The 102,477-nt window shown below is 34.7% G+C and overlaps 5 protein-coding genes and 1 pseudogene across 6 annotated transcripts; 3 read left to right on the forward strand and 3 right to left on the reverse strand.

Moving 5' to 3' along the window:
• The first annotated feature begins 3,922 nt into the window (after nucleotides 1-3,922).
• On the forward strand, nucleotides 3,923-9,236 carry LOC138331566 (fatty acid-binding protein homolog 5-like). 2 transcript variants are annotated; one of them, XR_011209710.1, is made up of 5 exons: nucleotides 3,923-4,050; nucleotides 5,882-6,051; nucleotides 6,987-7,118; nucleotides 7,658-7,765; nucleotides 8,428-9,236. XR_011209710.1 is itself a non-coding variant. In XM_069279267.1 (4 exons), exons 1-4 carry the CDS (start codon nucleotides 3,939-3,941, stop codon nucleotides 7,709-7,711), a joined length of 468 nt encoding a protein of 155 aa, XP_069135368.1. In that variant the 5' UTR covers nucleotides 3,923-3,938; the 3' UTR covers nucleotides 7,712-9,236. The 2 variants fall into 2 exon arrangements, 1 of the variants encoding a protein (XP_069135368.1); XM_069279267.1 differs by having other exon boundaries at nucleotides 7,658-9,236.
• Nucleotides 9,237-18,053: 8,817 nt separating this feature from the next.
• Nucleotides 18,054-22,032, forward strand: LOC138331567 (fatty acid-binding protein, heart-like). Its single transcript, XM_069279268.1, has 4 exons — nucleotides 18,054-18,220; nucleotides 19,599-19,768; nucleotides 20,338-20,469; nucleotides 20,991-22,032. The coding sequence occupies exons 1-4, from the start codon at nucleotides 18,118-18,120 to the stop codon at nucleotides 21,042-21,044; spliced, it is 459 nt and encodes a 152-aa protein (XP_069135369.1). The 5' UTR covers nucleotides 18,054-18,117; the 3' UTR covers nucleotides 21,045-22,032.
• Nucleotides 22,033-30,812: 8,780 nt separating this feature from the next.
• Nucleotides 30,813-49,932, forward strand: LOC138331568 (fatty acid-binding protein, adipocyte-like). Its single transcript, XM_069279269.1, has 4 exons — nucleotides 30,813-31,316; nucleotides 44,572-44,741; nucleotides 45,413-45,526; nucleotides 49,478-49,932. Exons 1-4 carry the CDS (start codon nucleotides 31,214-31,216, stop codon nucleotides 49,529-49,531), a joined length of 441 nt encoding a protein of 146 aa, XP_069135370.1. The 5' UTR covers nucleotides 30,813-31,213; the 3' UTR covers nucleotides 49,532-49,932.
• A 6,721-nt stretch (nucleotides 49,933-56,653) lies between these two features.
• LOC138331569 (deoxyhypusine synthase-like) lies at nucleotides 56,654-65,392 on the reverse strand. The gene is made up of 8 exons (XM_069279270.1): nucleotides 65,196-65,392; nucleotides 63,364-63,528; nucleotides 61,556-61,774; nucleotides 61,037-61,123; nucleotides 59,817-59,922; nucleotides 59,299-59,402; nucleotides 58,483-58,608; nucleotides 56,654-57,884 (listed from the first exon to the last, which is right to left on the reverse strand). Exons 1-8 carry the CDS (start codon nucleotides 65,370-65,372, stop codon nucleotides 57,789-57,791), a joined length of 1,080 nt encoding a protein of 359 aa, XP_069135371.1. The 5' UTR covers nucleotides 65,373-65,392; the 3' UTR covers nucleotides 56,654-57,788.
• A 12,879-nt stretch (nucleotides 65,393-78,271) lies between these two features.
• On the reverse strand, nucleotides 78,272-80,454 carry LOC138330544 (uncharacterized; annotated as a pseudogene).
• A 15,621-nt stretch (nucleotides 80,455-96,075) lies between these two features.
• Nucleotides 96,076-101,440, reverse strand: LOC138331570 (uncharacterized). Its single transcript, XM_069279271.1, has 3 exons — nucleotides 101,198-101,440; nucleotides 100,603-100,804; nucleotides 96,076-96,988 (listed from the first exon to the last, which is right to left on the reverse strand). The coding sequence occupies exons 1-3, from the start codon at nucleotides 101,320-101,322 to the stop codon at nucleotides 96,560-96,562; spliced, it is 756 nt and encodes a 251-aa protein (XP_069135372.1). The 5' UTR covers nucleotides 101,323-101,440; the 3' UTR covers nucleotides 96,076-96,559.
• Between the last annotated feature and the right edge of the window lie 1,037 nt (nucleotides 101,441-102,477).

The following is a 102,477-nucleotide window of genomic DNA, read 5'->3' on the forward strand; positions in this document are numbered from 1 at the left end:
AATAGAAAGTTACAAAATTCACTTCCCAATACGTTGAATACTTGAAAAGAAATAGAGTTGCAAACATCACTTACCGTTGTCTTGAATACACGAAAAGAAATAAAACTTTAAAATTCACTTACCATTTTGTTGAATAATCTACTTGTTCAAATCTTCTCAATATAATGTTTCCCCAAAAATGTGCGTGATTTTATAAGCGTGTGAGCTTACATTCACCTGACCTGTACATGTTACACATATCGTACAAATATTTTAAGAATAACCACACTCTCGGTATCCGAAGCATTCTTTTGTAAATGTGACCTCCGTTATCAGAGCACTTTTAGCTTGGTGACTCTATAGCTGCCAATACAAAGACCGTCAACATCGATATGGTATACTGATTGGACAATGATCCTGATCAATGGCCTGGGTCCAGCTACAGTTTACTTAATTCACTTAGCCACTCCTTCAGGATTTTTCCGGACTCCTCACGTCATTTCTTTGTGGAATAGCGTTTACAAGATCCGGGATGAAGGTAATTATAACAGATTTGGTAGATATTAATTTTTGGACATTACATGATCATTATAATGAGTTATTTGTTATCTAGTATTCTACACATACACATTTCTCTGGAAAAGTATATACAATATATCTGGTCCTTTTGGGGACATTGGATATGTTTAGACTAACACTGATGAGCCTATTTCATCACCATCATAAATACATCATCATCAATCATTTTGTTCAAAGGTAATCTTTGAAAATCAAATTACAAAATTACAAACTTTTTACAAACATTGTTAATGTTACATTAAGCTTCGTTTGAGGTGTCATTTTATCATCGTAAATAACATGAAATGGTTGGAGACATCTAATGTAGATAAACAATCCTGAAAGAATCCCATTAAATATCTGCGTCAGAAATAGACATCACAAAATCATAACACCCACTTAAAAACGGTAACCCCACTACAAATTGTTTGAAGTGTTCAACACACAGCTGTTTACAAATGCCGAAGCTAATTTCAATTTACGTGGTATCGAATCAACATTTTAACCTACACATCGATACGACAAATTAACAACTAACATAGATACCTTCAATGGACATGATGGGATATCATTGTAGTATTGAATCTACTGTAAAAGTGAATATTTTTGCGAATGCTTAATTTTGCGATATGCAAGCCTCATATTATCACGTTGGTGTTATTTTGGCGGTAGCTACACCATCATACCTTTACCTACACAGTTCACACACTCAAAAATATTATTTGGTGGGATTTTAGCGATCAAACGACCTTATTGTAATTAGCGGAAGTTTTCCACTCGCGCAAATTTCTATATTTACAGTATAATTTTCTTTTTACAACTAATTTCAAAATAGTCATCCATTTTTGATAAGATCGTCTTTATTAGATTTCTACGGTGGTACTTTTAGGTTTATTGTTTATTTGAAGTATCTCGAACGCTCGAAATACTATGTCGAATGTTTTAGATACTGTGTCCAGCGCTCGAGGTAGTTTACAAACAAAAATAAATGTTGTGGATGTCCTTAATGTACCACCATATATTTGATTGGAAATCCAAGCTATATATTTTTTTAATAATCCAGAATTTCAGTAAAGGCCTAGATGTTGCTAGAGAAACTTAAGTAGAGTTCCCACTACATCCGATACTTACTTTGTAAAATGCTGTTCGTGCACGTGTTCATACAAACGGAATAACAACATGGTATAATTATCTTTTTAATTTTTAATTAATTGTTTTGTTAAGCTATCAATGTATACAGTTATCATATTTAGTTTTTTAATCGGACTTTTATAAATGGATATTAAGAGCGTTTTATCAATGTTTAAATATTACCGATCCCAACGTATTGTAATTACATATTAATTGCAGTTATAATTGCATCAATGAATTAATTATTTATAGTTTTCCTAATTTATCGAATGCTTATAGTGTCCTAGCTTCTTTGGTATTAAGATTAATATAGCTGCAATAGTGTAGCTCAAAAGACTTTAAGACAGATACTGGTACAATTGGTGCCTATTACTGCTAATGGAGCAAAGAAATGTTTGTACAAACCTATCTTATTTGTTTGATATCACTTACCTACTAGGCAATAAAACTGAACCGTATAAAATATCAAATTCACAGCGAGACGTTTTTTTTACACATATGAATATGATGGTCTTTTCGAAGGAAAATTATATGGCAAGTCTACAAATTATGAATTTGACGTCTTATGAGTGGTAAAGTATATATTAGGAATGGCCGTTATGTTTCTTTTGGACAAAAATAATGTATAAATGCATGTATACGCTTAAAATAATTGGAGACCTACAATAAAGTATAGGAAGTTGTGCCCGAGTGATTTTCTGAGGCAGTGCTCCACTACGACATATAGGGACCATTTCGTACCCAGCCGAAAGTTATAGTAGGCCGGGTACGTATATTCATTCTAAGATTAAGATAATTAAACCGGGTTTACAAGGAACGACTCAAAGACCGTGTCGTATTTGATGTCGCTGTAACCTGATTTCATTAACTCCTTTTGAATTCAATAAGACTGATCAGATATAGTTCAATGAATTAGACACCGACGGTTTTTTCATGTATAAATAATACTTTAACTCGGTATATGTTTGTTTCGCATGCTATAATGTTTACCAGATAGAGTTGTATGAAATGCGAATCAGTGGTTCATTTCGGCGCTATCGTCTTCATCAGATTTCTACGGTGGTACATTTAGGTTTATTTTCTATTTGAAGTATCTCGAACGCTCAAATTACATGTCGAGCGCTTTGGGTGCTATGCCCATCGTTCGAAATACTAAGTAGTTACATATAAATAAAATATATAATTAAAAACAAAATATGCATATCTTAAATGTTACACCATGGAATTAATTGGAAATAATGTAAGGGCTTATTCAGGATTTCTGTAAAAAAGTATCCGTTTTACAAATTGTTTTGGTAGATATTTAAAGAATTCCTATTGTGAGTGATAATAAACCTATTTGTAAAAATATTTTTCCTGTATGGGTTAATAAAAGAAACAAAAATCTATTGGTTTTTTCTCTCAAATCTATCTTAATTCTTTAAGTTATGTGCCTTAATTTTCATACTCATCAATCAAAAAGAGCTTTTAATATGTTACTTACCACAAAACGTTACCAACCTCTAGAGAATTAAAGTATTTACCATGCATAGGTTTTTATTTTACAAAGTAAAATAGAGCTAAAAATGAATTTGGGCAGTTTGCTAAAAAATCTTTCAAAGTATCACATCATATATCATCTCCCATGACTATTAAATGATTTTGAGAGCTTACTTCATTACATAGTATATCGTTTTCAATTACTTGAATAATTACTTACTCGTTACGTAAAACTATTAATGCATATAGTTATCAAATTTCTTTTTTATTTAATCTGACTTTGAAAAAATAGGAATTTAAGGGTTTTACAAGTTTTAAAATAAAAATATTACATATCAAAGATGTAGTGCGCCTTGAATTATAACGTACATGACAGTAGTTACAATTGCATCAATGCATTAATTATATAATTTTTACCTTATAAATTGTAAGCTTATAATATTAATGTCTTCATATATTCTGTATATGCCGATTTACAAACGATTAAAAGACTGTGTCTTATTTAATGCCGCAATGCCCTGATTTCAATCACTCTTTTAATTCAAAACTATACTGATCAGATTAAATTCAAAGATTGAATCCTTAAATCGGTATATACCAGTATTTGTTTCGTCTGCTGTATACCGGGTATACTGTTTACCTGACAGAGTTGCATGAAATGTGAATCAATACGCTGTTTTGCTATATTTTGGCACATTTCGGCTATTACCATATTCGTACCCGCATTACGCAGAGCGATTACCCCCTTTGGGCCTCACTGAATTATCAACATCCATTCACAGGTAAACAAGATGGCTGAACGAGGGGACGTAGCGGCTGACTTAGAGGCGATCGATAAGAAATTCAGCGGTAAATGGAAGCTTACAAAGAACGAAAACCTGGATGATTATCTCAAGTTAATAGGTATGTGGTAATCAAGGTCGATACAAACAAAATATGGTCGATAAGTTCGGTCAACTTTCGCTTTTGTGTCACAATTTTTGACTTCACTTGAACATATGATTCTATTTATAGCTATCGATTATCCCGAATCGCGCTCAGTATATATACCGGTTAATACTATGAATAACCCGGTCGGCCAACATATATGTGTATTAAGCTGATGAATGCATATATGCAAAATGTTAACCGGCCGGACACGCCCCTGTCACATAGTTCTTTTTGTCAGACAAAAGTTGCTAATATCTGAAAAATGTAAAATGTTTTTATTGTTTTTTTATATTGCTTCTCTAATGCGACACACAAGAAATACGTTTTCTACTTTTTGAATGAATATTAAAATGAACGATATTATGCATTTATTGATTTATTTTTTATTCCTTCTTTCTTAGAAAGCAAAACTTCTATGTACTAGATATTAAGCTCTGTAATTATGTATGCAATATTGTATTTCCATATTTCTTTGATAAATGTATGGAATAAAAGTCTAAAGTAATGTCTTTTCAATAGTTTTGTTCTAAATCAAATGTTTCTATTTTTGTTTTTGTTTAGAATTCAGGTTACTCAAGTTTCGAGTTACTCGGTTCAACTTTCTGTTAAACCTTTTAACATGAAACGTTGAAAATGTAACATTTCATTTTCAAACAGTTTTATTGACAAAATGTCAATGGGACAAGATAGCAAGTATTACCTATATAGACCATCTGCCGAAATGAAAATGTAGCAATTGAGAAGTTAATAGATGATTTCCATTGATGTTGATGTGATCTTTCAACATACCCCCAGCCACTATAACATTAAGATATCAGTTTTACAGCTGTGTACTCTGTCCTCTCACCAGCTGCAGACTGATAGGATCCTTTATCCTCATTGTGGTCATTATCCTCTTTGGAATGAACCCGAAGTGGGTAAATCATTTTTTCTTTAACCCTGTGCACCACATTGTGTTTGCAACAATGGCTTACCAACAACGCAATTAAAGGATAACGCTGCCTGTCCTCGATGCCATTCTGTGACGTCATTAAATTGTTATCGTGGCGTCATGCTACTGTTACCGCTACGTCACGATACTTTTGTCGCAACGTCATGCAATTGTTGAGAACGTGCAAAGATCTCGTGTATCTTGTCTTTACCCTAAGGTGTGATAAAATCACACCGTTCGGTAATAACAATCGCAGGTATCCTTGTCCAGGGTAAGAAAAATTAATTCTCTTGCACTCAATGCAATGTCAAGAGTCTCGGAGAAGTTTCAAAAACTTTTAAAAGTACAAAGTATTGTAGCGAATTGATGATAAATAATTATATCCGAAATGAATATTCGTCAGAGAAAACAATAAGTTTGCATTAAAATTAAACAACGCTTTCATTAATTAAAAACAAGTTCGCAAACGAGTGACTGTTGTTTATTTTTTTATAATTGTTTTATTTTTTCAATTTTTTTTTAACATATATTAAGATGGCACAGATATAGAATACACATATATACAAAATAAACACACATACACACACTCAGCCTCACGCTCACACGTCTTTACATCTACAGACAGTTCAATTTATTTTCATTCTTAATTATCAAATTGTGACTGTTGTTTATGAAGTTCTTCTAATATCTCGTCATGCCTAGTTGATTACCGAATTTCTTGAAGCCCATGTTTCTTCAAAATTTGAAATCAAAAGTAACTCGATGTTAATAAACACGGCTACTTACTGTGGAACCTCTCTTTTCCATGTCATTCTTGCTATCTCATTGTCACATCTCAATGATTCACGAAAGTATTATTTCTATCCCTTCCAGGTTTAAACTTTATAATGAGAAAGGCTGCCGGGGCGGCAGGCTGTACCGTAGAGATATCAATAGAAGGGGACAAGGTCCGTCTAATCACCAAGGGACCTAGAACCTCGGACGACAGCTTCCGTCTGCATGAAACACTGGATGACAAAGACCCTGTAGGGAATGAGTTGACAGTGAGTTTGATGTTGTCAAAAGTAATTTTATGTTGGTTCGTTTAACGCACCATTTTTACTCGTATGCAGTAATACCTACGCATGTAGAGTAATATCAGGTCTGTGAACAATTCACCATGTTTGCTAGCACATGTTCCGCTCTGCTCCATGTATGTTAGCATATAACACTACCCAAGTCAAAACAGCTTTTGAATTCATAAATGTAAAATGTAAAAAGAGCTTGGTGATCTTAGGATCCCTAAAGAGATTAAGATTTCGATACCGCAAATACTATACTTATAATCAATTTTAAAACAATATAAAATTGTATTTTACTATTGATTTCCATAGAGAAAATCTAGCATAACTGATATAAATACAATGTATATGTATAAAGAATGTTTACAAAGATTATATAATTAAAGGGCCACTACCTTTCCGGAACGGCTTTTAATTTTTAAAATGGGAATGTAAAACGAGATCGATAATTTTGTAGAGTCGCAAAAGTTATTAACTTACCGTTAATACTACATGTATCATCACCATCTGAACAACTTGATGAAAATAAATAAAATGTTAATTTTCGTAACGCGGGTCGTCTTATGTTTTACCGCCGTCATACTAAATACCGCACGGTAGTTGACTATCACTGCGCCAGACGGCAAAACAGCGAAATGTCTTTCCACTGTTATCATATATTACGCAGGAAATCGTGCATATGTTTGGTGTTGTAACCTTAGCTTAGGCCATCGGTATATATTTTCTGGTGTTATTAATGTTTTTAAGAAACATTTATGGTTTGCTCTGGAAAGGTAGTGGGCCTTTAAATAAGAAATCTTGTGTGTTTTAACCTCATCTTAGAATTTTGTAAAGAATGATATGACATGATATTAATTGATGAAAAACTTTCCACTAATAAAACGGTCATTGCTATAGCATTGTCTTTTAATATACAGGCTACAGTAACATTTGAAGACGGTAAGCTGGTAACAAAATCCGAACCACGAAATAATTCAAAGGCAAAGAAGACGACAGTTACCAGGGAGATAATTCCGGGGGCTGATGGGAAGCCTGACGAATTGTTAATGGTAGGTCAAGGTCATTAGGTCAAGTTTGTCCGACCATTAGAAATCTGTTCTGTACTTCATTACTTACTCGTAACTAAACGATAATATATTCTAAAAATAACATTTTACGACTTTGCTGTACTTTGGAAGATAAAAGTATAACCTTTAGACGGAAATGATAAAAATGTAAAAATATGCAGATGATGATGTATTGACACTGCTTTGAAAAATAATATGAACACTTCTATTGATTGTTTATTTGTCTCACTCTTTCACACGGCAATTAAAACAAACACTCATCAATACAACAATTCTTTGAAACTGTTATGTTTTAAAATTTCAACAGTATCACGATTTCTCTTTCACATGGAAATAGTAAAGTGACACTCAATAATGCAATGGAGAACAACAAATGTGTGAATTTGTCATGTTTAAATTGTGTGAAACTGTCATGTTTTAAAATTTCAAATAGCTTGTTAAATTTACATAAACGTAATAGCATTACAAACATATTACAACAGAAAAACTATGATAAAATATGTTTTTGTTTTGTTACGCAGACAGTGACAGCAGAGACAGTGGTAATGAAGAGAACGTTCGTCAAACAAAATTGATCTCTGGCATACCAGTCTCCTGCTCTGGCAAGAATGGCAGTGGTTAAAATTAAACTAAGAAGCAATAGGATATGACCCTGAAATATTGATCTTTGAAATTAGAAACCAACAAGGAATAATTGCCTGTGGTGGGTAAGAATCGACATATGCCCCCATGATACCTCAAATGAGACTCTGTCTGTCGCATGTTTCATTGAGAGTGCAATTTAGATGTTATAGTTTAGAAAAGGCATTATCAATTAATGCAGATCGTAGTGTTTAATTGATAGAAATATATATAAATTTTGACATGCCTGACCTATATTTTGTAGCGAGATACCCCACTTTAGATCTTCTGTGTAATCAATCCGATTGAGATTAGACTTGTAATTCCCGCTCCAGTACGATGCACTACGATACACTATATATCGTCTTAGACCTAGTGGAGCGAGATTACAGGTCTACTTTTGATTCGATTATAGAAGAACGTTCTGCAACAAGATTGTTATCATCATCATCGTAACGAACAAATGCAACAAAAGAGTTATATCTATTGATACTCAGAGAATACTCTGGAAACACAAGTGAAGAAGGAAGATGATATTATGATATGAATATCATATTTAAATTTTGTGTCATAATTGTACTCAGTTGATATCGATACTCAAACATCGTACAATCAAGTAGCTCATTATTGGACACGTACATTGTATCTTATGGAAGAGACAATGAAATACCTCTGTATTACATTCCGGTCTACCAGAGTTACTTCCCTTCATTTCCCTCCGTCAGTCTGACAGAGATATAAACTAAGGGAAGTAACTGACAGATCAGAATGCTGTATTGAAACAGCAACAGCATATCATTGGTTTTAATGGAAGCGTATTTTATCTATTGTTATTTTGTTGTTATATTGCTTTATGTTCCTTTACATGGTTGCAATCTTTGCATTGAAGGATATTTTAAAACAGATATATTTAGATATGTTTATATATCTGTTTAATATACATCTAATACATTTTGTATTGTTACGTATGTACATCATAATCACCTTTAATGTTACCTACTGCTTTGTAACGTGTTGTAAAAATACATTATTTTTCAAATCAAATTATCCTGTCAATTTAAAATTGCTCTGTGAATTTGTGACCCGCATTTTGGTTCTATTCTTTCTGCAAATTGAACTGAATATCTTATCATAATGCATAAGTATTTAGTAATTTTTCAAAGGAAAAACTTTGGGTCGTAAATTCACTCAACAATTTTACAAGATAATTTACATTGAAAAAAATAATGTGTTTAAAATTTGTGATACAAAGTAAAATTATTTTATGTGTGAATATAAGATGCAATGTTTACAACAGAATGTAATGGATATCCCTGGAACTTTAAGTAGCTTCCGCTCCATCTGCTTAAGTTACTTGAAAGAGATTTAACTTTTAAACCGCTTAGGATGATTACTCATTTTGCGTATTTAATGGGTGGGACATTTACCTTTTTCACGTTAAATTTTACACGAATTTGCATAATAAATGTTTACAGGGTTTGTGGTTATCAATTTGTTTTCTTTTTAGAAGGATGAGGCGTTTCATAAATATTTCATCATTGTTAACAATATCGCATTTAAAACATAGATAAAAAATGGTATATACAGTGCACCTAGAACAATCCTTGATAAATACCTTCTCGTCCTTTGACGGGTAGTTTTTGGCGAGGGTTACCTCGCCATTGTGATCGTGGTTGCAAAATTCTCTCACAGTCAATTTCCTCAATATGATTGGCTAAGAACTTGCTCGCAGATACTAGCGCTCCTAGCGGCAGTGTATTCAACAACTTTGATTTTACCGGGAATTTTAAATAGCAAATTTTGAGTATGAAAGATACTGAAATAAGCGTATCTGTAATGTTGAAATAGGAATAGTAGATAACTGCTTTCATATCCTTACCATATACATCGTCCAAATGATCTTAGATTGGAAAATTTTCACTTAAATTGTGTACAATGTATCTAGACTTTTCGTCCTGAAAATGTTGTTTTCAATACATGAAGACGTTTCGTCCCGAAAATGCTTCGCTTCGCCCCACGCGTTTAGTCCCTACTAGTGACAATTATCCCGCAACGGAAAAAATGAAATCTATATTTCACCTCAAACATTAAAATTGTTACAATAATGATTTTTGCACTTTGAATCACATTAGTTCGGGAGCAAATATATTTCAGGACGATATGGAGATTTGTTTATCACGGCTGCGTTATGCCACATGTACGTGTAAATCCACAATGGAAGAAAGACAACTCTAACAAAATTTTGGACAAACTTGGACTACCGATAAAATAGCACGTGACAGACGGTGAACATTTTGTAAATGTCCAAGGTGGCGTAATCTTTAAACTAACGGCAGTTAATAAGGTATGAATGTTTACCACATCCATTATTATCGATAATTTTATAAGCACATGTATAAATATCAGATTATATCTATATACTAAAGCACGTTCAGAGATTACCACTAAACCATACTTTTAAAACATTTTAGTTACATACAGCATATTCATTAAACTAGGTAATACGAAGTATAAATTTTTGGCCGAATGACATAAATCATATGTGGAATGTTCATATAACTCGAAGTGATATTTTTTGGACTACTAGATCGACGAAAATGCCGATTTCTTCTTCATAATTCTTCCGTAAAACGGCACTTAAAAAGCTGTTTCAATCTGTAACAAATGTAGAGAAAACTGTTAATTGTTTAGCAATTATCCTGAGTTATATTTTACCAACAAGCATCAGAGATTAGCAATTAAAACTTACATAAACATATTCCCGACTCTCACTTGCATTGTGTGATCACTCGAGCGGAACTAATCTCTACCACCTGGCACAGTCTTACAAATGCCCACATGATCACTGTTTTTAGTGCGATTACATCTTAGGGTGTGAACAATGTTAGTTTTTTTTAACTTTTTACTCAACAAAATAGACTTTGCGCACCATCATTTTCTGTATAACTTATTAATTTACCACTGTACCCATGCATACGTGTGTATTTATACTTCTTTGTGCACATTATATAACAACTGCTATAGACTGTATATTACAATCAATTTATGAAGGACAAAACTCTTACATGTAAGAACAGGAGGACTGAAGAACAGCGGGAATTAAACTTCAATAATATTTCCTCTATGCTGGTATTGCTATTTATGATTAAAATGTTTAATTATATGATATTAGCCTTTTCAGTAATTACTCTGTTAATACATTTATTGTTTCCTTATGTTTTACAGAATGTCAGCATGCATGTATCATTTCAACTGTAAACAGCCTAGGAGAAGAATTGTGTGAACAAAAAGAAGTAATTTTCAACTGTGGAAGCTTAATATTGTAATGATTTTCAATCCGAAAATAATTACTATCATCATCTTCAAATTCCTAATTCTGAATTTAACTGTAATATGATTTAAGCATATACCTGATATTTGTTAATATTCTATGACATGTACATGCTTGAAATGAAATGAATAAATAAAAGATTATTTAAATTTAAAACACAATATGACATTAGCTGTTGATACTTTTTGTCAAAAACATATTAAGCTTATCGTTCATAACACACTCGTCATCACCTTCGAGACAATTTAATGAAAATCAATTAAACATTATTTGTATAACACAGGTCGTCTTATGTTTTCCCCGCCTTGACTATCAATGTTCCCTGATCACTCTGAAAGTATTGATTTTACCTTTTTTTTGGTCACCACATGAACTGCCTTTAAATCAATCACACCAATGAAACATACATTTACTGCATTCATTATAACACTGTAAGGCAATTCTGCAAGATCAGCGAACATTATTGATTTACCTTGAATATCTACATGCATGGTACCATATGTAACAGGAGAGGAGAAAATGTAGCGGCAAGACCGGGATTCGATCCCGGGACTCTCCGAACACTAGCTGAGTGCTCTAGTCACAGCTCTACCGACTGAACTACCTGGTCATCGATAATCGACCCAGTCCAGTCCCGCTACACTCCTCCCTCTTTTTTTGAATACATACGAGACCCTTTCAAACACCACAACCGTTGGTTATTTAGTTGGGTGCCAATTTTGTAACAGGAGAGAAGAAAATGTAGCTCTTCTGACTGAGCTACCTGATCGCCGATAATCAACCCAGTCTGATCCCGCAACAAATATTTATCTGGTTATTTTATCTCCCTTCCTTTTTTCAATCTACCTTTATGACTTAGAATCTTACCTGGTGGAAAAGAATATTTTGTCTTACAAATCTTGACAAATTATGCACACTGTGATTGTTGCAAGCTAAACTACGTATCCGCTAGCTGATTGCTGTTGATTGTTAATGATCTCAAACACACTAATTACTTATTGTGCCAATTTAAGTAAATATATTCTACTCTTTTCAAATATTCCTGATTACTATTCATGTGTAATATCTCAAAAAATTGACATGTGCAAGGAGTACGGCGGACCAGACCGCCAATGTTTTGGACATCTGCTAGATATTTCAGTTTCAGGTTACGGTGACCTAAAAGAAAACAAACACAATGCGGTTTTCATATGTTATTTCTTCTAAATACAACACTTTTTGTGCAAGTTGTCAAGCATTTATGGGGAATATTTTGCATTGAAATTGTCACCTTCATACATCGGTTTTGGGACTCCCTGGACATTGTTTTTCCCCATTTTGTTGATGCGCAAAATATACTGATAGTAGATTTTTTGAGCATTTTCAGCCCTAAAAATTACCTGCGCAAAATTAAACCAGTTTTTACGGTATATGATATTGGAATGTATCCCAAACTTTTTATCATACTATTTGCCAATAACACTGTTATGATATCAGAAATATCTGATGGTCTACAACAAGTGTTACATGAATTTTAACAATATTGCATAACATGGAAATTAGAACTTAATATCAGAAAGATAAAAATTGTGATATTCTCAAGACGTAAATCGGTACCACAACACCAGTTGATGTTATGGAATACAAAATTAGATTTATAAGAATTGTTTACATATCTAGGTACAGACAATAATGTTAGTGGTAGCGTTTTTAAATAAAGGGGAAAAACCTGCTGAACAAACAATTAAATCGGTGTTTGCTGTTTATAAGAAATAAAGGAATGTATCTCTTCCTGTTCATTTTAAACTGAAAATATTTGATTCACTTGTAATGACAGTTTTATTTTACTCATCAGAGGTATGGGGATTTGAAAATAAAAAATGTTGTAGAAAAATTCATTTGTAATTTTGTAAAACGATCCTGAAGTTAAGAAAGTGTACAAACAATTTCATGGTCTATGGTGAGCTAACAAGTTATCCGGTTTGAATTGAAGTTCGGATACAATGTATATCAATCAACTTGCTGTTTTACAAAAGAATAATTACAAAATTGTTAAAAGTATACCAATTGACCAATTTATTCAAAAATCACATGGTGATATTGATAAGTCTTCTAGAGGACAGACATATTCTATATTTAAGACATTTTGGCATAGAAAAGTATGCCCCTTGTCTTTCTCTGCTGCAAAACAATACATGTTAACTGATACTGTGGTCCCAGGAACTTGATGACAATAGTCATTAAGAATGGATATTTTCATTAACATCAAATTAACAAGGAAAATGCTAAAGGTGTTATAAAATCATTTGACATATAACATCATAGGAAATATTAGAATGGGCTTCCAAGATTTTAGTATGTGTCTCTTATTTTACACCTTGGTGTCCAAGGAATCCTCAAAAGTCCAAACTGGAAGGAACACCAGCCAAATTTATTTCTTATTGTACAAAACTACAGTAGTATTGACCTTAGAAATATATTCCTCCTAATATCGAGACCGAGCCATTTAGTACTTTCAGTACTTTGATTGTTTGCTCTAATTGAAATAAAATTGATGTTTTAGACTCACCATTTGTGTAATTTAGGTCTTTAAAAACATTAAAATTACAAAGCCAGAATTCCTTTGGTTTGTTTAATTCATTTTAACACAAACAAAGACGCAGAACAAAATCTGCATCATTATTCACACGACACATCTTATCTGGGTGCATTTCATACCCCACTGGATGTCAAATATATATAATATAATTATAACATGGAAGGTTCTTGGAGTGATATATCGGAGTTTCATCCCTTACTTTCAAAAGAATTTCATTGATGTAGTATTATACCAGTTATAGAAAAATATATAGGTTTTTATTTTACAAAGTCATATAAGACCCCAAAATTGAATTTTGGTAGTACCGCCAAAAATCATGATATATTAAAGTCTTCCTATGTAAAATGCTGCAGTATGTCTCACAATGGGACGTCATGAAATGCTTTCGATTACATCTATTTATAGGGTCGGTCAAAGATCATAAATTCGGTCGTTTAGCGATTTAAAGTTTTATGTCCCACAACTGTGCGAACAACTTGACAAGTTTTTTTTTCTTCATCTATCATTAAAAACCATAAGTTTTGATGCATTAAACTGTGAAAATCACGGACAATAATGTATTGATTTATAAAAGTTTACAACAAAACAAAATAACTTATTCACTGTAATAGACAGTTATTTTTTAAATGCTTTATATAACATATCTGAAGACGTCACTTACAATAATTACTAAGTATTGCTGTAAAAATGTGAATGAAATTATAGATCATACATTGGCTTCATAGTTTATCCATGCGTACTCATTTCACTGCATTACAAAATATATATGATTGTATAATGTATGTCATCCGTATCGTTTTGATTTTAGTTTGAAAAGTTAAATAAGCGAGTTTGAGGCATCAGAAACACTTGCCTTATCTATAGACGATATATTGATAGGCAAAGTGTTTTATGTATCAGTTATTGATATATTAATTACAAAAATGATATTAACTACAAACGATCTTGGCCCAGTTCCACTAATGGTCCTTCCCATTAAGGTTTTCATAACTAAAAATTTCCCCTAGAAAACATTACAGAAATTAAGAAACAATCTTAAGTTAAGGAACTTTTCTTATATATGATGCTTTCTTGTGTACACTATAAAGTTAAGGAATACCTAAAGTTAAGAAATGATGAAACTACGCACTATTATTATATTTGCGTACATTATTTCAGTTAATAAAATATCGGTCTTAAATTTATTTGAGCTCTTGAGCAATCGATAGTATATATATAAACAAAGCTAAAAGGATTAATGTTATCATATCTACACATCCAATGTGTAAATCAATGAACTCACATTTAGAAAGGAAAAATTTTGACATAGTGAGTCTCTGTTCGATAACTTGCTATACCCAACGTCCTAGATAATGACCCAAACACAACGATGTGAATGGCGTAGGCGTATTTTATTAAATTGGAGCAAATTGATATCCATAAAACGTGTCCTAGGTTGATTCATGCATAACATTTACATACTATTATTTAGTATACATGCATATTGACTGCAACCAGGGAGTTTGTCTTTTGTTGTTAGACAGAAATTTAACATTTTGACATAATATGTCTCTGTCTGATAACTTGAAATCAACCTTGCCATACCCGACGTCCTAGATAATGACCTAAACACAACGATGTCAACGACGTAGGCGTATTTCATTGGAGTAAATTGATATCCATAAAACGTGTTCTAGGTTGATTCATGCATAACATTTTCATACTATTATCTAGTATACATCCATATTGACTGCAAGCAGGGAGTTTTTTCTTTTGTTGTTAATTCTTTTGCCATATGTCTTATCATAGTTCATTAAATGGCGTGTAAAAGCTGTATTGCCGGCGTGAGACAACAAAACCAAACTAGAAGTCAGTCAATGATTTTTAAATTTCACTTTTTAATTTATGAAGATTATTTGGTTCAATCAAATCTGCGAATTCAGAATATGTTTTTGAAATTTTAGCCATTTTGATCACTGGGGTCAGATAGGACCAATATGGATATGGTGTTAAAATGCTACTTCAGGCTAATAATAACCCAGTTTGACTCATTTCCTATTAAAACTAAGCAAATAATGTTCATAAATGCGTTTTCCTGTATAAACTATAGTAAATTTGACTCTCTCTCCAGGGGAAACTTTAATATCCCTGGGCCATGAAATTCATACGCTTTGTAAGGGCCTTAAGACATTTCAATCTATAAAGAGTATTTGATTCTATCGAAACTGTGAATTAAGAAGAAGGATTTTGAAAGTTAGCTAATTTGACCCCTTTTGGCCCCGCGCCTAAGGCCCCTAAGGGTCGGCTAGGACAAAAATGGATATGACGATACAATGCTATCTCAGGATAATAATTCTATACCCAGTTGGACTAATTTCCTATGATAATTAAGCAAATAACATTCATAAATGTGTTTTTCCTATCTAAACTATAATAAACTTGACCCCCTCTCCAGGGGGAAACATGATACCCCAGGGTCATATAATTCAAAATTTTTGTAAAGGACCTTAAACATTTCCATCTATGTAGAGTATTTGAGTCTACCAGTTCCAGAATTTCAGAATAAGATTTTTTTTAAAGTTTTAGCCTATTTGACCCCTTTTGGCCCCGCACCTAAGGACCTTGGGGTCAGACACGGAAAATTTGTAAATAGAATTTAACGGCCATCTCATAGGTATAATTCTGAAAAACATTTGACTAATTTCCTATTAAAAATGACCAAATAATGCTCCAAAATGTGTTTTCACTATATAAACTACGTCTCAGGTGACCTAAAAAAGACAACAGAACTTAAACATTACTATGTATTAACCTTTTGCCTTACTAGTACTAAAAAGTTACCACGCACAATGAACGACCTAATTTCTGACCCCACACTGAGCCCTTTCACAATGTCACTATTAAGACTGATCAATAGCACCAGGTACTTTGCAATAGCACTTCTAAAGTAAAGAAATGTGCATGTAGCAACATTTGTGTTCTCCGTGAAAGTGTTTTGACACCATAGATCTTCTACATGCACATTTATGCCAAGGGTAATTCCAAGATAACTTTTACTCTACCGATGATAACATTTTAACTTTTAAATCACTTTATGCTCAAATCACAATGTATGGAATGTGAAATCAATGAGTTTCAGGCATCATAAAATACACTTTATATATTTATTGACAAAGTGATCGACAAATTGTTTTATTTAAATAAGTTATTTATAAGATTATTACAAAAACCAATATGAACTATAGACACTTACTTGTGGCGGTTTGGTTGGACATACATGTAATGATATCAATACATAGATACATCACACCATTAAAGTCGTGAATGATCATTTCAATTGGACTCACAATATAATAAGTTTTATTATAGACACTAGAAACTTATGACTTTCTTTAAAGTTACGGAACGTTGATGAAACTGGCCAATAAAACGTTATTGACTAATATTCCTCTTTTTAATCAAATCTTGATCATAAAATGATTTTTTTTATTTTTATGAACTTTAGTTCTAGAGAAACTGATAGTATACAGCATATAAATCAAAGACACAAAAAAAACCAATGTTATCATATCCACCCATCCAGTGTGAAAATCAATTTAGAAAGATAATAACGTTTCACCATACAATGTGTCTGTCTAACTTGCCGTATCCGACGTCCTAGATAATGACCCTTGTAAATACTACGAATGGCGTGGGTGTTTCATTGGAGCAAATTGATATTCATGAAACATGGTCTGACCTAGTTAGTAATGCCCGATTCATGCATAATATTTACATAGTAGTTTATGGTATAAGTGCATATTAATTGTAACCAAGGTGATTGTCTTTTGTTGTTCATTACAAAAAACAATATAGAGATTAAAAAGTTATCCTGAACGAGTTATTAAAAATTCTCTTTATTGAACTGTTAGATACTTAAGAATGCCTTTATAATTGCCCGTTAATTAAAAATGCTCCACCACTGACAAATCGTATTTTTTCATTATCAAAAAAGAAGCAGACGATTTTGTGTTTTTCCTCAGTTACAAAAGTTACTTACTTTACACCATTACTACATTGAAATGTCTGAGCTTCTAATTTTACGTTTAAACAAAAATGCTGCATTAAAAATAATTAATTGCATCCCGCAAAAAAAGTATGTAATGCATAACGTGATCGATCTCGATTCTCTAAAACATCATATGACTTTCGGTACCAAAAACAAAACATATTTAGGTAAACATAAAGGAAATCCGTCACATTTTGAGATGATGTACCCATACCAAGACCTACAGGCAAAGAACACAAACGCAGTCCCATATTTTAACCTTTTACGTGAGTAATACAACATAGTTACCACGTCAAACGACCTAAATTCTGACCCCACACTGATGCTATAAATAAGCGTAATAATAAACCCTTTCATTGTGTCACTATAAAGCCTCTGGTACTCATTCACTCACCATTCAGGTACACAACATTGACATAGAAAGATGGCCAACGTATCCGCTGACATGGAGACGATCAAATCGAAATTTACTGGCAAATGGAAGCTTACAAAGAGCGAGGGACTGGACGATTACCTGAAATCCATAGGTATAATGTTTTTTTATTATTTTTTTGTTTGTTTTTAAACATAATCAAAGATTAGCTTGTAATTACTTGTTAATTAAATTTATTTTTTATATATATTTTATGTATGTCTAATAATTAGATATGAATAGAAATACACACAGACGTTTGTTGTTTAGATACCTAGCTAATCACTATATAAGTAAATTACAAAAATATATTTTTAGAAATTATGGAAGTTATAGGCAAAACATATAATTATCGAAACGATGTGATGTCCTATATATTGACTAAAGGTATGTACACTAATTAATCATGTGCATTAGCGGTGGCGCCGCCATAAACGAGTTTAGTTTCGACTTTCATTTGTATCCTTAAAACGTTGTATATTATGAAATATGTTTTAAATATCAATTCAATATCTATTTAGGATAGTTTGATTTCGACCTTCATTTGTATAAATATCAATTCAATATCTATTTTAGGATAGTTTGATTTCCTTCGATCTTCATTTGTATCCCTGCCGAGTTTTAGATTATGAACAAAGTTTGAAATATCATTTTAAAAATTATAACTTGGTTTGTGTAATGTCCAATTCGACTACTCGAGTTCTTTGTATGTGAATGTCTTTTGTTTTAAGATTTCATTTTTCTGTATTATTCTGCTGTATTAGATATTAACATACATGTACATTGTAGTACACTACTATCTGTTGTTGTTGAAAATCAAACTACAAGCTAAAATTACCAATGTGAAGGAAGACACTAATTAGTCCTGTGCATTAGTTGTACACATGTGGCGCTGCCATAAACGAGTTCGAGGTCATGATCAGTCATGTGTGAAGTAATGGAAAGGTACCTATTTAATGTCAATAACACAACTGCCTTAAAAAGACTAAAAAATACTCTCAAAGAAAATAAGGTACATACAATGAATTTTAAAACTTTCTTTCATGTGTCTTAAATTGCGTATTTATTAATTGGTAATATTTTGATATTTTGACTACCTTTCTGGAAGGATGATGGATTTTTAAAACTTAATTCATAATTTTGTAGGATCGCAACAGTTACTAGTTCAACTTTAATGCTACACTTATCATCACATTCTGAACAATTCAAATAAAATGAATTAAATGCTAATTTTCATAACGGGGTCGTATTTTGTTTCCCGCCGTCGTCCTAATCACCGCGCATTAATTGGCTATCACTGTGCAAGATAGAAAAAATAGTGAAATTAATTCTCTCCATTACCATGCGTAAACTTTCATTTGCTTGGAATTGTAACCTCATCTATATAAATTTTATGAGTTTTTAAATGTATTATCAGTTAAGAAAACACCATACGGTATTTTCATATAAGAAAGTTTTTGTATCAAATGATGTGATAATTGATAAATTCCCAGATATCAACTTTATGGCCCGGAAGATGGCCGCTACAGCTAGTGTTACGTTAGAGGTGTCAGTAGACGGAAACACAATCCGGGTGGTTACCAACGGACCCAAAAACTCGACGGAAGAATGCCAGCTAAATCAGGAAGCAGACAAGAAAGATCCTTCTGGAAATGATATAACGGTGGGAAGAATGACCGTATAGCCGGTTTATTTCGCAGGCAAAATTTTGTCAATTTTAATTAAGAACGGAGAAAATCATTTTCTCGGTTTTAAATATTCCCGTTCTGACTTTATGGGTATATATATATTAATCAACCATTTCTCAATATTTCGCGCATGTAATTTTTGCTATAGCAGTGCCACGAGAATCGCGAAAATGGTATCCCGCGAAAAAAAAATCAACTGTATAGAGGTTGTCGAACGAGTGTCTGTTGTTGGTCATGTTTATCAAAATCGAGTGTTAATTTTCACTTAATATTCACTTAAAATTACTTGTTCACAATATTTTCATATGCTATCTATATTAAACACTGATTCTATGTTTTATTATCTTCTTTAAAATTCCTTTACTGGAGTACAAAATTTGTCATAAATGAGCATTACGAATAGTTAAAAATTCTAAAATATGTAAGTACATGTTTGTTACTTTTACTTTTAATCCTGTTGAAATGTGAATTAGACATTACAGTTGAGAGACTTGCTTTGCTATGTTGATGATATACTAGTATACCTCCTATTGCTCTTACACAGGCTGTAGTGACATTTGAGAACGGTAAAATGGTAACTAAAACCAGACCACGAAATAATTCCAAGGCGAAGGAGGCAACAGTTACTAGGGAAATCATTCCGGGGACTGGTGGGAAGCCCGATGAGATGATTATGGTAGGTCAAGGTCATTTAAATAACATATATAGTGGTGATATTAATTCAGCTAAACAATTAAGTCTTGTTTGGGTTTCCTCCCTTCTCATATATGAAGTAGGGTTATATGTGATTATAAATATCTTAAGATGATTTAAAACTGTGATATATCCCAACGAATCAGTAGACAAAGTTGCAAATATACCGTTAATATAATTAATAATTTTAAGAGCAATTAAACTATCATTAAAAGTTCTTTTCATTCAATGTTTGCTAAAATATAAACAAGTACATGAAGAAGGTTACCTGCAGCTGTTTATAGCAATGTTTCATATGTTTATTTGCATTGTGATTAAGATGAAATTTATATCTATTTTTTGTTTTTGTTTTTCCTTTGGCGTTTTTTTTTTCACTTATTTTCTGGGTTTTTTTTTAAATTTATTTTGTTATTTTTTTATGTTTGTTTATTTGTTTACTTATTTGTTTCTTTTCCTTGTTTTCATTGTTTGCTTTAAAAGTGATAATTGTTGTTCTGTTTACAGACGGTGAATAATGGGGTAGCCGAGATGACGAGGTATTTCGCTAAACAATCATAACTGATGATGAGCAAATGGCACTTCAAGGATAAAATCAGAAATGATGACAGAATCCATGTGTGCTCCCACTGTCTCAGACTCTAGGATCTAGGGACATGTCGTAGTAGATGATTATATACGTGTGTACCTGTGCCACAAAAGTCCTATCTTTCACAGAAGTTAATGGGCAATTTAGCCCAGACTAATCTATCAATGAGTTCAATGACTGCAAGCAGACTAATGCATTTGTAAATAGCTACGTAGATAAATAGCGCAATGGGACAGTAGCTATTTCAGAAAACATGTAATCTTATCTTAATATTCCTACATAAGTAATATACACTTGGTGCGAATATATCAAACACAACTTTATATTTCTAAAACGAAATTTATAATTTCTTTGGAATTTTACATAGTTTATTCAAATATTTCAATAGCATATTTCAATGCATGATTATTTAAAGATTTTCATATAATTTTTATTTTATGAATTATATTTTTGGAATGCGTATTCTTTACTTTTGTTTTTGTTTTATCATTCAAAATGAAGTATTTTTTTAAAGTCGAGTTTTCATAATTAATGCATACAGTTTATTTGTAAGCTTGTTCTTGTTTTGTGTTTTCGTTTTGTCTGAGTGGTTGTTAAAATAGTTACATGTAAATGCTCACAGTTTTTTTTTTAACTTTTAAAACAGAGGCATTATAAGATGTTTGTTGTACATTTTAGCTGTAAAAGGGATGGTGCCTATCGACTACATTCGATATCCTAAGTTGCATTAAGTATCTAGAATGTTCACCATATATGTCTCGTTCGTTTATCCGCCATCATGGACAAGAATGGAAAATATTGTTTTCGTGCAAATGCAATAAACTAAATGCATTGTGTGATAAGGGTAGCAATCTACATGTATGTACAATACATGTATATTTATGTATTACAAGAGTAATTACTAATATAGACACGGTTTTGTTTATCTTTTTTTAAACAAAAATAAAATCTTTCTTAAAATGTATGTGTTGTATTTATTCAGAAATCGTATGAGCTCAAAAACGAACGCTGGTTATCATACTGTGAAACTATGGAAATCATTAATGATATCTCTGGCAATTCGGTGTAACTTGCTAAACCGACCATTTTAAAAGTCATGATGCTGATCAAAATTACGATATGCGAAATCCCTTTTTTACAAATAAAAATCCCTAGCTTGTTCTGAATACCGAATACAGAACCGATTATTTACTCAGAATAGTTAAACATTCATCCCTAAAATCACTTCTAATCATAATCTTCCGAAGATTATAATCAAATATTATAATAAGATTCATAATATATGATTACTTCTTCTATTTTGTGTGTACAATATATGTACATTGCAATTCAAAATTAATAACAAACATTTTAACGTCTAAGTACACCACAAGGAAACATCAATCCAGTGAGAGTCCCTGATATTGGCCCACTGTGTGGTTTACTCTAGATCTCAGACTTTTCGTCATACGTATTGGATCATTTTCAACACGTTCAATCCTGAAGACACATTTGGCTCTTCTAAATCAAAGACTAGACCAGTCCATTATGAAATTTCAGGTACGAATGAGTTTGTATGGCAATGAGAACTATTGCTGAATAGGGATGCTGGGATATTACTAAATCGAAGTGGAAAATGATCTTTTGAAAAAATGGATTTTTCACACGAATGAAATCGAATAACTATGTTATCATTCTGGAAAAAACGCAATAATATGCTTTCCCATTCTAGCAATATTAATAAACGACTGACACTTTTTCGGGTTTCAAATATTTATATCGGGAAAAGCTGGTGGCTAGTATACACAATGTATATCTAAACGCCACCAGATCCATGTTATTATCACTAGATATACGAGCGTCGTATGCCACCTTTCGACAAACGGAGGTACCGTTCTTCCTATTTGGTCCAGATATCGTCTTAGTAACATACCAGAATAGCACAACTAACACAACACAAGATAAGCTGACCTTGGCGTCTGTGGAAGACTACGTTATCACTGAAGAACACAATTCTTCCATGGACCAGAAATGACTAGGGTAACAAATCCAAACATTGCTTCAGTGTAGCTTTCTCCAGCGACCTACTCCGGTTAGACTGATGGTAGTTAGGGGATGTTTTGTTGTAACTTTGTCGATTGGTAACAACAAATAAATTAAATAGTGATGCTAGTTTCCTTAGAAACGTACAACCCCTATTTAGGATAGCTTGGTTTCGACCTTCATTTGTATCCTTGACGCGTTGTAAATTAGGAAATAGATTTTAAATATCAATTCAAAACCTATATGTTAGGGTAATTTGGTTTCGACCTTCATTTGTATCCTTGACGCGTTGTAAATTATGAAAGATATTTTAAATATCAATTCAATATCGATTTTAGAATAGTTTGGTTTCGACCTTCATTTTTATCCTTGCCGCGTTGTGAATTATTAACAAAATTTTAAATATCAGTTCTGACTATTAAGTAGTTAGTATATGACCTTTTTTGTTTTAAGTTTTCTTATTTTTTTTCTGTATTATTCTGCTGCACCAGACATTTTTACTTACTGTAAACCATCTTTCTTTTGTGTGCGATTTATTTTCGCTATCAAGATAAATTCGCGAATGTTTATCTCCGCGAATTAATAACTTAAGGAATTTCTTGCACAATTAAATTCAAAGATTAAGTAGCCACGAAAGAAAGATTGTTGCTTAATATTTTAGTAGTACATTACACCGTGTGATTTTGTACTGTAGATCAAACTCAAAGTTAAAACTACTAATGGAAAGGTATCACGGACCCATACGAATCCATCCAGCTTTTTGTTTGGTTGTTATGAGCATCAGCATTTTACTATATGACTTCAACAGTATTCGTGATGAACGATGAATTCAAACTTGTAACGCATGTTCTATTCTACTATGGGGAAGGACGAATATAACAATTATAGTTACCGATTGGCACAGTTTTTATTCATTTTATGTCTACGTTTGTAAGTAAATACTTCTTTGTGTTTTAATAATACATGTATCGGGTTTCTTGTATAAGCTTAATTATGTATTTATTCTGTCATAATGACATTCAAATTTTAGCGAATTTAATTTAAAGTGATGTTGTAATGATTTTTTTTTTCTGTCCTGACAAAGGAAATACATTTTTGTATGTTAAAAGACAGTGATGTTAACACAATTTTATGCGTGATATTGTGTCATAACTACAAATATGGAGCCTTTTTTACATAAGAAAATGAACCCTGTGAATATCAAGAAACGTTTTTCGTTAGCTAGATACATGTAATATGAAATGAAATTTACAACTTTCAATGAAATGTCTAAATTTAAACATACCGATTCTTAATCTAATGATTGGAAATAAAGTCCCTAACTAGTATCAAAATTTGCTGGAGAAAGGGAAGCAATCGAATATATGAAATATTACAAACAGTTATCATTCCTTACATAATACAACCCTTCAACATTACCCGACTTCCTCAGTGTTGCACGTTTCCGTCTGTTGATAAACTCATTTGTGAATGTGTGGATGAATTAGAATGATACTGTCTATACTTTTTGTGTTAAGTTGTTGTATAGCATTGCTACACAGGCAATATTTCTTCACGTAAAAAAGTGAATTTTACGTGAAATTTTGCACGTGAATTTCACGTGGTAATTTCATGTGATTTTTTTTCATGTGAAGATTTTAAAATTATAAATAACTAAAATTACATTTTACAACATTTCTACTTTTACGAAAAGTCGTTAATCTTTAAAAAGTAGAAAATTGCATGGTAAAGTAAAAAGAATTTTTGTTGATAATATAATGAAAATAACAGATCCTGTGTTAGTTTTTATTTATATACATATATAGATGTACGTACATTGCCCCAGAGAACTGTATTTCATGAAACACCTTTCCTGACGAAAAGAGCTTTTCCTATCCGGAAGAGGAGAACTTTCCCTAATGACGGGGTCAGATCACTGCGTGAAAGGATACAACAAAAAATAATCTTAGGGTTTCTTTTCTATTAATGATACTCCTAAAAGGGAGGCCAGTGTTCTCTTATGTAATGTTTACATATGATCAGATTAAAATGATCATCGTGTCAATGTAAACAGATTTAACGCTGTGTGCCGGGGTAACATAGGTTTGGGATTTCATTTCAAGTGTAAATCTCAAACCGATGAGCCCGTTAGCACAAAATACTTAATCCTTATATTGTTCATAGACAATATATTGCTTAAGATTTTCCTTATGTTTTAAATATTTTATTCAAATTGACCCGGGTCATCCAGTTCATATCGTAAATTCACTGCGTATAATTCTGATGACTAGTTACAATTTTGATGGTTAACAGATTTACATAGGTTAAGGTTAACACTTGACCAAAAATGTTATGAAGGGTTTAGGACATTTCTTAGATCATTGAGTATTTCAGCTGTAATCCACGTCATAGTATATATACACACTATGGGATTGTTTTTATCTTGATAAGGTGACACTGCAGGACAATTTTTGCTGCCTTACTTTTCCTTTAAATAAAAGTGTTTGAATTCTGTTGAATTTAAGTTTATTCAGTCATTTTTATTCATGTTCTGTGAATATGTCGACATCATAACTTCACATGATTGATCCAATTTGAGTCGCAAAATTAAAAGTATTAATGTGGATAATTGCCCCATATTTCTCTCGATATGCAGATGATACCTCACTTGCACTTGATGGCACACTTCATAAACACAAGTTATTTTGATAGGCAGTAAGAAACATTGCAGAGATAAATTTCTTCCATAACTTTATCTGCAATGGGGCAGGGAAACCTTCACTTTGCAAGGTATTGAATTCAATATTAACTTCCACATGATTCCTCAGTTAAACTTTGATTAAAAAAACTTACAAAATTAAAATCACTCATAAGATCCTGGAAATAAAGATTTTAACACCAATTGGCAAAATAAATGTAATTAAATCTATTTTAGTTTCACAGTTTAATCATCTGTTTATATCATTACCAAACCCAGATGAAAATTTTTTTTTTTTGGGAAATTGAATTCTACCCTGTATGATTTTCTTTGGAATAGTAAAGTAGATAAGAAGAGAAATAGTTGTTCAGGATTATATTAATGATGGGTTAAGAATGATTGATATCCAAACTTTTATATATTCTCTTAAATTAGGTTGGATAAGAAGATTATTCCAATGTGCATTAAAATTGTTGATTCAAACTGGTTCAGACTATATGAAAAATGTGAACATAAATGTAAAAACAAGTTTTGGTTAGATGTTTTGAAAGCCTTTAAAAATGTATTTGGCTAAGGAAAGGGATTTGAATGATCAGGATTTTTATCTGAAGACCCCACTATGGTATAATGACAAATTTCTTATTGACAGAAAGTCAATTTTCATTAGAGACTGGTATAAAAAGGGAGTTATAAATATAAAGGATTTAATAACAGACTATGATTCTGGTAGATTTTATACTTTTGAAGAATTTACTCAAAAATACCACATAGAGACTAACTTCCTTCAGTATCACAGTGTTATATGAGCAGTGAAACAATTTAATCGCAATCCATGTTTTCCTAAAACAGAAATACCTTGACCATTTGTTCCAATATAGTGTGAGCAAATGTTTAGCAAATCTAAAGGTTCCAATGTGTTTTATAATAATCTGGTAAAAACCAATATTGTACCATCAGGACAAAAGAAATGGAATTCAATTTTTGATTTGAGTAATATATCATGGAAAAATGTTATTAAGCTTCCATTTATGATTACAAAAAAAAAAACCCACAAAATTTCAGTGGTTTCAATATAGAGTTAATCATAGTATTCTGGCAACTAATTCTTTTTTTTATTCAAAGCTCGAATTGTTCAGTCGCCTATGTGTACACTTTGCAACTCGGAATATGAAACTATTACACACTTGCTTTGGGAATGTCAAGAGGTGCAAAAACATCTTGTGAGTCTTGAAGCTCTTTTAGACACTCTTTTTATTCCTTTTAGTTTCAATAAAGAATCTTTCCTTTTTGGACTTCTCCTTCAAAATGTAAATAGTAGAACTGATAATGAAATACTCATTATAGTGAAACACTATATATATATATATAATGTGTTGTCTTCACAAATCTTTGAATTTGAATTATCTAATTAATAATTAATGCTATTCAAGACTATCATAAGGTTCAAAAATGTTTGGCTTATAACAAAGGTAATGTTTATGTAATGAAATTTCGAAAGGAATGGCAAAAATGGGAAAAACTTGTTTTGCTATAATTAATGTATAATTAATTTATTTTCTTTCTCCTCTCTGTTTCTCTCTTTCATATGTTCTGACATATTCTGTCTCCTGGGCTTTGAAACAATATTTGCTTTTTTACTTATATTTTACTAGTCTATAATGATAATAATTTATCCATCTCCCATCTCTTTCTTTTTCTCTATCTTTTTTTTATCTTTCTGTCTATCTATGTCTCTGTGCCTATCTCTATTGTATGTCTTTCTGTCTGTCTTTGTATCATATGTCTATATGTTCATGTGTGTATGTAGGTGTGCAAGTGTGTGATGGTGTGTGAAAAGGTGTATATGTTGTGTACCAAGTATGTATGTATATAAGGTATATATATCTTGCTCTAAAAATAATGACGAATGATAGTGAGTGAGTGAGTTTACATGCCAATATATGTCCATGTATTCATAAAATTTATTGGAAAAATAAATTATAAAAAAGAGTCTCATTGCGCAATATTCGTCATACTTATTTTATAATATGGAGTCATTTATTTGTTATATGTATGGAGTTGTAATGATATCAGTGCCGAATATAGATGGTGGTGAATGTTCTTATGGTATCGCGGTGGCCGAGTGGTTAAGATGTCCCGACATATTACCACAAGCCCTCCACCTCTGGGATGCGAGACCAAACACCATGTGGGGCAGTTGCCAGGTACTGACCGCTGGTCGGTGGTTTTTCTCCGGGTAGTCCGGCTTTCCTCCACCAACAAACCTGGCACGTCCTTACATGACCCTGGCTGTTAATAGGACGTAAAAATAAACAAACAAACAAACCATACATACCTCAAGCATATTCGTTTAACATTTAGTTCATTTCTTTTTCTCATTACTATGACGGACTTGCGAATTCAAAGGTTATATCTATGCCGCTTATTTGTATTCTTCTATTATACAAAACGAAATATTGATATTTAACAAGATCAGGGAACTCTTCATATGTATTATCTTCATTAGAAGTTTGTCTGTGGCTGTATTATGAGTAACGTTCATTGCTCTTATGTCATCTTAAATGGCAGTGACAACTCTAAACCAAATACATAAAGTGAATATTTCTGTCCTTAGATAATATAAACCAACAATGATATGTGAACTATTTCAAAATGTTCCGTTTACGTTCTTTAATAAAATTATTCGTTAAAAGTTGTGGTACGAAAATATCACTTCACTATTAACTAAATGTCTAAATGTTTAAATGTTGACAGTTTCGGGATTTATTTTGAATGTAGATTTAATATCACAAAAATATCTGTTTTAAATTATTTCTTTAATGTGAATATATACAATGATAAACCACAGTTACGACGCGCAAAAAAAAAACCAACACACAGTTTTTAGTTTTTTTTTTTTTTTTTTTTTTGGCGCGTCGTAACCTGTGGAAAATACATATTTGTTTCATTTTTGTTAAAAAATTATTGTGTTATAAATAAATTTGATGTTTTTTTTTAATACATGTGACTGATTTTCCTGAAAACAACAACTTATTATCGTTTTCTTTTCGTTTTACAACTTCTTCAACTCTAAGAGTTAATCAAATTACATATTAATTGAAGCATTAGTTATTAAGGAAATTGTACCGATTAGACTTGTAAATGGCTTAAGGATAAACGTTAAGCTTTTAAAGATCCGTTCTTGATGTGATCTCATTAGCTTGTAATTGATGAGCAATACTTTTCCGGCATTATTCTTTTCACCATAATTCCATTTTCCTAATTCTATCGACAACATAATTATTTGTTTAGAAACATAACACCTCCATGCCTAATTAATTCCATTGTACCTGATAGAGTACAGGTACACGTAAATGGTTTGGCGAGTACTGGTCAAGCGTTACGTCATGGTATTACATGTACATGTAATTTCACGTGATTGTATTAGGCCTTGTCTAGGGAAGTGTCCCTTTTAAGTCTGTAAGTCTTATTCTGTCACTACATAGACTTATACAGAGGCCGGAAATGGAGAAGTTTTATGTTCATTATAACAACTATTATGGAGGTGAGATATGACCAAATTTCCTTTCTCATTTTGAAATTATTTTATGATTTACATTTGTCATTAACATACACCTATCCGGATTTTCTGCGGGTCCTAACACCAAGCTTCGACATATTGACTGATGTTGTTGATGTACTTCACAAGACATCCATTTTATATGGCATCAGGGCAAAGGAGACTGGGCTCGAATGACACGATTTCCGAACCAACGGGTATTTTATGTTTGGTTGGAAATCCATGTTAAGTCCCTGTGGCTCCAGTTGTAAATAAGCAGTATTTTGTACTTCCCATTTTGTTGACAATAATATACAATCAATGTACGGAGCCATACACTATACTCTTACGATATGCCATGGATATTTATTAGCTAGATATGGACTAATTTTGAGATACTTATTTGTACATTTTTGTATACATATATATCATACAATGTATTTAAATAATGGTAATGTTAGGAAAGCATTAAACATAATGGGAAATCGACGCGATTTTATTGATTAAAATTATCTCCTGATTTTATTTCACTTTTCCATTTATAATTAATAAATGTCGTTTCTGGTATACATTTTCGTGACAATCACAATTGTGTCTTGTATAAATATGAAGACTTGTGTAATTACTGTTAAATATGCAACATGTACAACATTTTAATTTAGGAAGACTGTTTTTAAATTTTCGAATGTAATTTCTCTGTAAAATGACCGCCTGTTAACTAACGTTTTTCCTCCGGGTACTCCGGCTTCCCTCCACCAACAAACCTGTCACGTCCTTACTTGACCCTTACTGTTAATAGGACATTTAACTAATTAACGCACTCTGTCTGTGTTTAAGACTATACTTCTGTGGTCTTTATAGACAGGTTTATGACGAGTCTTGGGCCAACAAGTTAAAGCTTAACTAACATTGTCAGAAACGTTGTCGGTGCTATAGTGGCTTCAAACTACAATTTAGACTTATAATATCTTGACATGCGTCAGTTATACGTCATCTCTGATGAACCAGAGGACATTAATCTCGCGTAAGTGCGTCGGAGTGTCAGCGTCAAAAGCAGATTGTAAAAGATGGGCATCAAATGAATATTGCATATATGGCAAAAGATACAATAACATAAGTAACTGTAATAAAAGTTCCTACGGGCTGTTGTAGCCGAGTGGTCAACCTCTGGATCGAAAGTTCGAATCCCAAGTGTGACATTTGCAAGGTGGCAAATATCATATTTGGGATTTTTTCTTTGGCTTCTCCGGGTTTCCAACACGCTCGTTAAACTGGTACGCTCTTATAAGAAACGCTATTCAAATAGGAAACGGTATACCGAGCACAGCTGTCTTGGAGTTATACAGAGGTTCTCGATCTGTTGTTCACGTATAATGTAGACACTACGCGTGTACTTAATTCTCATGTCCCTGTGTTTCCAAAACCCTTATACTTTAGATGTGATGATTAATTTCCTATTCGCCGTCTACCGGCACGGAATACTAAAACACGATCGATCCTATATAGTGCTACACCGGAGAACAACTACATTCTCCATAGCACAAGCTCCGGTCGTGTGACAGTTTATGATATTCTCCAGTGTGTATGTGTGTGTACACACCACAGACACACATACACGTTGACACACGTAGGCTTCACGGCGATATAACGGAGATAGGGCCATTCACAGCTACTAGCGATGGAGTAACGGGACCACGTGGGCTCAAAACAGGGTACAAAGTACCCATCTGTCCTTCTGATCGGTGTACTGGCGAGTGGACTCTACCACAGTCGTAACTTCCGAGTCCGACCTTCTCACTGTCTAGTCATTCCTTCGTCACATTTGTCCATAATACCATTATTTTCTCTTCTCCTAAGACATCCATATTGGGCTATTACATAAGAGAGCAGACGACTCAACTAAAATGGCAGATTCCGAAGCAAACCTCGCAGAAATAGAAAAGACAATCGGAGGCGTGTGGGTTCTAGTCAAAAATGAAAACCTGGATGAATATTTAAAAGAAATAGGTAAGATATAATGTTAATGTATTTGTAAGTTTTTTTCAAGTCATCGCTTCATGTTTTATTTTATGTAATTAGACAATATTGTCTCTTTACAATTATGACGTCACGCGTAGTCGCTGCTGTTGATATGGGACAAGGCATATCAATTAAAATTAATTGATTATACACGCATTAGTGTATACGATTACTAATTAGTTTTTTTCTATAATAGTCATGTGAAATCAGATCATGTACGTATATAACTTTGTTCCACAATTCTTTTGTCCAATACACATTTGCTATTCAAGTCGGTATATGATACACCCTATAGCTCTTAAAGGTACATACATGTATGTGTTTGGACGAAGATCTCTGTTTAGAGCACAAAATTATTCTTTATAATATATATACACATATAAAATTACCGTTATATACATGCACCATTCTGCTGCACTCTCCTATGGGTGCTATACAATCTATATCTTATAATTACCCTGGGCTCCATGCCGAGAAACTAAGAACCTTTGTAACGGGATGATATTATATAGCGCGGAGTCCGTTAATTACATATCAATGTTGTCGCTACCCCAGCTAGAAATCTATATTATCTGTAATTACATTCATAACTATAATTCGATCATTTGTCAGAATACAATTCCAACGTTAGAACAGTATTCTTCAAGATTTCTTTTAGATTTCATTTAAGATTTTATTCCACTCTCAGACATACAAGTATGTAACAGGAGGTCACTATACATGTACATAACATAGCGTGACAGTGCATTACTATATACATCTGTGATGTAATTTGCAAATATTAAGCCAATAGTTTTTCATTAAAGATGCTACACCGCTGACAAATAATAATTTTTTATCGTCCAAAAACAGGACCAGTCGATTTAGTATTTTTCTTCAGTTACAAAAGTTACTTACTTTACACCATTACTACCAATGAAAAGTCTGAGCTTCTTATTTTACTTCAAGATAAAAATATGAAAAATAATTCATTGCATCCCGAAAAAAACCGTGGCACTGTGTCCTATATAGAATGCAGTACTGATTGCGCATGCACCGAAAGGAAAATCAATTATTTTCTATCATTTTTTGAGTTAATTAGACATATATATAAACAAGATTAAACACCAATTATTGTTCAAATGATGGGTACCATTTATACTCTGTCGGCGGTGGAGCATCTTTAAAAAAATAGATAGAATATCATAATCTGTATACCCGGGACTGTTACTTGAGAAGTAGTCAATCCCAAACAATAATCGAAGTCATGTGGACGATAAAACCAGTAACTTAAATAACTAAACTCATTTGAGAAATTTTGCTATTTCGACATGAAATGTCCTATATTTTGTCCTCTAAGATTCTGCCACAGGGACACGATGCAGGTATTAATTTCGAATTTGGTGTTACACATGTATGCGATAACCTTCATTCGACTACCTGCATATGCATGTCGCCATGGCCCTGTGGTCCTAATGTAAACATGTGTCCATCTGGTGTCACATAGAATGATATATGGATGGATAAACATAAGTAAACACGCTACCTGTACATAACATTTTTGATAAGACGAGCTACAGATGCACTTTATACAACCTGGCGCTGGCTTACAGTATAGCTTTTTCTAAAGGAAAGAAAGAAAGAAAGAAAGGAAAGAAAGAAAGAAAGTAAGAAAGAAAGAAAGAAAGTAAGAAAGGAAGAAAGAAAGATAGAAAAAAAAAGAAAGAAAGTAAGAAAGAAAAAAGAAAGAAGAAAAAGAAAGAAAAAGAAAAAAAAAGAAAGAAAGTAAGAAGAAAAAAAAAAAAGAAAGAAAGAAGAAAGAAAGAAAGAAGAGAAAGAAAGAAAGAAAGAAAGAAAGAAAGAAAGAAAGATAGAAAAAAAAAGAAAAAAAGAAAGAAAGTAAGAAAGAAAAAAGAAAGAAAGAAAGGATGAAAGAAAGAAAGAAAAAGAGTAAGAAAGAAAGAAAAGAAAGAAAGAAAGAAAGAAAGAAAGAAAGAAAGAGAAAGAATGAAACAACGAAAGAACACGCGCTACTGTGTTCTCGGTCGAAGGAAATTACCTTTGTGTGGTGCACACAACTAATTATTGTTATCAAATTGTAAAAAGACGGGCTAATGTGTTGCTCTCTGTTGGGGAATTATATAAGAGTAGTCCGTTTACTGTGAATAAAAGCGATGTAATTCCCTTTGCTTTACTAAAATTTAGTTGACAAGCCTTTTAAAATACCATTAGATGTAGTTTTTCCCGTTATCTACATTATAAATCCCTGTACACGATATATAGGGCACCTGTTAACTTTAGCCACCATTAAATGACCTTAATTATCAAAAGGACGTACACAGTGACAGCTACGTCATCAATTTGGTTGTTCTTCAGACCTCGAAAATATTAAATTACTAGTCGCTCGGTCAATGACCGACAGTACAAACTTGGGCAGCTGCCTAACTTAATTACACGTATGGTTAATTAGTAATTTAACACTTAGACTCGACACAATTAAGTCTATGGACTCGGCATTTAAAAATGTTATGATACAACTTAAGCGTCAAACATTCATCTTTCCACAGGCGTTGGGTTCTATAGACATTTTTCTCTCTCTTTATATTTTATACTGTGTCACAGTATAACATATATAAATATATAGAGAGAAATGTCTTTAGAGCCAAACGCCTGTGATCTGTCAAGTCTAGTTAGTAGATTCAAGTTTGCCAAGTTATGTTAGTGACGTCAAGTTAGTTAGTGATGTTAAAATAAGTTAGTGAGGTCAAGTTAGGTTAGTGAGGTCAAGTTAAGTTAATGAGGTCAAGTTAGGTTAGTGAGGTCAAGTTATGTTAGTGAGGTCAAGTTAAGTTAATGGAGTGTCAAGTTAAGATAGTGGTGTTTTAGTTTATTAGTGGTGTCAAGTTTAGTTAGTGATATGTCGAGTTAAGTTAGCGGTGTGTCGAATTTAGTTAGTGATGTGTCGAGTTTAGTTAGTGATGTGTCGAGTTTAGTTAGTGATGTGTCGAGTGAAGTTAGTGATGTGTCGAGTTAAGTTAGTGGTGTGTCGAATTTAGTTAGTGATGTGTCGAGTTTAGTTAGTGATGTGTCGAGTTTAGTTAGTGATGTGTTGAGTTTAGTTAGTGATAAGTTGAGTAGTTAGTTAGTGGTGTTAAGTTAAGTTAGTGATGTGTCGAATTTAGTTATGATGTGTCGAGTGAAATTAGTGATGTGTCGAGTCTAGTTAGTGATAAGTGTGAGTTTAGTTAGTGTGATGTGTCGAATTTAGTTAGTGATGTGTCGAGTTTAGTTAGTGATGTGTCGAGTTTAGTTAGTGATGTGTCGAGTTTAGTTAGTGATGTGTCGAGTTTAGTTAGTGATGTGTCGAGTTTAGTTAGTGATGTGTCGAGTCTAGTTAGTGATAAGTTGAGCTTAGTTAGTGGTGTGTCGAATTTAGTCAGTGATAAGTCGAGTTTAGTTAGTGGTGTCAAGTGAAGTTAGTGGTGTCAAATTAATTTAATGGTGTGTCGAGTTGGGTAAGTGGAGTGTCAAGTTCGCTTGACTGATATCAAAGTACATATCCTGATGTTAAGTGTAATGAATAGAGTGAAGCTTATCTATTGCAATAAATTAACTAATCGATGATACAGATGTCGGAATGATCTAGGACGTTACAGTTGTGTGGGACGACAAGTGAATAAAGGTGACACGTGGCGATATACACTATCCAGATGTTTGGCACACCAATATCATTGCTGTAAGAGTTTTAGAAGTTTTATTGATTGTAGAGAAACTTCGGATGCTGCAATGCGGATAACCTCTATTCGTGCTTCCGTATACTTTACTTTTGGCTGGGGTGACCCCCGGGTCTATAACTCGCGCGTGTGTGTGCGAAGTTTGTCAAATGTTTATTGTTTCGCTAAACTTCTAACATTCCTAGGATTATTTTCAAGTTAATCACATTTTGTTACATACTCAGCCGAATCTTGATCCTTATATGCTGATCGCAACATCTCGGGAGAATTTTCCGGCAATCTTCGGAAATTGAATATATTGCCGGAAATCTCCGAGATGTGGCGATTGTTTATAATAGGCCACACAATGTCTCGTTATTGATACATTTTTATAATATTCAGACTTCTGAGGTATAGGAATCTCCGTCTTGATAACAAACCTTAGATAAAACAATATATTTACTGAAATGTGGATCATAGCCAAATGTATTGCTGCCTTCTACAACGCATTCGGCATACCGCAGCCGATTCTGTTATCCTAGATGTAGGATATCGGAATCGACTGAGGTTTGCCGAATGATCCCAACGATGTCGGACCTTTTGGCATTGAGAATCAATGAATCTGCTGATCGATCAGTGGGAAGAATTCTATGACACGCGAGTAACTGAACAAAGAAAACACTTGAACTGTTTGCTTTAAAACACATAAAATGTTATAAATGACCGGTTATCTCGTACTTACGGCAGCTTGAACATGTTTACTTGGTACTTATCGGATAAACCTCCGCCATACATTGTATGTCAAATGTGCCGACAAAGGTAACATCACAAAGGTCAAGGTGAAGGTAAAATTCGCAAAACCAAAATACGTAAAAGGTTTTGGTGTACGACGATAGTTATATACGTAATAATACATTATAAACCTGTACACAAACTACAAAGGTCTAAAGAAGCTGCGATAGTTAAGTGTCGTCGGCTTCGTCAACGAGACACCACCCCGTGTGTCAAGGTCGAGTTCGATAACCAGGGATGTATTATATGAGGTCTTATCCTTATATTTGAAACACATACATGTACTTACATTCAGCATGCGGTACACATATACTAAACTAACTGTCATGATGACGAAACTGTTTATTCAGTCAACTCGGTGCATACCAGAGCAAATATTTGTCATACTTTTGCATATGACGTCCGTGAATCATAAAGTCACAAAAATACACTTAATAACGTTAAGTAGATTAAGTGTTATTACAACAGGAAATTCTAATCTTTACCTCCGGATCAGTAAATACTTAGATGTCTGTGGGAAAAAATGTGTTGCACAACTAGATAGTCATCATGATATTGAAATGTTGACTGGCGACGGACCTGTAACATTATTACATATACATTGATTACTAAATATCAAACGCCTAAAATATGCATGATAACGTCAGATAGCATATGTATTACAACAACAGGAAATGGTCAAATGGGATGGGATTACTTATACAGTCATTTATATTATGAAAATATCAAACACCTAAAAGATGCATGATGACGTCAAGTAGATACCACGACAGGAAATTAATCCTATGAATATGCAGTAGTTACTTTTTACATTTACAATCTTTGTAATAAATCTATTTATAGATACTGCGGCGCTACATTGGGATTACGTGTTTATAAGACGTGTCCTAGGCCGTTTTCGATTATACGGTTTGACTGGTTGGACCTAGTTGTTCGTTTATTAATTAAAGACGGACCTGGTGATTTTATATTGTTTTCAGACGAGCCTTGACAAAGCCCTCACAGGCCTGTATTAAAAACTGCAGGTCCGTCAGGATTTATACTTGAAATAATGACTTTAACCAACGGTCGAACCGGTTGTTCCGAATAAAGGAAAACGACCCTATAGTTAGCCTACGATGGGCCTTTATCTTATTCTTATAAGGAATGATGTGTCTTTCTTTTGCTTATAATGATTAGTTGGATTATCCTTTTAATACCCAGGGTCATTAAGGGCAGCCTCTTTGTATGCAGTGTGTTGTGTATGTGAATGACTGTATGTTTTAGGAGGCTGTGGTTTATTCCTGTTGTGACTTTGCAATAGTGCAAACTTTTGCTCTTTTTATAGTGCTATCTCACTGAAGCATACCATACCGTCAGATATACCAAACAGCACAGAAATTCCATTATGATAGGTATCGATAACTTAACAGTATTTTGTTCAATTTGATATGTATTTTAGTTTATTGGCATCTCATTCAGGCTTAGCTATTGGCACTCTAATCAGACTATTGGTATATGTTACTTGTAGTTATTATGCCTAATCCAAACAATTGTTATGTTCTTAGAACTCGTACAATAGCCATCTGTAAGGTACATGCATTGTGCATTCTAGCATTGTCTGCGATTTGTCACGCCATTGAAGGAAGCAATGTATATGTCTGCGACTAACATTGTGGTGTGTGTTTCGCCAGCCCCAAATGAGTAGACAACTGTTATATTCTGTCCAAAGATCGATGTAGATATCATTACAGGTTTGCGTATTGGATTAGTGTATTGTTTCCGCCAGCTATATTATACTCGGACTGACCGAAACACCTACAGGGCTGCTACACACCAAGGAGTCGATATATTTAGTTAATACTTAGCACCAGATCAGGTTCTATATCTAGTCACTATCACAGGGACCTGTATATTAGCTACAGTTTATATGTATATTTGAACCTATCGTTTAGTCTTCATAGATAATTTCCAGACGGTTTTGAACCTATAGATCAAGAATAGATGAAAATCATATCTGTACTATCTAGAAAGAAAATATTAGAAAAGAAAGGAAATAAATATTATTCTTAAAGGTTGAAATAACACAATGATCCTATCGGTGAGCGTAGGTCGGTGTCAGAATCTAATAATTTGTTTCCTCTGTCTGCTTATATTTTTATTTCTATTTGATGTTTGTTTGTTTGTTTGATTGATTTATTTACGTCCTATTAACAGCTATGGTCATGTAAGGACGGCCTCCCATGTACATGTATGCGGTGTGTTGCGTGTATGTTGTGCGAGGTGAGTGTACTGGGAGACTGCGGTATGTTCGTGTTGTGTCTTCTTGTATAGTGGAACTGTTGCCCTTTTTATAGTGCTATATCACTGATGCATGCCGCCGAAGATGATGTAACTGTGTTTGTATAGGAGCGAGGACTGCATTGAAAGTTTAATTCTTCCTGGCTCCATATTTACTAAACAGTAACTAATTCTCAAGTCCCTGTGGCTTATAGAGATAGTTAGATGTAATGAAGTAACATCAGACCTAATACATTAATACCGACATGGGAAAATAGATAGTACATCTGTAAACAAAGCTACAATGTAATTATGCTCATGACTTCTACCAGAGTCATGCGTGTAGAGTTTTCCGTACACGTAGAGATATGTGGTTCTACTCAACGTAATTAATTATATAACGCCGCGTCATTCGGTTTACCAACTACGTGACGCAAGTAATAGGATATGTAATACATGTACGTCCGATTAGAGCAGTCAGATCCGGCCTGAGGCTTTTGGTTTTTGGTCATCGGACCCGGAACATTTTGACACATAAAATGAATGAACTATCAATAATATGTTTAGGTAAAGTGAAAGTAGCTGAATGTTTTGAGAGATAAAATTGATGAACCATCAATAATATTTATACGTAAAGTGAAAGCAGCTGAACCATCAGTATTATTTATACGTAAAGTGAAAGTAACGGTATATTTTGACAGATAGATTTGATGAACCATCAATGATATGTTTACGTAAAGTGAAGTAGCGGTATTTAGTTTGTATACATGGTTTTGACCTTATCATAGTGCGATATGACTTGAACCACAGTAGCTATTCGATCACCCGAGTACATGCCAACGCTATCTTTCCTTGTTATCTGGATGTGGCGATAATGCCCATGTACAATCCCCTTGGGTACATACGACTCAGACACGAACACACGTGATGGTCAGTATATATAGATGCTCGTATGGACAGGCCATGTTTTATAAACATTGGTAATAATATATCATTGGTTTTTAATGCTCTATATGTATTTTAGATACAAAATATTTTTAGAAGTCACTTAATAATGTAAAAATACTAAATGAAATGAGATTGAAGACTGTTACTTAAGGTCTTAACCATATTCATTTTAATACACATTATAGATGTTGATATAATGTTGCAATACTGGCAAAATTATTTCAAGTCGAAATGTTGTAGGTCTTGTAATTCTCAAAATGTTGCAAACTTTTAGTGCTCAGAATACCAAACAGTTTTCTTATTTTTCTGCTTAAAGATTATAGTACATATACCAATTTGTATCTAGCAACAATGTTTGACCGAAAATCAACCATAGGAAAGAAATTTATAAGTTATTTCTAACATGCACAAAAATATATAATTTTACTGCACTGTTAACCGACAACAGTTTAATTATTGGGTGCTCTTTTGCTATAATGACATACATATACATTATAATGTAATCTCACGCTGATCTAGAAATACTGGCCATATTAGGATAAGAAAGCATAATTATGATAAGTGATGTATCCTAATGCAACTTTCAAAATATATTGTATGTTCTGTTAACTTAAAAAGGTCAGTCAAGTGCAAGTAATACATTTTTAAAGTTTTAAAATCATATTTGACATAAATTCACTTACTCTTTTGTAGGTAATTAACGTAGATGTTACATGTACTATATATGTATATAAGGTCACTTAACAGACATATATGGAAGACCTTGTTGAAAAATATCATGTTTCAACTGGCAAAAGGCTTTATATTATTTCAAACTTTTAATCGAATAGGTGTTAAAATAAGTTGAAATAGGATAATTCCTTTTTGGATTTTTTTCTTTGATATTACTGAATGGGAAAGTTACTTCCATGTGAAATAAGTTTCAATGAATTTTGCTTGATTTTAGTATCAATCTATTGAAAATCTAATGAGATTTATACCAGAGATTTTAGATATACCAAGGAAAACTTTAAAATTCTTGAAATAAAATCATTGCGAATTTAATTTAATTTCATTCATAGATTCTATTGTTATATTTTCATAGATATTAACAGAAACATATATAATGTATATATATATAATGTATATATGTATCTGATATTAAATCTGAACACTTATTGAAAAAAATAATAATATACATTTAGATAAGTATCAACACAGGTAACTTTTACAGGTAAATTTACCTGTTGGCATTGGGACTGCTTTTAGGAAAAAAGACTATAACCACTGTCACAACAAACTACCCTACAGGTAAATCCAAAATGTTGGCGTTCAGAGATACACCCGTCCGATAAATAACGTTTCTGGGTACGAGTTATAGGACACTAGCCCCCGGGATCATGTGTATATTTGTTAGCGGTTTAACGCCTACATGGCTCTGTCTATTTTTAGACTTCGTTTCACCGACTATTTTAATGTTAAAGTTAACACAGTACATAAAATTGTACACAAATAAACTAACACAGCCGAGAGACTTGATATTTCAAATTCTCAACAATAGGGAGCAGACGGATCTGAATTTAGAATGAAGTGAATTCGGAGCGAAACGACTGTGATATATATATATATATAATCGATACCCGCACAGGGATCTGATAATTAGTTACAGTTGATATAATTATGGTCCCACCAGAGTGCTAATAGACCATTTTTAAACGTTTTAGGGATCTCGATAAAAAATCGGTAAAAATCATATTCTACACTGTCATAGGGAACTGTTGTCTGGCGAGGTATAGTCCCCCAGTCGAAGACGAGGGGACTATATCTCGCCAGACAACACTTAGGAGAACTGTTCCCGAGGGAAAGGGCCATAATAGATTTAGTACCTCACATGACATTCATTATGACGTCATGTATTTGGTTGCGTGCTCATTCCCGGGGGAATATACTTTGGTATAGTTCCCGTAGTCAAGTAAAGTCTCCCGTAGTCAAGGACAGGACCATGCAAAATAGACCATGGCTGTTATCCAGTCGCATTCCTAGTAATTATCATGTGATGTATTCAAACGTGTAAAGTAGAATGTAGAATAGCACCGATAACTAATTCGCAGATCCCCGTGGGTATATGTACCTTGTAAACTCACTGTATACTTTGTCACCGTTACATAATTCAGTGCTTTGAAATAGAAAACTATCGACTTATTCTTGGTGACAAGAAAGATTTGACAACATTTTCGGCAATCCTCTCCAAAATTTCGCAGCAGCCTCGATTGTGTGTTATATCTGATAGATGTATAATGGATATGATACTAAAGAGGATTATGCAAAGTTCCTATATAGATAAGAGAGCCCATGTATATGTCGGGCGCCGTAAATTTTAAGGAGTTCTGAGTTATTGTAACACCAAGGACATGTTGATAACACCAAGGACATGCCTATAAACATTGTGTATACTTCGGGTTATGGTTTACTGGTGCCGTAAATTTTAAGGAGTTGTTGATACATATAACTCCACGGACATGCTGATAACACCAAGGACATAGGAATAGATAATGCTTTATTTCAAAATATTTGTCAGCTAAGGACAGATCAGATTACAACGATGGTGATAAAGAAACAATGTTTAGGTACATGTATTGTGCTATAAATCTATCGGTAATTTATTAATGGCGCAAATCATTTCGTGTCTATATATCATTGTAACGATGTCTCAAGTCCCTTTTCAATTGAAGTATACACAAACTTACATCCATAAATCCAGAGACGTATATGAACTCACTTGTAAATCCTTGATAAATCTGAACGGAACAAAAAAAAGTTTTTTTCTTTGGTTAATGTGGTTTTAGGATGCTAGGATATACAAACTTACCGACACTTTATGTCGTGTGTAAAACGCGATAGCTTCATAATTCATCAGTTTTACTTTCTTGTTTTAGTGACTCTCTTGAGAGTCAAATATATAAATCTGTCGAAGTTTAATAAAACTCCAGCATGCTTTTCCAGTGCTTTGCCTAGCTGATTTAAAATATACGGGTTTAGAGACGAGGCTAGAAGTCGTTTTCTATATGATCAATTTTAACTCAATACTCCTACATATTATTGTTGAATGTGAACTTCATTTCTGAACCAATATATCGATTTTTGTACCAATTCACTACAAATTGTTTGAAGAGTGGCTTGCACGCGTAAATTATTTAAAGAATAAAAGAGCATTAAAGCTGCTACAGTCAGGGTCAGCAGTTGTATAGATTCGAATAATACACAGTTACACACTGATATGAACTAAGATCTACTCTAGAGCTTTTCTTTTAAATACAACGTGCATATATCAGATAATATAGTCCGTCGACTGCATGTAGATAATAGACAAATGTGCCTCAACATGTATGGAACCCGAACTGAAATATTGATAACATTCAATTATTCCGTATACATGCATTATGGGACTATACAAAGGTATACATACACCTCCTGCAATAGGAGATGCATCCTCGATATTCCAGGGGTTACTATAACTGACGTGATATAGCGTCAGTTACATAGCAACCCATTGAGTATCGAGGATGTTTGAAATGTGATACCGTTCACTTGTCTGTTCATGCCTTAGGAATTTTAAAAAGAACACTAAGAAATTTTTCAATTTTTAAAAACTAAGTTCTATCTCATGTTTTTGTACACAATATACATGTATATAACAAGCAAAAGTCTATTCCAAAGATAGACACGGCGGAATCGATACACGATATCAGTTCCGGAAAGCGTCAATCTGCACTGGCATATTATGAAGTAGTGGTCTACCGCATTTTCTAACATAGATGTACATTGAATAAATCTTCAGTGATGACACGAGCATACCAATCGTAACATTTGGGCGCGATTCCGGGCAATCTTCGTAAATCCGTAATTGTGATTGACACCACACCTGTTACGATGTGATTCGCGTAGCTCACATCCAATCATTACGTCACGACCATAATTAATCCCTTCATCTGTAGTATATACTTGTACATACTTGAGACCTCTCGTGATTCACCAAACTATCAACCTTTGGTATGAACCTAGGACTGTTAGACAAACGCCACCATGTACTCACATGTGTCGGCCTTAACGGATTGCGGAGGAGTCTCCCGAAAATTTAGTGAAATGGATATTTTGTCCCGATTTAACCGACCTCCCGATTCGAGTGAAAATCCTCCCGGATGTACAAAACACTCACGCATAAAATTCTGAATTCAGAATTTTTATTTGATTCTAGTGACCTGATCAGTATGTGCTGTTTTGACTAAGTATTTCATACTAATACAAAAAAATAGTATTTATAAATCTATTGAGTTTTGCCATGATTAAAACGAAAAAAGGTAATTTCCTGTTCAACAGCTGGCCCAGTTTCTTGCACGTTTTCCTTAAATATAAGCAATTCCTGTATTATGCTTATCTATGGGGTATTTAAAGTTGAGAAATTTCCTTAAAGTTACAGATGCTCCATCGCCGACAGAGCATAAATGATACTCATCATCTGAACAATAATTGATGTTTAATCGTATATATATATGTCTAATTAATACAAAACATAATATAAAATAATTTTTATTTTGCTTTTGGTACATACGCAGTCAGAACTTCTTCCCATAAAGAACATTTTTTTCGGGATGCAATTAATTATTTTTAATATTTTTATCTTGAAATAAAATAAGAAGCTCAAATTTTTCAACGGTGGTAACGGTATAAAGTAAGTAACTTTTGCAACCGAAAAAAATATTTAATCGTCTGCTCCTTGTTTTGATAGAGAAAAAATACCATTTGTCAGCGATGGAGCATTTTTAAGAAATGTTCGTGAAACTGGGCCCTGAGCAAGCAACTCCTTTGTTCATATTTGTGTCACAGCATATTCTTTACATTATTTAGATACTTGTATAAAACACCTGTATTAATATATGTGTCCTCCGGGGCGATCGATTGATCTCCATTTGTGTTTTTCATTTGATGAAAGGATAGAAAGACACTGGAATTAAACAGAGACATGCAATAGTTCCATTAGATAGCGAGTGACTCATGAGACAGGCTGCAGAGCGAGCTGCAGGTCCAATTTTAATTACGTCCGGGATTCATGTTTGTCTGTCTGAGACTGAGATCGATCCTCATCACATACAACACTGCTATAATAATCTTTCAAATTCAAGTTCAAGGACATGTTGACATTTCCCCGCGGTTGCTTTTATAAACGAAATATTGTTTATGCGTCCTCGATACTTCAGGGGTTACTTTCACTGTCTTGGATATATAACGACAGTAAAACAATCCCTGGAAGATCGAGTATTCTGCGATCGGATCCGTAACTTCAGAGAAATTTCCGAAGATTGCCGACTCGTCCGAGATGTCGCGATTGGTGTAATCTAGTCTATAACAGTTACCTCCCTTTGTTTTAGCCCGTCGGATACAGCGCCCACCGACCTTCATCCTAGATATCACAGGGGTTACGGTCACTGTCGTGAATACAAATCACTTGAGTATCGAAGATGGCAGACTATGTGTGACGAGTATTTTCAATGTAAAGACTCCTTCTATCGTTTTAGGTGTCAACTTCGTGCTGAGGAAGTTAGCAGCGGCTGCCAGTTCAACTATGACCATCACCCGCGAGGGTAATGAGATCCGAATAGTCACCAAAGGCCCAAAAGATACTGACGTCAAATTCGAACTAGGAAAGGAGCTCGTGTCACATGACCCTAACGATAACGAAATGAAGGTCTGTTATTCATCAGTACTCCTCGAGGGAGAAACTATAAATAGAACAATATTTCAAGAATATATAATTGTGGAACTTGACGAAGGAATAATGATTATATTCATGATGGATAATTTTCATTCTGTTTCAAGTTAGAAATATACACGGAACTTGTGTAATATATTTAAATAATATATTCCTCACATCTGATTGGCTGATAAAGCGTTGTCGTCGTTTCCCATATAAGGATCCGTACATGTATTGGTTGTTACAGAGGCTTAACAACCTCGTATGAAATTGACTTAACGTGTATTATTTTTGTAAAAATGTCTAATGTTGGTCCACATGTTTTCATTTGTATACCACCATATATGTATATTACCGACTCGGTATTACACACTATGGGGGTCACAGGGACTTGGTACAGATTTTCAACCAACGGCTTTATGTATACAATGTATGTGTATATTATAGTTTATCAAGTTTACTATAGTACATCATATATAGACAAAAGGTTTGAAATTCACCAAGTCCCTGTGATTTAGGAGCCTCTGCATAAGATTTATGCAAACCCGTTGTTGATTATAAGACTTGTTTCGTCAAATAAACCTATTGCTTATAGTGATGAAAATGATTATAAGACAGTCGTTTTTAAAGACTTGCTGATTATAATTTATTAATTAATGTTTTAGGCTACTGTAACATGGTCTGAAGGCATACTCACAACCGATTCAAGTCCAACAGAGGGGTCAAAGGGCAAGGCCACCATGGTTAAGCGATGGATTGAAAATGACCAGTTAATGATGGTGGGTATTTTATACAGGAGTAATTGTAGATGCCATTTGGTTATTGTATAAGATATAATTTGGTAAGTAGATCTATAGTTAACAGCCAACCGATAGACAGAAAACAGATGGCACTCAACCAGAGGACAAGGTCAAGGTCAAGGTCAATGCTGTGCTTTGAAGAGTATAATTTGACTTAAACATATTTTATTGTCAGAATTATTACAAAGAGATTAGGCACAATTTATGACAACTTATGAAGCCTTCTCAAAAATCAACATGAAATAGTTACAGGCGATGACATAGGTATAAATGATAGTTATAGTAATTGAATTTTAGCATATAATGTACATGATAAGAATATATACAATTATAATTATAATATGTTCAAAATCTTCTGCTTGACTTTATCAATGTCTGCAAAAAAATTAAAATACATGACAATTGACTTCCAAAGCCAGATTTTCATTTCCATAAAGTAATGAATTTACAAATTTACTTGTTAATTTAGGTCATTAAGTCTGTATGGACAGTAGTATAATTCTGACATTACAAAAACATGGTTAGCATTTTCACAAATGTTGCTACAGTGTATTTCAAACTGTAACAGTTGTTTCATGCTTTATCAGTCAACAGTCAAAACTCTTTTCCCAAGGTGTTGAGATCAACATGTTGAACTATTTCCCGAGGTCGGGACTGTTGACATGAAACTGATTTGTTACCTGAACCGCAATCTTAAACGTATTACAGCTTCTGGCAAGAAAAACTTTCATCGGAAGAATAGTTGGGTCCGGCGTTTATTGATTAATTATGGCGTCAGCAAGCACATGCAAATGTTCCTCTCCGGTTAACAATCGAACTATTGACCGGTTTATAGTTTATGAGAATTCGTATATTTGTAACGTTTTTAAGCAATTGCATACGGAAACAGTCGGAATAACCTTATTTATATTTTCGTTGTAGTAACATAAATGTGGACTTGGAGACGCTAGCTGTTCATAATAATATATATAGTGTTAATTAGTCATTGTTTCGCTTGTTTTTCCGTGTACAATATGCGCACTTGCAGTGACTTCAGGTTATGGATGAAGTCTCGCCCTGATTGTAGTCTCGCCCTGACGATATAGTTGTTGGATGAAGTCTCGCCCTGATTGTATTCTCGCCCTGATTGTAGTCTCGCCCTGACGATAGTTGTTGGATGACTCGAGTCTCGCCCTGACAGTATTAACCGCCACACTGGTGTCATAGATTGTGTTGTGAAGACAAGACATGTTCGCTAAATTGTTTTCGTATTACAGACCCAGTCGAGGTGATTGATTTTTTAGAATAAGTTATGAACTGTGACACGGTCTGCGGTCGGTGATGGATGGCGTTATTGCGCTGTCGGCCAGACAAATTCTCCACAGACAAAATTCAATATCGCTTTAATGTCTGTCTGCATCAGAGATGCGTCATGCGAGTGCATTTACTTGTAATGCCGATATGCATTGAGTTACTGTTCATTTTAACACTGGTAGGCACAGTTTCTTTATGCAAAAGTGGTCAAATAAACAAAGACAAGTAGGAGTAGTAAAAGGGAATGAAGCACTGATAAAGCACGTTAGCAGAACGCCAGGTTCGTCCCGGGAAAATATTCTTGAAGCCCCTACTTGACATTGTGAACTGAATATGCATGCCATATTTCAAATGACGCTGGTACCGTTTGGCAGTTTCACATTTATATGTCAAAATTTCTTTGGTCTGTAGTCAGATATCAAATTCTGTGGACAGTCAATAAAACTTGCGATTTCTTTTTGCTAAATACAACCGTAGTGTCCATACACTTCAAACTTCATAAAACATAACTAAAGAACTACCGAATATAAATACAAAAGAACAGCATATAAGGATGCATCTACAGCATATTAAGACATATGTACCCCATATACAGACATATCCACCGCATATCCTTTGGACGGCCGTAACGTATTTATGCGTAAATATTCATTTGTCCCATATTTGGATTTTTGTTTGTTTGTTTGATTTATTAACGTCCTATTAACAGCTATGGTCATGTAAGGACGGCCTCCCATGTATGCGGTGTGTTGCGTGTATGTTGTGCGAGGTGAGTGTCCTGGGAGACTGCGGTATGTTCGTGTTGTGTCTTCTTGTATAGTGGAACTGTTGCCCTTTTTATAGTGCTATATCACTGAAGCATGCCGCCGAAGACACCAAGCAACACACCCCACCCGGTCACATTATACTGACAACGGGCGAACCAGTCGTTCCACTCCCTGTATGCTGAACGCTAAGCAGGAGCAGAAACTACCACTTTTATAGACTTTGGTGTGTCTCGGCCAGGGGACAGAACCCAGAGCCTTCCTCACAGGGGCGAACGCTCAACTCAAGGCCAAAAGTGAGGCGGTGCCAAGGGAGGCATTAGGAAAGATAAAGACAGTTAGGAAGAAGAGCTGCCCCATTTCATGCACCCTCCTGGAGCCCCACTGAGACTGTTGAAAACTAAATACTAGTTGTTTTTTTTTTGAAAAGGAGATGTTCATCCCTATATAGGATGTCAATAACGATTCGGTCATTGCATTAGTGACGTCACAAATTACCTTGAACATGCCCAAATAAGTAAAAAATTGAGGTCTGAAATCCGGATTTTAGTGTGTGCCCGGAAACCTGTCGTGAGCTTAATTATCAAGATACAGACATGCAGATGGTCTTAAACGATAGAGAAATATCAAAGTAAAGAAAATAGAGAGAAAGGGAAAAGGAAGGGGAAAATAGCACCGATTTGAAAATAAAAAAAAAAAAAGTCCCACGCGCAGGTTTCTGCCTCCGATGATCCGTGCGTGGTGACCTTTAGGGGTCTTCCGGTGACTTGTTTGTATACTGTTTGTTATCATCGTGGAAATGGCATCAAACCGAAATATAGATGCAAACTCTTTTCATAGTTGGCATTTGTTATAACCTACTATCAAAATTGAGTCGAGTTCGAATCCTGCCGGCCGTCGAAAGTATATACGTAAAATCCACTGCATAAAAGGATATATTTACAACATATAACAATATGGCTACCGCATATAAAGACTTGACTACAGAATATAACGATATATTTACAGTCAGTGGTAAATATTCAGTATAAAGCTCGTTGATTTTAACCAAAGGCTACTCATGATGATGATGATCAACTTTATTTCTCGAGAGAATGAGTATGTCACGCGCAATTTGGAGCCGCGCGGATGAATTTATGACGGTCCGCATCAGAAACTGATAAATCGAATATAACGACGTAACTACCACATATAAGGCAATATGCATCGAATATAATGAACCACCGAATATTTAAGGATTAACTTGAATAGATTTTTTATGTTATGGAGATATAACACAAAAATCTGAGTGTACTCTAAATAAACCGCGAAGCGGTTTATGATGAGAGTACACTCAGATTTTTGTGTTATGTCTCCATAACATATATAATTATTCAAACCAATCCTTATAATTCAATTTACTAAAGATAATATCTTTTTGTATCTTTTGTTTATGAAATCATTACACCGTCATCTCAGCCAATCAGAAGCAACATCACAAACGGCGACGTTATTTTTTTCCTTTATGGGCTGATAAAGTAAATTTTTAAGCCAATGAAAATGCTCATAACAAGCAAAATTGAATTATAATAGTTCATGGTCCCCTAAGACAGTTCTGGCGTTCCATAAAAGGTCATCCAAACATAACTCCTTAATCTTATGGGATATTGTCAGATCCTCTATTTAACGGAGTGGTTATAAGGATATGTATTTTAATAAGATTTTAAATGACCTTAGCTGTTCCTGGCAGCCAGCTCATTGGCGGCAAACACGTGAAAATAGAAATTACTGCATGGGACCGTTATCTCATTTGTATATATTCTGATTACAATTTGTCTACTGGTGATGATGAACAATTTTTGCGTGAAGTTTTAAACTTGATCTTTTTTTTCAGACTGTGACAGTCAACAGCATAACGCTGAAGAGAATATTCAAGAGGAAGAGCTAATCCTCACTACATTTTAGTATTATGTACGCTTTAACAGACCAATAAAGTGGATTATTTTTCTACATTCGTGCACATCTAATTACGTCTTTGCACATTACAGATTTATCTCCCTTGCAGGAAGGTATAATTATGACGTTATAACTGTAGTCGTTTTCTCTAAAAAAAAAAAAAAAAGTATGACGTTACGCTCATAAACGTATGACGTCACAATTAAACCCTTCCACAAGGGCAAATAACTCTTAAATCTGCAAATACGGAATTGTGGACTTCTGTGTACTAAAGACCGACCAGCCATGCCGTGGAAGGAAACAGAAGGCCGAAGGGAATCATGTGTTTAATCAATGTTGTTGTTTTTGCTGATTTTATTTACACAGATTAAAAGTTGTGTTTGTTTACATAAATCGGTCTTTGTTTCTTAATTCAATATCACTTCGAAGCGCTCGACTGATCATTGTAGCCTCCCTAGTAAAGGGAGAGAATCTACTGGATACCCTTGGTCATCATTTCTGACCTTTCTTATTGAAAGCATACCGTTTTTATGGTTTTATTGGTTTAACGTCCTATCAACAGCCAGGGTCATATAAGGACGCGACATGCCAAGTTTCAAGGATGAAGGTAAAGCCTGAGTAATCAGAGAAAAACCACCGAACAGCGGTCATTACCTAGTAACTGACCCACATGGTTACGAACTCTCAACCCATAGCCATGGAATCTATGAGAATGGTTGGCATGGTTTATCATTTCTGTTTACATACAAGAGATCCCAGAGGGATCTTGGCGCCCACCAATGAATGATCTATGTCTGACAATGGAAAGAGGGATATTCCCCTGCTTTTCAAACTTTTTCAAACATACAACATATAAAATTTGAGACAAATCGCTTGAGTACTTTCTGAGAAATAGTGATAACAAACTTCAACGATGAAATCCAAGATGGCAGACGGTTGACCATCTTGTTGACTGATCAGTCTGAAAAGACATTATGCACAACTAGGGCCCAAGGGAAACCTACATATGAAATTTGAGAGATCCCATCAGAAATTTCTGAGAAATAGTGGTAACTATCAAAATCCAAGATGGCGACTGCTTGGCCATCTTGTTGACCGATCAGTTACAAAATGTAATATGCACAACTAGGGCCCTGGGGAAACCTACATATTAAATTTAGGACAGATCCCTGCAGTTCCTTCTGAGAAATAGCGATAACAAACTTTAACTTTCAAAATCCTGGTGGTCTTCTTGTCGACAGATCAGTCCCAATATGCAATATACCCAACAAGGGCCAAAGGGAACATACATATGAAATTTGAGAATGACCCCTTCAGTACTTTATGAGAAATAGCGATAATAAACTTACACTATCAAAATCCAAGATGGCTGCCTGGCGGCCATCTTGTTGACCGATCAGTCCCAAAACGCAATTTGCACAACAAGGGCCCCAGGGGAATCCACATATGAAATTTGAGAATGATCCCTTCGGTACATTCCGAGAAATAGCGATAACAAACTAGAACTATCAAAATCCAAGGTGGCTGCCTGGCGGCCATCTTGTTGACCGATCTGACAGTCTCAAAACGCAATATGCACAACTACGGCCCTAGGGGAACCTACATATGAAATTTGAGAATGATATCTTCAGTGCTTTCTGAGAAATAGCGATAACAAACTTTAACTTTCAAAATCAAAGATGGCTGCCTGGCGGCCATCTTGTTGACTGATTAGTCCAAAAATGCAATTTGCACAACTAGGGTCCCATGGGAACCTACATATGAAATTTGAGAATGATCCCTTCAGTGCTTTCTGAGAAATAGCGATAACAAACTTTAACTATAAAAATCCAAGAAGGCTGCCTGGCGGCAATCTTGTTGACTGATTACAAAATGCAATATGCACAACTAGGGTCCCAAGTATCCAATATGTCTGCCTGGCAGCCATCTTGTTGACTGATTAGTCCCAAAATGCAATATGCACAACTAGGGTCCCAGGGGAACCTACATATGAAATATGAGAATGATTTCTTTAGTGCTTTCTGAGAAATAGCGATAACAAGAATTAATGGACGGAAGAACGGACCACGGACGAAAAGCGATTTCAATAGCCCACCATCTGATGATGGTGGGCTAAAACTATGTCAACATTTTATTTTCAAAATACTTTCAGTCAAACTGTGTGAATGTCTTTATAAATACCAAATATCCTACTTTACAATGGGGATACACAGGGTGACCGTGGTCGATAGCATTTCCTACCCTATTCTGTACCTCATTTAATGTCAAAGGGGACAACAGTTTTCACAACATGCCCACAGTATTGGTACAATGTGTCCGACATTATATCCCAGTGAAGAACTTCAACGATGTAGACGGGAGTTCCGCTATCACAAGAAGACATATTCATGTAACAAGAACATATCACAGTCTCCTAAAACACACGAACCAATCAGAAAATAAAAAATATCCCTTCAGCAGTTCCTTATAAATAGCGACAATATACACACTTCAATTTTTAAAATCGAAGATGTGTTATTTTCCAATCAGTTCGAAACACAATAAGCATAACTGAAAACCAAGAGTAGTGTGTACACAAAACACTTCTCTTCAGCATTTTCTACGGAAGAGAACTGTATGAGATTACCATCGAAATGCCAATTAAAAATTTTGTTGGTACTTTGCTTTTTTCATACCCGATAGATCCGAGTTCCTGTGTATGTATCCTATATTCGAATTCAATAATTACTGGAATCACGAATGAGGCCCAAGCCTAAATGGAGATACACTTGCATGTCCTTTGCGAACTAGAGAAAATGTCGTTCTTTAAACGAATTGTTTGGATGTAGCGTTTTCTGTGTCGCGTGCTAGTAGGTTTTAGGCCCAAAATGTGAAAAACAAACACGAACATTTTCAGGAACTTAGCAATAAAAGACGCGTAAACGTGTGGGAAAGTAACGTTTCTTCAAAGATGTGAAATCTATAAAAACTAAACTCTTCTCTAAAACTGATCAATTGTTTTAAAAGATGCATTTTCCTTCTGTGCGATTTTTCGCTTTACTGGCAGGAAGGTTTCAAAAAATCGAAAACAGAAAAAAAACTGGTAAGAAGACAGCCATGGCCTAAATTACTTATATCTTACGAAAAACGGATCTACTTTCAAAGCTGTCTGTCAAGAGATATTCATCAATGAAAAAAAATGCACAAGTAAACCCATTACGAAAATGTAACACCAGCCAATTAATTAAAAACCCTTTGCGAAAAGATAACAATGTACAAATGATACGACACTGATGCAATATAACATTTCTCAAATGAAATTGATCATTTTCTAAAACATACCGATTTACGAGAGTTACTTCCCTTAGATTTAATCTGTGAAGTTGTTAGATACATGTACATATATATAATGTTTTACTTACGATAACGTATACGTAAAAGAAATCCTTGTTAAAAGGGACACAAGCTTACTACATGTATATGCTTGAATCGACAAAATGAAAATAAAGAGGATTCAAAATAGCTCCCTTAGCCGTTTAATAATAATTATCTAAAAAATGTTGGGAGGAATCCTTGACAACGCACAGAACTGGGAGATGAGGGTCGATCTAGACAGGACACTGGTATTCTCCGACACCATCCAGATCAATCTGCGTCCAGATATCCTCATATAGTCACAGCAGGGAAAGAAGATGGTCATGGTGGAATTGACAGTTCCATGGGAAGAGAAATGTGAGGAGGCATTTGAGCGAAAGAAGAGGGAAGTATGAAGAATTGGCAGGAGAGATCAGGGCCCTAGGGTTAAGTGTTTTGGTCTTCCCAGTGGAGATCGGATGTAGAGGATTTCCTGCACATTCAACATTGGGAATGTTTGCAGCTTTGGGTGGGAAGGGTAGAAACAGGAAAGAAGCAGTGGACCGACTATCAAAAACAGCACAGAAGTCGTCCAACTGGCTGTGGTGGAGACGACAAGACATGAGCTGGAAAAATCGAAGCTATCCACAAACGGGCAGTTGTGGCCAATCACTACTGTCGACTCGTTATCTTGAGGACGTTCCACGTTGGGAGTCGAAACGTCCAGGGAGAGGTGGATCTGGCTGATGACGTCTGTGGAGCTGCAATCCAGGGATTGTATTTAGGTAATGCCAAATTTGGTTGAAATCGGACAATAAAAACTAAAGTTATCACACGGAAACCTTTTCCCGGTCGCCGACGACACCCTGGACACCCACATAGTGTTATATACCTATACAGTTCTGTATCTCGCCCTTGCGTTGCAGGCGACACAAAAAAAATACATCTAGAAAAGACCTATGGTAAATGAATGTTAGGCCGATAATATTTCAAACTGTTGTTTCATATGCATTAATTGCACATTTCGTGTATATTGTTAGCTGATGTACATAACATACCAATGTAATTTTATATATAAATAATTCATTTTTGCTTGTTACGAGCATTTTCATTGGCTTAAAAATTTACTTTATCAGTCCATAAAGGAAAAAATGGCGTCGCCGTTTGTAACGTCGCTTCTGATTGGCTGAGATGACGGCGTAATAATTTCATAGACAAAAAAGTCCCAAAATGAATTTTAAATGTTGAAGAGATTATCTTTAGTAAATTGAATTATAAGGATTAATTTGAATATATTTTTTTATGTTAGAGAGATATAACACAAAAATCTGAGTGTACTCTCATCATAAACCGCTTAGCGGTTTATTTAGAGTACACTCAGATTTTTGTGTTATATCTCCATAACATAAAAAATCTATTCAAGTTAATCCTTAAGTAGAGGAACAGCAAAACCTTACAATCGTTTTATTTGAGATATATCCCCATACGTGGTAGCACGACATTCATTTGGTACTATTAGAGTTAGCTTTCTTCCCTCACAAATCACCGTCAAGAATATCACTCAAACACGAAACTCTTCATCAGAGTAATTTTAATTGTGAATAAAAAAAATCAGAAAACTTAACTGCAATCATACATGTAAACAATATGTAAATCAATGCATCAAAATGGGCAAGAAAGTATATGCATTATCTTTTTAAAAAAGTGTCTGTAATACAACATGATTAACCATTCCCTTAAGACACAATGTCATATTCTGAGTTGAAAATATAACAATGAATGTTAAAATCATATGTATCAATATATCTAAAATTTTCATCGCCAGTTATATAAATCACATGATCTGCCGACACTGATCATTCGTTGCGTTCTGATGAATGAACACAGTGTTTTGACACTATGGTGTCCGTTTGTGTAAATAATTATTCATACACAATTTTATATATCCATACACATTTTAGTGGCCGTCGTCATTGGATTCAGCAGAAATGGCATAAAGATGTTAAAATTTCCATGATTTCTGATAAAAGGAAAATTTCAATCTAAGTTGAAATTGATTTAAATGCCATTCATTACTGAATAAATGAATACATATTAAAGATAATTGTAAATTAGTTTGGACTGATCAATCAATATGTAATGTATGTTAAAAGAAACACTGTTTGCTGAGAATTCAACAATGTGGTATAAACAAGGCCAACATCTGGTAATAAAACCCCACCTTTATGATTAAGTATAGGGTAAAGAGGCTTATTGTCAGTAGAATAGACTAAGAGTATTGACATAAGAACCTATCAATATGGCTATTCTTAGATAAAAGTATGTCTTCTTTGTTCAAAATAGAGTTATTCGATTCATGGAACGTTTTCAATGGAAACTAAACCGCCATATACATTAATATTATCTAGTTGTTAACAATAACTAATAGATCATCTTTATACTCAAACAAATTTGTTACATAAAATACTTTCAGTAACACACCTGTAGATCATTTCAGAGCATCATCATTATGTGAGGAAGGATACAGTGGAGAGTTAGCACAGAAACTGAATAATGTTTTTAGAGAACCTTTAAAATGTTATTAATTCCGTTTAATGACAACGATAAACCTGTTGGTAATATACAATAACAATACATGCATATCAACATCACTGTCTGGTTTGTGTTATAAGTATTCGCATGCTTCCATTCCCTGAAAGTGTTTAAAAAACCCAAAACAAAAATAAAATTTAACAAAGGTAAATAACACAACAAGTGAGGCAAAAAAAGAGAGAATATATATATCTGTTTAGGGTTACCCGACCAACCCTAATTATTTACCCCTAAACCTAATTTTTTTCCCACCACTTTTCCACAAAAAAAAAGTTAAAAGTCGGGATTTCGATCTCAGTCTCCGGTTCCGGCCATTATTTTTAGAGTGAAAGACACACACAAAAAAACCAATGAAAAAAAAAACCAACAAGATATCCTCCCGTCCTACCGACTCTATTTTTTTGCCAATGTAACCCTAAACAGACATCTATTTTTTTTTCTGGCCTAAACTAAAGTTAACTGGTAACTAAAGTTAGATAAACTTGTAAACTACCGTCACTGGTATACAGTTATTCAGTTAAGGGTACAGTTAAAGGATTTTTATCAAAAACCAGGATGTATAATAAAACACATCCATTTTTAATGTAAGTATTGTGCTATATCTAAACTTATACAAATTATAAATATATAACAAATATGTATAGTTATATTTAAATTAAAGTGGATAACAGAATAAAATATGTATGCGTATTGGACCATATTTATCATGGTAAGTATACGAAAGGCTTAGCCTTCTGTGCTAAAAGATACAAGAGATCCCAGAGGGATCTTGGCGCCCACCAAATAATGATATATGTCTGACATTGGAAAGAGGGATCTTTTCTCTGCTTTTCAAACTATTTCAAACATACTACATAAAAAATTTGAGACAGATCACTTCAGTACTTTCTGAGAAATAGCGGTAACAATATTCAACTATCAAAATACAAGATGGCGGTCTGTCGGCCATCTTGCTCACCGTTCAGTCCAAACTAAGGCCCTAGGGGAACCTAAATATGAAATTTGAGATAGATCTCTTCAGCACTTTCTGAGAACTAGCGAAAACAAACAACTTCAACTATTAAAATCCAAGATGGTGGCCTGGCAGTCACCTGGTTTACCGATCGGTTCCAAAATGCTATATGCACAACTCGGGGAACCTACATATGAAATTTGAGACATATCCCTTCTACACTTTCTGAGAAATCTTTGACTGTCATAATCATAGATGGCTGCCTTGCAGCCATCTTGTTGACCGATTGGTCCCAAAATGCAATATGCCCAACTAGGGTCCTAGGAGAATCTACATATGAAATTTGAGAATGATCCCTTCAATACTTTCTGAGAAATAGCGATAACAAACTTTAACTATCAAATCCAAGATGGCTGCCTGGCGTCATCTTGTTGGCTGATCAGTCCCAAAACGAAATATGCACAACAAAGGGCCTAGGGGAGCCTACATATGAAATTTGTGAATATTCCCCTTCCGCACTTTCTGAGAAATAGCGATAATAATCTTTAACTATCAAAATCCAAGATGGCTGCCTGGCGGCCATCTTGTTGACCGATTGGTCCCAAAACACAATGTGCACAACTAGGACCCTAGTGGAACCTGTACATGAAATTTGAGAATGATCCATCCAATGCTTTCTGAGAAATAGCGATAACAAGAATTGTTAACAAACGGACGGACAGACGGACGGACCACGGCCCACGGACGAAAAGCAATTTGAATAGCCCACCATCTGATGATGGTGGGCTAAAAATGTAATACAAGATGAAAAAAGACACCCATTTAAATATCTACTGCTTAGATATAATTATTGCATATTAAAAAAGTCTCTTTATTTTTCAAAGGCAAACCTGAAGTGAAAAATAAAACATAAAAAGTTGTAGCATAATATGTTTCAAATTTCATCATCAGATTATCTTGCACATAAACGGTAGTATATTAAGATTGTAATTATCGACGAATGAAGACAACGAACTGAATGCTCTGTCTATTAGCGTACATATATCAAACATTCTCTGATAATAGAAATTTCTGACGCACAAATACAATCAAATTTTTGTATCACATTCTACATATCATAGACAGTAACCCCCCAGTGGTCTTATAGATATACAAATAATGGATAATAGAATATTCAAGGAGCGAATTAATATTACTTACCTTAAGACCATATGGTAATGAATTAATCTTACACACACACTTTTCTTCTGACTGCGTAAGTATGGATAAGTCATTAAAAATAAAACTTGGATATAAAAATCAGACTTCACAAAACATTATCACATTAACAGCAAGAGTGTAATGTCCATCAGACCAACATTAGTGAAACAGTTCATTCTGACTGATGCAGGGTTTGATATTCCTTTTCTCTGCGGGCAAATGTTTCGGCAACCATTAGAGGGAAAACTAGTGTAGCTTCAGCACTGAGCTGCAAAATAACAAATTCAATTTTTATATTTGAATGGTAACAATAGTCTCACTTGGATATATCAAGTGGTAAATGCCTTTTGAGGATGCTATAAAATATTCATAGGAATCGTATTTGACCAAATTTAACATCCCCCTTTCTTGCCCAACTTCTTTGACCTCTTGGGATATATATCATTTGCTGAAGGAATATTCAGCCATCAGATCAAATATCAGTTTTAAAATAACATATGTACCTTCAGTATGTATAAATAATGTATTATTTGTTAAAAGTTTCTGTTGGGGAAATATACTTAATAAAAAACTTCTGGTTATCTTATATGTATAAAGGACTGACTAACACATCTGTTTAATGTATTTTTGCAATCACAATCACAAGTATCTTTATTAACTAGTAGGTAATACCAGAATAACTAGTGACCCATTTCTATTGAATATACCCTAAAACTTGTGTAATTTGTGCACTTTTCCTGTGCAAAAGTAAAATTTGAAGTTGGAGGTGTGCAAATTCCATTAATAGTGCATGTTTTAAAATTTTAGTTCCCTGAGTGACTATCCGACCAAACGATAGATACACTATTATCAGATAACGTACATACTTTTACAGGTGTAGCATCCTTCTTTATTTTTCCCCAGGACACCGCCTCATCAGGAGTAGCTCCAGCGTCACTACCATCAAACTCACTAGCTGTGTTCACATACACACAGAAATCTGCCCCATTCCTCTGTTCGAAGACAGGAAAATAGTTACTTATTAATTAATACATGTCTTGAGTTATGTGAAAACAACATGTTTTTTCTCTCTATTTTCTCTTTCATATAATAAGAAAGTCAGAGTAGTATATGTAAATGTGTCACCTGCGACTTAAGTCCTTGTTCAGATACCTTGGACCTTCTGATTTTATAGCAGTCCTAAGCAAAAATGTATGACTTACCATGTAGCAAGAGTTACAGGTGTGACTTACCATTAAGTTAGCGTTACAGGTGTGACTTACCATTAAGTTAGCATTACAGTTGTGACTTACCATTAAGTTAGCATTACAGGTGTGACTTACCATTAAGTTAGCGTTACAGGTGTGACTTACCATTAAGTTAGCGTTACAGGTGTGACTTACCATTAAGTTAGCATTACAGGTGTGACTTACCATTAAGTTAGCATTACAGGTGTGACTTACCATTAAGTTAGCGTTACAGGTGTGACTTACCATTAAGTTAGCGTTACAGGTGTGACTTACCATTAAGTTAGCGTTACAGGTGTGACTTACCATTAAGTTAGCGTTACAGGTGTGACTTACCATTAAGTTAGCATAACAGGTGTGACTTACCATTAAGTTAGCATTACAGGTGTGACTTACCATTAAGTTAGCATAACAGGTGTGACTTACCATTAAGTTAGCATTACAGATGTGACTTACCATTAAGTTAGCGTTACATGTATGATGTTTGACAAGCCCGCCTCCCAGGATGATCATACCAGTATTGATAGCATACACCGCCTGGTTATTCATTCTCCGGATATCTGGACAAGGCACCAAATCAAAAGTGTGAGTTTGTGTTGTACTATTACTAATATATAGGTCGCCATGGAACTTTTATTAAAGCTTTATCCTAGTTTTTGATATGGCACAACTTGACAACAACCAGTTGCAAGAACATGATATGTCTCCAGGTAGCTGCAGCCAGCTAAATTATGATGTCTAAGAATAGGCTACAGGTGAAAGTTCTAAAACATTTTCTTGTTTTATAAATCACATTACACAATCTTATGAATTTACTTAATTATTAAAATATACCAATTAATTACATATCTTTTTCTTAAAAAATAAGTAAAAGTGTAATCAATAAAATAATTTGCAATATGACGATGCAAAATATAAAGCTTATTTTATTTAAAAGTAAATAAGATGATGTGTTGTTTGAGCGTCAAGCCTACCTTCGATGATATCTAGCACTAAGCCTGGTTTTCTGTAGGAATGGAAGTAAAGCATGTCTCCAATAGATCCATCAGTGAGTGCAGGGCAAAACACAGGAATGTTGTTCTACAATATTATAGAATAATATAACATAATTATGAAATAGAATAATAAAATATAATATAACGAGTTAGACTCTATGTATCACTAACTTCAAATAATAATTCTCCAATCTAAAATTAAGGCATTAAATTCACAAACATTTCAACAAATCACATTTCTTTGATATTGTTTTAAAGTAAATCAATTTGACATGAATTTTACAATTGAATCCATGCTTCAACTCTAGTGTGAAGTTTCAATGAAAGAATAATTTTACAGGACAGGACAGTAAGGCTGGTGATATATGAGAACACAAAGAAATACTGTAAAACAAGTTATTTTTGTGTGCTATTAAATTCTGCATATTTCGCTGATGATCAGAAACAGCAAAAATTAATTGTTATGAAAATGCTCCAATGTATGGTGTAAAAATTCACGTAATCACATAAGCCACAGGACTAGAAACAATAGAAATATATGACTCAAAATTTCCAAATTAAATCGTTTGTTTGTTTGTTTAATTAATTATCGTCCTATTAACAGCTAGGGTCATGTAAGGACGGCCTCCCGTGTATGCTGTGTGTTGTGTGTATGTTGTGCAAGGTGCATGTTTTGGGAGACTGCGGTATATTCATGTTGTGTCTTCTTGTATAGTGGAACTGTTGTCCTTTTTATAGTGCTATATCACTGAAGCATGCCGCCGAAAACACTAAGCAACACACCCCACCCGGTCACATTATTCTGACAACGGGCGAACCAGTCGTCCAACTCCCTGTATGCTGAGCACTAAACAGAAGCAGAAACTACCACTTTTATAGACTTTGATGTGTCTCGGCCAGGGGACAGAACCCAGAGCATTCCTCACAGGGGCGAACGCTCAACTCAAGGCCAAAAGTGAGGCGGTGCCAAGGGAGGCATTAGGAAAGATAAAGTCAGTTAAGAGGAAGAGAAAAGATAAGATCCTAAATTTAGTCGCCTTTTACGATCATGCAATAGAGGCAGCAGGTACAATTCTAACGCCCTACCTGCAGGGCCAAATTAAATCGCTGTTTAAGTTTTTTAGGCAGGCATGGAAATGCGAAATTAGGTTGTCATGACAACAAATTGGTTTATAGTTGTTTCGATATTGATATTTTACCTTGTAAGCCCAGTAATACACAGAATCTGGGTTGTCAATCTCCTTGCCGAGTCGAGCTATAAACTTGGACGGACACCATAGAACTCCCTGCAAAACAAAGCAAAACATATTACACCGACGTAATATTTAATTGATCAGACTTGCTTTTGGCTGAGATGGAAGCACACATTTAAAGAGTTCTTTTTTGTGTAAGAGGAAAACCATAGGGGCATAACCGGTGATTCATTGAAAACGACCCAGGCAGCTGCATGGTAATTGCTAAGGATGTCAAGTTTTCCATAAAATATTATATGTACAGAGCAACACCCAACTTTAAAGCCATACAGTCAACCAAAGAGCACCATTATTTAATTCTTTTGATGTCTGTTTTACATCAAAGGACCAAACTACCTGTCTCATATGTTGTCACACACAGCGCCTTCAGTTATGCAATGACATAGTCCAGGGATGGATATAACGACAGTTATTTATAGTAACACCTGGAATATTAATGATTAATTGTAACATAAAATCTTTTACCTCTTCTTGTTGTTCTTTGAGCATCATGTCGAGTTTGGGCATGAGCCAGTCCTCAAATAGACCGTAATTGTCGTTAGGTACGAGTAGATTTCCAATTCTGTTGATTCCTTTCTCGCGCAGTTCTTTGCCCTTGAGACTGAAGTCTCCGAGGAAAGTCGGAGCTAAACACTTGATAAAGTCTTCCTCCACACCTCCTGCTGTGGTCACTATACAGTCCACCTGTAATATAGCCATACGTTATATAATGTATCAAATTATGGAATTAATGTATGGAGGTCCAAGCATAAATTAATTCACTACTGTAGGAAACTTTTAAGGAATCTTTCTCAATACAGAGAGGATCATTCATGAGTGACTATGTGATATGAAATTTATCAAACGAGTTCAATAATTTGATATGCCACGAGTCTTTTTAACAAGTTTGATAAATTTCATATCACACAGACACAAGTGAAAGATTCTATTTATCACATAACTTTATTAATAGAAATATAAGTAAAACTTAAAATTTCGTCTCCATATACACATATATTGATTAAGAAAAACCCCTTCTGATAATGCAATTGAACTAGATGTTGTCTCATACAGTCTGTATCATAATCTTGCTTCTTTTATAACCCATTATTAACCGTTTTTATGCAGAATTCAACTAGTTTTGCGTCGACAATAGTTTTAATTGATTTCCTAGATTGCCCAATACGATAATGAAATCTGGCATTTCTAGTGAGGAAAGTCGTCGTTCGCTTTTATGAAACTAACCAAATGATCTCACCTGTATGTTGAAATTTGTGCTGTCACAACGCTCGGGCCCCATCATCCAGTTAAAGAAATTACATGTGAGTGCAATATTAAAGTAACTATTTTCAAATTACGGCGGAACTGCCAATGTTTTTTGACATGATTCTGATCAAAGATAAACAATGCCAATTTTTATTATGGTCGATTGTGTTTGGGTATAGCTAATATTTCCCTGTGGATTTGGCGACAGTATCGATTACGGTGAGTGTGTTAGCGTTTATCGCTACACGGTAGCAGATTTTCGCATGTGTACAAATCAAACGGATTGGACGGTTAAGGAAACTTCATAATATTTATCTTTCGCCAGTTGGGGTGGACCCGGGTGTAATTGTGTTGGCATATCATCAGAAAGATTCTAACATTAATCGCCAACCTTAACCTTGTGTCTTTTTGGTAGATGATAACCTACTTCTTTTCTTTATTGCCTCGAGTTAATACATATCTAATTATATTATAAATTTACCCAAGCTGATGATACTTTAATCATTGTGACGCCCGTGGGGAATTTTCACCCTCATCCATTTAAATCATTTTAAAAGATATTGTTTTTCATTATAACAATAAATGTGAATACTTAATGGCCCACTACCTTTCCGGAGCAAAATGGGATAGGTTTTCTTAAACATAACATTAATAACAAAAGGGAAATATATAGTGTAAGATAGTGCTATTAACAATGTGTCTTACGATATTTATGACATGACCGTATGATATGACTGGACGGGCCAGTTATGTGATAAGAGTCAGTTATTAAAAAAGTTTTCTGACACAAAAATTTATCATATTTCAATAAATTTGAATCATCTGTAACAAACTAATAACTTTGTGAGGTGAAGAGTATAATTATAATTATTTTATTTCCAGATAGTGACGTAACGTTACACACATGGAAGGGACTGTCTATGTCCATGCTATAGGCATTATATTTTGATGAATGCAAATCATCATTTGTAGCAAATAATGACTAATAATTGTGAGGTCAACAGTATATCAATTATTTATTTCCTTACCATATTATGCTGTACAAGGTACTTGAAGACCTCTCGCACACCTGATGATATGAGATTGGAGGTGTAGCTAAGGAATATTGTACAGTTAGATCGTTTCCTTTGTACAGGGTTCAAATTGATCTCCTCTTGTCGATCAAGTGGAACAGGCTCCATCTTCTTATCAATCTGTGTTAAACAATAAAAATGTTAGAATTAGAATAGAGATTTAAGAGAAATGGATTATCTACAGCGCATACTTTAAAGCGTAATACAAAGATGGAAAATAAGACAATAAGGTAAAGAAATGACAGAGATGCTTCAAAAGCTAGCATATAATCAGAAAATTACCACGGTCCACCCAGGTTTTTAAATCTTATAGTCACAGTGGGATATTTTCTTGATACATACCAATAATATAACAGCCAAGCACTGACCAAGCCATGCATTTACTATACCAAAATAGCAGTTATACAAAAGTCTTTGTCTCTTTTATCATTGAGAGTGAAATGTCAAAAATCAGAAATATTTAATCATTATGTTGTGAAGAATTATCTCCACTTGGGAGCAGGCATGGTTTCAAACAAGAAAATTACATATCTTTTTCAGAATACATGTGTATTTTTACTAAGAGAAAATAGCACCACAAGGCATTAATTAGACCATTAAAAATTGAAATGATAATATTTAAGAATTTCCTTTGCTGACAAATCCGTATTTTTTCACTATTATAAACAATCAGGGATTAAATATCCATCATAAGAAATGACCAGTCATTGAAAAAGTTTGAAGCTTCTAATCTTTGTTAAGAATATAAAAAATGAAATTAATTGTCCCCGAAAAAAACTATATCTCATTGTCAGTACTTTTCAGGCGATAATATTTTATAATTAGATTCTACGATATATGATTAAATATTCTTTAAATGATGAATATCATTTTGCTCTGTCAGCGGTTATCTTTAAACTTTCCTTTGCACAATCCGATGTAAGGTAGTCATTGTGACGTCATTTGTGCCAAAATCTCAAGTATAGTAATCACTCTTCATCGCATAGCTAACAATAGAAAATCTACGATATATACAATATTCTGTAATTGCAGTATTACAGAGTTTATCTGCCCTTATGAGTAGGTAGTCATTGTGACGTCATGTGTTTGCGAGCTAACATCATATTTTTTGGAGAAAGGGACTTGAATTGCGATCATAAAATAATGACGTAACAATCTATACCTATCAGCAAGGGAGCTAACTCTGTAATATGCAAAGACGGAATTGAGACAGATATATACATACATTCTATAACAATTATCTGTCAAGAAAGGACCAACAAGTAAAAATCTTATCAAAAGAAAACTCACAATCCATGCTACAACTGTAATACATTTAGGGTATAATGGTTAACTGTTTCGTTTTGCGATTCATATGTAAACGATTTGGTCCATTTGTAAATAGAGATTTTTAATTTATCCAATTGTCCTGGGGTGATCAAGGGATCACATTAACCCCAACAACACTCTTGCCCCATCTATAATCCCAGAGCATAAATATTTTTGTATTGTGTGTTGTTAAGACTGGATTGAAATGAAATTTTAATAAATATTTTTGCCCCTATTAGGGGGTATAAATATTTTGTCTCGTTAAGACTGGATGCAAGGTTAAAAGAAAATATTTTGTATTTGTGTCTCGTTTAAGACTGGATGCAAGGTTTTTTGTATATTTAATTTTTTTCTGTTACATTAATTGTGCCTTTTGCATGTGACATTCATTGAATTTGAAATTTTGCATAGCAAAACCTCTCTAAAGTTCAATATACAAACATTTTCAAAATGAATATAAATTTTTTTCCAATTCATACCATTTTATTGATTTCCTTAACAGCCAGCCCGAAGTTGGTGGACTGAAATCCAGAGCAGGCGTACGTCTTTAGCAGTTCATGGTAGTTAATTCCTTTATTGAAGTCATAACCTTTGACCTTTGGGACAGTGTCCGGGATCTGTTCAGTAGACTTGACCAGCACAGCATCTGTTGTCATGGAGGGGGGGTCCTGAAACCTGGTCTATAAGTCAAAAAATCTGGTGTCAATTAGTTTAATTTTTGCTTCTGTCTTAATTTTGTAACAGGTGCAGGTTAAAGTTACGACAATTTTTCAAACATCAAATATGACATCAAATGTATACCTATACCAGGTATTTATTAAACTAAATATTAAGTATAAATATCAACTATATCATTAACATCAATTTAAACTATATTTTTATGAGTACACAAGAGGTTTTAGAGTGGTAGAAAACTGCAGGAGTGCCTGAAGATAATGCATGTGATCTGGCAGGTGAACCTTGACCTTTTCATGTCCGTGCTGGAGATCAAACCCCAGCCAGGTGAAAGGTAAGTGGCTTAACCTTTATACCATCTGTTTATCTCATTCTAAATATCTAATATTTTAAATTAATAATTATTGATTTCAACATCTGTTAAAAATACATCACATATCTCTTTATATTGTCAATTGACCTATAATTATTGTGTTGTCACTTGATGAAATTTTTTTTTATATCAATGACTATATGTACAAATGTACATACATACTATATAACATCTACATTGAATTTGACCCAAATCCTAACTGCTTTTATGTATCAAAGAACACTGCATGTTATATAGTGAAGAATTTTCTTTTCTTGCATGCAGAAGTTTATTATTTTAAAATTACCTGGCAGTAACAAGGCTCTGTCATATGTATACATGGAGGATAGGGGTATTCCACCCGAGAGGTCATAAAATGTGTAAAACCTAAGGCTTGCCGAAAACATTATAGGATCCAGCAAACAAGATTTTGATACAAGTGTCCGATCTTTGTTGTGATACAGGATTGTATTGTACAGTCCATAGCGATCTTACATCGGCAAACTCTATATAACATAGCGTGATATGAGAAAATATATGTTCCTTTACAATATCATCATAAACAATTAAAATGAGGTCAAAAATAGATAGGTTGAAATTCTTAAAGAGACCAAAATGTGTGTTTACTGGGGTGAATACAATATAATGCATTGCTCTTCATGCATGATTGCAGACACATTTTTTAAGTACCTGGTAGATTTTGACTTTAAAATATGCAGACCAATATATGATCTGACTCTTCACTAAAAAGTTCTATGTACTGTAATTTTCATTCTCTCGAATAAAATGTTCACCCAGTTATGGCACATATACCATAACTTTAAGCAATTTAACCTTCAAATGACCTCAAAGTGATTTCACACTTGACTTCATAATTTGCAATAAATCGTCAAAGCATATAAATATCTAGCATATTAACATAGGTACATGTCCTTACTTTGTTGCTTAAAAACTTTTTTTTTTGAAAATCAGATGTAAAGATCCGAAAAGTGAAACAAGTTAAAATATGGATGTCCCAGTCCATGGTAAGAGACTATCTACCGTATAGAATATATTGAATGAATAAAGGAATAATTTTGAATCCTGTATGAGTTTGAGTAGGAGAATAAATAATAGTGCATGAGTTTGGGTAAAAGAACAATTCAGGATCTTGTATGAGTTTAAGACAATGTAGAATAGAATCCTGCATGGGTTTATCATGTATACATTGTAGGTACTCCTATATATTTAAACAGAAAAAGGTGATAGATGTTTATTTTACTATCCTACAACCTGTTGACAAGCATCGAGCTGACATGACAGTACTGACAATTAATTTGATGTACATGTATTCCATGGTTACGCTTCATGCACTGATGATGTTATGTCATGTATTTAGAAAATTTTGAATATGAGCTCAGATCACTGATTTGTCTGAAACTATTTATATGCAAAACTGCGGTTATCTTTTCCTATCAACCATGTAGGATCACAGGAGAAAATGAAAACTTTCACTCATAAAATAACTCTGTTTAGTCTAAAAGGACATCTTGTTTCACAGTCCCCGTCTTCCTAAATAAGTACATTGTAAATATTTAAAAGGTGGTTAATATATGATGGTAGTCAGGGATTTCACTCCCGTTTTAACTTTGGGATTCCCAGGGACTCCTAGGTTTGAAGTTTGCTAGTCCCTTATGAAAACATTGGAGTCTTTTTGCTAATATTTATTGTAGATATTAATATAAACTTTCCACGCTGTACTAGAAAATATGTCTTGTACAGTTGTACTGTAATTACTGTATATGCTTTTGAAAAAATAGACAATTACTGCTTCTACTTCATCTAATTGACCTGTAATTTTCATTTTAAATTCCTTCCACATTGAGTCCCAAGAACTCCCATCATTTTATTTTAGGAGTCCCCAGGCATTTTCGTGCGTCAAAGACGTAGAAAACCTGGTTTCGGCAAATCCCTGGTAGTTATATACATACCTGAACTAGGTGTAAGACATCTTCACAAGTTTCTGGGGGTTTCTGTATAGGCGTCACAAGTTTGTCCAGCAGTTAGGAAGAGTACAATATCCTTGTACCGGAGTGAATCCAAGGATGTAATTCAATAGAGATGTATGTTGTGAGTAATTTCTATAGCTCGGTGGATTTGATCCAGACCTGATCAATGAAGCTTGTAGGACTAAGGCCTCATGATTTCAACTCTGAAAATATAATGTATGCTAATGAAAAATAATAATGTTCAGCAGCTGGGAATTCTTGACAGATGGAAGGATACATATTATATTTTATACCAATGGCTTCATATATTTATCATCTGACTTCCCTGTTTTCTCATTTAATATAGTCAATTCATAAATTTTGTTTATTACACATGTGTTTAATATAACCTATTGCTGCATTTTCATCAAAATGGTCATACATGTACATCAAGTATAATTTACAGTACATATTGAAGTTATATGGAACAGCCATTTTTTATACCAACAAACAAACAAATACACCAACTTTAATACAAAAATGTGTATTAGTAACAAAATGTTTCTTCATGATATTACATAACACTTATCAAATGATTTTGAAGAAATTATCTAGTGATGCTTGCAGACCCTTATGTGCCAATATTAATGCTAATTTTTAAAAGCCACATCATCAATATACTAACAGATGGTTGTAGTCAAAATATCATAGTTTTAATAAGTTAATTTAATATATTAATAAAGTATTGAAATTAATATTGAATATCTATCAATATTGATAGGTGTTTGCCATCAAAATGTCAGTTATCAAATCCATGTATTTAAATGGCTTTCAATAAAAGAGATCTTGTGAGTCACTGCAGCTACATGTATCAGACTTTATCAATGATGTACAAAGTTAAGGTTCTGGTAAACAAACAGACAATATGTTATTTATGGACTTTAAGGGTTCTGATAAGGTTTGCCATCTCCTTTTAACTCACAAGTTATATCATTATGGAATTCAGGGGAAAACAATATCTTGAATAAGTGTGTAAAAGCTATCTGGGCCCCGTACGGCCCTACCATAAAAAATTTGCTACTTTAGAGGCGAACTGGAAAATGGCTTTCCATCCTAGTAAATACACATGTATAAAGTACTATCAATACTTAGAAGCCAGTTTTCTATCTGTACACTCTGTGACTCTGCATGGCTAAGTACAATGTACCAGCTCATGCTGACGACCATGCTAATACAAGGGTACCTAGAGGTGACCATATATCCTCTGACCTGAAGTGGGTTTTGGGTTTTATATGTCCTATAAAAAGCCAGGGTTATGTAAGGACATGCTAGGTGGAGGAAAGCCTGAGTACCAGGAGAACCAGCAGTCAGTACCTAACAACTACCCCACATGGGATTTGAACTCACAACACAGAGGTTGATGGCTTCTGGTAATATGTCAAGACATTTTAACCACTTGGCCACCATGGCCCCGACCTAAAGTGGAGTGCCCACATCAGTACAAGTACTTTAATGTAACAGGAAAGGAGGGGAAGGAGAAAATGTAGCGACCAGACAGGGATTTGAACTCGAGACCCTCTGAACAATAGGAGATTTCAGAAAAGATGGCGATGACGTCACACAAAGGTACATCCGGGCGCTCAAAGGTACAACTCTTATATCTGTACACATAAACATTGTAGGAACACAGCTGCTTGCGATGTTTGTTTACATTTTATTGTAATAAATAGTACGCCAATCCGAGAACTATTGCGTTATTTACATTTCAAAAAGTGTAAATAAAAATATTTTTATAATAATATATGAATTTAAACTTATAGTATTCATATATTTTTACTCTGTTTATACTCCATTTTCGACCGCTACGAGAAAACACGGTCGCCATTACGTATAAACCTTGACAGATATATTGCAAATATCAACTTGATATTATAAATTAAACTCAAAGTCCCTCAAAATATAATTATAAAGCAATTACTGTTTTCGAAGTGTTTCTTGATAAAACACTTTACGATGTGTGATTAGTGCAAAAATTAAACATTTGCTTTCGTAGATTACCCCAAGCCACGGCAGCCATTACAGTACAGCCGAGAACCCGAATTTCGTCCATTTTCAGTGTCATTAAATTACGTATTCTGGTTATTTTTTTGTCATCAATTTTGGGATTTAGTTTACAACATACAAATGAGTCCAGTTTGTAGGTTCTTTTTATCATATTTTTAAACAAAACTTTGAGTATTTAGGATTCTCGAAGCCGTGCACAATGTATCCTGGTCCGGCATTTACAGTACTACGATCTGTAATTTATATCAATTTAAATGAAGTCTACCTAATATGTATTCCAATTATCTAAAAGTAATACCACTTCAGTTTGAGACTTAACACAGCCGGCAGTCCATGGCATAAAAGCGGCTGAAAATGAAATATTAAAATATTATCTTTACGAGATCGCCATATTATTTTACGAGATCGTCAGCCATACGTGTACGTGTAAAACAGTAGTTTAATTACTATTCGTAATTTTGTTATGATAAAGAGTATTCCATTAAAACAACATGTACATATTAAATAACAAATATATATCTTAAACAAGTACTTATTGAAATAAAAGTGTTGGTAATTATTAATATGATTTATTTTCCCAACAATGCTGTGGCCTGCGGTGATCTACCAGCGACGAAGCCATACACGAGCGGCCTTGGTCTGGTCAGGTGGTTCACGTTTTGTTTATATCATATCGTATTGTGAACAGTTTTTCATGTATAACAGAAACATTATACATTGAAATAGATCATCTTTTCATAAACACCTTTTCACAACCTGAATTTATACGTATGGACAAAATCGGGTAGGCCTACGTGTGATGGCCCGGCAGCGCTTCGATAGGTGGCTTCGACACTAAAAATTAGCAATAAACAAATGAAAATATAAAAATGTTAACATCCGTAACCTGTGAAACAATAAGAAACCATTTCAAAATCAGAATTTGCAAGTTTGAAAGTGTAAACTTTTGTCAAAGTATCGATTATGAAGCTTGGATGTACGTATCTGTTATTGTTTTTATCAGTCGCCATACTGTGTTTGTACCTTTGAGGACCCGGATGAAAACTTTCTGTGACGTCACGCCATCTTTTCTGAAATCTCCTATCTATATGTGTAATAGTATATCATGATATTGTATACGTACACTTCTATATGTATATCATGATATTGTATACGTACACTCCTATATGTGTAATAGTATATCATGATATTGTATACGTACACTCCTATATGTGTAATAGTATATCATGATATTGTATACGTACACTCCTATATGTGTAATAGTATATCATGATATTGTATACGTACACTTCTATATGTGTAATAGTATATCATGATATTGTATACGTACACATCTATATGTGTAATAGTATATCAATGATATGTATTAATACACTTCTATGTGTGTAATAATATATCATGCTACTGTATACGTTACACAACCTATATGTGAAATAGTATAATCATGTATAGTACACTTCCTATATGATATATAGTATATCGTATATTGTATACGTACATATGTGAAATATTATATCATAGTATACGTACAGCTCAATGATATATTGTATATCATTATATTGTATACGACACTTCTATATGTGTAATTGTATATTGATATGATATTTGTACTAGTATCACGTACACGTACACTATATGTGTAATAGGTATATCATGATATTGTATAGTATACAACTTCTATATGTGTAATAGTATATCATGTATCTTCGATTATGTCCACTCCTATATGGTGTATATCGTATACTAAACTTCTATATGTGTAATAGTATATCATGATATGTATACCGTACACTATGTTGTATGTGAAATTGTATTTCATGATTACACGGTACACTTTATGTGTAATAGTATATCATGATATTGTATACGATACACTAATATGTGCTGTAATAGTATATCATGATATTGTATACGTACACTTCTACATGTGTAATAGTATATCATGATATTGTATACGTACACTTCTACATGTGTAATAGTATATCATGTATTTGTTAACGTGACACTTCTATATGTGTGTAACTAGGTATATCAGATTATAATTTACGTACATACTATAAGTGTAATACATTTCTTCTGTTTATATGTTAATAGTATATCATGATATTGTATACTTACACCTTCTATATGTGTAATAGTATATCATGATATGTATACATACCATTCTATACTATGTGTAATATAATATTCATGACTATTGTATACGTACATTTCTATATGTCGTATATAGTAGTTTTTGATAGTCGTATACTTGAACCTCCTATATGTGTAATAGTATATCATGATATTGTATACGTAACACTTTTATATGTGTAATAGTAGAATCATGATATTTGTATACGTAAACACACTCACTATTATGTGTAAGTAGTATAGTCCATGATATTGTATACGATAAACATTCTATATGGGTACTTATAGTATTTATAAGATAATGTATACGTACATTTAATATATGTGTAATATCTTTTATCTATGATATATGTATACATACACTTCAATATGTCAGTAATAGTATATCATGATAATTTGTAATACGTACACTTCTATATGTTGTTAATAGTATATCATGATATTGTATACGTACACTCCAATATGTGTAATAGTATACTTCATGATATTGTATACTCGTACACTCCTTACTATGTGTAATAGTATATCATGATATTGTATACGTTACACTTCCTATATGTGTAATAGTATTATCATGATATTGTATACGTACACTTCTATATGTGTAATAGTATATCATGATATTGTATACGTACACTCCTATATGTGTAATAGTATATCATGATATTGTATACGTACACTTCTATATGTGTAATAGTATATCATGATATTGTATACGTACACTCCTATATGTGTAATAGTATAGACATGATATTGTATACATACACTCTATATGTGTAACTGTATATAGTGATATTAGTATATAGAAATTTATTTAGACTTTTATTGTGTAATCTTGATATGGTATTACGGTGTAGTGATGCAAGTTATGTATATAGGTATATGATATTGTATACGATTACTTCATATGTGTAGTAGGTATATCATGATATTGATTCACGTAAATCAAGGTTTAAGTGTTACTCTATAGTACCCGTTATGTATAACGTACACTTCTTATCATGTATAGTTATCAAGATATTGTTATAGTATCACTATTATATGTAATATAGTATCTAATACTGATATTTATACCGTTTTCTTTCTTCTGTCAAGTACATAGGTACATCATTGTAACAAGGTGTAGTACACTCTTGTGTCCCGTAGTATATCATGATATTGGCCTCGTACACTCCCGTATGTGTGTTTATATGGATACAAATCTAGTGTGTAATCAGGTTTACGTACTACACTTAATCTTAGTATGTCTGTAATAGTATGTCATGATGGGTGTATCGGAGTTCACTCTTATGGTCATGTGTAATAGGTATACCACTGTTTTAGGATACGATCACTTCTATATGTGTAATGCAGACATATATGAAATTGTGTACGTACAATGCCATCTAACTTAGCTATAGTAAATCCTACGACAGTGCATTTACGTAAGCCCCTTCTATATGTATAGGATGTTATATCATCGATACTCGAGGTATTACTGTCAAAAGGTTTCCACCAATTCAATGATGATGTAGGGCCTACGAAAATAGTCAAGGATCCAAATCAAGGGAGTTCGATTTTGTCGAATAGACCAATATGGAGTGTACGAGGAACTAAGGGAAGGGAACCAGTTAATTCACTGGCAAGGGAGCTAATCCAATCTCTTGTCGGCGGTATTTTTGGCCGCACGGTCACACAAAAATAACTTATATTTGATAAAAGTAAGATTTTAATACAAACTTTATGATAATAAAGCCGGCACACCCGGCTGGGGTGAAGCCCATGAACGCCATTACCTTGTTTGCATTGTTCATTTTTGTGTGATAAAGAGCTATGCTGCAGGGATGAGGATGTGCAAGTGAGTTAGTTTGAAGATGTATAAGAATGTGCAGGGCAAATTAAATTTCTATATGTTTTATAGACATATTTTTTGCACAATTATTCGCCCTCTTTATAATATTTATTTGAGTTTAATCATTAATCCGTGTTTTCGGTCCGGTAAGTTTGTCAGATTTCGTATTTTTTAGCTGATGGTGACCCGTTGGGGCAACTTTTACATTTGGGTTGCCCCACAGCGGCCCCACAGCTTATCCCCTTATAGGGGACGCCATCGTAAAAATCTCTCAGCACATAACAGCTCCAGTGTATGCGGCCTTCCAATTGTTCTCATTTTAACAAAAACCCTCACCTCCACAATGATTTTTACTTATCACTCCTATATAAGTTTATTCATGATATTGTTTTATTGTTAAGTATTTTATCATATATGTAACCGATCAGTATATATTTTCATGATTACATTTAATATATGCATTTTCTTAATATATATATGTAAGTTGTTATCAGATATTGTATTAATTTTATACCATAAGTTCGGTATTTTAGCCGCACCTTACACAAAAATAATAGTATATCATGATATATAAAAAACTTCTATTTTAATCAACTATAGTTTATTATATATATTGTATACGTACAACCTATATGGGTAATAGTATATCATTATATTGCATTGATCACTTTTTGTGTAAAAACTCTATGCTGCAGGGTATATAGTATAGCCCATGATAGTTTATGAGTATACGAATACACTTCTATATTGTGTAATAGTATATCATTGTAACCCAAACGTACTATCTATGTTGTAATCCATGTCGCCATTGTATCGGTATACGATAATTACATTGTATTAGTAAATGTGCTAGGATTTATAAGTGAGAAGGATTCAGTGGTCTGTCTCTTTACATTACTAGAACACCACGCGAGACGCCTATGAACGGGATTTAAAAACCGTTTTTCTCAACAATTTACTTGTCTCTATCGAAGTCTAACGAAACACCATTGTAGAGTTATTAAATTTCAAGACGATCTATAACTTGCTTTAATAGACGGATTATTTAGGGGATATGTCTTTAAATTTTACGTTTAAAAAAATTGACAGCCACCATGAAATGTCAGAACCTCGCTTCAAAACAGTAAAGACGGTAACCATGCACCCCAAGCTACCATCAAAGCTGCGCCGGCGGGATATCAATAGGTAAAATACAAGTCGTCGTCCCAACGTCACGGTCAGTGCACAAACACCAAATAGCGCCTGCCTCGGCTTCCCAAAACCCTGTGTGACTTATCCTTAATCATATACGTCAGATACGTCCTTGTTACGTAGTAATACAATAGTACTCAACAAGTGTCTTATACTATGGCATTAATAGAAAGAAAATCAGAGTTACCAGGATAGCATTCACAAACAGAATTATTATAAATACGAATAATTTCCTAACTCTTATCTTTGTAAGTGATGATATTAATCCAAGATAACTTTAAGTGATGAATTGTAATATTGGTCTACTTCTTGGTGTTCATATTATACTAGTTTAGTCGTTAATCGTTGGGTCAGAGGTGCAAAAATGGATTTATGACTAAAAACTAATAAATATTTTGATTGACATTGATTTTAGTAGCTAAATATAAATCAACAAATGAAGTTCAATTCTGGTGGTATGTTTCTTTTCTTATTTACAAAACACAGGTATACATTATTGTACAAAGTGTTGTAATCAGAACTGCCTTGCATTTAAAACTCCATGATTGGCCTTCCCCTAAATATTTGCCCTGACTACAATAAGGTAGAGTGTAACAGTGTTTTATTACATACACTTAAATCTTACGTTTGTCTGTTTTCCTTTGTTGATGGTTGGATCGGGGAGTTCAGTCTTCATGGTATGGCTAGGGCTGTAACTAGGTGACTAAAGAGGATGATTCACCAAATGGTTTTTTAAGCAGACATACGGCAAAATGTTGATGATATGCCATCAAACTTGATTGATCCATGTACGACGAGTACAATTAGCCCCTAAATAAAGGATGTTAAAACTTTTAAACTCGAGGTTTCAAGGACACAATGTTTCCAACAATCAATGACTGAGAATGCAAATGTAATTGACAAGGCTCCAAATCAAGGATTGTTGACTTTTCGTCGATTCGAAAATATGGGTGAGTAGAGATCTAAGGGAAGGGAACCAGTACTAAATCACTGGCAAGGGAGATCATCCAAATGCTTAATTTCAGGAAGTTTCACAGAAAAAATATTATTAATTTTTATTCTTTCCATTTCATTTTTCTCACAAATACTGTCTTCATTGATTATTTTTATACAATTTAATACTTTTTGTTTTGAGTATAAATAGCATTATCAAGCCAATGTCATGGAGCTTTGAGAAAAATTTTTTCATTACTCTAATAAGACAAACATTTCAATACCATATTTTAAACTAATATTTTGGGTTATCCCGGCCCTCTTGGATCTTAAGAAAATCATTTCATAAAAAATATTTTTTGTTATTTTTTTCACACGCACCATAAAAGATTTAAATCAGTTTAGGACATGGCTGTTGCATTAAGAATCATGGCATAAATTTTCTAGAAAATTCGTTTATTTATAGATTTCTGCAATTTGGTCACTTACACAATTGTATATTTACACCCGGTTGCCATGGACTACCCTCTTAAAAATGACCTTATACAAAACAATTCAAATGATTTAAAAATGCCATAAAACAAAATGGCCCTCTTAAAATTATTACAAAATGTCATTGATTCAAATGTCAGTGACCATGCATGTCGATGACCAGCTGGTACATTTTTTAAAGAAAAAAAAAACCACTCATTTTCTCTATGGATGAATAATGAAGGAAGGTTTATTCATTTTACATTTATTACATAATCTTATGAAAAAAATATCCACTTATATAAATTTTAAATCTGAATTGTTATCCAGGTATTTCTCTTGTAATGATCGGAGAATAAGTTTGTTTAATCAATCGACAATTCATCAAAAAAAATTATAATTTTCCTGAAATTGGTAAGGTAAATGATAGGAGGGTGATACAAGGCTCAATTCATAGGCCCCACTATTGTACTTTGACGAATATCGCTAATAGAGCTTAAATCAACCACGAGAGCGCGTCTTCCTCATACCTGACAGAGAAAGTAAAGGAGGGGCAAAACATGCCTTGTTCCTTTTAAAAAACAAAGCAACCCCTGATAAAAACGAGTTTTAATATTAAACTCGGATAGACATTGTTTGAATTTAGGTTCTAGTTTTGACGGCATTATATTTGATTTGTTTGAGTTTATTAAGTGAATTCATAGATACCTTGATGAAAATTTCTAATTCATAGTCCGATCGCTTCATTGGGATCTACAAGGCTGTGACGAAGAAAAAATGGGTACTGTCTTCAGAAGTGAAGTATACCACCTATTTTTAGTATATTCTTTCATCAATCTAATAAATTGTGCTTTCATATTCTTAGGATTGGATTCTCTACCATAAAAAAATCGCTTTTATTTTCTCTTTAAAGGCTCGCAATCTTTTCAGAAACGGCTTTTAAATTTTTTGGAGATTGATTATTTTGTTTGAGACAACCGAAAAAAAGTATCCCGTTTAGAAGTGTTTAATCAACGAAAAACTGTAATTGTACAAACACATTCGACCTGTGATTTTGTATTCTTACTGATCTCCAGCAAAATAAATATTATAAATATTAATGGTGATTGTATGTCATGGGGACAGTGCCAATCAACTATCATTTTTCTGTCATTATCGTTATGTTTTCCCTGATATTATTTTTTTTTTAATTTTTTTAAATGTACATGTACGTACGTTGAAAAAAAACATCTGCTAAAATTATCAAATGATGATATTGAGGATTCGATTCTTAACAGTTGTTATTTGTCTTTATCATGTAAATATATCTCTTTATACACGGCCTGAGTTCGAAACGTACAATGTATTGTCTCAGTCGTAATTGACTTTTGTCTATCAGAGTTACTTCCCTTCGTACATAGAAACCAAATTACAATGTAAGTTGGCTGATTTCGATCATGGTCGCAAAACTGCATTGGCGACTTCGCCATAACGACATTGCGGCAATTTGCCAAGCGAGGAACGAATGTGACATGTATAATTCACCAAGAGAAGAGCAACAATGCGACAAGGGCCGAAATCCAGCCACCTTAGATAATGTGTTTTTTTTTTTTTATTTTTTTTCCTTGGGCTCACACTCTTCGTATACAACTTCGTAAAGTGCAAATAATAGTACGATGTCCCTGCTCCAATGTGGTGATAAAAATCCATGCAAAGCGAAACAGTGTGAATGGCTTGTGTTAGGAAACACTCAACTCTAACATCTAGAAAATAGAAATATATTATTTTTAAATGCCTGATATTTGAATGAATTATAAAGCAACAATGGTGTAAGTTGAGATATTTGTTTTCATTAAAAAAAAAGGGGTGGGGGGGGGGGGGGGGTTGGGGTTTGGGGGGGGGGGGGGGGGTGGGGGGTGTTCTTGACTCTGTCCCAGCATGCAAAAGGCGCTAAACGCATCAATTAACACTTGTTTTAACGCTGATTTTTTGATGACCGAGTCTCAGTCTTTCCTCTACTGCCCGAAATTCTCCGTTCACGTTGAGAGCTCGGCGTTGTTCTAGAGATTCGGCGCTACATACAGTATCAGGAAGAACAGAATGCTGTAAAGAAGCAATATGGAAAGAACCCACTGGATATAAAGCATAATTGGATATTGTGTATCCGCTTCCAGACAACCGCACATCAACGGACCTGTTCGGACATCTGATGAAACGTCACTCACGTACAACACCAATTACATCCGTCCAGAAAGTGTCTGAGAAGTGAATGTAAATGAAAATGTGGGGAGGTTCTGTAATAGGTGTCGCACTTCGAGCTGGTATGTATTGAGTCGTAAAGTGAAACTGGCGTCCGAGTCGTCCGAAGAGCTCCCGCAACTTGACGTCGGACGAGCCCGTCGACGTTGATATCCACTTGGTTCACTATCGTGTCCACTTCCACTGTTCGACATTTCAGGCAGGTGGTGCCGAACGGGGAACATCTCCGAAACTCCGTACGGGAAACTTCTTCGTTACAAATCCTCTTTCTTCGCTACCCTCGTCAGCACTTTGTGACGCGACGGATCGAACCCGAACAGTCCGGGTTCGAATCTGAAATAGGAAATAGAGACACATGTTTTATAGGGATAGGTGTGATCCTTCTATTGTTAGTTAACCTATCTTTGGTGTGCCCATATGTAACAGGGAGAGGAGAGAAAATGTAGGCGAACAGACCGGGGGGGGGGATTCAGTCCCAGGACCCTCAGAACACTAGCTGAGTGCTATACTGACTGAGCTACCTGGTCACCCCCGATGATCGATCCAGTCCAAATGCCGCTACACATATATACTTTTAGAAATTTCCAGGGGTCTCCATATTACTTATTACAACAATTTTATCTGTATCCTAATCTCTATGAAAAGTGAAACACATAACTTAACAACACGCCAACAGTCCCGCTTTATTTTGGTATTCTCACTTAAAGCATCATTCATAGCACTGACGACTTTCAAATAAATTTAGTATTTTGGACATGTTCATATATGTACTTATAACGGTATTATAATTACTTATAATTCCGCGGATGAATTATTTTGCGAGCGTGGACATCACCAAGATATCCCGCAAAGATTACAGCATCTTACATATTACATTGATCTAAGTTTCAATTTTGATATAGTAATACAAACTTTTTAAATACTAAGATATGAACAATAAAGCTTATATAGATGTAGAATCTTTTCTGTTGTTCACTATTTTATCATTTACCGTCTTCTGTTCGCTGAGCCAGTTTTCCACGAACCTCCTGTAAAGTGTGTAGTTAACAGTCAGTTTTCCGCTTCCGGATGCTCTTAGCGCTCAGTGGGACAGCGACATGTTGGACAGCGTAACTTTATTTGGTTAGGGCTCGTTCCGGGATTCTGCTCTCCTGCCATTCCGTTCCAAGAGGCCAAGACAACTATAGAGTGTTCAACAACAAAATTATCAGATAGACAGCTTACGTTTAATGTATTAATGATTCCACGGATTGTGGATTTCACAGCGGTGAAATTGAATTTACATATATATTACTTCTCTTTCGAAGACTTGAAATCAAGGACACATCCTGTAGTTGAATTTCTTCAGCTAAAATGTATTTCTGCTCAAAACTGAAGGTATACTTCTTTCTCCGTCTCAGTTTGCTCACCCATTTATCATCTCTTTGAATTTGTTCTAGCTCTATGTGTCAGATCCATTTTAGTCAGATTTACTTCTTTTAGGTCCTAGATTTCTACATGTATGTCCGTTTCTAATTTCTTAGGTTATAATTGTGATGTACTGTTTCACTTATCTAATACTATATGAGCTTTGCGTCTGACCCTTCCAAAAATACATGTATGTTCTTTCACTCTTAGGCATTATAATCTTTTTTTTGCCGGTTCTTTCCGATTTTTAACATCAAAGGTTCTTCATTTAAACTGCAATTTGCCTGATACAGAAGCTTTTTTTTTTGCAATGTGTCCACATTTCAGGGTATGCGGATTGCATTGTAGTAATAATCCAAATTCATTACTGAATTGCTTGACTTGCTACATTTCGAGACTGGTACTATCTTCATTTGTACCCATTGTCTGTCTATCTCGTGGGCTGCGATGCTTCCGAGTCTTGAAGCATCATTCATCTTGGCAAATGCATTGTTATTTGATTTACTTTCTATTCATCTTCGTCCATGGCAAAGCACATGACGTCATTAACAATAAGCCTGTAGTCAAAATGTTTTTGCGTGACTCTAGTTTTTGATGACGTGGGAGAGCAAATGCAATTTAATGAATGCGGTATTCCAACTTGGCGTATGCGCTTGATGGTGTGATGGTTAGGCTAGAATAGGCCTAGAATGGCTGACAATGTTGAAGGGACTGTCAAACAAACGTGAAAAACATGTACGATTTTTATTGGACGAAGAGTGAGTAGTAACGTCCAGACCACACCGTCCGATACAGAAAAAACACGCAAAGAAGCTTCAGCAATTACGACAAATCCGTCCTCAGATACAGAAGACGTTGTGCGAAGAAATCGAAAAGAATAGAGACGCACTCACAGAAAATATACCGAAGAGTGGATGCGAATGACGGAAGATGCCCGAAAAAAGTTGAAGCTTTGAAACTCGACAACCTAGTCGGTGATTATGCCGGACCTCAGGCAAAAAGTTTGCTGGTCTAGAATTGGAGAAATGACGTGAGAAAAAGCTTTATCGACGACAAAGTGGACAAACATCTCGATGACGTAGATGAAAAAAACGGTATCTTGATGGACTTATTAACCATTTAAAATGAGGTCGACCGGAATATGACTTTTGAACCATGCCAATGTGTTGGGAAGTTCCATCGATTGAAGGATATCTACAGAGCAAGTGTTCCCTCTCCGAGAGATGATGAGTTTATATCGTTACAGCATACAGTATTTCGTTTAAATGGAATTGTAGAAATCGTCGTGTCAACAAAAATTGTTAAAATCATCAAGCGTTAAAAGATATAAGATAATATCTGTGTAGAGTGTGTAATAAAATTGGGGGGAGATTTTGTTTACACAAAATGTGTCTACAGCAACCAAATTTCAGGCAAAGAGAAAATAACAGCGTAAATCGGGAAAATGTTTTTTTTTAATTCAATCCATGAAAAATAAAATAAAAATGAAGATGAAGGCTCGTATTCTATGTCTTGATGATGTTATAAGTTCATACAAACTTCACTGCTTATCTCACCGCCTACCCAAAACTCATTTTGAGTTGCAATTATGGATATATCAAATCAAAAATAACCTAATCACAAAAAAGAAATTTTTTAATGGAAAGAACGCCGAAAGCATTTAAAACTCGCGCACTTATAAAAAACGAAGTCTACAGTACGACTGTTGAAAAAAAGAATGTTTTACAAGAGCTCAAATCTTTCCGCTATTTATCTAACAACCGTACGAAAATCCCAAAAAGTGTAAAGTTGTGAAAAACCATCGAAGATAATACCGATACCATACAACAACAAATTATTTACTACAGGCTCGTCGGAAGCGATAGAAATATATGTGAGCAAATGGTAATACTGCCTCAAAAAAACCAACTTAATAGTGAACATGTTAGACTATCAGAAATTAACACATATATCTGCATGAACACGTAACGTCAATATATCAGGTGAATGGTCAATTGTATTGCTAATATAAACAGTGTAAAGTAAATATCTAGGGCTGTATCAGTGCTCCTCTACATCAAAGCTTCCAATAGCTTGTACAAACATTCACGGACTGTACATCGAAATTTGATGAGAGAAAAACTTGAATAAGGTGAATTACCCAAAAAAATGAAATGGGACTTGCGGCGTGACTGAGGGAGGGTAGCAAGGCAAATAATTATGTGTGACCCAAAAAACCATTTGTAGATGACCAAACAAAGAAATACAGTAAAACAAAGTATATACGAACGTGCCCTGTGTGGAGACCAACGGAAATATTTCAGTTTAAGAAGCATCAGTAGATCGAATATAGACAAATTGTTGTATGTATGTAGCAAAATATTGAACAAATGACTTACATTTTACAGAAATATATTGTTATGTCAAACATGTGTTGAGACTCCTCGTAGCTGCTATCTACACAAAAGTTTATGTCAAACTCAATTTAATATCATACCCCGATGAAAATTAAAAAAATAATGAACCTATCAGATACATATAATAAATATGGTCCTTCCCAGTCAACATTAAAAACATGAAATATACATTTAGCAACGTACGATTCCATTGATTATTTCTCAATGGATTAATTTTCCAAACTCAATACGCAAACGTGCAGTATGTTTATCTATTGTGGGACGTCACCATATACGTCGGCCGTATATACCGCGCCAGTTTCTCGAATTTTTTTTCATCTGTGGAATGAAAAAAAAGTGAATAGAACCATCAGAAAGAGCCTTTAAAAATCAAAGTGAAAAAATTAATTATTACGTTATAACCATAACTTTATGTTGTATGTAAGCAAGTTCGCTATTGTCCTTTTTTTTACTGTTATCCCCAATTACAATATAAAAAACAACTGGTTCTTTAAATGAAATTTGTTTTTGCTTGTTTAAAAAACCTATTTTGGTGATATTCCTTACTTCGAGACAGGTTAGCAACTATTAGATTGGGTTTGCAACAATCAACAACAATAATTTACGACAATAGAAGCTCAACAACACGGGACGTTCAACCTGCAGGGCGTCTCGCTCTTACTATAGGAAATGAGATCTCGTGAAGATAAGCATAATTAATATAGGGCATTTACTATAGCTGACTTTTTCAAAACTATAAATATATTTGACTTTATTAGTATGCCTAATATTATCATGTAGAGAATGTTGTAGTAAATGAATATATAGATAGTGAATTAGAATTGCTGATCATGGTAGATAGTGTGCCGTCTCCGACAAATGAATTTTTCTTGAAAAAGCATTTGATGAAAATTTACAAATGAACCGATAAATCCTTCCTAATATAACTGTGAACGAGATATTAGAATAAAATTATGTGGTACAACCAGAACCCTTCAACCGGGGTTCAGCAAATGCTACTATTAGATGGCATGAAAATCACTAATTTTGTGCAGCTGGGGGCATTAGTTCATCCAAATACCAGGGCGACAGTATTCTAGCTTCCAAATTTTCTCTCAGTTAATTGGGCCTGCTGAGATGCATGGTACTGAACCGGATACAAAGTTTTGTTCAATGCATATAATCTTAAATCGTCAATTCCGAGGACCACTTGGGGTAAATTTGGATTAACAATCTTTTAAAACGACATCTTTGTAAATTGCCAAGAGGCATTGAGACCCGATATAATGAACTGTGACATGAGATTACCCACTATGTACTATTAACAAAGAAATGACCCTCTTTAAAGATCATTAGTATTAATATGACCTTGCGAAGACAAAGAAAAATTCAATATTATAATCCGGTAAACACATTACCAATGTTGCCGATTGGTGTGAAGCCGGTATATCTCAGAACGAGTAGAGGGTTTGCCAATAAATGTTTTATAGACTGACAACAACTTTCATTTCTAAAATGCAGGTAGCTTAAAATCTGAAAAATTACCAATTTAAGAAACTTCTATATAATCATTAAAACTTTATCGTAAAACTCAATCATTCAGACCATTCCTAAAAATCGTAAAACATTTTTTTCACGCGGGGGAGACCCCCCGGAACCCCTAACACCCAAATATCACTGCGCCTTTGGGGCGCTCGCAAATCATCAAAATGCATCGTAAAAAACTATATCTCATCCATTCATAAAATCGTAATTTTTTTCACGGGGGAGACCCCCGGAACCCCCAAACAAACACCAAATTCTCGCGCTTTCGGGCGATCGTGCAAAATATTGGTACTAGCAATGTCCCCTATTTGATGGGAGTTACCACTAAATTTAGTGCAAGCGGGTGCATTAGTCATCCAATCTTGCGACCAGTTGTCTAAGGCTACCACAATTATACTCAGATTATTGGGCCTGTTAGATGCTGGTCTGACCGATACACAGTATTGTTTCAAGATGAATAATCTTAATCTTCATCATTCAAGGTCACCGGGGTAAAAATGGATTTACATCTTTTAACGACTTCTTGTAAAATAGCCCAAGAGGCATTGAGACCCGATATTTGACCTGTGACATGTGATTCCCACTAATGTACTATTTAAAAAAATGTCTCTTAAAGATCAATTTGTTTATATGTCTTAGCGAGACAATTAATTCATTTTTTTCTGTTACACAACAATTGTGCCGATGGTGTGAAGCCGGTATATTCAGATCGAGTAGGGTTCCATAATGTTATGACGACACAATTATCATTTCTAAATGCAGGTAGCTTTTAAATCGAAAAATTACCATGTTAAGAACGCTTTATAATCATTAAACTTTATCGTTAAAACTCATCTCAGCCATTCTTAAATCGTAATTTTTTTCGCGGGGGAGGACCCCCGGAACCCCCTAACACCAAATTCTCGCGCCCTTTGGGCCGCTCGCAAATTCATCAAAATGCATCGTAAAACTATATCTCATTCATTCTAAATCGTAATTTTTTTCCCGGGGGAGACCCCCGGACCCCCAAACACCAAATTTCTCGCGCTTTCGGGCGATCGCAAAAATATTGGTTCTGCAATGTCCCTATTGATGGAGTTACCACTAAATTTGTGCAGCGGGGGCATTAGTCATCCAATCTGGCGACAGCTTTCTAGCTACCACACAATTTTTCTCTGTTATTGGGCCTGTGAGATGCTGGTCTGAAACCGATACAAAGTTTGTTCAAATGAATAATCTTAATCTTCATCAAGGTCACCTGGGTAAAAAATGGATTACATCTTTTAACGACTTCTTGTAAATAGCCAAGAGGCATTGAGACCCGATATTTGACCTGTGACATGTGATTCCCCACTATGTACTATTTAAAAAAATGTCCCTCTTAAAAGATCAATTTGTTTATATGTCTTAGCGAGGGACAATTAATTCATTTTTTTTCTGTTACACAACAATGTGCCGATGGTGTGAAGCCGGTATATTCAGATCGAGTAGGGTTTCCATAATGTTATGACGACACAATTATCATTTCTAAATGCAGGTAGCTTTAAATCGAAAAATTAAACCATGTTAAGAACGCTTTATATCCAAATTAAAACTTTATCGTAATAACTCATCTCAGCCATTCTAAATCGTAATTTTTATTTCGCGGGGGAGACCCCCGGAACCCCCTAACACCAAATTCTCGCGCCTTTGGGCGCTCGCAAAATTCATCAAAAATGCATCGTAAAACTATATCTCATTCATTCTAAATCGTAATTTTTTTCCCCGGGGAGACCCCCGGCAACCCCCAAACACCAAATTTCTCGCGCTTTCGGGCGATCGCAAAATATGGTTCTGCAATGTCCCTATTGATGGAGTTACCACTAAAATTTTGTGCAGCGGGGGGCATTAGTCATCCCAATCTGGCGACAAAGTTCTAGCTACCACAATTTTTCTCTGTTTATTGGGCCTGTGAGATGCTGGTCTGAACCGATACAAAGTTTTTGTTCAAATGAATAATTCTTAATCTTCATTCAAGGTCACCTGGGTAAAAATGGATTACATCTTTTAACGACTTCTTGTAAATAGCCAAGAGGCATTGAGAACCCGATATTTGACCTGTGACATGTGATTCCCACTAATGTACTATTTAAAAAAATGTCTCTTAAAAGATCAATTTGTTTATATGTACTTAGCGAGACAATTAATTCATTTTTTTTTCTATTACACAACAATGTGCCGATGGTGTGAAGCCGGTATATTCAGATCGAGTAGGGTTCCATAATGTTATGACGACACAATTATCATTTCTAAATGCAGGTAGCTTTTAAATCGAAAAATTACCATGTTAAGAACGCTTTATAATCATTAAACTTTATCGTAAAAACTCATCTCAGCCATTCTAAATCGTAATTTTTTTCGCGGGGGAGACCCCGGAACCCCCTAACACCAAATCCTCTCGCGCTTTGGGCGCTCGCAAATTCATCAAAAGCATCGTAAAACTCATCTCATCCATTCTAAATCTATTTAGATAAGGTAAGGACTGAAATTTACTGAAATTTTGTTTGCAAAACTGTGTGAATCCGCGTAGCGGATTCTCACAAAAGTTTGCAAACACAATTTATTTCATACCCCGATGAAATTAAAAAATAGTGACTTCAATACTTATAATTAATTTCCCAGGCTACTTTATAAAATGAAATACATTTAGACGTACGATTCCATTGATTTTTTCCAAGGGATTATTTTTTTCCAAATCAATACGCAACGTCAATGTTTCTATTGTGACGTCATGATAACGTCGGGAATTCCGCGCCATTCTCGGATTTTTTTCATCGTGGAATGAAAAAAAATGAATAGACCAATCAGAAAGCCTTTAACAAAGAGAAAATTAATTATTACTTTATAACCATAACTTTGTTGTAAGCATGTTCGATATAGTCCTGTTTTACTGTATACCCCAAACTATATATAAAACTGTTCTTTAAATGAATTTGTTTTGCTGTTTAAAAAACTATTTGGAGATATTCTTAATTCGTGTCAGGTTTGCAACAATCAGATTGGGTTTGCAACAATCAACAAAAAATTACGCCAATAGATGCCAACAACACGGGACGTCAACCTGCAGGCGCTCGCATTACTATCGGAATAGATCTCGTGAATAAAATCATAATAATATCGTGATTACTATGTCAGCTTTTTCAAACTATATATATTTGACTGTTGTAGGCCGAATATTTCTGTAGATAGTTGTAGTTATGTATAGTGTGACTTTGAATGCTGTCATGTGTTGTGACGTTCCCGCAAATGAATTTCCCTAGAAAACGCAGTGATAAAATTAAAATGAACCGATACCTCCTCCTAAACTACTGGACAGATTTTGATAAAATTTGGTACACAGAACCCTGCAACAGGGTTCTGCAATGTCCCTATTGATGGAGTTATCACTAAATTTGTGCAGCGGGGGGCATTATTCATCCAATCTGGCGACAGTTCTAGCTACCATTTTTCTCTCTGTTATTGGGCCTGTGAGATGCTGGCTGAACCGATACAAAGTTTGTTCAAATGAATAATCTTAATCTTAATTCAAGGTCACCTGGGTAAAAATGGATTACATCTTTTAACGACTTCTTGTAAATAGCCAAGAGGCATTGAGACCCGATATTTGGCCTGTGACATGTGATTCCCACTATGTACTATTTAAAAAAATGTCTCTTAAAAGATCAATTTGTTTATATGTCTTAGCGAGACAATTAATTCATTTTTTTCTGTTACACAACAATGTGCCGATGGTGTGAAGCCGGTATATTCAGATCGAGTAGGGTTCCATAATGTTATGACGACACAATTATCATTTCTAAATGCAGGTAGCTTTAAATCGAAAAATTACCATGTTAAGAACGCTTTATAATCATTAAACTTTATCGTAAAACTCATCTCAGCCATTCTAAATCGTAATTTTTTCGCGGGGGAGACCCCCGGAACCCCCTAACACCAAATTCTCGCGCCTTTGGGCGCTCGCAAATTCATCAAAATGCATCGTAAAACTATATCTCATTCATTCTAAATCGTAATTTTTTTCCCGGGGGAGACCCCCGGACCCCCAAACACCAAATTTCTCGCGCTTTCGGGCGATCGCAAAATATGGTTCTGCAATGTCCCTATTGATGGAGTTACCACTAAATTTGTGCAGCGGGGGCATTAGTCATCCAATCTGGCGACAGTTCTAGCTACCACAATTTTTCTCTGTTATTGGGCCTGTGAGATGCTGGTCTGAACCGATACAAAGTTTGTTCAAATGAATAATCTTAATCTTCATTCAAGGTCACCTGGGTAAAAATGGATTACATCTTTTAACGACTTCTTGTAAATAGCCAAGAGGCATTGAGACCCGATATTTGACCTGTGACATGTGATTCCCACTATGTACTATTTAAAAAAATGTCTCTTAAAAGATCAATTTGTTTATATGTCTTAGCGAGACAATTAATTCATTTTTTTCTGTTACACAACAATGTGCCGATGGTGTGAAGCCGGTATATTCAGATCGAGTAGGGTTCCATAATGTTATGACGACACAATTATCATTTCTAAATGCAGGTAGCTTTAAATCGAAAAATTACCATGTTAAGAACGCTTTATAATCATTAAACTTTATCGTAAAACTCATCTCAGCCATTCTAAATCGTAATTTTTTCGCGGGGGAGACCCCCGGAACCCCCTAACACCAAATTCTCGCGCCTTTGGGCGCTCGCAAATTCATCAAAATGCATCGTAAAACTATATCTCATTCATTCTAAATCGTAATTTTTTTCCCGGGGGAGACCCCCGGACCCCCAAACACCAAATTTCTCGCGCTTTCGGGCGATCGCAAAATATGGTTCTGCAATGTCCCTATTGATGGAGTTACCACTAAATTTGTGCAGCGGGGGCATTAGTCATCCAATCTGGCGACAGTTCTAGCTACCACAATTTTTCTCTGTTATTGGGCCTGTGAGATGCTGGTCTGAACCGATACAAAGTTTGTTCAAATGAATAATCTTAATCTTCATTCAAGGTCACCTGGGTAAAAATGGATTACATCTTTTAACGACTTCTTGTAAATAGCCAAGAGGCATTGAGACCCGATATTTGACCTGTGACATGTGATTCCCACTATGTACTATTTAAAAAAATGTCTCTTAAAAGATCAATTTGTTTATATGTCTTAGCGAGACAATTAATTCATTTTTTTTTTTCTATTACACAACAATGTGCCGATGGTGTGAAGCCGGTATATTCAGATCGAGTAGGGTTCCATAATGTTATGACGACACAATTATCATTTCTAAATGCAGGTAGCTTTAAATCGAAAAATTACCATGTTAAGAACGCTTTATAATCATTAAACTTTATCGTAAAACTCATCTCAGCCATTCTAAATCGTAATTTTTTTCGCGGGGGAGACCCCCGGAACCCCCTAACACCAAATTCTCGCGCCTTTGGGCGCTCGCAAATTCATCAAAATGCATCGTAAAACTCATCTCATCCATTCTAAATCTATTTAGATAAGGACTATTTAGATAAGGACTGAAATTTACTGAAATTTTGTTTGCAAACTGTGTGAATCCGCGTAGCGGATTCTCACAAAAGTTTGCAAACACAATTTATTTCATACCCCGATGAAATTAAAAAATAGTGACTTCAATACTTATAATTAATTTCCCAGGCTACTTTATAAAATGAAATACATTTAGACGTACGATTCCATTGATTTTTTCCAAGGGATTATTTTTTCCAAATCAATACGCAACGTCAATGTTTCTATTGTGACGTCATGATAACGTCGGGAATTCCGCGCCATTCTCGGATTTTTTTCATCGTGGAATGAAAAAAATGAATAGACCAATCAGAAAGCCTTTAACAAAGAGAAAATTAATTATTACTTTATAACCATAACTTTGTTGTAACATGTTCGATATAGTCCTGTTTTACTGTATAAAACCCCAAAACTATATTTTAAAACTGTTCTTTAAATGAATTTGTTTTGAGGGGGGTCTGTTTAAAAAACTATTTGGAGATATTCTTAATTCGTGTCAGGTTTGCAACAATCAGATTGGGTTTGCAACAATCAACAAAAAATTACGCCAATAGATGCCAACAACACGGGACGTCAACCTGCAGGCGCTCGCATTACTATCGGAATAGATCTCGTGAATAAAATCATAATAATATCGTGATTACTATGTCAGCTTTTTCAAACTATATATATTTGACTGTTGTAGGCCGAATATTTCTGTAGATAGTTGTAGTTATGTATAGGTGTGACTTTGAATGCTGTCATGTGTTGTGACGTTTCCCAGCAAATGAATTTCCCTAGAAAAAACGCAGTGATAAAATTAAAATGAAACCGATACCTCCTCCTAAACTACTGGACAGATTTTGATAAAATTTGGTACACAGAACCCTGCAACAGGGTTCTGCAATGTCCTATTGATGGAGTTATTCACTAAATTTGTGCAGCGGGGGGGCATTATTCATCCAATCTGGCGACAGTTCTAGCTACCATTTTTCTCTCTGTTATTGGGCCTGTGAGATGCTGGCTGAACCGATACAAAGTTTGTTCAAACTGAATAATCTTAATCTTAATTCAAGGTCACCTGGGTAAAAATGGATTACATCTTTTTAACGACTTCTTGTAAATAGCCAAGAGGCATTGAGACCCGATATTTGGCCTGTGACATGTGATTCCCACTATGTACTATTTAAAAAAAATGTCTCTTAAAAGATCAATTTGTTTATATGTCTTAGCGAGACAATTAATCATTTTTTTCTGTTACACAACAATGTAAGTGCCGATGGTGTGAAAGCCGGTATATTCAGAATCGAGTAGGGTTCCATAATGTTATTGACGACACAATTATCATTTCTAAATGCAGGTAGCTTTAAATCGAAAAATTACCATGTTAAGAACGCTTTATAATCATTAAACTTTATCGAAAAAACTCATCTCTAGCCATTCTAAATCGTAATTTTTTTCGCGGGGGAGACCCCCGGAACCCCCTAACACCAAATTCTCGCGCCTATTGGGCGCTCGCAAATTCATCAAAATTGCATCGTAAAACTATATCTCATCCATTCTAAATCGTAATTTTTTTCCCGGGGGAGACCCCCGGACCCCCAAACACCAAATTTCTCGCGCTTTTTCGGGCGATCGCAAAATATGGTTCTGCAATGTCCCTATGATGGATTTACCACTAAATTTGTGCAGCGGGGGGCATTAGTCATCCAATCTGGCGACAGTTCTAGCTACCACACAGTTTTTCTCTGTTATTGGGCCTGTGAGATGCTGGTCTGAACCGATACAAAAATTTTGTTCAAATGAATAATCTTAATCTTCATTCAAGGTCACCTGGGTAAAAATGGATTACATCTTTTAACGACTTCTTGTAAATAGCCAAGAAAAGGCATGAGACCCGATATTGACCTGTGACATGTGATTCCCACTATGTACTATTTAAAAAAATGTCTCTTAAAAGATCAATTTGTTTATATGTCTTAGCGAGACAATTAATTCATTTTTTTTTCTGTTACACAAACAAATGTGCCGATGGTGTGAAGCCGGTTATATTCAGATCGAGTAGGGTTCCATAATGTTATGACGACACAATTATCATTTCTAAATGCAGGTAGCTTTAAATCGAAAAAATTACCATGTTAAGAACGCTTTATAATCATTAAACTTATATCGTAAAACTCATCTCAGCCATTCTAAATCGTAATTTTTTTCGCGGGGAGACCCCCGGAACCCCCTAACACCAAATTCTCGCGCCTTTGGGCGCTCGCAAATTCATCAAAATGCATCGTAAAACTATATCTCATCATTCTAAATCGTAATTTTTTTCCCGGGGGAGACCCCCTGGACCCCCCAAACACCAGAATTTCTCGCGCTTCTTCATGGGCGAACCCCCGCAAAATAATGGTATTCTTGCAATGTCCCCCCTATTGATGGGTAGTTATACCACCAAAATTTGAGCAGCGGGGGCATTCAGTCATCCAATCTGCCTGCGACAGATTCTAGCAACCCACCACAAATTTTCTACTGTGATATATGGGCCTGCAGTGAGATGTCTGGGTTCTGAACCGAGTACAACAGTGTTGTTCTATATGAAAAATAATCTTAATACATCATTCCTAATGGTGTACACCTGTGGTCAAAAATGGAATTCACAATCTATTTAACGACTTCTTGTAAATAGTCCAAGGAGTGCAATTCGAGACCTCGCATATTTGAACACAGTTGACTTGGTTATAATCCCAACTAGTGTAACTATTTAAAAATATGTCTGTTAAAAAGATGATAAAGAGTCAGTGGATTATAAATGTCTCTAGCGGTATATCACTTAATTCAATTCATTTGTTACTAATATACACCAACAATGTGCCGCTGGGTGTGAATGAAGCGCGGTCTTACGACCCCCAGATTCGTGTAGGGTTTCTACATATAATTGTTGAGCTAGGTGGAGAACGGTACACAGTTTAAATAACAAATCAGTATTACATGCATGGTTGCTGTTTAAAGGAGAGATTAAGGACACATGTGAAGAACTCCTTTTATAATTATTATTAAGCAGTAATTCGTGTAAACTCATATTCAGCAGAATTCCTAATGTCGTTATATTTTTTTTTTTTTGTTCGCGGGAGACCCCGGGAAACCCCCCCTATACAACAACATAATTTTCCACCGATCGCGCGACTTTGGGAGACGCTCGCAATATTCAACAAAAATGACATCGTTAAGATTCATCTCAATCGCTTCTAAGTGTCTGTTAATTTGTTTTTCCCGGAGGGTAGACCCCCGGAACCCCCCAAATCAAAACAACTACTATATTTCCCATCGACGCTTGTCGGGGGCAGAGCGCCATTATTATGCATCAAAAGAGAAATTTATACGTAACTCTCCGGGAGGGGAAAGGGCATACCACAGTACCTCAATATAAAAACACCATGAAGCTTTTGAAACAAGACATTCTGCCTTCATATTTTGGTGCAATTTGTGCGTATTCGTTTATAATATCCCATATTAGGCGACCCCAACTGTCTATAAATGTTGGTACAAAGGATTAACATTTGAAGTGATATATGAAAAATGTACATAAAGCATTTATTATATGGTTGGGAGTTTGAATTAATCTCCTCCTGTAGGTGTGGCGGGGGGGGATGTTTTACAAAATATTGAGGACCTTTGCCCCCCCCCCCCCCCCCCCCCCCCCCCCCCCCCATGACGTTTCATCTTCCTACGCCACTGTTCTATATACGAGTATAGTACCATGTAGAGTATGATTTTTATCGTTTTTTTTATCTAGAGCTATTAAACGTCCAAAAAAGGTCTTAGGGCACTCTGGTGGGTCCACGATTATATAATCTGTAACTAATTCTCAGATCCCTGTGTCTTTGTTAAAACAAATTACATTGACCTTCATTCAAGGTCACACGGGTCAAAACGAATTGCCTTTTAAAATGACTTCTTCTAAATAGCTTAGAGCCTAGATATTTGGCTTGTAACATGCTTGGATGAAGGGCTACCAAGTTTGTTTAAATGAATAACTTTGGCCTTCATTCAAGGTCACAGTTGTCAAATATACTAGCAGAAACTTGTAAACTACTGGATAGCTTATAGTAGGCCTACACAATGTTTTGAATGTTGAGAGAAGGTAAACATTTCCATTCTTTGTATTGTTTCTTTTGCCCTACTGTTTACTTTGACTGTGCTGTATTGGCCGACTCGGCCTCTTGTTGATTTCAGCTAGTGAGCCAATACAAGATTCCTCCTCAAGATTTCCTCATCAGTTTGGAAGTTTTGCTCCCGATATCAACGTACTATTCATAAATGATTTTCATAAACCATTTCGCAGACTAACACCCAGACAAATATAACTAATCACGTGTCCATGCTTTCATTAAGGATGGGGAGAGAGGCAGTCAAATAACTTACGACAAATTGAACTTACAAATTGAATGGTTACAGAGAGGAGGTATGCAGTACTATCGCTGCGGCTGTTGTACCCCCGGTCTGTTTCATAGCACTAAAGGCAGCCTAGGAGAAAAAACAACTGACCAATCACATGCCTCAAGTATTCCTTTGGAGATTATGTAGAATACAACAGAGCCTTTAGCTGTGCTCTGGAATAGTCTCGAATAGTTCAGGGTGGATATAAGGGAGTGGTAGCAACCCCTGGAATATCGAGGAATCTGCAAATTATAATTATATAGCAAGACCTACCTGAGTGTCTTTAAACATTTTTAAATGTCTTAGGGTTCTAGATAAATATACATCTGTGTACACCATGTAGAGTATGTGTACTGTTCATACGCCACGTTTTACAACGAAATGTTTACATTTTTTCGTTTTCTCTTTGCTATATAACCTTTACCAACTGTGGTGAATCGTTTACACTTGCGTAAAAAACGCAGTGGTTACCACGCAAGAATACACACACCGGGAACTGCGCTTTCGATTAGGCCTATTGTATCTGTATGACAAATATTCAATATACTGCATGTATGAATGTAATGTAAATTTTTAATTATGTATCGGCAAATAAATATTTAACAAATATTGTATAAATGGGATGAAAATAATAAAGTTAATGTAAAAACCTATATTTTGTGTACTCTCTGAATTTGACAACATTTCCCGCCAAATTGAAGCCAGCTGTTCCGGGATTCCATCAACAGACCCGACTGTTTCAACAATCGTATAATATTGCAAAAAAAACACAGTTTTTATTTTATTTGAACACTTAATTTTTAGTGAAATGATCGGATCGAAATGAAATATATAAGGAATGATTGTTATTTGTTTGTTGTTTACCGGTGTGTAAACTGCATTTTTCTACAGATATTTCAACATGGAGACGTGCTAACGCGCGTCATTTATACAAAAATGCAGTTTACACACCAGTAAACAACAAATATTAAAATCATTCCTTAATTCATGGTCATAGCATAGTAATTTTTGATTTCCCGTTTTGATGTTCCCATAAAACGATTGTAATCTAAATATAACAAACTTATAACGAAATAATTTTATATGTCCTATGACATTCGTTATAAACCGTGTTTTGTTGTATAACTAGTTTTTGATATAGACTCTTAAAGAGACAATTCACTCAGGCTAATTCTTTTACATAACCAAGAAGCAAATATGGCATAAATGTATTATTCTACATTTCTCATGAAACATATAACACAAATTCTTGACAAATTCCACGTCATTGTTTAGTATTTTAATTGATGCAGTTGAAAAAGTGAGAAGAACTATCAATATTAGGTTAACAAATTAGGATGCTAATGTATATATACGTCACACCGGAAGAAGTATCTATAAGTAGAGAAGTTATCCACTAAGGGACAACCATATCTACTACGAGCCATGACATTCAAGAGGCATCTTTACAAGCCAAGACAGGCTTCCTTTTGATGCAGTTTTCAGCCAAAGTTCAGCCAAAGTAATGACAAATCGTTGATCAATACGATTAAGCAGGTACATTATGTACGCTGTACCCTTACCCGAGCCAAAGTCACGCACGTTAAACAAACGAACTACATAACCACTGAGGAGGCGATAAAATGATTTTTTAGGCAAGACAATTCACTTAATAAGGTAAACACACTACTCTCAGAGCGATTTGAGCAGGTCTAGACAAAAGTTGCATTACTCTACGGGCAAGGGACAGGGTTCGACATACAAGATGTTCGACCACAACATGTAATGGCGGACAGCGAGCGAGTTTGAACATTTCACACGCATTTCACAACCATGGGCTTTTATGGCATATCACAGAAAAAAAGACTGATCTAATTTCCATTAGAACTGGTTTGTTTCCGATATATGTACACATTTTAATGTTCTCTTAGACTGAATTGTCCCTTTAAATACATGAAAATATATACATGTATGGTTAATGGGCACTGCTAGTTCCATAAAATGAAACTAATACTCAGATCCCCGTGGTTTAATTCCACACTCTCTTCCATGCATATGTCTGTTGTCCAACACCCTTTCCTTCATTGTCTATGATTGGCTGTATTTTAACACATGGATCTGACAAAAATTTTCAACAAACAGTTTATATATTGTTATTCATGCCATGTCCCTGTGTATTTTAATGCAGTTGAGTAAAAATATTTTATTGCGTTTGGACAAATTAGGAGCCATAAATGAGATAAACACAGACCATAAATAAATGTTATCTTTATTGTAAAATCAAAAGTGCCAGTCTCTTCGATGAAGGTTAAATACAACATACACGCGGTGTAAAATGCCGATATTCGCGTATGATAATAAAATAATTTATATAAAAAGATGAAGAATAAATAATTTCTTCTGTTAAAAAAAAGCTTAGATATTTTTCTTCAAATTATGATAATTATATCCAGCGTATATCTGCCCATCCCCAAGTCCTATTAAAACTTCCATCGTCGCCCAAACAATATTTTCCCTTTCCTCATATATTCCAAATCGAAAACAACCAACATTCAAAAATAGAACTTTATATAGGCCTAACTATCATTACTTATTTCGTTATTATTCACCTAAAACAACGTATTTTATATACATGTAAATATATGAGGGAAGGCAAAATAACTGTTTGGGCAAAATGTTCCTTCCCCTCCCCGTCACCCTCCCAAAGTCCTTCATCAAGGTTCAGTTGTGTCTCGCCTAGCACTCTGGGTTCATCTGCCAAGGTCCGCTGTTGAAAGGGATCATCTGAAATGGCGGCGGGTAAAAATTCATGTTGCTTCCGATCGAAAGAATCGCTGGATCGATGGCACCGGGATCGTTGTGGTAAAAAGGCGGTACAGAAAATCCGGGAGGTGGCGCTACATGTTCTCTGCTACTTCCGGAAACTGATCTTAGTTCGTTATATAACTCGTTTGTCTGGCAAGCGGTATTTTGTGGGTGTAAGGACATTTGATTTTTTATGTAGTTCTGGTTTTCCTGCCTTATGGTATTTATTTCGTTCATACATCCTTGAAGAATCGACGTTTTCGCTTTTGTAGCTAACATTAAGGAATCTAACTCGGAACTGATCTCGTCAATTCGTTGGCCGGTCAACGCGAAGGTATCTGTATTTGTAGAAGCGTCCACCTGTATGAAAAATATGTCTTTTTAAACTGTGCTTAAAACAAGTTCAATTACTATTTTATTTGCAATTAGAAGAAAAGATCAGTTAATTTGTTTCCTATCTTTTCCGCAACACTAGAAAATACACGTGTTAGTATCATTCTGCTTTGCCGAGAAAGTTTAAAACCTCAGCTCCTGTTTATTCCAACAGACCAGTTCCATGTCTTTATGTTATACAGACAAACTTCTTATTTGTGATGTGCTACTGATCAACTTCCTGTCTAAGCCAGTGAAACATACAACTTCCTATCTCCATGCGATACAGACCAACTTCCTGTCTACAAGATTAACTTCCTGACTAGGTGTGTACAGACCAACTTCCTGTCTATGTGTGTACGGACCAACTTCCTGTCTAGGTGTGTACAGACAAACTTCCTATCTAGGTGTACTACAGACCAACTTCCTGCCTCCTGTCTAGATGTGCTATAAACCAACTTCCTGTCTAGATGTGTACATACAAACTTCCTGTCTAGATTTGTTCAGACAAACTTACTGTAAAGTGTACTTCAGACCAACTTCCTGTCTAGATTTGCTATAGACCAACTTCCTGCTTCCTGTCTAGATGTGCTATAAATCGACTTCCTGTCTTGATGTGCTATAAACCGACTTCCTGTCTAGATGTGCTATAAACCGACTTCCTGTCTAGATGTGCTATAAACCAACTTCCTGTCTAGATGTGTACAGACAAACTTCCTGTCTAGATGTGTACAGACAAACTTCCTGTCTAGGTGTAATACAGACCTACTTCCAGTCTAGATGTGCTACAGACCAACGTCCTGTCTAGATGTGCTACAAACCAACTTCCTGTCTAGATGTGCTACAGACCAACTTCCTGCTTCCTTTCTAGATGTACTACAAACCAACTTCCTGTTTAGATGTGCTACAAGTCAACTTCCTGTCTAAGTGTGCTACAGACCAGCTTCCTGTTTAGATGTGCTAAAGAAAAACTTCCTCTCTACATGCGATACAGTCCAATTTCCTGTCTAGATATGCTACAGACAAACTTCCTGCCTAGATATGCTACAGACCACTTCCTGCATAGGTGTGTTACAGACCAACTTCCTGTCTCCTGTCTAGATATACTTCAGACCAACTTCCTGTTTAGATGTACTACAGACCCAATTCCTGTCTCCTGTCTAGATGTACTACAGATCAATTTCCTAGATGTGCTACAGACTAAATTCCTGTTTGGATGTGCTATTGACCATCTTCCTGTCTCCTGTCTAGATGTACTTCAGACCAACTTCCTGTCTAGATGTACTACAGACCAACTTCCTGTTTATATGTACTACAGACCCACTTCCTATCTCCTGTCTAGATGAACTACAGACCCATTTCCTAGATGTACTACAAACCAACTTCCTGTTTAGATGTACTACAGACCCACTTCATGTCTCCTGTCTAGATGTACTGCAGACCCGTTTCCTAGATGTACTACAGACCAACTTCCTGTTTAGATGTACTTCAGATCAAGTTCCTGTCTCATGTTTAGATGTGCTACAGACCGATTTCCTAGATGTGCTGCAGACCAATTTCCTAGATGTGCTACAGACCAACTTTCTGTTTAGATGTACAACAGACCCGCTTCCTGTCTCCTGTCTAGATGTATAGCAGACCCATTTCCTAGATGTACTACAGACCAACTTCTTGTTTAGATGTACTACAGACCAACTTCCTGTTTAGATGTACTAAAGACCAATTTCCTGTTTATATGTGCTACAGACCAACTTCCTGTTTAGATGTACTACACACCCACTTCCTGTCTCATGTCTAGATGTACTACAAACCAATTTCCTAGATGTACTACAGACCCACTTCCTGTCTCTTGTCTAGATGTGCTACAGACCAACTTTCTGTTTAGATGTACTACAGACCCACTTCCTGTCTCCTGTCTAGATGTACTACAGACCAACTTCCTGTCTACTGTCTAGATGTACTACAGACCAATTTACTGTTTAGATGTACTACATGACCAACTTCATGTCTTAGATGTTTTACAGACCACTTCATGTACTTCTACAGACCCACTTCCTGTCTCAAGTCTAGATGTACTACAAGACCAATTCCTACTAGATGTACTACAGACCAACTTCCTGTCTCCTGTCTAGATGTACTACAGACCAACTTCCTGTCTCCTGTCTAGATGTACTACAGACCAACTTCCTGTCTCCTGTCTAGATGTACTACAGACCAACTTCCTGTTTAGATGTACTACAGACCCACTTCCTGTCTCATGTCTAGATGTACTTAAAACCAATTTCCTAGATGTACTACAGACCCACTTCCTGTCTCCTGTCTAGATGTACTACAGACCAACTTCCTGTCTCCTGTCTAGATGTACTACTGACCAACTTCCTGTCTCCTGTCTAGATGTACTACAGACCAACTTCCTGTCTCCTGTCTAGATGTACTACAGACCAACTTCCTGTCTCCTGTTCTAGATGTACTACTGACCAACTTCATATAGGGATTGGATTTCGGCATGACACATGTGTGAACTCGGTGACCGTTATTGTGCAGCGAGGCGAAGCTGACGCACGCTTACACACTTTAGTTTGCCGAAGTTGGCAAAACACCGATTTTTAAGTAGCTCAATGTGTTTGAGATGTCGTCTGACTTGACGGTATTACATCCTTGGTAGCCATGTGATTATATAATCTACGCTTAAGATCCATATCGCCATCGATAGATGAAACAAATTCACTTGTGTTCGATGGATATGTACAATGTATTTGTGGTGACGCGTAACTGTCAACACGTGGATTATTAGCGGTGCATGTTTTATAATTACACATGATTTAATACTCAAAGAACAAAGACAAGAGGATATGTTTATAACAGACCTCTATCAGGAGGGTCTCACGCCCGTCCATCCCAAAGACTCGATCGTAGGACGAACATAGGCACAGAGGTAATGTTTACATTTGACAACCATCATTTTTAACAAAAATGAAAAGCACGTCGCCCCGGTCGGGATATTTTTCCGTTTCTTTATACAATTGTTAATTTTAAAATTGTTTGAATCATATATAAATATAAAACATGTATATATCGTTTACATTTTTCCAAAATTCTATGAAAAAAAAAAACAACAATTATACACGTAATGTTGCGTCAAAATGTAAACAAAAAGTACCACATGTGTTTCCTTTTTAGAGTAGTACTACGTTGCACAGAACAATTTTTCCTTACGCAAGTTCAAAGATGTTATGCAAGTTACAGACCAAAAATCGGCTACTGTTTAGATATACTACAAGCCTACTCCTGTAATATGTCTAGATGTGCTACAGACCAACTTCCTGTCTCCTGTCTAGATGTACTACAGACCAACTTCCTGCCTCCTGTCTAGATGTACTACAGACCAACTTCCTGTTTCCTGTCTAGATGTACTACTGACCAACTTCATATCTACATGTGCTACAGACCAACTTCCTTTCTACATGCGATACAGACCAACTTTATGCAATCTTGGTAGAACAACTTTCTTGTCCTTTTCATGTACTATTGCATTACACTAACATGATATACATGTATTTGTCTTGTTTAATGAACACGCTTGACTATTCTGTCATACTGACCTGAGCGCGAGGCTGTTCCATTTGTTGATAAGATTCGATGATGGACATGAGGGCGAAGTTTGAGACGACCCCGTTGGTCTTGGTCATTAGATTCGTGTATGGTATAGCACAGCGACAGTTCGGACACGGTATTGTTATCCCCATCAGTCCGAATTCGTGATGGAAATTTCGCTTCTTGTGTTTGGCCAAATCTAAGAGGCAACTGTAAAGGTGAAGGGTGATCGTAAGGTACATTGTATATGTACATGCAATTTTATTTTAGTACACTGTCATTTATCAAGTACTTTATCAATTCAAGAATAAACATTACTTGGCATGACAAAATTAAAGCAATGCATGTCTCTATTTCTACAAATTTTCGTCCTCTTGGCCATTTTCATTTAAATCAAGAAGTACATCTACATAGTGGTTTTTATTTCCATGTACCTGAGGATGACTAAGATGTAAAAGAAGAGACATTTGTACTGTTTAAACTAGAGATAATTTCTCCCTTGTTTGAGAAATTATACAATAGACTATTTTCTTTGTGAATTTACATAAATCTCTGAAATATTGCAGCGTTTTCTTACCGAAGTTACATAAAAAATCGACTTACTTGTAACAAAATGTGTGACCACACGGGAGTGATGTTGGGTCGTTGTAGATCTCCATACAGATGCAGCATTTCAATTGTTGAAGTAACTGACCCCCAATCTGATTATCCAGATTGACCAAGTCCATCCCGAATACGTAAAACAAATAAACAATTTAAAAATCGAAATATTCTAGAACCGAAAAAAAATCGCGACTGAACCCTCGAACATAAAAACGGAAAAGTGTCTTGTTATTCCTAGCAACCGAAAACGTCATAATCTTCATGACGTCACAATGTTAGGGAAGGGGAGGTTATCTTATACCTTTATTTCAGGTGACACGTAATATTAATTTAATACTGGAAAATGTTTTTAAACTTTAATTTTAGTGTAGATGATGTATTCCTTATGGATATAAACTATATCTACTAAATAAAACCGTTTTCATGAGCTCAATATAAAAAGTAAGTCTAAAAGAAAATTACTTTTAACAAAACAAAAAGCACAAAAATAAAGCATAGAAAACAAATTAAAACAAATCAATAAAAATATTGTTAATTTTAATACCTTTTAATAATCGTCGAAGACCCGTGGTTGATAGTGTAGCGTAGCTTAATTAATGTTAAACTATGTACGATATTAGAGTCCATGTTTCTTGTTGGAGTTATGTCCCTTGAAGTATATTGCATAACATTCTCTTAAAGGTTTCCAATGCCGAAGTATATGACAATTGATTGGTCTTAAAATGGATAAATATGATAAGTTAACATAAATAAATGTGTGAAATCTACGTTTAAAATGTTAACACAGTTACTGTCACGTTACCGGATTTTTTTGATGCAAAAGACGACCAGGGTTCGAAGCCTCCTTTTCGGACATTTCGGGCACCTGCCTGCAGAAGGTACTTGTGTTTTACGTTTTACATGTACCTGTTTCCATCCGTATTAAACAAGAAAGCATAAATATACTTGTATTAGTGCTGGTCTTTGGATTATTAATAATATGGTTGCATAAATGATACGTTTTAATGATTGAAACAATTCAAGTACTCCATTCTTTCACATGTGAATGGATGTCAACGTTAGGGACCACTGGGATCCTAAAGAGTACATGTAATTGTACGCATATCTGTAATGTGAAGGAACTTGGAAAATAGAATAAATGGAAGAACAAAAGTAGACTTGATAACTTGTTTCGCTAGTGTACATAGTGTACATCAGATAATGTTTGAATTCAATAAACACAAAGATGTTTTAGATGTATTTTATTATTTCTTCCAACTCTAACGTTGCCATAACTTTCT

Source organism: Argopecten irradians, chromosome 9 (assembly GCF_041381155.1).
Source record: "Argopecten irradians isolate NY chromosome 9, Ai_NY, whole genome shotgun sequence".
NCBI lineage: Eukaryota > Metazoa > Mollusca > Bivalvia > Pectinida > Pectinidae > Argopecten > Argopecten irradians.

Coding starts and splice junctions, on each gene's coding strand:
- LOC138331566 (XM_069279267.1), top strand. CDS start 3,939: ATGGCTGAACGAGGGGACGTAGCGGCTGACTTAGAGGCGATCGATAAG. Junction 4,051..5,881: donor TGATTATCTCAAGTTAATAG/GTATGTGGTAAT, acceptor TATCCCTTCCAG/GTTTAAACTTTATAATGAGA. Junction 7,119..7,657: donor AGCCTGACGAATTGTTAATG/GTAGGTCAAGGT, acceptor TTTGTTACGCAG/ACAGTGACAGCAGAGACAGT.
- LOC138331567 (XM_069279268.1), top strand. CDS start 18,118: ATGGCCAACGTATCCGCTGACATGGAGACGATCAAATCGAAATTTACT. Junction 18,221..19,598: donor CGATTACCTGAAATCCATAG/GTATAATGTTTT, acceptor ATAAATTCCCAG/ATATCAACTTTATGGCCCGG. Junction 19,769..20,337: donor CTTCTGGAAATGATATAACG/GTGGGAAGAATG, acceptor GCTCTTACACAG/GCTGTAGTGACATTTGAGAA.
- LOC138331568 (XM_069279269.1), top strand. CDS start 31,214: ATGGCAGATTCCGAAGCAAACCTCGCAGAAATAGAAAAGACAATCGGA. Junction 31,317..44,571: donor TGAATATTTAAAAGAAATAG/GTAAGATATAAT, acceptor CTATCGTTTTAG/GTGTCAACTTCGTGCTGAGG. Junction 45,527..49,477: donor AAAATGACCAGTTAATGATG/GTGGGTATTTTA, acceptor CTTTTTTTTCAG/ACTGTGACAGTCAACAGCAT.
- LOC138331569 (XM_069279270.1), bottom strand. CDS start 65,372: ATGACAACAGATGCTGTGCTGGTCAAGTCTACTGAACAGATCCCGGAC. Junction 63,529..65,195: donor TTAAGGAAATCAATAAAATG/GTATGAATTGGA, acceptor TGTTTAACACAG/ATTGATAAGAAGATGGAGCC. Junction 61,775..63,363: donor ACCTTGTACAGCATAATATG/GTAAGGAAATAA, acceptor GCTATATTACAG/GTGGACTGTATAGTGACCAC.
- LOC138331570 (XM_069279271.1), bottom strand. CDS start 101,322: ATGGACTTGGTCAATCTGGATAATCAGATTGGGGGTCAGTTACTTCAA. Junction 100,805..101,197: donor GGTCACACATTTTGTTACAA/GTAAGTCGATTT, acceptor TCACCTTTACAG/TTGCCTCTTAGATTTGGCCA. Junction 96,989..100,602: donor TGGAACAGCCTCGCGCTCAG/GTCAGTATGACA, acceptor TTTTTCATACAG/GTGGACGCTTCTACAAATAC.